This window comes from Carassius gibelio, chromosome B11 (assembly GCF_023724105.1).
Source record: "Carassius gibelio isolate Cgi1373 ecotype wild population from Czech Republic chromosome B11, carGib1.2-hapl.c, whole genome shotgun sequence".
NCBI classification, from domain to species: Eukaryota; Metazoa; Chordata; class Actinopteri; order Cypriniformes; family Cyprinidae; genus Carassius; species Carassius gibelio.
This window is the reverse complement of record NC_068406.1, coordinates 19,023,777-19,143,790: the sequence shown is the minus strand read 5'-3', so window position 1 is coordinate 19,143,790 and position 120,014 is coordinate 19,023,777. Positions and strand designations below refer to the sequence as shown.

The 120,014-nt window shown below is 36.7% G+C and overlaps 2 protein-coding genes across 5 annotated transcripts; both read left to right on the top strand.

Annotated features, from left to right (window-relative positions):
* The first annotated feature begins 802 nt into the window (after positions 1 to 802).
* On the top strand, positions 803 to 43,965 carry LOC127968554 (A disintegrin and metalloproteinase with thrombospondin motifs 9). The gene is made up of 39 exons (XM_052569835.1): positions 803 to 1,124; positions 1,853 to 2,241; positions 3,630 to 3,789; positions 5,229 to 5,518; positions 6,397 to 6,480; positions 6,599 to 6,723; positions 7,075 to 7,115; positions 7,201 to 7,306; positions 8,720 to 8,866; positions 9,092 to 9,233; positions 9,496 to 9,600; positions 10,652 to 10,797; positions 11,101 to 11,282; positions 11,905 to 12,041; positions 12,177 to 12,294; positions 12,821 to 12,916; positions 14,070 to 14,236; positions 14,377 to 14,506; positions 14,739 to 14,865; positions 15,856 to 16,066; positions 16,190 to 16,351; positions 16,486 to 16,647; positions 18,301 to 18,420; positions 20,534 to 20,641; positions 20,730 to 20,897; positions 21,701 to 21,976; positions 23,846 to 24,007; positions 25,722 to 25,898; positions 30,031 to 30,198; positions 31,809 to 31,985; positions 33,811 to 33,981; positions 34,199 to 34,393; positions 34,689 to 34,815; positions 36,355 to 36,449; positions 36,608 to 36,702; positions 36,862 to 36,995; positions 37,144 to 37,235; positions 39,211 to 39,315; positions 40,054 to 43,965. Exons 1-39 carry the CDS (start codon positions 1,028 to 1,030, stop codon positions 40,141 to 40,143), a joined length of 5,784 nt encoding a protein of 1,927 aa, XP_052425795.1. The 5' UTR covers positions 803 to 1,027; the 3' UTR covers positions 40,144 to 43,965.
* A 1,285-nt stretch (positions 43,966 to 45,250) lies between these two features.
* Positions 45,251 to 117,801, top strand: prickle2b (prickle homolog 2b). Of its 4 annotated transcripts, XM_052569840.1 has the most exons (9): positions 45,251 to 45,430; positions 46,500 to 46,585; positions 106,477 to 106,660; positions 111,178 to 111,291; positions 111,420 to 111,557; positions 112,518 to 112,721; positions 113,726 to 113,912; positions 114,947 to 115,807; positions 116,354 to 117,801. In XM_052569840.1, the coding sequence occupies exons 1-9, from the start codon at positions 45,389 to 45,391 to the stop codon at positions 117,244 to 117,246; spliced, it is 2,709 nt and encodes a 902-aa protein (XP_052425800.1). In that variant the 5' UTR covers positions 45,251 to 45,388; the 3' UTR covers positions 117,247 to 117,801. The 4 variants fall into 4 exon arrangements, with proteins under 4 accessions (XP_052425800.1, XP_052425803.1, XP_052425802.1 ...); XM_052569843.1 differs by lacking the exon at positions 46,500 to 46,585 and having other exon boundaries at positions 45,282 to 45,430; XM_052569842.1 differs by lacking the exons at positions 45,251 to 45,430; positions 46,500 to 46,585 and adding an exon at positions 75,749 to 76,082.
* Positions 117,802 to 120,014: the final 2,213 nt, after the last annotated feature.

The following is a 120,014-nucleotide window of genomic DNA, read 5'->3' as shown; positions in this document are numbered from 1 at the left end:
TTGGATACAGCACTCTGTGAACAGCCAGCTTGTTTGGCAATTAATTTTTGTTGCTTACCCTCACTGTGAAGGTGTCAATGATTATCTTCTGGACAACTGTCAGATCAGCAGTCTTCCCCTTATTTTTTTTGTCTAGTGAACCAAACTGAGAGACCGTTTTGAAGGCTCAGGAAACCTTTGCAGGTGTTTTGAGTTGATTAGCTAAATGGCATGTCACCATATTCTAATTTGTTAAGATGGTTAATTGGTGGGTTTTTGTTAAATGTGAGCCAAGATCATCACAATTAAAAGAACCAAAGACTTAAACTAATTCAGTCTGTGTGCATTTAATGTATTTAATACACAAGTTTTACAATTTGAGTTGAATTACTGAAATAAATGAACTTTTCTGCGACATTCTAATTTACTGAGATGCACCTGTAGTAGGCTATATCATGTCATATTTTTTTCAAGATTATGTTGAAGCTCAGGTGGTCAAATTTACAGCGCTCCTTGCTCTTTAAATGTAGAAGTGTATTTATTGACCTAAAGCTGTTTGTATTAATGTAAACGTCAGTTAGTCTAAGAACTATCTTATGAGAGGCTATCTTAGAGAGGCAAATGAACTGAATGCAGCCATAACTGCACAGTCTGAAGTAGGAACAAGAACACAATGCACGTGTGCACGATCGTTATGAGTATCATATTCAGTGATTTTAAAATGAAGTTTAGTCTGCACGCTGCATTAGCGACACATGGCAGGAGTGGCTTTCTGAGAGAGGGGTGTCTCTTAGAGTACGCCCAAGTCTCGGCTAAAGTAATCAGCAAACTGGAGACCACCACAGTTGCATCGACCCCCTTTCTGGTATTATGCATGCAAACCAAGAGCTCCGACCGAGCGTTTGTTAGCGACATGGAAGTCACGTCTATAAAGTAGAGGAGAAAAGTTTTGGATGTGGCAACCGTCCGGCAGAAATACCGGGGTGAGCGCGGCTTCAAGGAACAGCGGAATACTGAATTCGGGCTTGCTTTTTTTACGTGGACAATCATGTTTTTGTTCTCCTGGGGACTTAGTTTTTTAGTATTACTCTCTGATTTTATGAATGCACTAGCTTCAGCAGGGACACCGCCAGGTTCAGAGAAAGGTACGGACTCTTTTCGTAATCTTTTACTCTCTCATTCAACTCAGAACCTTGAGGCGCGGAGAATGAATGACTTTTCCTTGCTTTCTTCAGAGCGCGCTGTATGAAGAGTCTTCGAGTAATAGTAACTGACTGACACCTGATTTATCTCGTGGAGTCTTAGGGGGAAAAATCAGTTAGCAACTATTTTGATGGAGATTTTTCTATAGGTTATATATTTTGTATGTATTGTAGCCTTACAATTATTTATTTTTTAAAAGAAAACTTTGAGTTTTGTTCCTAGGTTATGCATCAACCCTGTTACTATTCTATTTAACTATTTGAGAATAATTCTCTTTCTAAAAAGTGACAGGACAGGTTTAAGTAGCCTATTCACTTTTTCCTCACTTTATCTTTTATGTTCATACGATCTTACACTGTCAACCCTGTTACCACGATTAGTAGATATATTTCAGAAAATATCGACATTAAATTGTTTTTCTAGCAAGTGTAGTTTCTCTATCTTGTAATGCCAAATTAAAATGTGAAACTGTCAACCCTGTTAGCTACCTGTTTGTTACATAGACGCGCAGAGCAATAGGCTACTTGATCATTAAGACAGTTTGCCTGAAAAAAAGAAAAATGCTAGAATGTCACAAATATTTACTTTACAAGTCACCGCGAACGACATTTATAGAATGCCTCGCTTGTTGTTACTAATTTTACTATTCAATCTCCGTTCTCTACCACAGCGAAATTATCGCACTTTGGCGCGTATGAGATTGTAACTCCGGCCAGAGTGAATGAAGCCGGTGACAAACTGCCAACGGGCGTGCACTTCAAGCGGAGAAAGCGGAGTACCGACCCAGTAACCGGCAACATCTCCCATCATTGGACCTCTCCGCATGTCTATTACCAAATATCTGCTTTTGGGCAGGACTATTACCTTAATCTTACTCTCGAGTCGGGATTTATTGCGCCAGTTTACACTGTCACGATACTCGGAGCATCCAGTGAAGGTTATAATTCAGAAGAGTGGGAGGAGGAGGAGGAGGACACGGAGTATCAGCACTGCTTTTATAAAGGACATGTGAACGCTGGGCAGGAGCATACCGCAGTAATCAGCCTCTGCTCCGGTTTGGTGAGTTTAATAACCGTATATTATTAATAATAATTATCTTTATCATAGTTTATGCGTTATGGGAGGCAAACTTTGCAAATGTTCATGCACCCCAGATCCTTCCTATGTGGTTACATAATTACTCACACACACTCGCACAAAGAAGTTTGATGCAAATGATTAGTTGGATACATTGCGCACCAACTTTGTGACAGATCGTTTCGAAGGTTTTTTCTCAACTTATAAAAGCAGGTATATCATACAAAATTACGCTCTGTAAAAGAGCTGGGTGACGCACACTTATCAGTGGCATAAGCAGCAGTAGTGTGCTGACGTCAATGGCAGTCCATATATGGGACTCCGATGTCATCTCATCTGTTGATGTGAACGTGAGTTCGCGCCATGTGACGCTGTTTCTCACAGATCAAAAGTAGCCTTGGGAATGAACTAGCGTTTTAAAGAACCTGTTTAAACAGTATTTAGTGGTACTTTCGTTGTTACGTGGCAATGCATGCTCTAAATTCTAAAACATTTAGATGGTGATGCTGAACGATGCTAAAATTAACATGATCCATTTATAATTCCTTTCAGGGTTAGAACCTATGAAGTCTGGATTGCCTGCCTAGATAATACTACCCCCAGCATAGAGGGCGAGCATGATTTTACCAAGTACAACATGTTCCTGGTCAACATTCCAATCAACCAATCAGAATTAAGATATAACTTTTCAGAAAATATCTGTTTTAGGCTTACGGTCAGTTAGGTTTAGTCTATATTTGGGTTTAGTCTATATTTTTGGAAATAATGTTGATCCAGGATCATCAGAAGATGTTGATCCAGGACATGTCTTACTTGGCAAAATCACGGTGACCCAGTATAGAGGGCCTGTAGCCGGGAGATTATATGGTTATATGGTATTTATAGCACATGTATTCTTATTCAGAATCTCTGCCATTTTTTAGTAAGTTTGTCAGGCTTGTTTGGGATGGCCAGTTTGTGTCCCTTAATACTCAGGTGTATACAAACAGTTTGTATAAAATGTGTTATCTTTAATACAATATCCGGACTTAAACTTGTTCAGCATGTTTCTTCTTGAAGATAAGGAGAGCATTTACCAATGTGCTTCTCGCTGGCTTTCAGGAAATTCACATTTTAAAACGTTATGCTTCTTAAGTGTAGCAGCATGTTCTGATAGTTATCAACAACATTCTGCATATATTACCCCCCTGAGGCCAGTACACTGATATGCATTCAATGTATGTTTATTTTATCACTCCATCAGCCACTTAGGATTTGTACGTAAATCAAATCTTAGGGGGAAGTTGTAAGGGCAATTTACATTCACACACAGAATGTGTCTATAGACTTCACTGGCTGCAGACCAATTTAAACTTTGTTGTTTGTTTTAGCTTGGCACTTTCAGGTCACCAGAAGGGGAGTTTTTTGTGGAGCCCCTTCATAGCTACAATGGTGAACATTATGAAGAAGAACACATCAAACCTCATGTCGTGTACAGAAAAGATGCTTCAAAAAAGACTGTAGATAACTCAACTACATGTGAAACTTCAGGTAAACAGGAACACGAGCACATCTTACCTTTCAAGTAGACAAGTTTTGAGAGATAAACATCTGATTTTAAACTTTAAAGTAAACCAATGTCAGTAATATTAACAATAACAAAACTGTGCTGGACCGTTCTGGATCTTGCATTACTGTAGTGGATTCAGTGACTGACTCATATTCAAGACAAGAAGCATAAACTTAGTTACCATATTGTTTCTATGTAGTTTTGCAAATGGTATGCTAATGCATAATTAAGTTAACCAGTTATAATTCTGTAAATCTAAATATGATTATGAATATAAGCACTGCACAATGCTTCTGCACGGAAACGGATATGCTATCATTGGCATTCAAATACTCATAGTGCTATTCATGGTTTCTTTTGCATCCTTTGCTTTTTTGAAATGTCATTGAGTAGAAGTCGAACCGGAAAAATCTTTTTGGAAGTTCTTGGTATCATTCCAATCTTAGTTTACTGGTACAAAATCCTGTTGACTCTTGCACTTCCTGTGGCCTGAAGATAAGGAAACTCAAGAAAGCCCAATACCATGAAAGCCACGTGGTGAGATGCATTCTAGTAAAGCAATGGCAGTTTTAAGTGTTTGTAAATTAATTGATACAAAAATAAATTTGGACAGGGCTAATACACGCTGCTGCGTATTGACAGCACTCAGCAGCAGCATTGGTTTTTTAATTATCCTGTTGGTATTGTGTTATGTAAAGGAAACGTTTAGCCCGCATTAGTGCTGGGAGAAGAACTTATTTTAGTTTGCAAGAGTTTTATTGAAAGGTCCAGTGTGGCTTTGTTTTTATCTAGTGGAATAGGATTAATTTAGATTCCTAGTACACTTTTTTTGTGAAATATTATTGCAATTTATCATATTTTAAAATGGAATTTATTCCTACGGAGCCCCGCACAAGACATGGAGGAAAAAATTGTAGGCTAAATTGTGTGCACGATTTACTATTGCGTTCCCTCGATTTACTAATTCGTTCCCTCGATTTTCTTAATCATGCGCACGATTTAGCAAATCGAGGGAACGCAATAGTAAATCGAGGGAACGCAATAGTAAATTGTGTGCACGTTTTAGTACAGTGAGGGAACGAATTAGTAAATCACGCGCACAATTTATTTATTTTGTCTTGCATGTCATGTGCAGAACTCCGTATATTCCTGTGATGGCGAAGCTGAATTTTTTGTCAGTCAACAGTGTCACAAGATCCTTTGGAAATCACACCAGTAGACTGATTGGCACTCTAGAAACAGTCTTCAGTTCAAACTAACTTTTACTGACCCTAATAGGTTGCATGCATTCACTTTTATGAATGTTCACCTGTCTACAATCCATATTATAATTTAATATAGATAATGATTAACCCTCATTTGATGCATAATCACTTTACTTTATTTCGTAACATGTATTGTTTTCCTCTTTTTAATGCAGGTCATAAAGAGCCACACCGGAGACTCAGAAACAGACTGAAGAAGAAGTCGCCCTCAAGCATGTTGTCCGACCTGGAGACTCTTAATTCCAGACTCTTCTCTGCCCCCTTCCCCTCCTCAGAAAACAAGCAAAACTCCGCTAATGAAAGCAGTGACTCCAAGCCACACCGGAGATCAAAGCGTTTCCTCTCCTACCCCCGTTTTGTTGAAGTCATGGTTGTGGCAGACAGCAAGATGGTGGAACATCATGGAAGCAACCTCCAGCACTACATTCTTACACTGATGTCAATCGTAAGTTCTGTCCAGTTAACAATAGTCTCCTGGTTTGATGAGTTCATGTCTGGGTTTGCTTTAGGGCTGATGCTCTTGCTCTTACTATGCTCTTAAGGGACAAATTATTAGTATGGGGTGAATATGTCTGACGTACTTGATGAATGTTGAATATAAAACAAATCAAATTAGGTATGTTGCATGGACTGCATGCTTTAGATGCTTTTTCGTTGGAACTCACAGGGAGGTTAGATGACCTATATTTTGATCTTGGCAAAGGCTGAATTCTCAGCAGGATCTGGCAGCACAAGCTAGTTCTCGAAGGCCAAGAATTTTTTTTTTTTTAACAGCTGAGGTTAACATTGTGTGTTCAACGAGGTATTTGTGTACCGAAATTCAGAAATCAAAAAGACCGCAAATGTAAAAGCCACCCTACCGAGTATTTTCACATTTTGAGTGATAATATTTTGATTGAAATATTTTGTGATTACAAAAGATTTAAAAACATTCTAAAATGTTTCTGAAAGAAGTCTCTTATGCTCACCAAGGCTACGTATTTGATCAAATAAAATAAAATAAATGTGAATTAAAAAACCATTTCAATACACTGGCTTGGTGCTCAAAAAGACATTTAATGTTCTTATCAATGGTGAAACCAGTTATATAATATATTTGTAAAGTTGTAAATACCTTTACTGTCACTTTTTAACAATTTAATGCAACCTTGCAGGATAAAAGTACAATTTCTTACAGTCTTACTGCCCCCGAACAGTGCTTAGCAGTAGTGTATAATATAATAACAGCTGAAACTCTCTGAGGCCGGTAGTTTGAGACCCCTGCTGTAAAGTACTTATGAAACCCTGACAATGAATTCCAGTTGTCTGTGTTCTCTCACATAGGTTTCCTCCATCTATAAGGATCCCAGCATTGGAAACCTGATTAACATTGTTATTGTGAAGTTGGTCATCATAAAGAATGAGCTGGTAAGAGTTCTTTGTGTGGAAGTGTGGTAATTAATGGTTGCCTTTAAAATGTACTTAAGCATTTTTTTTACAGTTAAACCTTAACCATATTCAAAATGTTAACATCTGTCTTCTAAAGGATGGTCCCACTATCTCTTTCAATGCACAAGCCAGTTTGAAAAACTTCTGCATATGGCAGCAGAGTCAAAACCACGCGGATGACAATCATCACTCGCATCACGACACTGCCATCCTAATCACAAGGTAAGAGCGATATTTATGGAATGGTTTAGATTTTTTTGCTCACAGATGTTGTAGAATACAAAACATATGATAAGTCTAGTTGTGCTATGTGCTGTGCTATGTGCCTTCTCTCCACAGTATGATTTCGGTGCCATTCATTTGGCAACAATATAGTTGGTGTGAACCTTGAGCAAAAAAGTACAGAAAAGATTTCACTAACAAAGTAATTATTTATGGTTCTACAACTACTTAGGTTATACTTTTCAAGGCCATGAATGCATGCATAAATAAGAAAACAAAGGACAGCACAGACACAAATGCAATATAAAAGAGTATCCAAATTTGTGAAGCCTTGTCCTTTTTTTATTTTAGGCAGGACATCTGTCGAGCCCGGGACAAGTGTGACACTTTAGGTAAATCATCTTTGTGTGAAAATGGTGATTATGATCATATTAAAGTTGATAGTTTTAACTAAGGTGTTCTCTCATGCACTTTCAGGTCTTGCTGAGCTGGGTACAGTTTGTGATCCCTACAGAAGTTGCAGTATTAATGAGGATAATGGACTCAGTACTGCTTTCACCATCGCTCATGAGCTTGGCCATGTGTGAGTACTATTTTTGTGAAATATTTCGCTTTGTAAATGTGTGCATACTTTCCCCCTTCAACATAAGTGCCACTTGAGTTCATTTTTTGCTTTCCAGCACAATGACAGTTATGCATTTTTAAGTTTTGAGTCTGGCTTAAGTGTCCAAATACTTTTTGAGCCGTAACATCTCCTACATTATAAATGCTGTTTGTCACACTGACTTTGCTTGAGAAGAGCTCTTATTATACCTAGAACTAAATTGTCTCTAAATCATTTATCTACTATTGTGTTCTACTTTTGTAGTAGAACTTCTTCAAGGTCTACCAGTCTGCGAGTTTCTCAGGCCTCTTCACTGCCTTTTCCCCTATTTCTCAATTGTGTGTCTTTTATTTTTGGTATGTTTTGGGGAGATGTCATTGCCATTTGTTAGACTCGATAATAGTCTGTGCAACTTCTCAAGGTCTGCTCATCATTGCTGAAATACTCTGTTTTTTTTAGCTTAATAGAGTCTTGGAGGTGAATAATCTTAATAAATAAGGTTATGGCTCATACAGTGGTCTCATGATGGTCAAATACAGTAAAATTTACAGTAAAACATTCTGTCGGTAACAGTGTTCCTATTTTAGCTTGGCAGAAATATTAAAAAAATGGAAATGGATCTACGCCAATGTACAGTCAAATGAAAATTACATCTAACAGGCCTTTAAACAAACTCTTTTTGAATTCCATTCTTATCCGGTGGCAGGTGGTGACATCAGTGCCATGTGCTTGAGTGAGGATTTAGTGTTGGTGCTGTACAGTGCTATGCAGCGCGAACCACCTCTCTCCCCATGGTTGTCCCAGAATTTGATATGTTCTGCTGCTCATGGGATTATTTCTTTCCTTACTGGTGGCCAAATGACATAGGTTTTTTATTTTTTATTCTGGCAATATTGCTAACAATATCTGGTGTGTGTGTGTTGGTGTGTGCAAAAGATCTATTTAAGTCTGATATAAATAGTTTGTTGGCGATAAAAAAACGGGTGAAAAATCTGATCTAAAATTAACCCTTACTTTATGCTGTATTCACTAAATATTTACTGCTATATCCTTAATTCTTTAGGATTTTCAATTGTTCATTCTCATTTCCCCATTTTTTATTTTTACATTTAGGTTACCTTTGCCATCATCATATTAGATAGATAGATAGATACTTCAAGTAATACATTGAAATAAATGTTGAATTTTGAAGTAGAAAGAGTGGAAGACTCCATTAATCTTTGTTTTATTTCCAAATCCCCCCCCAAAATGTTTGCATCGTAGGATTGTGGTATAAATGGGAAAATGCCTGATATTGGTCAGTCTTACATGTGTCCTGAGCCTGCTCATCATATTGCCTGTTTGTGTGTGTGTGTGTGTGTGTGTGCGTGTGTGTTTCAATCATGCCCTTAGGTTCAACATGCCACACGATGACAGTAACAAATGCAAGGAGGATGGAGCCAAGAACCAGCAACATGTGATGGCCCCTACGCTCAACTATTACACCAATCCTTGGATGTGGTCCAAATGTAGTCGGAAATACATCACAGAGTTCCTCGAGTATGTAAACCCCATTTTACAATCCACACAGTCTCAAGATGTTTTTGAACCTGTGATGACGGTCTAAACACATGTCCAGCGTCAACTTGCATTTGTTTTCTTCTAAACATTCTCAATTGGAATGGAAACATCGTCATCCGTAGCAAACGGAACAGATTCATTTTTTCGTCTTCTGTCACTTACTGAGACCATTTGTGTTGTGGCTTGTCTTTCATTTATCATTAGCACAGGGTATGGTGAGTGTTTGCTCGATGAGCCCGTTTCTAGGCCATACAGTTTGTCCCAGCAGCTGCCTGGACAGATATACAGCGTCAATAAACAATGTGAGCTGATATTTGGGCCTGGGACACAGGTGTGCCCATACATGGTGAGAAGATTCCCCTCAGGGAATTGCATAACATACTGACATGGACATTTTCTACTGTGTATTATCTGCTGTCTAATATTATTTATGGAGATGTTTTTAATAAAAAATCATAAAGATAATCCATAGTACAGCTAATAATATTAAATTCAATTCAAAGCATGATACGTGTGCAGAAAAAACAAGTGTCAGTACAAATTTTGTGCGTAAGAGTGTGTGTTTAAGAGTTGTTTAAGCTAACAGTAAGTGTTTGGATGTTGTGCAGACACAGTGCCGAAGGTTGTGGTGCACCAGTCCAGACGGAGTCCAGCGTGGCTGCCGTACCCAACACATGCCATGGGCCGACGGGACAGAGTGTTCTCCTGGAAAGGTAAGCACTCAGTAAATCAAATGTGAACACATTAAGAAAAATGTCATTAGGCTCCAGTGTTGTTTAGATCCCAGTAATATCTTCTTTTGTGTTAAATGACATAAAGGTGAACAAATTATGATAGAAATGTCATGTTTGGGTGAACTGTCCTTTTAAAGATAAGATTTGTGCAGCATTTTCTATTTTGAAGCAATAATACATTTGGCTGGCTGCTTGTGGAGAGTATGTGATTCGTTTTGTGTACGTCTTTTGCAGATGAAAAGCAGATCCTTCAGTGTAACTTCAAACACATATTTCCTCCAAATAACAACCAAATCACTTCCATAATGACACTTGTACTCACTGATATACTGCTTTGACCAGTCTCTGTTTAACAGTGTTTCCCAGATTGTGAACCCAAGTCAGACTTGATTAGTGGTAGTGACTGTAAATGGCAATGCATTTCTCATGACCTTCATATGCAAACCGTTGCAGATAGCATTACAGGAGGGCACTGGTTACTAGGTATCTCAACATTGAATTGCTGCCATACATTGTCCTATGTTTCGGTGAGGTATCATGCGGCTTGATGTATCAAGATATGCACAGAACCGGTCTCTTGCAGCTTGTTTTGATTTTCACACTGGGACCACCCATAAAATGTGAATTGTCTGGTAACCATTGAGTAAATCTGAGCGTTGCATCACAACGCTTGACCCATGTGCAGTTTGAGGGTGAAATAGTGCTATATCTTGGCGCTTTGCTCCATAAAGTTTATTGCCATTGAAATAAGTAAAAGGGATCTTCAGAGAAGATTTCTGCATCCACAAAGGTGGAGTCTCAGAACCTATTACGTAATCACCATGGATTGAAATTAAAATAGACGAGATTGATAATTGATAACTTAGATGCTCGACAAGGGTTTTGCATATAACAAAACACACTTTAAATTATCATATTGTCTGTGTATCATCATCATTCCTGGTCATTCTAGTCAGTGGACTTTATAGCAAGCAAGCTGCACTGATTTTGTAATGAGCTCATCTTTTCTGTGTTTGTTTCTTACTTGCAGCATTGTAAACATGGCCTGTGCATCCATAAAGAGCATGAATCAGTTCCAGTAGAGGGGGCCTGGGGCGTCTGGAGTCCCTTTGGCACATGCTCAAGGACCTGTGGAGGGGGAATCAAGATTGCTGTGCGCGAGTGCAACCGACCCGTGTAAGCTGCCGCTCTTTGTAGTCATGCATCCTCACTGGACTTTGAATTGGCACCAGGTTTCTCAATGTTCCTTGACAAATGACAGCCGCACAGCCATCCTGAAGAAGAATATTCTTCAAAAGAGATTGCTTACTTAATGCACATGGGTAGACAGCAGGTTTAGCTCAATTTAAATTGCAGTCAGACACAAACGTCATCGAGAAAGCAAAAGAGACTTTCTATGAAAGAAAGTTTTATTTATACTGTAGTCACGTTTTCTCAATGTGAATATGAGCTCTGTTTATGTGTTTGCATGACTTTTAGGCCCAGAAACGGGGGGAAGTATTGTGTTGGACGCAGGATGAAATTCCGTTCCTGTAACTCTGAGCCATGCTCCAAGCAAAAGAAAGATTTCAGGGAGGAACAGTGTGCCAGCTTTGATGGGCGGCACTTCAACATCAATGGTCTACCTCCAAATGTCCGCTGGGTGCCAAAGTATAGCGGAAGTAAGTTGCAGCTGGCACACTTCTCAATAGAGAAAAGATTTTTACTGAATAATGACATGGACTGCATTTCCCAAAAGCATTGTAAGCCACCAGTGGTCTCTACAGTCAACTACATATATGATGGTTTTGAGAAACTCAGCCATGGTCTGTTCCTGGGCACATCTATGGTGCTCATCTAGTAACTTAAAAGACATCATTACTAATTGCAAAAGCTGCGTGAAGATTCCTCAACAATATACAATGAAAATATACAAACAAAAGCTAATTCAAAATATTAATAAATACTGTTATACTAAATAAATATTACTGAAATAATACTGCAAATATCTCCATTGATGTTTGCCAGTAGCTCATACACCCTCAGTATTTGTTGAAGATATCCCTATAGAACAAGTTTCTTAATTGTTTTAGTTCAAACGTATTGTTCGACTAATATATAATTGCTTTCAGTATGTATAACCCACATTAAACAATTCCCCAGATTTTCCTAATGATTTGAGACCAAACACAATTAGATTTTAATTAAGTTGATAATTGTGTGGTACAAAGATGAATAGCTTTGATGAGAAACATATTATATATTGACTGTATTAACTCTTTCTCATGGCTGTGTGTGCTGTAGTTCTGATGAAGGATCGCTGTAAGCTGTTCTGTCGTGTTGCGGGGAGTACAGCTTACTACCAACTCAGGGACAGAGTTATTGATGGCACGCAGTGTGGGCCTGATACCAATGACATCTGTGTGCAGGGCCTGTGCAGGGTGGGTGCGTTTGTGTGTCTATGTGGTGTGAAAATGCACCTTAAATGAGTGGATATCCTGCATAATCGGAAGCATTAGTCCTGTATAGTCTTGTTCAAGTGGCCTTTGAATTAATTCCACATTCTGTTTCTGCAGCAAGCAGGATGTGACCACGTGTTAAACTCCAAGGCCAGGAGAGATAAGTGTGGAGTGTGTGGTGGGGATAACTCATCTTGCAAGACTGTGGCAGGAACGTTCAACATAGTGCATTATGGTAGGAGTTCTTTTCATGTTAGTAAAGTACCGTATTTTTTGGACTATAAGTGGCATCTGAGAATCAGTCCAAAAAATACGTCATGAGGAAAAAAACATATAGAAGTCGCACTGGACTATTAGTCGCATTTATTTAGGACCAAGAACCAAGAGACAACAATACCATCTACAGTTTTGAGAGGGCACTCTATGCTGCTTAGTGTATGTTCCAGGAGCACTAACCAGCATAGAGCGCCCTCTCGCGGCTGTAGACGGTAATGTTGTCTCTTAGTTCATTTCTCTTAGTTCATGTAAAATTAATTTTGATAAATAAGTCGCAGCTGACTATAAGTCGCAGGACCAGCCAAACTATGAAAAAAAGTGCGACTTATAGTCCGGAAAATACGGTAACCCTAAGAAGTTTAATTCGAATTTAGCTTAATTTGCTTTAGTTCCACGCAGTTCGGCCCAATTACAGACAAAAAGAACAATAATTTTACGTAATATTTTTTTGGAGGAGTATTTTATTGATTTCCGCTCTTTGGCAGGTTACAATGTTGTGGTGCGAATTCCCAGCGGTGCTACAAACATAGATGTGAGACAACACAGCTACTCAGGGAAACCAGCAGACGATAACTACCTCGGTAAGATAAGAAATTACATTAGACATTAATTGTATGATTTTTTTTTCCAATTCTTGTTCAGTGGTAGTTCAGAAGATTTAAATAAAACTTGGAAAAGTAATAATAAACCTTAGACATGCACTAAGAAACATGCTGATAATTATTTTCATATTATATTCATAATAAATTAAAATGATATACTATTTTGTAATTCAAAATAAAACCCTATATATTTTTTATAAAATACACAGATCTGTAAAATACTAAATTATATAAAGTATTGAATATTTTTTTTATTATTATTACATTTTAACTTTAAATGAAGATTTTATGTTGGCAAATGTAATGACAAATGAGCATACGATTAAATATCCAACACTGGTTGACAAGTTTAAATTATCTCTTAAACCAACAGATAACAATATGGCACTAACATACCATGCATCACTTGTAAAAATGTAATATTTTTATGTCAAGAGTCTATAGAGCATGCTATAATTCAGTCAGTGCTAGTGATTTATGCATAATTACAAGATTGAACATTTATTTGCATATTCATCATGATCAATTCTTATTTAAAATGAATCCTACTGTTTTGATGTGCCATAAGTGAACTAATGTCAAGATTTACTGCAAGCTAGTTTACAAGAGGCTTTTGCAATTGTTTTCATAAAGGGTTTTGTGTTAATGCATCTGAACTCTACAAACCTAAGGAAATATGTGCGGTTTTCAGTTGCTCTGCTTGTGTGTTTATTGATATCTTTGCATGGTGTGTTCGGTGCATTTATGTGTGTTTATGTATGAATTGCAGGGGTTGGCCATTGTAATGTGTGAAGTAGTGAGGAAAGTAACTCAGGAAATAAGCTACATAATCACATTAGTGCGCATTTTTGAAGCACACTGACTTCAGTAGAGCAAGACGTGGCCTCTTTACAGAATGCTGGATTTCTTTACCCCGATTAGCCTAATCTGCCCTGACTGTTGCTAAATCTGACTGTAAATGAAAATATTTTATTCCTTAGGTCATGCAGGTCTTGTAGTGAGAGATATTTGTTTAAACAAGTGAACGGCATTTAATTATTTACCCTGCGGCATGGCTGAATATATATTTGCTTTTTGTTGCTTGAACATAAAGAAAATAAAGCATGCATGTTGTCTCATTTTTGTTTTGCAGCCTTGTCCAACAGCCGTGGAGAATCTTTACTCAATGGAAATTTTGTGGTCAGTATGTTTAAAAGGGAAGTCAGAGTAGGGAATGCTGTTATTGAATACAGCGGCTCTGACCATGTTGTTGAGAGAATCAACTGCACTGACCGCATTGAAGAGGAGATTATTATCCAGGTAATATGGCTTCAATGAATTCAATTTGAACTTTTATGTTGTCTTACATTGTGAAACCTCATATTTTAACAACGTGTGAATTATGTTTAAAACCTTTGTAACGCCATACTTTTGGTTTGTATGTGATCTTTTCCAACTAGGTGCTATCCGTAGGGAACCTCTATAACCCTGACGTCAGGTATTCCTACAACATTCCCATAGAGGACAAACCTCAGCAGTTTTTCTGGGATGTGTACGGCCCGTGGCAGGATTGCAGTCTGTTGTGCCAAGGTGTGTGTGAGAGAAGCAACAGATATTTTGTGTGAAACGCTTGCCAGAAAAGTCTGTTTAAAAATTTGGTAAACTTGAACCAGACGTTTAATGCTGGCGGGGTCATCAAGTTTAGTGTTTCTTAGAAATTTAGAGAATGCAATGAGGAGCTTTCTTTTGTTCTTTCTTTGTCTAGATCACAAACATGTGTTTGAACTTGTGTATGTCTTGTGCTGTTTGTTATGTGCATCAGGAGAGCGCAAGAGAAAGATCTTGTGCAGTCGTGAGTCGGATCGAGTGGTTGTTTCTGATCAGCGGTGCCATGGCTCTCCCAAACCAGCTGTGATCTCTGAGCCATGCAACACAGACTGTGAACTCAGGTACATGTCCACTTTCACTAGTTTTATAAACTTGTGTGTGTGTGTGAAAGAAGTTAAAAGGATAGTTCACCCAAAAATGAAACAAATATGTAATTAATTATTACTCACCCTCATGTCGTTCCAAACCTGTAAGACCTTCGTCTATCTTCGGAACACACAAAAATTTGAATTTTCAGATCCTGTAGTACATGTGCTTTCCATAGAACATACATGCGCTGTGCCTTGTTTACAAACAGAAGAATGCACACATATGCGTTGTGGTACTCTCGATAAAGGGAGATGAAGAATTGTTGAATAAAGTCATTATTTTATTTTTCATTGCACACAAAATGTATTATCGTAACTTCATAAAATTACGGTTAAACCACTGATGGCACATGGACTATTTTAACAATGTCTGGGTCTGGGAACATTTGAGTTACATTGCTGTCTATACAGGATCAAAAAGGTCTCGGATTTCATCATAAATATCTTAATTTGTGTTTGTGTTCCAAAGATGAACAAAGATCTTTGGAACAACATGAGGGTGAGTAATAAATGACAGAATAAAAATTTCTGTCAAGACTGTGAATGGCCAGAACTAACGCTTTACGCTTGATTTTTGGTTAAACTATCCATTTAGTTCTTTTATTCATCAGGGGTACAATAAATTGATCAAAAGTGACAGTAAAGGCATTTATAATGTTATAAATTATAAAATATTAAGCAGCACAACCTTATGATAAGATATGTTACTTGAGCACAAAATCAGCATATTAGAATGATTTGTGAAGGATCATGGGAAACCGAAGACTGTAGTAATGATGCTGAAAATTCAGCTTTACCGTCACAGGAATAAAAAACATTATTTTCCAATGTAACATTTTGTACTGTTTTTGATCAAATAAATACAATAAATGCGAATTAGCCTATTAATTTAGTTCGTTTTTGTAATGAAACCAGAAATAAAGTTCATGGGGTTTAACTTTGTTGCATTTCTTCAATTTGCAGGTGGCAGGTTGGTCGCAAAAGCGAATGTACAGCAACTTGTGGTCTGGGCTTCAAGACTTTGTACATTTACTGCATCAAACAGAGCAGGTTGGATGGGAAAACCCAGAGAGTTGACGACCGATATTGCAGCAACCAGCGCAAGCCTGAAGACAAGGAGGTGTGCCATGGAGACTGCAACCCTGGTGGATGGGAGTACTCTTCCTGGTCTGAGGTGCGAAAAAACCTCAGTGGTCTCAAACAGCTCTTCTGAAATATATTCATGTACTTGAAAGAATGTGGACTGTATATATTTGACATGTGATTTACTATGAGGATTTTTTTCTTGGTTTTCTAGTGCTCCAGGAGCTGTGGAGGAGGAACACGTCGTAGGAGTGCAAAATGTGGAAAGTCAGCAGAAACTGATGATGAAACCAAGTGCAACCCACAAGAAAAGCTCACAGTCCAACCTTGTAATGAGTTCCTGTGTCCTCAGTGGAATACTGGAGACTGGTCCGAGGTAAACACACACCAATGCATCCCATGAAAACATGGGCAGCTTCAATTGTAATCTGGATTTATGCAGAATATGCTTAAACCATCTAGCTGTCCACCATGACTTACTCTAATGCTACTTTTGAATTCGTTTTGTAGTGTTTAGTGACATGTGGCAAGGGGTATAAGCACCGCCAGACTTGGTGTCAGTTTGGAGAGGAGCGTCTGGATGACCGCTTCTGTGATTCCTCCAAACCAGAGTCGGTACAGGCCTGCCAACAGCAAGAATGTGCCTCCTGGCAGGTTGGACCCTGGGGACAGGTAAGAAAAAAAACACACAGTATTTAGGAGCATGAAATGTTTAGGTATGTCAGCTATTACATGATGTATATTTGATGCTTAGGTCTGTGAAATGCAAATTCAAGTGTATTGTGATAACGCAATGTAATTTCCAGGAGTCGTTGCAATCATAGCTAGCAGATATTTTAAACAGATTACCACAGCTGCTGTGTGGGTGAAAAGCCACCACAAAAATGTAACGAGGTTAGGGACCAGTCAAAGAACAACATTTGGTACTTTTCTGTGTCGATGTGGAACACATCTGAAACAAACATAACTACGTATGTTGTTTAAGAGGTCTGTGGATCCCTGAAAAGTATTGAAACGTTTCATTTACTTTTTTTTTAAAGTTTTAAATGTTCACAGTTCATTGAAAAACTTGCTTCTCACCAGGCAGCCGATTTAAATGTGCTTTAATGCGTGTACTTAAATAAAATACCACCAGAGCAAGTTTTTTATCTTGTTTTTTGGAAATCAATAATCAACATTCAATAGTGCCAAACACTGTGCTGCTTTAAAACATCTGTGTGAATGTGCCATTTTTCAACTTGTACTGCAAGATATTTGATATTATCGCAAAGGTGATAATAGACTTTTTTTTAAAAATTCTGATTTATATGACAACCACCGTTGAATACTAAAACGTAGTATAAACACTACCATTTAAAAGCACAGAGTTGGCAAGAAAAAGGCTGCATTTATTTGATCAGAAATACAATAAAAACATTCATATTATGCATTTTTATTACAATTAAAAAAAGTTTTCTATTTTTAATATATTTCAAAATGTGATTTGTTTTATAATTGTCAGCAGTTTTCAGCAGCTATGTAACATGATCCTTCAGAAATCATTCTGATATGCTGATTTTATGATTAAGAAATATTTGATGACTATAATTTTTTTAAATGTTTTCTTGGAGACTGTGGTAGTCTTTTTCAGGAGTCTTAGATGAATAATCAGATTAAAAGAATTCAGTTGAAAAGAAAAGAAAAGAAAACCAAGTAATTTGAGAGTATTAAATATAAGTATTTTTTAGCCTATTGCAAATCATGCAACTGAGCAGAATGTGATGCTAAAATCTTTTTAAGCTTTTTGTTACAAAATCCATCTTAAATACTTTTTAAAACTTGCAGACACCATGTGAATATCATCTATTCATGGATAGTCTGTTTTCTATCCACTTGAGCAATTTATGACTGTCTTCAGAAAAGCAAATAGATTTTTTTCCAGAGATCACCCAGAGGGGAATGATATAATTTATAACATTCTTGTGGGCAAACTACCTTTAAGTCCTAAAGTATGATAGAGATTAGACATCGCTCTTGCATAGATTAAGCAATCATGATAAATGCATGTTTGAGGTGCTTTACTGAAGCATATGTGATCTAGCTGCAAATGCTGCCACACAAGCTTGACCTTGATGCAGTCAAGTCAGCGATGAGGAAAAGAGATAAAGAAAAGGTGAACAAATTACTGGCCCATGTCCCGGGTTGCCCATGCGGGTGCTGATCACATCAGTGCTGGATTGATGCAATCTTTATTCTCGATTTATTCTCCTGGGTAATTCGTAGGCATTATATTGTAACATTAAATGAGATACTGACCTCCCTCTTTATTTGTGTGTGTGTGTGTAGTGTACTACCACATGTGGCCTGGGCTATCAGATGAGAGCTGTGAAGTGTATAGTTGGCTCATATGGCTCTGTCATGGATGATTCTGAATGTAACGCAGCAACACGTCCAACAGACACTCAGGTACGAGCATTGATCTCTAATATTCACACAGACTCTCATTCATTTCTCTTTATCATTATTGATTGCGAACTAAGTACTGTGTTAGTTTGTCATAATATAACTACTGAAAACCATAAAGGGGTGAACCATACTCCCTGATTCAGTTTGCTGTATGCTTGATGAAATGAAAGAGCAAGAAGCCATGGACTGTGTTAAAAGTAGCTGTTTAATAGCTGAACCACAGCACAATTAAGAAACCTTGGAGATCATGCATTACTGTTATTGAAACGCTGTTTTGTCTTAAAATGGACATGATTTATGGCACTGATACTTTAGAAGGGATAGTTCATCCAAAAATGAAAATTCTGTCCTCCTTTACAAATTGAGTTTTTTTTCTTCTGTTGAACATAAAAGACATTTTAAAGAATGTTGGCAACCAAATAGTTGAAATAGGTAGCGTAGCCATCCACTTTTTGCCATGCGTTGGGAGAAAGTGAATATTAGCAACTGTTATAGGTTTGTAGAAACTTTAAGTGATTTTTGGATGAACTATCCAGTAAATTTATTCTTTTGCATTTCATACATTATACATCACTCAGTTTGTAATATATAAGTTATTTTTTGAGGTATTATATTAATGACTGTGCAGGTCTTTGAACAGAGATGTTGTCTTTTAGGTATGTACAGGTATTATTTTACTAAGTAGCTTTATACCATCCTGAAATGAGAAACTGGAAAAGGGAAAAAAAGTGCATGCAGGTACAGCCTGAAAGGCAGGAAGGAAGTTTCCCACCCAGCATATTTATCACCTGCTCTCAATAAGGCCTTGTCTGAAGGAAAAGCATGGGTCTAAACACATGAACAGATGCTGCATCAGGCCGTTGTTAGGAAATTATCCTTAAAAGTGTTCCCATGGTTTTGAAATATCTGGAACTATCATGGAATTTAAAATGTATGTTTTTTAGGGCTGTAAAATATTAATTCAGATGATTCATTAATTTATGTCTGAATTTTTATTATTAATATTTTTATAAGCGACAAATGCATTGGTCAAATAGTGTGGGAACTTGTTTGCTTGCATAGTTTTTTTTTTCAGTTTGAACTAGTGATTATAACTTCTATGTCTACTGTATATAGTTCCACTGCAGATTTATTCATTTTGCAGTCATCTGGATCTCGATTTTATTGACTTAACAATCTGCACATACCTGCAAAATTACATTTACCCCGTTCCCCCTCCCCCAGTGTAATTGTGCTGCAGAGCTGGAGTGGCTGAATGCTGCATTTCACAGAGTATTTTATGAACTTTCCTGAGGCATTGGATTTATAGAGCTTCATTTTCACAAGGCTCTTAGGAGATCCTTTTTTCCCCATCATGAAGCCAAACAGGTTGATAAAAGTCTAGGAACATGTATACATAAGACATATACTGTAATATACACTATAAGAGACAGAGAGAGAAAAGAATTTAATAAACAAGGGATATTGTACAGACAGCAAGATTATCGCAAAATAAACCCAAGCAGAATGATCAGGACCCGGACGCGAAAGTGGAAGGATCTTGTATTACCCTGAAGGAGTTTATTTTACGATAATACCAGGATGACTGTACATTATCCCACATATTACACAGCTACTTACCAAAGTAAAATTTTGATTTGAATTGATATTATAAAGTTACATAAAACATAAGCAGAAAGAACAGGCATAGCTCCGCAGTAAATCGATTGCTATGTAGAAAAACGGTCAATTATGTTATAAAATCTTTATACTAAACTATTTGACCACAGAACAATGTGATTGACCAATAAGGGTCAGGTATTTCAGAGGGACATATAAAATGATTGGCGAAGGCAGAAACCAAGGGGAAATAAGTGGAGGTAGGTGGGAGTGTGAGAGAGTCAGGAACTGAAAGGAGGGATATGGCAGACGGAACGAGAAAGCAGGAGGCCCCCTGGTTTTAAATCCTCTATTTGCCGTAAGGCACAGTGACCCAGAACAAGTGATTTCAGCCAGTCAAGCATAAATCAAGTACACTGGCTCCGGCCTTGAAGCCCTACCGGCCTCACCCCTAGAGTCATGGATCTTCATTACCGAAAATTGATTGTCCTTTCCCACTTCCTCCCTTCCACAGGACTGTGAACTCTCGCAGTGTCCTGTTACTCATCCTGTTGCCCCAGAGACAAAAGTGATGTCACATCCTGGTCATAAAACACAGTGGCGCTTTGGATCTTGGACACAGGTACCTTCTTAAATAATGTTAGTAGTTATTGTCCTAGATGATGTATTAGGCTCTGTAGATATTGTAAAATGGTTGTTCTTTACAATAGTGCAGTGCCACCTGTGGAAAGGGCACCAGGATGCGCTATGTAAGTTGCCGTGACCAGCAGGGTGGAGTAGCAGAGGAATCGGCCTGCTCCCATCTTCCAAAACCTCCTGCTAGTGAGGTTTGCTCTACAGTGGCATGCGGACAGTGGAAGGTCCTGGAATGGACTCCGGTAAATACCTCATTTTTACCTCATAGTTAATTTAATTTAATTTAATTTAATTTAATTTAATTTAATTTAATTTTATTTTATTTTATTTTATTTTTTATTTATTTATTTATTTATTTTTATTATTTTTTTTATCTGTTAATTATTATTTTCATCTGTTTATTTTAATCTGTTACCTAGAAATAGTGCTTACTTTTTTAAAATACATTTTTTAAAATCATTAAATATTTGGTTTATTTTCAAGATACATATTGTGGTCTCAGACATTTGGACCCCACTGTATTTATTCAGTTTCTTTGTGCAATATTAACATACCACTGGGTTAGCCAACATTGTTTCAATTCTACAAGTATTTGTATTTTCATTTACAGCTGTTCTACAGCCTAATATCATAGACCACTGACCTTGATCATTCTGCTCTCATTCTGTTGTTCAGAGCTCACTTGTAATTGGAAACTGATGAGAGTTCATTTTGTGTGGCTCTTGTGCGCAGATGGGGTTCGGTGTGCATACTGTTCACATTTATACAGGAAGACAAGAATTAGTGTGGCATGATTGCTTTGGCCAGTGTCATCCTGCTTTTTAGTTTTTAAATCAGGACATTCAGATATTTGAAAAAGTCTGACACACTAAATTAAGGGGACTATTTTTCTTCCACTTTTAATTTAAGTAATAGTTCATTCAGAAATACAAATCCTGTCAGTTTTAAGGTTAAACTTAAGTGTGGTAGGTTATCATCTTATATATGGTGTTATTGTTCAGTATGTGTTTTCTTTACAATCGTGTGTGTGTGTCTGTATTTACAGTGCTCCGTGTCCTGTGGTCAGGGTAAGACTACACGGCAAGTAGTGTGCATGAACATCAGTGATCAAGTTGTGGAAATGAGTGAGTGTGACCCAGATGATCAACCAGCAACAGAGCAGGAGTGTGCCATGCCCCAGTGTCCGTCTCGCTCCAGCGACCACGGGGGCTTTTCACCAAACATTGATTCTCGGAAAAAAACAGTTCCCGCCGGACGAACTGACCGTAACAGAGCTGGCAGACCCCAGTCACATCAATGGAGGACTGGACCATGGGGGGCGGTAAGTACCTCTAAAAATGATTATGTCTCTGCATATCTTTGATATTTGATATATTCCATAGTCATGTTAGAGGACTTTTTGCAAACCCAGGAACAGAATGAAATCGGATGTGTTGCGCTCACAAGTACATGAACTCTCTAACAAGCAGCAGCATTTCCTCTTTCTGATAAATGCTCCTGTTTCCTTCATGATATCATTGCTTTAAATAGTCTTTAGAGTTGAAAGAACAGCTAAATATTGTGCAGTATTTGGAAAGCTCTTCCTTTTTGTTTTGTAGGTATTTGTAGACCTTTCGAAAAGTGTTTCCTTTATATAGCTACATATAATCTGCATCCTTCCAAGTAGAGGTCTTCACAGTGCACCCGAGACCCATCGGCCCGGGACCCATACGGATTCGGATCTATATTTTAAATGATCAGCCGGGTCCGGGTCAGGTCCGAATCTATTACTTCGGGCGTGATCAGACACTGCTTGTGATTTTTGTAACTTGCAACTTTAAATTAAGAAAAGAAAAGTGTGAGCCAAAAAAAAAAAGTGTGAGCCAAAAAAAAAAAAGTAATCTCTCTCTTTCCCTCTGCCGTTAGAAGCAGAGTGCGCAGACTCAGAGTTAATGCAAGTGCACGCACGGTAATAATGCTTGCAGACTTGACACGCTCATGTTTAATATATTTCAAATCAGCAACAAAAAAAAAGCATATTTAAGGTTGATCCAGTTAGCACGCATGTGCAGTCTCAAGCGCTTGTCATGTTTCTATGGCAACCAGTGAAGGACGCAATGACTTCGACCGCCAAACCACTTTACATTTTCTCCCATTTTTCTAATAATATAAATGAACCGTTTATTCTTAAAGTTTTAGTGGTCAGATTCAGACTCGACGCAGGGCAGAGAGCACAGAGGTGATAGCAAATAAATAACATCAGCGGCCATGGCACTGAAGGAGCCATCGTTAATAGTTCAAAAAGTTATTATGAATTATGTTATTATGAGTCGAAGTTATTATGTGAGTTAACTCGAGTCAGAATGGATATGTGCACAGATGCATTTGTCATCCGTCACGGTGACATCACCCCGTACAGTGCAATTTGGTTCGGTATACATCCGTGTTAAAATATCAAGGTGAAAATCATCATAGCTCGCCTAGTATAGAAGCAGCTCCCAACCCAACCTTGAGAATAGATTAACGGCAATATTTTTATTATCGCCTGATACGAGTCTCCCGTTAATGCAGCACGTTAATGGCGATAACGGCCCACCACTAATATATATATATACAGAGTGCGATTTGTGAATAAAACAGAGGGGATGTTTTTGACAACTTTTTATGAAATGATTTTAATACGACGGAAAACTGCATTTAACGTGATCACAGTTTAATAAAAACATTGTATGTTAGGCCTATTAATTGTAAAGGTTTCCATGGTTATTCAAACTACTAATAAAATATATAAAGAAAGCTTTTTGAATCTCTGAATCAATTAAACCATTGCATCACAAAAGATTCACTTCAAAGAATTTGTTGCAAATTATTTGATTCATATCGGGACAGCAAAGCGTATATATATATATATATATCAAATTCTAACCTTTAGGACTCTAAATTGTGAAAGCTGCTGAAAATTCAGTTTTTTCATCACAGGAATAAAAGAAAAAATGGAAATAGACATAATCTATTCCAGTCATAATCGTTCTTATCCAAGGAGTCAGGGTTGGTCAGTGTATTGGTGTATATTTTCTGTCAAGGCTAATGGAATGTGAAATTGGTCTATTGAGAATGTGCTTGCTTGTGTTTGTGATTGTGTGGAAGGCTTGTGGATGTGTGTGGCTCTTCTCTCATTATGTAGCTTCTGTTTCTCTTTCACACCTCTCAGTGTTCAAGTACCTGTGCCGGAGGATTCCAGAGGCGTGTGGTGGTATGTCAGGATGAGAACGGCTACCCTGCCAACAGCTGTGATGAAAGCACTCAACCCATAGAGCAACGCTCCTGTGAGTCCGGCCCCTGCCCTCAGTGGTTCTATGGCAGCTGGAGTGAGGTAAGATGCTCTCAATTAAATTGAATTGGTTTCATTTACTGTATTTTCCGGACTATAAGTTGCACTTTTTTTTCATAGTTTGGCTGGTCCTGCGACTTATATTCAGATGCGACTTCTTTATCAAAATTAATTTGACATGAACCGAGAGAAATGAACCAAGAGAAAACATTACCGTCTCCAGCCGCGAGAGGGCGCTTTATGCTGCTCAGTGCTTCTGTAGTCTACACTGAAGACATAGAGCGCCCTCTCGTGACTGTAGACGGTAATGTTTTCTCTTGGTTCTTGGTTCTAAATAAAGGGGCGGTCACACTAGCCTTTGAACGTGCTAAATTATTTCGGACGCGGCTGCGAATATGGGCGGGAGGAAGATATAACGGTTTCTCCTCAGTTATCACAACATGGGTTAATCTTTGCTTTTATTGTGTCTTTTGCGACGGCGTTGAAAGCGTCTTATTATATTGTACTCTGTCTCTCTCTCTCTATAAATATATATAAACTAAACAATAAAAAATATACAACGTGTCCTCATTCAAATGTGCCATCTGTTCCTGTTTCCACTGACACTGCGAACCATGCAGCTTCTTTTTTTATTATCTTCTAAATATGTATTATATGAAAAAGGATGCTGCGCTACGGCTAAAATTAGCACTTCATTTTTTAATTTCTGTACAGAGAGGTCACGCAGTGACACATCAATCATCTACTGGTCACACGACTTCAGGTGATGCGAATTCGCAGGTCAGAGTTCACCAAACTTGAACTTTCGAACGCAGCGAAAATCGAAATTTTTTGCATGAGCCTGCGTTTCCGGTCTGACGCATTTGCATGCGTATGAATGGAAGTCAATGGAATGAAAAGTGCAGTGTGACCGCCCCTTAAATGCGACTTATTGTCCAGTGCGACTTATATATGTTTTTTTTTTCCTCATCATGACGTATTTTTGGACTGATGCGACTTATACTCAGGTGCGACTTATAGTCCGAAAAATATGGTAATCAAATGTATACTACTGTTGAAAGGGTTGAGGTCACTAAGATTTGTTTCAAGAAATGAATATTTTAATATTTTATTTAGAAAGGACACATTAAAATGTTCAAAAGTGACAGTGACATTTGTAGTGTTAAAAAAATAAAAATTCAAATGTGTTCTTTTAAACTTTATATTCATCTGAAAATCCTGAAAATATAAAATATTAAGCGGCACAGCTGTTTTCAACATTGATAATAATAATAAGAAATGTCTCTTGAGCATCAAATCAGAATGATTATGATGGATCATATGACATTGACGACTGGAATAATTTACACAGAAATCAGTTACATTTTAAAATGTTTATACTGTATAAAAGAAAACAAATAAAAAAAATGCATGTATGTATATGCAATCCATTAGCTAAGTAAGACAGGTTTTGGTTACATTACACAATTTCCATTTTAATCATGCATAAAAAATTGTAATCACATATAAAACTGGTTTGTAAAATCTATTTCTTGCATATTTGAGTAGGATTAAACGACATGTCTTTTGTCTATTTGAACGAACCTTTAGAAGTGTGCCTACTCAAGAGAAGACTGTGAGATTATGATATTTTGGCATAATATATGTGGTCCAAGCCAACTTTGAAAATGTGCTCTCAGAAAAATGCAATCTGTTATTAGAGCCAGACTTTCACTATTTCTTTTCTCTCACCCATACTCTGTTTCTGCCTCCCTAGTGTTCAAAATCCTGCGGAGGAGGGATAAAGACCCGGTTGGTCGCTTGTCAGCGGCCCAACGGGGAGCGCTTTAACGATCTGAGCTGTGAAATTCTTGACAAACCACCCGACCGAGAACAGTGCAATACTCAGTCCTGCTCTATTAACCCTCACTGGAGCACAGACCAATGGAGCTCGGTACGCGCGTAACTATTTTAACTTTTTCCCTTCATAAGTTCTCATTCTCACAACATGCCAATGTTTCTTTACGCTCAAGACATGAAGAAAACAAACTGAAACTCAAATGGTTTGATCTTCGAGGAAGCAAATAGCTGGTTTTAATGTTTGCTGCTTTTTAGTGAGTTTCGGTTGCACTTAAAGATCAACCAAACATGCAGTTATATTGTTTTAGAGGCTTATTTCCTGACTGAGCATCTCTTTGGTTGAATGCTGTTTTGTTTGCTTTTTTCCCCATTTAATTTTCTTTGTTAGCTTTCTTTTGCCCAATGCAGCTGTACTTTGGATAAATACAAATCATTGTGATGCCCTTTGCTGTGGCTTGTGTTCAAAGCACAGTATGGTTGTATATAATATTTAGAATAGATGGGCAGCAATGCTTGTATTGCTTCACTTCAGAGCTAAAACATCTGGCCACAGGCAGTTTACTTTATTATATTGAAACAATCTTTCTGTGGTTTTTCTATCGATCTTCATAATTCATTTTTCTTTTTCAACCATACCTCACATGAACTCAGCTAGCCATTGACCTTTTTTAAACTTATGATGGTGCTTTTTCAGTACAAGGGAGACTTTATGTGAAACTCTGTCTATAGTTGCTATATTTTTGTATATTTAAGGTAATTTACAGAAGTTCATTATAAGTAAATACAAAAAGTGGTGACCTAATCCGAAATCAAATGTAGTTTTGTGTCATTTTGTCTGTTGATTTGTTCTGCAGTTGTAATATTTTTCTAGGTTATTTACAAAATCAGTAATATCTCTTTTTGTGTGTGTGTTTGTATTAAGCAACAACAACAACAAAAAAGGTTTGGTCTATTGTGAAAAATTCCTCATTGCATTTCCCCTCAGACCCAGGGAAGGCCAGTTTTTTTTCTTTTCTTCTTCTTCTTTTTTTATTTGCTTGTTGGCCAGTTGCTTGTGTCTACCTCAGTCTTAACGAAGAGCCCCACATACATCTTCCATCCACTTTATATTTGTGGATAGTGATAACACATGCTAAGCTATCCTATAACATTCATAAGCAACCATTCATTGCTTAATTTGATCTCTAATCTCTCATGGATATAATAGTATATATTGAAATTTTAAAGAAACATACAGTGATGTAAAAAAGAAATGGCACAAATCATTATAAGAAGTATGATTTATTAAATTATAATTTATTTTATCTATTAACATTGTCAATCCAATGTCTGTCCTAAATGCTACACTATTCATGGGGTGTACTTACTTTTTCACAGCACTGTATTTATACAAATTGCAACATTTTTTTTATTTTTATTTTATTTTTTAAAATAGGACGTCATGGTGCTATAGTGTCTATGGTGCTATTCCCTTTCATGACATGGTCTGTTAATGTAACCAGACTGAAAATTAAATGGTTTAAATCAAATGGCAGTATTAATGAAGGTGTGCATGAACATTTCTGTATATTATTGCATGTATTTGTATTTATTTCTGCTGCCATATGTTTGTCCATATTAGTTTGAACCTCTTGATGATGATGGTCAAATTAAACAACAAGCTTTTCTTTTTCTTTTTTTATGATTATTGATGCGGTTTGGAAAAGTAGGCACATTTTTGTAATTGAGTAATAATACTAGATGATTTGTTAATTAGTGATCTAGAAAAGAAAATTACTTTGAATGTTGAATGTCTTGAATTATTCTCAAGATGTTCATTTTTTTTTTTTTTTTTTTTATTTGCAGATTAAGCATATGTTCTCAAATCAAAGAAGGTACAAAATCACTGAGCTTAATTTGTAGTGTTTCGTATGTTAATCTTCCACTTCTGTATATCCTGCTGCTTTTATTTAATTTCTCATCTGAGTATTCAACATCTTTTACCTTTTTTAATGATCCTTAAATGGGGGTCTTTTTTGGTGCTCACTCACCTCAATACCTACAGAAGAAGTGTACTACCGCTGTCTATTTCCTTTTTGACGGCAGAGGATATTAACCAGCCCTGATGGTGGTGATACTGTCACAGTCAAGCGAGTGAGCATACATCAAAATAACAAGGGCATGGGGAGCCAAGGATGGCCTTTGATGTGTGGGAAGGTCTTTACTGGCCTTCCCAGCTCATCTAATCAGAATGGACGCACTTCTCAGAAAGAGTTTGATTCTTATGGGAAGAATGAACGGCAGGAGAGATGGCCCCACATAGCATGGAGGCCTGTGCAGCCTGGATATGTGTGTGGTTTGATACTTGGAAGTCCTCACGTTGGAATGTAGTGAGGCACGTGGCCAAGTACATTGCCATTCCTGGACTGATCATTTATGGCAACAGTTTAAAGGAAAAACAAGGCAATTTTGCATGGTCTAAAAAGCAATGATCAATGAACTGAAGGGTGGCATTACAGTTAAACTTATATGTTTAGATCGCATTCAGATGTCATGAATTGGAATATTTGTTTTGAACTTGTCTTATTAGCATAACAAATATACATGTTTTGTACATTTTTTGACAAAGAAATCCCATATGCTTTTAATTTGTATTTCATTTTTCTGTTGTGAATTTGATTACATTTGGTTAAACAGTTTTGCTCTGGGAAGCAAACTCAAGCTTGTGCGTTTCAGGATTGTGGGCGGTTTTTAGATGAAGGGATTTTTTAAAGTAAATTACCCTGCATTGGAATCCTTTTGAGTGTAAAAGTTGGTCATTTGTGCTCATTAAATCAGTGGTGCATTCTTTTACCAACAGTATGGCAGCTTTCCACACCTTAACCGCGACTGAAATAAAGGCCTTGCCATGTGAAAACAAATGAAATGATATATGTTGTGATAAACTAAATGATGTGGCCCCTAAACACTCATTTCAGATGTCAATGATTAAAATACCAGCCACTTTAAGTGTTTTAGAGCTGATTACAGAATTTAGCACCAAGATACAATGTATTAAATCTATGCTTATTGATGTTTTATATCAACTTAAGAGACTTTCACACACTCACGCAAAACTAAGCAACTAAGCATCCCTAAAAGAACATATATATTACACATTGTCACACATAAACACACACTGTAACATTCTGAGGCAGAGTAAGCAAGTGTATGATTTATTATGAATCAATATTTAGGGCTTTGGATGAATTATTAAAGTGGATCATTATAACAATGGTACATGGAGGTCTTGCTTTAAAGATAAAAGTGTATTTTTATTTCATTTTATGTAAAAAAAAAAATGTTTTCATTTTCTTTTTTTCTTTTTTTGCTGCAACTGTCCATGTTGTCGGTATTGAATTTTGTATATGTAATCAGTTGAACCAACTGTATATATTTTGGTGCTGTAAATATTTGTAAAAGCTATATATATATATATATATATATATATATATATATATATATATATTAATATGAATGTTAAACCGTTTGCCCAAGACCTATTTTGTTCAAAATGAATTCCATCACCTTAAATACAACTGTGACACACTGACTTGCAAGACTTGTTTGAAAAAGTATCCCCAGGAACACATTATCCAGTTGGGGAGTTTCTGTTCTCTTAGTTCCTGTATTTCGTGAATGCATGCTGGGAATGGACTCGTTCAACCTCAGACTTGTCGCATCATATCCATCCTCCCTCTACGGGGCCCTTTGATTATCCGTTCCTCTCCCATCCTGGGGTCCAGGGAAGCCTCTCTCTCTTTTCCCTTTATGCGCTGGTGCCAGAAAATATGTCACTGTTTCTTCAGCTCGGCACGCGGATGTAGCAACTGCCATTCATTATGATTCAGAGACACTTCCTTTCCTCTTTTTATGCCGCAAATAGTATTTGAGGTACAAACTAAATGATTTGTTTATGCTGCTCCAATTGTATATCATGTGTTATGTTATTGGTATCTTATATTGTAAAAGTCTATATACTAATTCTTCACATAACATGATGTGCTGTCACAATGGTAATAAATTTGAACATAATTACAATGATTACCACATGACTGATCTTTTCTTTTGTTTACTTACCCATAAACTCACAAACTTAGACATAATCAGCTTCATAATCAAACATAATCACCTCAAATGAAACACTAATTAGGCCTTTGTTTATCAAGCAGTTGGATTTCACTGTAGTTTTTTTCCCTTCCTTGCAGTGCTCTGCGTCCTGCGGGAGAGGATATAAGTACCGCAATGTGACTTGTGTCAGTCACTCGGGCCAGCCAATCCCAGAAGAGAACTGCCTGCACCTGCCCCTCCCACAAAAGCAAAGGCGTTGCAGAGGTGGGAGGTGCCCCAAGTGGAAGACGGGAAGCTGGGGAGAGGTAAAACTCACACTTTATTATATATTACAATGTGTGTATTAAAAATATGTAGGGTTCGTGAGGTTTATTTGTGTTTTAATATATTTTAAAATGTAATTCATTCTTGTGATGATAAAGTAGAATTTTCATCAGCCATTACCCCAGTCTTCAGTGTCACATGATCCTTGGTTTGGTGCTCAAAGAAACATTTATTAATAAAAATAATAATAATACTGATAAAATATTGAAAATAAGATTGATATGAATATGAAATTGTATCTATAAATATATTATATATTATATATTAATATTGATAATAATAATAATAATAATAATAATAATAATAATAATAATAATAATAATAATAATACGTAATATTAATATATAAATGCTCAAGACCGTTGTGGTGCTTAATATTTTATATTGTGTAAACCTTCATAGATCTTTTTCAGGATTGAAAAAAATAAAAATAACTTTTTGGTTTGTGTTAATTGAAATACAGATATTTTGTAAGAATATTGTAAGTCTTACCTTACACTTCTGATCAATATACTGCACCCTTTCTGAATAAAAGTATTCATTTCTTAAAAAAAAAATCTGAAAATAAACTTTTGATCAGAAATGTAAATATATATCAAGTTTTAGAGATTTACAGGAACAGTCTGTGTAGTAAACTTTAGATTTTGAGCTTTAAAGTTCTTGCGTCCCATTCGACTGTGCAGATAGAACTTTTTTTTTTTCAGATAGAACCTTATTTATTATATTATAATATTATAATATCATTATAAAGGGGACAATATTTCCCAGTAGGATACAGAAGCACTCAAAATGTTTCTTTTCTATGGAAATTACTCCCATACACATAATTTCTCTGCCTGTTATCTTAAAATATTTTTGACAAAAAGTAATTCAACAACCTTTCCAATCAACAACCAAACACACATGAACAAATGACTGCATGATCTACACAAAATATTTAAACTCATGTTAATTCAATGAGCCCAATTCCATGGTATTTCATTTCATCCAGTTTCACTGCTATTTTAGCTAAATGTCAAACTTCATCTTCTGTTTAAACCACAAGCAGGCTTGATGATGCAGTAAAATGAGAGTTGAAAGTAAACTGGCAGAATTACTTTGGCAAAAATACTTTAATGGTTATTTTTATGGAAGATTTGAATTCTTTTCTTCTTCTTTTTCACTTGCTTGCATTTGGATAGTATTCATGCACTGAAAAACCCACTTAGGCTCATCACATTAACAAAACTGGAAAAGATTAGAATATGCATGATGAAGACATTAGTTCAACATTTTACCTTATCCTTGGTTTTTCAGTAGCCCCAGAAAAAAAAAAAATAATAATTTCAGGTTGCTGATAAAAGTCGTGCACATACGTTCAGGTACAGCAGCACTTTTCTGAGCTATAACAGAACAGGATTGTGCAAACCTCTCAACAGACGACTCATTGTAATCCTGTCATCACATTTTGATTTATGACTTTCAAGGGAAGTAATTATTATCTGAACAAACTAGAGGACAGCTGTGATTTGTTAAAGCTTACAGTATGTAAACAGATTACATAAATGTAGAATTTATGAGTTCCATTAACCCACCTGTGTCGTTCTCCATAGTGTTCATCGTCTTGTGGAAACGGGCTGCAGCATCGTGAGGTTTCTTGTGTCAGTGGTGATGAGCACAGGACGCAGGAGTCTAAATGTTCCCGTCTCCTTCGCCCTCCCTCTACACAGCCTTGCCGGGTCACCGATTGTGTCTCACACTACAGCTGGGGCAAAGGAGACTGGCAAGAGGTGAATATGTGACAAAGTGTGAGAATGAAATAAATGTGCATGAGCAGCAGCAAGTGTGTGTATGAGCATGTGAATGCACCTCAAACCGGTCTCTCTCAGATGATATGGGCAAAATGCAATAAAGCACAACAGTGACCGCCTACTTTTTTGATTGTCCTCAGTTCTGGAAGTATTTTTTTTCCTTTAAAGGGATAGTTCACCAAAAAATCCTTTCATAATTTAAAGGGTAAGTTCACCCAAAAATGAATATTAGCTTGTGTTTTACTCATCCTCGAAGCATCCTAGGTGTATATGATTTTCTTTTTTCAGATAAATACAGTCTGAAAAATATAAAAAATTATCCTGGCTGTTCCAAGCTACCGTATATTTCAGACTAAAAGTCGCACCTGAGTATAATTTGAATCAGTCCAAAAATACGTCATGACGAGGAAAAAAACATATATAAGTCGCACTGAACTATAAGTCGCATTTATTTAGAACTAAGAGCCAAGAGAAAACATTACAGTCTACAGCCGCGAGAGGGCGCTCTATGTCTCTCGCAGCTGGAGACGGTAATGTTTTCTATTAGTTCATTTCTCTTGGTTCATTTCTCTCGGTTCATGTCAAATTAATTTTGATAAATAAGTTGCACCTGACTATAAGTCGCAGGACCAGCCAAACTATGAAAAAAAGTGTGACTTATAGTCCGGAAAATACGGTATATTGTTTTAATCAGCGGGTCTTGCAGTTGAACAGTCCACATGTTGTAAGTGTTCGGTTACCAACATTCTTAAATAAGTCACACATTTGAAATAATATGACAGAATTTTGGGGCAAACTATCCCTTTTTGGGCAAACTATCCCTTTTTGGACAAACTATATCTTACATTTTTTCCCACAATTAAAAAAACAAAACGAAAAACAAACAAACATTAAAAATAGCAAGAAGAATGCCACCACATTGCGAACCATTTCTCTACTATTTTTGTTTGTGCAGTTTAGTTAAATTTGGCTAGTAATTAATTGACTTTTTTAAATATCTACTTAACTATGTTTTTGCATATTCTATATACATTTTATTTATTTAACTCTACCTTAAGAATTCACAAAATGTATTGTGGTGATTAATTTCCCTATATCATCACCTCCAGTTTCTGCTAATAATATATATTACAGTATTTCTGCTAATATTATATTATACTGGGGCCTTTAAATATTGTGTTTGACCGTTGCGGGGGGTGGGGGGGGGGGGTGTCTTTGAGTCAAAAAGGCTGAAAACCACTGGTCTACAGAAAAACTTTTCAGGCAACAAAAACTGTTCCCTTAGACTCGAATCTGGGTCATCTAGCAGCATGAAATCACAGCACTTAAAAGAAGTGTAATTAGTTGAGTGCACTGCTCTAGAGAACACCTCCACTTCTCCCCCTCCGCAGCAGACACAGGCAGCTGGAGCCTATTAGACTAGCTCACTTTGCCTGTCGGATGCTTGAGAGGCCAAGTTGCTTCGCACAAAGCTTGGTGCTGCTCACTGTCAACCCTTTAGAGCATATGACAGAATTCCCAGAAACAGGTCCCTTTCTTCCCACTTCTTTTACTTTCTTTACATTGGAGTTAACCCCATAGTAAAGATTCCAGTCCAGTTCAGCATTCATCTTACGTTATATTAATAGCTAAAGCTGAACTTTGCTTTTAAGCCCACTAAAACACAGAGTGTATAGAAAGGTACACACGTATACAAGATTGTGATGTCATTTCCTCTCACTCCTTATATAGGCTGATCAAATTATGAATATTATCCTGCTTGCTTGAAATTGATGATCACTTTTCTGGATATCGCTTCCTTCAGTGCAGCAAAACATGTGGTTCTGGGCACAAGGTTCGAGCAGTGGTGTGTTTGGATAAGGAAGAAGATGAGGTGCTTGAGGAATACTGCATGAACCAAAGGAAACCGGCTGATAAGGAACCTTGTAACATACAACCCTGTGAGTTCATCTGGATTACTGGAGAATGGTCTGAGGTGAGAGACGGGAAATAATAGTTCTTTTGAAAATTATATTTGGAAATAGTTTGACAGTTTAAGTGGCTTTGAATCCTAAATAAGTACTTATACTGAATAAATAAATGGATGCAATTTGTAAAGTGCATATTTATGATTCACTAATGGATAATTTACAGTAAAGATTTAGACACTGTAGATTGGGTTTTGTTTGCATCAAGGCTGTTTTTCATTTTAGTGCTCAGTCACGTGTGGTCTGGGGTATCAGAGGAGGCTTGTGTCCTGCAGTGAGGTTCACGCTGGGATTGATCATTATGAGTATAGTCTTAACTCTTCATTAGACTGCCCCGGCACCCCTCCTGAGGACATCTTGCCCTGCTTTCGTCTGCCTTGTCCTGTCCCACACGCCTGGAAAGTGGGTGTATGGGGACCTGTGAGTTTATTAAAGTAATTCTTCATGGTTTGAAATCGTATAATACAATTTCACATTTTTAAAGGAATGACTCTAACTCTTTAATCACAAATTTCATTTTGTACAAGTAAAATAAAAACTTTTTTAAAAAGTAGAAAAGAAAAATTGATAATATGTAGTTTTGCTGAATTTAAGACAGATCTGGACTGATGATAATATATACTTAATTAATAATTATACAAGATTAAAAATTTTACTAAATGACTAAATGACTAAACCCATAATGTGTTTTTCTTCTTTTGTTTTTGTATATTAGTGCTCTACAACCTGTGGAAGTGGTTGGACAGAGAGACAAGTCCAGTGTATATCAGCAGAGGGTGAGGTTTCTGAAAAATGTCCCTCCTCCAAACCTGAGGAACGGAAATCCTGCATCAGCCCTTCTTGTGAGTTACAATGAAGTAGTAGTAGCAGCAGGACAGTGAATTACAATGTATGTCCTTATAGTTTATTTAAGCTCATATAGTGGTAGAAATTAAAGGTTTGCCACCAAGTTGCAAAAAATCTCAGGTTGCTATAAAGTTATATTAGTGTTAATATTACTATTATAATATGCTACTAGTGTTACTGTTATTATTAAACTGTTCTGTTTTTTTATTACCAGTACTAAACTTTATTTAAATTAAATAACATCCGTTTATTTATATATATATATATATATATATATATATATATATATATATATATATATATATATATATATATATATATATAAATATTTAAATGCTTTACAAGTCTGAGCAAGATAAAATATAAATAGCCGAAATAGTTTTAAAAAACTACCACAGGGACGCTCAGCTGACCGTAACTCCTCCCATTACAATTAATAAGATATTTAAGTTAATCCGTACTCACACTTGCCAATAGTCTTTCGCACAGACATGTGCTTACCCTCCTCCATCCCCAGCTCCTCCTTATGCAGATACATGATCACTAACTGCTTGCCCACAGAGGTATATCATCTATCCAGCTCATTGCTAAATTAGTCCATATTTATTCACAGTACTGTATTACTCTACTGCAAAGTACAACTGTTGCATATAAAATATCTTACAATTGCTTAGGCTTCGGAGGTTCAAACCTCAGCGATGTCTGTCTGTGAATAGCTCAGAATCTGAAACCTTCAGAGCAATGTCTGCTGCCATATATAAAGTTGAGGATCTCTACAATAATCACACTCAAACAGAGTGGTCCTGACTGAGATGAACAACTTCAAAATCGTCCTACATCACTAAATAAATACTGACCCTGTGTTTACAACGTGAACATGCAAAGAAGGTCAAACGCCCTTTACAAAAAAAAATAAAATAAAAAAATAACGGTGTGATGTAGGTTGATTTTGAAGTTGGAGGAGAAAATGAGATGGGAGTTTTTCGACATACCCTAACTCTCATGGACTGGAAACAAACTGAGTTCACACAGAGCTAAGACAAGCGTTTGAGATCAAAAGGTATATAAGTTGTATAAATAACCAATCATTTCGCTAGATAAGACCCTTCTTCCTCTGCTGGGATCACTTATAGTCCTTTGATGCTGCATTTAAACTACATTTTGGAATTTCAAACTCGGGGGCACCATGGAAGTCCATTATATGGAGAGAAATCCTAAAATGTTTTGCTCAAAAAGCATAATTTCTTTACGACTGAAGAAAGAATGACACAGACATCTTAGATGACAAGGAGGTGAATACATTATCTGTACATTTTTGTTCTTGAAGTGAACTACTTCTTTAATCACAAACTCTGAGTTGACAGTGAAAGTTTGTATCAAGCTTTGTGAGCCCACTGAATCTGATCTAAACCAGGTTAGCTTTATCGGGTTTTGTCAACTCAAAACTTACTCTGAGTTTGTTCATCTCACGTGCTACAGGCCACAGATCAGATGTGATCCGTACCATACAAACTTTTTTCCTCTCTCATTCTCAGGCCACTTCCCCACTAACTGTAGAGATGTACAGCTCCAGAAAGGTGTCGTCTCTGACGGTGAACAGACATTGAAAATTGATGGAAAAATTTTAAAAGTAAGATTCAGTTTTAGGTCTCATTTGAATTCCTGTTAACATGACATTCAGTTCTTCTTTGAAACACTTCTGAGAGAAGTTAACTTTGTTATTTCAAATAATGAATTCCCGATTTAAAAGAATTTCTTAGTTTAGACATTACCTCCTCTATTCCTCAGATCTACTGTTCAGAGATGAACACTGACAGTCCTAAGGAGTATATCACGCTGATCACCGGAGAAGAAGAGAACTTCTCTGAAGTCTTCGGATACAGGTTACATTTAACCCTTTGGCTTCCACTGCGAGTGTATAAATACGCATTATTGCGTTATTTTGTGTGCTTTTAAAAAATACATTTGTATTATATATTTATATTCTTTATTTTTTCATCAAAGAAGCAACATTTCTTTCTGTTCTTTGTGTTGTTGTCCAGGCTGATGGACCCCACACAGTGCCCATCCAACCTAAGCAGGAGAGAAGATTGCCAGTGTAGAAGAGACTACACAGCTGCTGGTCTTTCTACCTTCACAAGAGTTAGAATGGACCTCGGCACAATGACCATTATAAGTAAGCCTAGCTAACACAAATCTTTTCCAGAAATTATTTTTAAAAAAATGTCTGGTCTCTTGTTCATTTGTTCATTGCCCTTTTCATCTTTAATACGCCTACCTTAAATGTATAAATGTCATTCATTCATTTATTTATTTTTGCATAGCCACAGATTGGAAATTTGCCTTTATCCACGAAGGGCATAGGGTTCCTTTTGCAACGGCAGGAGACTGCTATAGTGCTGCTCGCTGCCCACAGGTAGGTAGCACACCCCGTATGGCTTTTTGACGTTTTCCCCTTCAACTTTGAAATTGCTATTTATATAACACGCAGTGTTTCCCTGACTGTTTAAAGCATGTGAATATGAGACATGCAATTGGCTGTCTGTTGCTTAGCATCTAGCCATAACATTCAAACACTGCGTCATTTAACAGTGCATAAATGCTAATTAAAATGCATAAATAAGTGCTAAAGCATATTTGTGAAACATTCCTCTATCCAGAGTTAAAACCAGGTTTAATAATGATGATAATCAGGGGTTAAGTGCAGTGCGAAAAGCTGAACATTTGTATTCTTTCTATATAAACAAATAAATGAATAACATGTTTGTCTTTGATTAGTTTACTCATCCAGATTTTAGTGTTCAGATAGTATGAGGTTAAAAGTCCTGCTTCTGCCACCTGTTGCCAGGAGGTATAATGTTGTGACTACTCAAACAATGTGGAATCAGAACACACAGAAGTGGTGTGCACATCACATGAACCCAAATTTGGGCCAGGTGCAAGACAACTGGATATGCAATCAATAAATACAAAAATGCAGTCTGCACACTGAAAAATACTGCTCCATACAAAAGTGTATTTAATTATTTACAAGGCAACGTTTCGACCCTCAGGTCTTCATCAGGCACAATCTCAATAAGTGAGGAACACCTTTAAATACATAACAGGTGCTCACCTTAATTAGACTTCCTCACTTAGAAGTCATGTGACAGAAACAAATCATGTGACAGAAACAAATCATATGACAAACACTCAAAAAACAACATCAAATAACTTGAAAATCATATAACAAACACTCAAAATGCAGCATCAAATAACTTGAAAAAAACAAACATATGAAAATATTTATAGAAATGGCTTGATATCAAAATCCTCATTCAACCCTAATGGTGACAAAGTATTTAGAGAATAAATCCAAAAACATTCTCTCTGTAATAATTTCTTCTCATAGTCTCCACCTCTTGATGGTTTAGTTACCTTTTCTATACCGATGTACTTTAACACACTGACATTATGACCCATTTGCCTAAAATGAGACGCAATGGGACTGCGCATATCACCGGTCCTGATGTTGCTGCGATGTTCACAAATACGAATACGTAATTGTCTGGATGTTTTACCCACGTAGGCAAGACCACACGGGCAGCGAATTAAATAAATAACATGGGTTGAAGCACATGTGAAAGTGCCTCGTATCGGAATGTCGCGACCAGTACGTGGATGACTAAAAGAATTACATTTGTGTGTGAAAGCGCACTGAGCACAATTGCCACACCTGTAGTTACCTGGAGGAAGAGATGGAATACCTTTCATGCGTGCAGGATATTCAGATTTTACCAACCAATCACGGAGGTTATTTTGACGTTTAAAAACTAATTTAGGACTGTTTTTAAAAACGCCAGACAAACTAGGATCACTAGAAATAATATGCCAGTGTTTTTTTAAAATTCTACGAAACTCCGCACCCAAAGATGAGTACTTCGTTGTGCAAATGGGAGCATTGAAGGCCTGCGTTTTGTTGTTACTTTTGTTTTGTAAACACTGCATTTGAGATGTATCATTCAACTTCTGTTTGGCATTTTCTATCCATTCCATACGGTAACCACGATTCAGAAATCTTTTAGTTAACTGATTAGATTGGTAAGTGTAAGATTCATCCGTGCTGCACACTCTACGCACACGTTTAAACTGACTGATAGGCAAACTCTTAACTGAAGGTCTAGGATGGAAACTATCCCCTCTCAAAATGGTATTTCGATCCGTAGGTTTACGATATAGATCGGTATGAAGTTTGCCGTCACATTTGTATACTCTAACATCAAGAAAACTGATGCTAACAGAGTCAAATTCCATAGTAAAATTCACATGCTCATTCCTTGAATTAAGATAATTTAGAAATAACATCATCTCTGCAGGTGTAGCCTACTCAAACAATGTGCTCTTCTTTTCAGGGCCGGTTCAGGATCAACCTCTCAGGAACAGGATTTAAGGTGACAGAAAGCACTAGGTGGATTTCCCAAGGGAACTACGCCACAGCTGATATTCACAGGTCTCAGGTAAGTCCACCACCATGTACTGACTTAAAGAACACTGAAGAAACTCATTCATTGAAATCATAAAATCATGTATTTATACAGTTCTTTGTAATACATTTTTATAACAAATTTATACAATTTCTATTCAGCCCATTATGGTGTTGTAATTCAACATTTCCCTTTCAACATAGTATATATATATATATATATATATATATATATATATATATATTTTTTTTTTTTTTTTTTTTTTGTAGTATGAAAACAGCATTTTTAAGAATTTCATAAAACAAAAGATACTTTAGCCAATGCAGACTAGAAGGTCTAATGATTAGAGTTAAATGTGTACAAGTTCGCCTGACCATGTGTTGTTCCTGGAACCTGCAACTCTAAATGAATAGTAAATTAAGTATATTGTCCTTTTTTTGTGCTTCTAATTTGTTTTTAAGCACATGTAGTACATCATTTATCTTATTTGGTATAACTGTCCTTTTAATGGAACACAAATGAGCAGCTGCTGTGTAGATCCAGTCTTTCTTGAAGTCAGCAGAGGGATAGTTTTTGGAAGAGATTAAACAGAATTGATTCAAAATGATACACTGTTCTACATCAAGAACTTTGGAGAACATGCAGAGAGATAATTGTATCTTTAGTTGAAGTCAGTTGAGGTGTGTTTTCATGCCCTTGGGGTTTGAATTTCTCAATTATTTTATAAAATGATTAAGGAAACTTTACATGTACTTCTTCTTGTATCCACAGGATGGCAGTAGAGTTTCTGGGATATGTGGTGGTTACTGTGGAAAATGTACTCCTTCCTCCAGCCCTGGACTTCTTATCGAAGTGTCATGATGGCAGATGTACTGGTCAGGTCTCCAGACAAACCAGAGGAAAGTGTATAACCTGTTTCTAAATACTTATTTCTACTGTCAGACTTAATTTATTTGAAAGGGAAATCTAAATTCTATGTGCATGATACATACATACAGTTATATACAGCCATACAGTTCACTTATGAGCCATTATGAGTGATGGAATACCAATATAGGTTCTTTGGCATCTATTTAGCTGAATGTATTTATACAATACTGTTCAAAAGCGTATTGTTGGTAAGTTTTTTTTTTTTTTTTGTGATCTCTTGCAATTTTAAAATATATTTGAAAGAGGTTTTTAAACTTGCCAATTAATTTAATTTAAAATATAGTAAAACAGTAATATTGTGAACTATTTTTTTTTAAATATAAATCTTGTGTTTTTGTCTTTACTGTCACTTTTGATTAGTGCTGTTAAACGATTCATCGCAATTAATCGCATCCAAAATAAAAAGGTTGTTTACATAATATATGTGTGCACACTGTGTATATTTATTACGAATATATAAATATACAAACACATATGCATGTATATATTTTGAAAATATTTACAAACCCAATTCCAAAAAAGTTGGGACACTGTACAAATTGTGAGTAAAAAAATGAATGGAATAATTTAAAATCTCATAAACTCTATTCACAATAGAATATAGATAACATATCAAATGTTGAAAGTGAGACATTTTGAAATGTCATGTCAAATATTGGCTCATTTTGGAGCAATATCAGAAAAGAGTTTCTTAGAGAAAAATTGAAGTTATCATCATCTACAGTGCATAATATCATCCAAAGATTCAGAGAATCTGGAACAATCTCTGTTTGTAAGGGTCAAGGCCAGAAAACCATACTGGATGCCCGTGATCTTCGGACCCTTAGATGGCACTGCATCACATACAGGAATGCTACTGTAATGGAAATCACAACATGGGCTCAAGAATACTTCCAGAAAACATTGTCGGTGAACACAATCCACCGTGCCATTTGCCGTTGCCGGCTAAAACTCTATAGGTCAAAAAAGAAGCCATGTCTAAACATGATCCAGAAGTGCAAGTGTTTTCTCTGGGCCAAGGCTCATTTGTGACAAAGTGGAAAACTGTTCTGTGGTCAGACGAATCAAAATTTGAAGTTCTTTTTGGAAAACTGGGATGCCAAGTCATCCGTAAAAAAGAGAACAAGGACAACCCAAGTTGTTATCAGCGCTCAGTTGTCATATCTGATGGTTTGTGGTTGCATGAGTGCGTGTGGCATGGGCAGCTTACACATCTGGAAAGGCACCATCAATGCTGAAAGTTATATCCAAGTTCTAGAACAATATGTGCTCCCATCCAGACGTCGTCTCTGTCATGGAAGATCTTGCATTTTCCAACATGACAATGCCAGATCACATACTGCATCAATTACAACATCATGGCTGCGTAGAAGAAGGATCCATGACAAGCCTGCAGTCCAGATCTTTCACCCATAGAAAACATTTGGTGCATCATAAAGAGGAACATGCGACAGAGAAGACCTAAGACAGTTGAGCAACTAGAAGCCTGTATTAGACAAGAATGGGACAACATTCCTATTCCTAAACTTGAGCAACTTGTCTCCTCAGTCCCCAGACGTTTGCAGACTGTTATAAAAAGAAGAGGGCATGCCACACGGTGGTAAACATGGCCTTGTCCCAACTTTTTTCAGATGTGTTGATGCCATGGAATTTAAAATCAACTTATTTTCCTCTTAAAATTATACATTTTCTCAGTTTAAACATTTGATATGCCATCTATGTTGTATCCTGAATAAAATATTAAAATGTGAAACTTCCTCATCATTGCATTCTGTTTTTACTCACAATTTGTATCCCAACTTTTTTGGAATCGGGTTTGTACATACATACATATACATATACATATACATATATTAATTAATCACGATTGTTTGACAGCACTACTTTTGATCAATTAAATGGTTAAAATGGTTGAAATCCAAGCTTTTTGAACAGTAGTGTATGTTATTCCTAATTATTTATGAATGGTATATTTGTTGTGAAAATTTCAGTGATTCAGTGCTTTCTTGAATTTTATAGATGATGTCATGTCTGGTGAGTTTAGTATTTTTCTTGTAGATGGAAGTACAGCTTATTTAACCATAAACTCACCGGTCTAAAGAAGGCTATAGAGACGGGATGTGAACTTGTGTTCAGATTTTTGTTCTGACAGAGCAGGAAAAATCTTAGTGGGAGAGAAGTGTTCAGATAAATATCTGAGAAGGGGAAAGAGAAGTCTGCTTATAGCAAAAGAGAGGAATTTGAAGGTTGCATGGTTGGAATTAGATAAAGGTTTACGAAATTAGAATTCTAAATTGTCAAGATTTAACATGTACAGTTTAGGTACTTGTATGTACATTTAAGCTAGTAACATCTTGGGGTAAATAAGGTTAAAAAAAAATAGGTTACCATCCTAGTGACAGCTTTGGGGTTTGTACATTTTATTGTGAGAGTATGAAGTTGGTCATCTTGTTCATTGCCCAAGCAGTACATTTTGAGACAAAGTGTTTAGCCTAAAGGAAATTGAGATGGTTAAAGACATTTGAATCAAATGTTGTAAATTAATTAAGGCTTTCCAAATATCAAACACAGCCAAATATCAGAAGAAGTCTGTAGCCAGAAGCAGTCTGGAAGAGGTGACATGGCTCAAAATTATGCCTCAAGTTTGCTGGGTGAAGTGCAGTGTGAAATTTTTTTTTTACATTTTTAAATTCTACCTCGGCTATGCCAGTTGAAAGCTTTTATCCACTTCATAACTTATTGTATAATTATTGTAATAGCAAATTATGTTTCACTAATAACTGCACTGCCATTATGTGTATATTTTATTACTGTGTATTTATTGTGGTGATAATTCACTGGTACATTAAAATCTATTGGCACAATAATTGATGCCAATTGGAATATTGAAATATTATTATTTTGGTGTATTCATTACATAGACCATTGCAATAGCGAAAGACAAATATGTTTAACAGACGGATAAAAAAAATACAAAGACAATACTGTAGTACTTGAACACATTTTATAACATTAAAGTACTAAAAAAAACATTCACAAATTGGTCTTTGCTAAATGGTGCTATTTTATATATATATTTGTTTTTAAATTAAGTATGGTTACACAATTATGAGATTAATTTATTTGTGTTGTCTTTATGTACCTTTAAATGCATATAATCTAATAATTAAAAAGGATTTTTGAAAACAACAATGCCATTATCTAGATAATAGATCTATATTTTCTTAAGTATGGCAGAAAACTATGCATCACTTTGAGTAATGCTGAATGCCTGAAGCTATTGTTGTAAATGATTATATATCAAATCATAAATCAGTTAATTTTGCATGTGAATAAAGTTATAAAGAAAATTGTATTAATATTTTAAAACATTTTATACACAAGAATATAATTTGTAAAAATATCTTAAACTGTTTCAATCCATCTTTTAATAAACTAGTAGCCTATTATATTAGTCTTTTTCATTTCTTTAATGGTGTTAAATAAATGCATTTTTTTTAATTATATGATTTTCTCCCATTTACATTTGTTTTCTTTTCATTTTCCATCAGACAACATTTTCACATAATATTTATGTTATTGTTACATATTATAGTTCAGTTGAGCTGCTTGGAGCAGGTTGTGCTATGAGTTATGTGTAAAATTATGTATATGAATTATTTAATGCAATGAATTTGTCTTAATAAAGTCTACAATAGTCTTTAATGTCAAAATGAATATAATTTGTATGCCTCACAAATAAATTATCTTTGCTATAATGTTGTGATTTTATGTTATGGTGTCTCTTTGTTTAAACTAATGCAGCCAGACAGACAAAAAAATAATAATTGCCAGTGAGATGTGCAAAATAAATGTCTTTTTAATAAATTATAGTTTTGATTGATTTGGGTAAACTATCACTGGGCCGTGTTTTATGAGATCCACCCATCTTTGTAGTCACAAAGTAGTCCATCTTTGAGTCTTCTTTGCTTTTTAGTCTGAGGGTTTTTTAACTTTTTTGTGTGGCCATGTTAATTTATTTAAGGCCAAGTGAAGCACCCAGAAATCTGTTGAGACAGGTAATGTTTCCTGTCCAGTTACTACACAACTTCCGCTAAACACCAGGAGTCACTGTCTTTGACTGTCTTTGATTAAACCTGTGCTAGTTAATATATCTGAATTCTTCTCAGAAAAAAAAAAAAAAACAGTTATGTAAATAGTTGATAAACATTTAATATGTTATCTTGTTTCTTCTTGGTTCTTCTCTGGCTAGTCAAACAGACTGCATTCAGACTGATTGGCCAGAGAGGATGGGAGTCAAAACTCTTTGTATTGTTTCACAAACTTTTATTATTTACATTAGGTTAAAGGTTGACTACATTAAAAGTTGTAGAAAACATCATAGTCAGTTGGTAGGTATTTACAGCTCTATTTAGTCTTTGTCAGTTTTGTAGACATTCACTGCACATACTCCTACACCGAAGCTCTGAGCTTGCTCTTTGAGCTCCAGTGAATACTGAAAACCAAGACCTCACTTATCAGTGAAGTGATCAAGGAAATGTCTCTGTAAGGCTCCTTGTCATACTGCTTTGTTGATCTCCCTTTCCTCTAAGTGCATCTCACTAAATAGCAAGAACAAAAAATGTGAAGCATCTCGGCGCTTAGCAAAAAAAAAAAAAAAAAAAAAAAAGGAAAAAAAAAAACTTTTTGTGCTTTTTATCATTTCATTAAAATATCAATTTTAAGGTTAAGCATGCATTTATTATGGTAATCAAACATATTCAAAATAATGGAATTTACCATCAACAAATATACACTCGCACCATTGTAAGAGAAACGCTTTTATCAAATTAATCCATTCACATGAATGTTGATTTTTGTCGGTTTATTTTTTTACACAGAGACTCAAAACTTTAATTAGAAATAATTACACAGTCGGTTTATATAACTGCAATTAAAGAAACGCTCTCACACATTTTCACAGGAATGTACCTGACATTTACTGGGTTAGATGAAAAAACCGCTGGCGTGTCCGGAAACGCAGTAATTTCATTCACAAGCTCACATGGGACAGACTGAGAGAGAGAGAGAGAGAGAGAGAGCGGAGATGAACGTCTCCACCGATGCTCTCTTCCTCATATTGACTCGGTGACCCGTTTCACTGCGCTTTGACACTCAATCCCTCACGCTGTCTGTCATGTTTGCTCGAAGCCTTAAGAAGAGAAACTACAGTCGGTCGGTGAGTAAATTGGCACGGGGTGTTTACATTTTAACGATTTGTATTTTTACGCACGGTGCATCAGTAAGACATTTAAGTATGGGAGTCTTTGTTGTGAGTTATTTGGACGGAAATGAAAACGCTAGATGTGATGAGCGTGCGGACAGCTGGAGCTGCTCAGTGATGTGTGAAGTTATGATCAACAAACAATCAGCTCTACGTCACACAGGTTTGATACCTCAGCATGAAACGCATGTTATCAGATTGGTGTCTCATATTTGCCAAAAAAAAAATTGTATTGTTAGATAAACAAATGATTTTTTTCTTAAGTGTGACATCATGTTATGATATGAACACATTTGAGCAGATATGTTGCTGTGTGAATTGTGTTCTCAAAATGTAACTTTTTTCGAACAGCTGCATGCCTTTTCTGAGAGAAAAAAAGAAAGTTTTAGCAATACATTAGCAATGTAAAATGTTAAAACTATACTTGTTTTAATGTAACACTATGCTTTCAATTTTATAATTACAATCAATCAGTAAAAACTAAGCCATGAACCACTGACATGTTTACATGTAGGCTACAGAGATCATGATTTAAATCAGTGGGCTAATTACACTAATTATAAACCCTGTAAATATTATGTGTATCAAATATGGTAGTTTTATCTGTATTATTACTCATTTAACATGTTTCTTTTAATGCCGCTTTGACGTAGTCGCCATCTTTCAGAATGATGAGCTGAAAATAAACTGCTCTGCTCAAGTGACTGTTCAAACCTGCCATGTAAAATGTTATCAGACAATATCAAGATTCTTTTTAAACCCTTACAATGCAAATTAACATTTTTGTCACTGGTGGAATTAAGTGTGTGCAACCTAAAAACGATTTGGAGAAGTACTACAGAAAAAGAATGTAAGTTCACACTATGTGTGCATCAAAGTGTGCACCTACAGAGTATGCATTTTACATTTGGATGTTCTTCATGCCATATACATGCATTTACGTAGTAATCCCTTTTCCACAAAGTTCTGCATAAATTCAGTTTCTATGGAAAATAACTCTTGGTTTTCTATTCAACCTCTGTAGTCCACTGTGCTTGATGACTTAGAAAGAGGACAACCTTGTACCTCATGTGGAGAGCAGTGTCCTGGCTTCGTTCTGCATAAGTGGAGGTGAGACCCCCATGCTTTTTCTTGTTTTACTATAGGTTCAGGCTTTTCATCCCTTTTGGTGCAGGAGAATCCTCACCATGCATTTCAAAGTTAGGGTTGGTGTTTTGGTGCAGTATATTGTATGTATTGAATGGCATCAGCATTTTCAAGCTCTTGGAATGTTAAGTGGAAACTTAGAGGTGCTTTGCCTTTAGATAGAGTCACCATAGGAGGATTCAATAGAATCGGAATCGAGCTGACAGTGCGTGTCTGAGCCAGCTGGCAATTTGCAGGACCTGTATGTGCAAAGATAACAGCGTACACTAAGCTAGCTATTCATGCTTTCCAGGACATTCAGGCTTCCTTTTTGCTTGGGTGAAACCAAAAGCCATCATTTTGTTTTTTTGGCTCAGTAGTAGATGAACTGCTGTGCTTGACCACTTTGTGAAGCGGAGAATGTGATTGGTTAGAATTAGCGGAAATAAAAAAGCAGGAATACAACAATAAGATCACGTTTCATCCCATCTAACAACAAAATCATATTAAAATAAAGGGATAGTTCATCCAAACATTAAAATTCTGGCATCGTTTCTAACATTCATGTTTGCTTTATTAAGAAGCTTTTGGAGTTTTAGGAGTACAACTGAGAGGGGAGTAGCTGGGATGGAGGGTAAGAAGTACTCCTCATCTGCCTGCTCTCCATTGCTGTAAACTATTACGGGGCAACAGTCAGCTCTGGAATGTGCCCTTAATTGCAGTGCTACAATAAAACTAAATGGTCTTCTAGACAAACTTAATGCGGACATTTGTAACATAGTACTTGGCATCCGTCTTTGTGTGTGTGAGTGGGAGACCTATGGAACTGTATGGGGTCTCTTACACAACAGTAGCTCCTAAAGATTTTTTATGACGACTGCGACGGGACATGTTTGAATGCAGATTGCTATCTGGATGGCTATTTAGCTGTGTGTGTAAAAGAGAAATGGAGAGAGTTTAAGTAAAATTTGACCATGATCGGACCATAGACAGAGCAAGTAGGTGTCCATGCTTACAAAATTTTAAGCATGCATTCACGTCGTGCATCCTGAAGTTTAAGTTCATTGTGCAGTGGCTGGATCATTGGATTTTCCAACTGGATTCCTAAGAGTCTGTGGGGAAAATATATAGATGCACCATTTGTTGGATAATGAATAGTATAAATTGTAAGATATGAAATGGATGGTGGCAGTAGGAATAACTTTTGTTTTATGCCTACCTAAACATAGCTGTCCTGTGACATCACCAAGATTGTTTTCATGTGTCATATAGGGACTTTGTTTATAAGCAGTGGGGTAGAGCAGGGGTCTTATGAATTGGTGAAAATGAAAAGTCCATGCATCAACTCACATTACATTCCAACACTTTTAACATCTGCAATGCCTAAAATGTCCTTAAATATTCATAAATCTCTAAATATTATTGAGACAGTTGGAATATCTGCTGGAGCTGGAGTCTTTTTTCCCTGCTGTGCTGTGCTTCCACCATTGTCTAAAACCAAAAGGGCTATCCTGGGGTATGAACACTACTGTCTATTCAAGGATTTAATTAGTGATTCACACAGTTTTGGGCTAGAATAAACTGCATTGTGGACCAGACATTATTCCTATACGCATTAGTCTGTTTATGTGAAACTTGTATAACTAAAATAATTTTCCTGAAAGTAACTTAATGATGTTTTTATTTGTCCAAGCTGGAGTCCATCAGGTTGTATTGGGCATGCTATGTAGAAGGAACGAACCAAGATGGTAGCATGCATGTGTAACACGATGACTTAAATAATTTATGAGAGCTGTTGGCTTGATTGATTTCTTTGTGTTAATGAGTCTCATTACTGCCCCTATTTGCATCAGTGCTCTGAGTATTTGCTATCTGATCAGCCAGCTTATATGACCCATTTACTCAGGTTGGCATGTAGCTGTAGGTTGTAGATGCTGATTCATGATGATCTGTATACAGAATAGCCTTATATTATATTATCTGTATTTATTTTTGGTTTGTTTCTGTATGTTTTATTTTTTGCAAATGTTAAAATATAAGAATGGTCAGCCTTAGACTTAAAAGTCTGTTCATCGTAAATTTCTTTTTTATCAGCAGTCCTCTGGTATTGTCATTGTGTGTAACTGTTGTTATTGGAGAGCCAGCAAAACTGATTACTGGTTAGTCTTTCATGGTGACTTCTGTGACACACAGCATGACACACACTTAATGCTGTTTGGTTGCTAATGCTCACTTTTTCCTGTATACAAGACAATTTACTGGGTAGATGGTCCACTATTTTTGGAATTCTGACAGATAGTGTTAGCATTTGGTAAAAATATCTTATTTTAAGCATATTTAAATATGGAAACCAGGACAACATACTGATTAAAAATGATTTCTGGAGTGTAAAAAATAAAATCAATTGTAGCTGCAGGGAGAGCTGCTTAACACTGTCCTCCAAGTAACCTTCTCCAATCTGCATAACAGGGTCTTTCAGTGTGTTAACAAGCGGCCCAGCCAAACCAATCCGTCAGGGCAGTCTGGCACATTGAATGGGCCTTTAAAGTGGAGTCTCCTTTTCAGCAGGTCAGGAGGAGGAGAAAAAGAGAGGGGAACCTTGCTCCTCAGACATATACAAAGAGGGCAAGAAGGCATAACAACATTCACCTCTAATGGAAAGAAATCACTATATCCACTCCCAGTGTCCTTTGAAGTGATAACCAGATGAGTTTATGTTGCCTGTTAACGCTTAGTCCACTCATCAAGTAAATGAGCTTGGTTTTTGTTGCTTATGTGACCATCTGAGGTTATTTTGACCAAAGATTTGTATTTTGGGGCCTGTGTTAATTAATGGGCTACACTATAGCCGTGCAGATGATTCACAGGTTGACCATTCAGATTCAGACAGTGCTTTTACTGGGGGGTTGGGACGACTGTGGGTGCATGTGGTTGTCTTTGATTGGGTGTAATGATAGGGTCGTTTATTTGCCATTGTGGCCACGGAAACGGTGGGGTGGGTCACATACATGCAGATTGAGGCCCACTAGATACACAAATCACCGGTGCTGGTATAAGTAACAGTGGGCATCAGAAACCAAGATGCATTCAGGTTAATCTCTAACTGGAAGCTTAACTCTCTCCCATGGGTTTGGGAAGATTTTTTTTTTACTTGAGCTCCAAAACAGTGCATTAGTATTATAAGAACATGTGACTTTGAAGACTTGAGGAATGGCTATTGAAAAAATTCCTTTGCCATCACAGGAATAAATAACATTACAAAATATGTTAGTTCTTTCTTTCTTTTGTTTCTTTCTTTCACAGTGTTACTGTTTTACTGCATTTTTGACAAAATAAATGGATTCCTGGTGAACATTAAAATAATTATTTCAAAGATCACAAAATCATCACAAAAAATGGCAGCAATTTTTTAAAAAGTAGTATATACTCCTTATCTATTTCTATCTTGATATAGTTTATTCACAAAAACCAATAACTCCGTTCATCATGTTTTTGTTATGTTGTCATGTTTTTGTTGTGTTAGATGTATTTTTAATTAATGTTTTAACCTGATAAAAATAACCCAACTGCAGTTTGGTTGATTTTTGAAAATTGTTTTAAAATAATTCTGTTTTTGCAAATGAACTCTTTAGTTATTTGACATCTATCTGTTTGTAAACATTTTTCTCTTTATAAATATTATACTGCAATTGAAAGAGCTTGACCTGATTCCATCAATTATTTTTTTTTTAATACCTTATTATGAAGTGAAAGTGATATGATATACAGCCAATTATGGTGGCCCATACCCGGAATTTGTGCTCTGCATTTAACCCATCCAAAGTGCACACACACAGCAGTGAACACACACACCGTGAACACACACCCAGAGCAGTAAGCAGCCATCTTTGCTGTGGTGTCCGGGTAGCAGTTGGGGGTTTTTGCTCAAGGGCACTTGAGTCGTGGTATTGATGGTCGAGAGCGCCCTGTACATTCACTCCCCTCACCTATAACTCCTGTCGACCCGAGACTCAAACTTGCTACCTTTGTATTACAATTCTAAATCTCTAACCATTAGGCCACAACTTCCCTCTTTTATTATTCAATAAACTTCAAAACTGACCTTATACTGTAAAACATACCCAGATCACCAATTCACCATTTACAAAAGTTAACATTATTCAGTGTTTCTTACATTTAGTGCATCAAATATATCTCTTCACTATGACCAGTATATGCTGCTTTGTTGTTGCAGAATTGCCTATTAAAATTAGACTTTGGCTAGACAAGATTGACTTAAGAGGCCATTTCTCAACATCAGTGATGCTTTTTTTATGGAGAGCTCCTCTGCCATGAGGAGTTTGGTATCACGAGGTTTCCTTTTGAAAGTTTTCCTTTTGATTTGGCCATGCATTTGTGTCACAGGAAGAAAAGAACATCTCTTGGGTTTGGTTTGATCACACCTTCATATTTTACACCTAGCAGATGCTCAATAGCGCTGGAGTGGGTGTAATTGGAGAATGTTTTTATCCCTTTGTCTCTTAAGCTGTAGAGCTAATGATTACAGAGGAGTGTGTATGTGTGCCAGCTTTTGGGTACTCCATCTTTACCATAGTGTGCTTGGTTTTCACTACCCCATTATAATGTATTTGAAAGAAAGAGAGCATATGGGCCTATTACTGGTGTCACATTGCCTTCAGTTCACTCTTTTTCTGACAAATCAGCAGGCTTTATTGTAGTTATGTCATCATGCAGACCTTTGTTAAGAAAACAGTGTTTTTGAACAATCTTGTCCTGTCATACAAAGCATTACGTTCATTGAGACTGCTTATGTAATAGCAGTGCTGGTAAATTGCAGTCTGTGATTTAAAAGTTCAGACTTGTTTTGATGCAGTTTTTACGTCATTCACAACACTGATAATTGCAAAATGACTAAAACCAAATGACACTCGGCAGAACCTTGGCAACAAAACGAGACGTAGTTTGTTGTTATGCAAGTACATTCAAATGCCATTCAGCTTTGAAGACAGTGATTACTCATTATTAAGCTCTTTGAATGTTTATTCCTTTTTTGCAATTAGAGAAACTCTTTCAGTCCATAGCCTAATTCATGCATCATTCAGACTTCATCTCTCAGCACCAGTGGCTCAGTGATGTCTTGTTGCTCTCATCAGTGAAGGGCATATTTCAGTCTTTGGTCAACATCATTTTCTAATAGAGAACAGCTGGGTTCCCTTCCATTTATATTATTCTAAATATTAATTTTTAAGTCTTTTTTTAAGTCCATGGTTAACATTCCACAATCTAAATCTGACAAAAGTCCTTATCATGTCAAGAGGCCTGTGACCAGGGTCCTGTTTACACCTGGTTCCAACATGCCACCGATGTGTCTCCCGTGACCACTGGTGATCAGATATCAACAAGGGTCTGTTGAATGACTGAGTGATTCAATTACTACTTTAAATGTGTTTCAACGTGGACGGACGAATGGACAGACAGATACATGGATGTAGAGACGGATGCTTGGAGAGATGATAGATGAATGGATGGATGGATACATAAATAGATGGATGGACAGATGGATAAATTAGTTGAAAGATGCATGATTGGAGAGATCATTGATGGATGGATGGATGGATGGATGGATAGATAAATGGATGGATGAACAGAAATAAGCAGGTAAATAGATGGGTAGATACACTGACAGATAGGTAGACACAAGGTTGCTGTGATGAAGAGATGTGAAATGGGAAGATCAGTGTGGCATGAAATGAAATGGATGAAATGAGTTATTCTACTGCAAAGACTAGTGATGTGTGCAAACATAGGGCTGCAGTACAGTTGGTGGAAGAGATCAGAGATTGTTGTTGGCAGTGTATGAGAAGAGAGCTTACGCCTTATTCTCTCTTTGTCCCTGAGCTCAGGGTCAGTTGTCTGCTTGATCTGTCCAGACCAGCTGCAGCTGCTAAACACAGAGATCATGTCTTCATCACCTCTAATTTACTTGCACAAGAGCCTCAAAGTGCCACTGGAATCCACACCCAGTTAAGTGATAGAATAAATGCATGGAATGTATGTGGATCAAATGCTGCATTAAAAATGCATTTAGTCCATATTTGGCCTTTTGTCTTCCATCTCCTGCAGCTGGCACTAAAGGCCCTCTTCTGAAAGTTTCTTAAACTTTCTTTCCCCTTAATTCCCATATATTAAACAATAAAAATTGCTATTTTTATATATCATTGGATCACAACTGGATAGAGGTTTAAACATTGAATGCCATGAAATTACGCCATACGAACATACTACCAGCTGCCTTAAACAGTTTTTAGTCCCAGAAGGGTAATGTCTATTCAAACTGGATGGCATCTTTCCAAAATATAAAAATATGTGTGTGTTTTTTTGTCAGTTTTGGAGATTATGGCTAGTTTCATCATGTATCAAAGCTGTTCTGTTTCATATTTCAAATGTATTATATGTAAGTATGCACTACCAATAAAAGTTTTAAATAATTAAGACTTTTTTAAATGTTTTTGAAAGAGTTCTGTTATGTTTACCGACATTATTTTTTGATTGCTTTTGTTTTGAAATGTAAATTACTCCAGTAACAACAGAGATGAATTTTCAGCAGCCATTACTTCAGTTTTTAGTGTCACATGATCCAACAGAAAAAAAATCTTTATGCCCTATTATTAACACTTACTGAATTTTTATTAATGGCTTGTATTAGTATCAATATTAAAAATCTTTTATTACATTATGATTATACATCTTTTCGAATTTTAAGAACTCCGATTTAACCTTGGTGCAGCTTGCATGCTAAAAAAAAAACTTAGCTTAGATGTTTTATCTTGCCTAGGGCAATTTATAAGTGCATGGTGCCCATAGGGCTATTAAGATTTCTTGAGACATTAGCACTGTGATGTACCATCAGTTTTTGACTCCAAACTAATCCTTCATTGTAGGCTGTTTTCTGTAGTGATCCATCTTAAGATGGAGAGAATAAATGGCTGCAGGCGCCATGGCTCTGCGACACTGCTGATCCGTAACCCTACCAGAGAGCTATAGGAATGAAAGGCTCTTTGAATGCGCTCAGGACTGGGTAGACATTATACTTGTGTCTCCTGCTCAGTGGCAATGGACAGAAATTGTGAAGTGTGCATGCAGCAGGGCGATGTCCACTGTAGTATGTTGTTGAAATACATGGGCACAGACACACATGCACCCACAAACACTCAAACAGATTGGGAACCGCAGGTATCTGAACAGCACCTTGCAGCATGTCAAATTGTCCTTTGATTCTGTTTTTCCCCTTTCCTCCCTTTCTCTCACTTCGTCATCTGTCTCTCGCTTACATGGAGAACTTTTATACCACCTCTACAGCAGTGTGGGTTGTTCTGCGGCTGCAAATTAAAACTTGTTCCGTCTCTCCTCTTCTTGATACCATCATGTTATTTCCCATCCACTTTTCTTTCCTAACCTCTCATATGGCTGCCATTCATTAAACACTGCATCTGTGTGCAAACTGCTCTGTTGTAAATGAGCTTTAAATGGATGCATGTGACAAACACTGCCACTGGAATCCCGTGGGAAAACGTGATTTTATAATGGCTGTTAGGTCAGGGCCAATTGCAGCAATATTTGTGAAGCAAAAACTGCATGACTGAATTGAAATGTTTGCTTACTTTGTTTTGAACGGGCAAAAAACTGTTTAATTTAACTGTATTAATATGTCTAGTTGTAAACTGTGCTTGACTTTTAACAGCAATATAGTAAGTATGATTTAACAAATTATAGTAGCCTATACAACTTTAATGTGTGTATATATATATATTAAAATTAAAGATTATTTCATATACTATAAAAAAGTTTAGTAGTCTATAGAAATAATAATAAAAGTGATAAAATGTTACAATATATGACCAGATGGTTGTTGTCCTTGAATAATTGGTTGCTGTAACTTTATTTTGTCAACAGAGGGCAATATTGTATTTGTGTAGTAGTACAGTACATCGGATGCTATTCTCCATTAGAAGAACACATTTAAACTTCACAAAAATGCATCGTTTGTTTCAGATCAGTTTTTCTTTAATGCAGATGAACTCACAGTTTACCTAGTTATACACATCTGGAGTCACTGCATTAGTTTTTCTATGTTAACATAAATGTGAGTTCTAAGGAAAAGAAGGGTGAATGCTCAGGTGTATCTCAATAGAAACGCGTCTCTCTGTGACAGAATACATCTCAGCCTACGAAAGTGAAGTGCACAGTAATATGTCAATTTCATCTCATCCTCTGCCTTACAGTACAGAAATATTTTAGAAACAAAGTGGATATTAATGATGTATGTATGTCCCTGTATGCATGCATTTTAGCATGTGTATGCGTATGGATTGCTCAGCATTTCACAGATGACAGGAAAGCAGTCTTGGCCTTTCTTGCTCATTCCATCTACAAGGCAAGCACAGGAAATTGCTCTTAATAGAAGAGCTGAAGGAGTTCCAGTATCCTGTGATCACAGAGCTGGCGCTCTCATGTGAGTCTAATTCGCACGTACATACACTCAAGAGCACTTTTTGTCTTTTATCTGAACTGAACAGTGATAATTCTGTATATTGATAAGCCAGTGTTCTAATGCACGATACAGGTACACTGTAAGTACATATTACTTACCTCAGAGATTTACACCTGTAAAGGCATTTTCATTTCTTTTTAATAAAACTGATTACAACGAAACTTTTCAAATTTAGTATATTTAGCCAATGGTAGCTAAAAAAATAAGGAAGATTTTCACGAATGGAAGAAACTGAAATGTGGCTCTCATTCAAAATGCTGTCTTTTTCTCAGTGAGTCATATAAAGAGAAGTGTTTCCAGGCACCGGTTTCCAGGGTGATGGTACTATTCACACTCCTTTGGTGCTGTGACAACCACACTAGAAGGCAGACGAGTGAGAGTGGTCAGAAATCAAGCACAACACCCCCGAGATGCGAACAAGGATTGAAGAATGAAACCGTTTCATCCCTCTCTGTTTTTGACAACTGTTTCGTAGATAGATTGTGCAAAATCTCAGCCAAAGTCTCATACCGTTCTTAACATCCATGACAGTCCTGTTTGTTTGAAGTCCAGAATAATTATTTCTACATTAAGACAACGGGCCAATAAAAAGTTAAGCAGAACAATCTGCCTTCCCTTATTTGTGCCTCGAGTCTCTAGCCGTTGAGCTCTGACATCCCCACCCAAACATACAACAGCCACGGGGAGTGTAAAATCAGAACCAGACATGGCTTCTTTCCATTCATTTTATGATAGATTATTGGTAATGTAAACGAACTTGTGTGAGGACCATTTCAAAACAATCCCAGGCTCAAGTGAATGCAGATAGCTTGACCCAAGGTGAGTCTTAGATTTGGCAGTTTTGCGAGCACATGCCGCAGAAATACGAAACTGCAAATGCAAAAGGTCGTGTATTTTCCGAAGGCTGAAAGCTATTAATCTCTTGATGTGATATCCTTGTAGCTCCAGTGAAGGGCAAAAGTCACTGATTTTGAACTTGAAAGCATTCGGATTTGTTTTGACTGGTCATGTGACATTTGACACTGTCCTGTCAATGACGTCACAGGCAAATTAGGCAATAAGTCGCGACTGGATGAAAATTACAGTGATTTTGTCACTGTTTAGAATGCGTAGCCAAGCAAGGATAGGGTTAATTGTACAAGGGAAAGCCAACTGTGAGCTTCAGATCAGCAATGGGTGTAACTGCGTGCTTTATCTATCCAGCTGCAAAAACCGCATTTGATACAGAAGATTTAAGATCCACATGTTTTTTTTTCCCAGGCATTTGTAACGGGAACAATTCCTTTGGTTTGAAAAGCATACTCACATTATAAAGACAGAGTTATGCAGCATGCAATATTATACCTCAAAATGAACATTTTACATTCTAAATAACATACTTAAATGAATTTTGGCCATATTTTAAATCACATTTCAGATAGTTTTTTAAGTTCTGATTTTGTGTTCTATGGAACAATAACCGTGTACAGTTTTGGAGCATCGTGAGGGTGAGTAAATGATGACAGACCTTTCATTTTTGGATTAACTTTTCCTTAAAGTCTTTGAAGTGTTTCTGAGTAACAGCCTTACAAATGTGACGCAGAGCCCCGCATTATTAAAGCATTCCTGTCTCCTATACTCCGAGGAAGCAAAGCCTAATGATTCACGGCTACCCTCAACTGTTTAGGAAGAAAGACTAATCCAGTTTAGAAAGTCAAGAAAGAGAAAAGAAAAACAGACTGAAATGGGAAAAAGAGAGGGATGCAATGACATCATCCTGGCTAGCCTGTGTCGTTTTTTATCACTTCATTCTTTTTATGGACCGATTAAACCAACGATTATTCCATCAGTGCATCTGTGTCTAATCAGGACCGAGAACTGTTTGTTTCTCTAATAATATGTTTAAAAAGTCCAGCCCTGACTATGTTTATTGGATAAGTGTGTTGTGTGTGGGTTACTTATACTTTGGGGACATAATTGTCCCCAGAAGTTAGCTAAATCTGAAAAAGACTTCCTTTGGGGATATGTACGAATGGGTATACAATATCACAACACAACAAGGTCGACAAACTCTTGCTTTTGAGAAAACTTTTAAATACACTTTTAAAAATTTAACATAAAGAAATTTTTTTTTGAGCAGACATTTTTAATGATGTAGTTATTTATTTTAAATGCAAAACTTTGTCTTTGGGTAAAACCTAGAACCTATAAGTATTAAATGCAGTTTGGACTCAGAATTGTTTTAGGGGTCAGATTGTGGTTTGGATTAGGGTTAGTGTTTGCTTTATTTAAAAATGAAGCAAATATAGGTCTTCATTAGGCAGCTCATTATCAGCTATTTTTCATTAGACAGCTAATTATATCTATAATTGGCTATACTTTGGGGACAAATTTGTCCCTTGAAGTTAGCTAAGCATAACAAAACTTCCCTTTTGGGACATTTGGGGCCGCCCTTATTTGTGATTCATAAATAAAACAATGTTTCTTGTAGATTTAAGGGTTTAGCTTACTTTTTAGTCATTATACTTATCTTTAATATAGCAATAATCAAAGTCTGTACTGGACTACAACTATAAAATGCAGTAACTACACAGCCATGAAATTAAAAAAAAAATAATTAAATGAAACGTTAAAGGGATAGTTCACCCAAAAAGAAAAATTCTGGCATGCCCTCATGTCGTTCCAGACCCGTAAGACCTTCGTTCAGCTTCAAAACACAAATTAAAATATTTTTAATGAAATCCGAGAGCTTTCTGCCCATGCATAGATGAAACGTTATGAAGCTACGAGAATACTTTTTGTGAGCTAAAATAACAAGAATAATGACTTTAGTCAACAATTTCTTCTCTTCCATGTCAGTCTTCGACGCACGTTCACAAAAGTACCACGAAAATATCTTCATTTGTGTTCTGAAGATGAATGAAGGTCTTGAACAACACGAGTACTAATTAATGACAGAAATTAAATTTTAGGCTAAACAATTTTTTTTGTAATATTTTGAATAGTATTTTTCTGAATATGGACATATGCTTTTTCAAGAGACCCAGTTTCACTGCTTATTGGTGCTTTTCCACTGCGTGGTATGACTCTGCTGAGTACGTTATGGTACGGCACGGCTTGACTCAGCTTGGTTTGCATTTACACTGCAGTTTAGTACCACCGCCCTGAGTGGGCGGGATTATTCACATGTCCTTATCTACTGCGCAACTCGTGAAAAACTTTTGCATTCCAAAAAACATTGTTGTGCTGATTTACATCTAGTGGTTCTGTTGTGTTTGTTCAGTGATGCAGGTAGTGAAGATACTCTTACCTCAGCCAAAGTGGTACTAAAAAAAGGACCAGGTAGTACTGTACCCAGTGGAAAACCCCCCAAAAGTGAACCGTACTGTGCCAACTATGCAGTGGAAGAGCACCATAAGTGATGCACTGATATCAAAATATTGTCCAGTAAATCGTCGATAACCAAAAGGGTACTGATGATTTGCATCCCAAGCTTTTACAAAGCAGTATAGTTTGTTCTCAATTACAGACAACATTCTCCATTATTAATCATGAGTGTGTGTGTGTGTGTGTGTGTGTGTCATTATCTTCTTACAGTGATCAACACATTTGGTTAAAGGAGAGCCTTTTGGTTCCATTATGGTTCCATGAGCAGTGAGACACGCATGGGATGATGAGCTCTTGTTTCTCCATCAGATGGCATTTGCGCTCTCTTCTCCAGTGTTAGTTATCGCATGTGTGTGTGGATGGGTAGACACAGCAGATGCCAGGTGATCATGCTTTTCTGCCCTGAGGAGAACGCTTACCGCGTGCACCATGTGTTTGTACTTGTGTGTTCGGGTGTAAGTAATCATGCTGGTGGATTTGGGTGTAGTCTGCATGTGCACTGGGGGGCTCCTGTGCATTGAGTAGAAGTGTGAAAGTGTGACATCGGTGCCAATCGTGTGTAAAGCAGAACTTCTGTCATGCCGATTATCTAGTCATATGTTACACAGTCTGCTGGCTGGGATGTCTGGAAACAATTTGGTTCAGTATGAGTGAATGGGCTGTGAGACTATGGTCTATAAGCATATAAAATTACACACACACACACACACACATAATGTGTATGTATTTGTGTGTGTGTGTGTGTGTGTATTTTAGAAATCATTTTTTAGAATGCATTGAATTGATCAATGCATTGATTTGTTCTTAAAAATGTATTTAAAAAAGATTTACCTATTGCAAAAATTTGAATGCTAATGTATTTATAAAATAGTCTATCTAGTGGACAAAACATTTGGTTGTGGGAATTTGATGTGACTTAGAGAACACCCTGTTGTATATATTTTTTTAAAATACTTCTGACACCAAATTATGCTTTTGTCTTTTTTATTTTGCCTTTGCTTTCATGTTCCTTTATCCATTTTCTTCATAACTCTCTCTTTCTCTTTTTATTTCTCTCTGTCAGCCTCTTGCTGTTAGGTTGCCATAGACTGCAACTTCACCTTGACAACAGTCCCTCCCAATACCTTGTTTGAATTGTAAATGCTAGCACACTTGCAAGCTGTGCACCTTTACTATGAATAATGAATATACACAGCAAGTAGAATATTTGATGTTGTTTGCATGCACTGAAAGTTAACACTTCAATAGCATACTATACAGTATCATCTTTACAAAAAAAGGCCGTTGTGGATCAGTATAATTAAAGATGAATCTTTGGAGTATATTTCATATACTGGCCTCATAATGCTTAAAAATCCCCTTAATCTTTAAAATGGAGACAAATAATTTAGAAGCATCAGAACCCATAAATAAAATGTATGGAGAAAACATATTGAAGCTATTTTACCTAGTATTTTTTAGTTTCTTCCAAAGCAAGTTCCTAAGGAGAGCTTTTAAAAGTTATTTTTTAGCTGCCCACTTGAAGTGGTAAGAGATCGTACCTAATGAGGCAAAATGCTGACTTAGACAAAGTTAAATCAAAGACCTTTCCGCAATCACACATTACCATAGTACGTTCAGTTTCATCAGTTCATAGTAGATTCAGTTAATGCATAAAATCAAGAGGTAAATTACACATGAATCAAAGGGGGAATTTTCACTCACAGTTTATGTGAATTTTCCTGTAAGTCCAGGTCATTGTAATGTGGTGACTGTGTTAGCCGCTGGGATCTAGTACATATATTAGTGGACTGTCTGACTTGATTAATGAGAGCAAACAGTTGACTGTAGAGCTGACAGGCCTTGCTGCGCAAATACAATAGGCCTGCCATGAGGACACACACACACACACATTCGGAGAGGCCTGGTCTGCTGGGGTTAGTCTTTATAGAGCACTTGTGATCCAGTAAGGGACATTCCATATGGTAAAACTATCTTTGGGGAGATTTTATGAAATAAATTAATATTGCTCCATTTTTAAGGAGGAGATAGGCTGTTATAATGTATTTTCCAGCTTGTTACTAATGAAGTGAGATCTGAGACCTCCGGCTTTGTCTTCTGTCCATTGTGTCATCAAAAATCATGCATAATTCTCTCTGGCATGCGCCAGGAAGACTCTTATAGTCATGAAGTATCAACAAGAGACGATGCTGCAGTTCTGATGATGTTCTAATGATGCTATTTTCAGGAAAAGTGAATGACACGTTTGTTATGATACTTAGAATTCCCAGTTTGTCTCGAGTGGATGTTTGCAAATGTGAAAAGCCGCTATGATTATCTTGTGAAATAACCTCCAATTTTCAGAGCGAGATCGCGTCTTCTGTTCTTCACTGATCAAAGCTGGCAGTGTTTTTGTCAACCTTAAGGAGGCTTCAACGTCAGGCTTTGATAGGTCTAGAGTCTGAAATCTTTTAGATCATACTCCGTCTCTGCCAGCAAAATGTTCAGCTATTTTTGAAAACCGAAACGCTGCCATCCTCAAACATCTTCAAAGACCTGCTCATTGTTGATGTCCCAAAAATCTCCATAAAGAGTTTCTAGTTAAAATAGTAGCCATGATTCATATTTTATCTGCATTGAGAAAATGAATTAATCATTATTAAGCATATAATATGGTTTTACATTTCTGTTAATGAATTTGTGAAATCTGTGTGGCTGGTATTAGTAAGTGTGAGTTTTAGAAAGAAGTAGTGTATTTATGGGTCAATACTAGAACATACATTACCGTTCCAAAGTTTGGGGTCAAAATTAATAGATTTATTCAGCAATGACATATTAGAAAGATTAAAAAAATACAATAAATGCATTTAAGATTTCTGTGTTTGAACTTTATATTCAACAAAGAATCCTGAAAAAATGTATCCCGGTTTCCCCTAAAAACATTAAGCAGTGCAATTTTCATTAAGCAGTGCAAATCAGCCTGATTTCTAAAGTATCGTGGGACACTGAAGACTGGATTAATGTCTTCTGAAGATTAAGTTGCATTAAAGGAATAAATTATATTTTAACATATTCAATAAATAATTCCATAATAGTAGTTCAATAATTATCCAGTAATAATTCTAGTACTATAATAAAATTGTAGTATTATTTAATAATATTTTAGTTTCCTCTGCATTTTAAACAAATAAATGAAGCCTTGATGAGAATAAGAGACTTCTTTCTAAAAAAAGAAAAATCTTCAAACTTTTGAACAGTATAGTGCAGATGAACTCAAAGCTAACAGACATGGACCAAAAGCAGGTAAAGTTGACAGTTCCTTTTAAGGTTATGCAATAGAAAAACATATTAAATCTGTTTAAAGTGATAGAAGTCAATGCAAAGTCTCCACCATGGCACATTTGTGAGCTACTGAGTGTGTTATGAGCTCTCGCTAGGGCTTTGCTTGACTACTTGACTTAACATTTACATAGTTCAGTTTAATCCTTAACGACCATCTGTTGTTTGACCTACTCCTGTGCGGTATGGAGACTAGAAGCTACACCCTCATATTAGCAGCACGGTTTCATTTGGCATGTGCAGGGCATTGTGTCATTAGCAGATCCCGGCTAAGTTTCAAGTTTTTAGGTTAATACGGTTTAGGGACTATTGACACACTTTAATAATTAATGTCCATGAGTCTAGCAATTAATTCCATTCTGTATTTATGTCCTGGGATCAATACATTTCCATCCTTTTTCATTAATTAACTCATCCAGGTGTTTTATTTATTTATTTTAGTTTGCTTTGCTGGCTACATTAGAAGTAGTTTATCTGAAGACTCATCAGAGGGTATAAAAGTCTGTTTTATGCAACTGGTTTATTTTAGGAGAGAAAAAAATATATTTTACCTGCTTGCTCGTGTTACCATGACAGTGGATCCAAATCAACAGCAAAGGTCGAGCCGAACATGAATTATGCTGACAGCCTCCTGACAGACCTGCCACAAGCACTGCTGATTGCTGTACCTATTCATTTCAATCAGTTTCCCTCTGATGACTTGATTTGCTTATTGAGTCAGATCCCTCTACTCTCTCTCCAACCACATGATTTGAGTCATATCTGACATGAACAGTTCTTATATCTGCAAGAGAGGAGGTAAAATCTCTGTCTGATTCTCATCTAAAATATGAATTGTGTAATAAAATGTACATGTTTTGGGTTTGTAAGATTTGTTTTATGTTTTGAAAGAAGTCTGTACTCACCAAGGCTGCATTTATTTGAAAAACATAAATATTGTAAATATTACCACAACTAAAATAGTGCTTTTCTATTTGAATATATTTTAAAATGTAACATATTCCTGTGATGCAAAGCAGAATTATCAGCATCATTACTCCAGTCTTCAGTGTCACATGATCCTTCAGAAATCATTCTAATATGCTGATTTGCTGCTCAAGAAACTGCTTAATATTATTTTTTAGAATGTAAACCACAATACTTTTTTCAGGATTCTATGTTGAATAGAAAGTACAAAAGACCAGCATGCATTTGAAATAGAAATGCCTTTACTGTATCTTTTGATCTGTTTAATTGACAATTTCAAAAAAGTCTTACTGACCCCAAACATTTGAACAGTATAAGTTTTATGTGTCAATACACTTTATATGAAACTTTTATATTTATTTAACACATTAATTTAATGTCAATTAAATATCATGTTCTTCATGATGTAAAATCTGGGGTTTAAGGAAATTTAACACTGCTATAAATTTATTTTTTACCGTTTTTCTCTCTAACAAAAAAAATGTGAGCTTAGTCCATTTCTCTGTTCATTTAATGAACTCTTGAGAAAATGTAGCTTTTATTAAATTTCACTCTCTATTTTCTCAATCCCTTTTCTGTTTGTCTATTTCTATTTAAGACCGCTCAATGTTTTTCTCCTCCTTACCAAACACAATATAAAAAGACTTCAGTCAAGCTCCTTCTTGAACACAATGCAGCTGACTTTTTCTTGGCTGTCTTCCCCAATGCCCAGTGTTCAAATTTGCATAGAAATAATAATGAATTTCAAAACCAGTCCAGCTAATGTTTCACATCAAATTAGGTCATTGAGTGCCATCCACCAGGCCTGGGAAGAGTCCTTTCTTAATTATGAGCATAGCTCGAATCCCTGAAACGAGAAGTAAGCGAGAGCTTGGCAGTGGATACTGAAACACTTTGTGATTTGTGTTGGACTTGACACATCTCCCATATGTTACGGTAGTACATGCCAGATAATGTGCTCCTGTGAGAGGTACATCTATTCTTCAACTCTGCCGAAGCATTATTGTGCAGAAACACCAACCGTTTTTGCTGGGAATGACATGCTTACATGCTATTGATGTAATGCTTCTTAGATAAATGATTATGGGTTTGCGTGTTCCCTCCTTCTGCTACCAATTGCCTCTCATTGGTTCCCTGTCCTGGTCGCTGCCTATGTAGACTTGTTCTACATTTAAGACGGTCTGTTTAAGCCTGTTATCCAGGGGAGTGATGTAAATGTTTGGTCTGTGGGCTGTAAGCAGATGGAATTAGTCCCGGGCTCTGAGCTTCATGCCAAGCAGCTTGTTTTTGCTTTATTAAAAGTCACATCTTATTAGACCACCTTACTACTTTTATTGCTCTGCTGAGGATCTCTTTGAAGTTGAGAAAACTTGCCCACCCATTCAAGAGCACAAGCGGTTTGTATGTCATGAATCTTTTTTAAAAGTTTGGTGGTCTGGAAATTTCTCCACTTTAACTGTAGTTTGATTCCTTCAAGTATAAAGAATTAAAAATATATATATATTTGTGGCCTGCGTGTGCATAAACTAATTTTTAATTATTAAAGGTTGGTAGCCTGTATTATTACACTGCTTAAAGCTGTATAGTTTATTGCAAAGCATAACAATAAGAAAAATATGCATTTGTGGTCTTTTTGTTATTTTATTTTATTTATTGTAATACTGGCTGGTATAAACCGTATAGAATTTTATCATGACATATAAGTTAAATATATAAAACATTTATTTTAATTTTAGCATAGTCTGTTTTTTACAAAACAGGTGATTATATTTGACTAAAGACAATTTAACATTTTAAATTGTAGTAGTAATAGTGGTAGTAATAATAATACATTTTTTTAGTAATAATAGTAATAATAATACAAATTTTATAATTTTAAATAGTTTATTATTTTTATAATGTTAATGCTGGCACCATTTTTACTGTAAAACTACTATTATTCCTGACAGTTGAATTTTTTTTACTATTCTGTATTATATTAAGTATTATTAACAAGTAAAAAAATTAGCATTTTTGGTAATGCATTATTATTGTATTATTATTATTATTATTATTATTATTCATACTTTGAGGTGTGCTTCTTTTTGGCATACTGTGGGTTAATATCATGGCACCAGGGGTGACCGTATCAATGAGACTTTCTGAATTAAATTCAATATTATGTTCAAATTAAACATTTGAATGCTTTTATCATTATTATGCCTGTATGTATTGACACACATACATTTCTTGCACCAAAGAAAGGCTGTAAAATTTGTATTTGAGTTATGAAGGAAAATGTAAAATATATTTCAGTTGTCTCCCCTACTTTGCATGTGTGTGTGTGTTCCCGTCCTTGTTCCAAGTGGTGTAAATTAGCAGTGTAATTGCTGGCAATGAGGCCAAGAGCCCGGGGAGAGGATTTTGGGATAACCTGTTGCTTAAGCACCAAAGGGAATGATTATCCAGACACAAACACAGGCATACATACATACATGCAGACTTACTTTGAAGTAACTTCTCTCTTTTTATCTCGCTCTTGCATTTATTTGCATCTACATGATTTGAGCCTTTGTAGTGCAAAACCAAATCGAGTTTTACCTTACTTTAATGAGCTCCAATCCAGTGCAGTGAATATTTGTGTGAAGAAAAGCAGCCAGAAGCGTTTTAGATGGATGGAAAGTGACATCAGATACACAAAGAGTTTGTGGACAAGTGAGGAGAGGAAAAAAAGGGAAATCTTGGTGCTAGTGTGATTCATGTCTGACACAAACATCAGTTAACATTCACCCTCACTGCATTTATAATCACAGATTCCCATTGACTTAACTTTGATATGGCTCTCTGACCTCTGCAAAGTTCAAATTAGCGGTGTATTCATAAATATCAGTCTGACAGCTCACGCCTCCAAACCTTCTTGTGCTGCTTGGAAATGAGCAAACTCACACACTCAGCTGAAAATGATTATACCGACTGAAATGTCTCCCGCAGTCTCTGTGTGCACATCTGTTTCACACATTTGATCACTTTGAGTGATTCAGGACAAATTCATGTTAAGTGTTTATTTTCTCTGCTTTCAAATTGTCTTGTCTCTTAGAAAGAGAACAAATGGGAAAGTCCCGTAATCTCTCTGTATCTTCTATCTTTTACTTGACTGGTCTTATTACTACTACATGGCATCTGGTTTGATTAAGCATTTGGGTTTAAAGTTAAAGTAAATCTGAATCTTTGAACTACAGCATGGTCTTTATCTCCAGCTTTGTAAAACAAGTTTTTTTTTTTTTTTTCATGTCGTTGCACTGAATTTCTAATATCAGAGTGCTATGAATGCTGAAAATAAGATGAAATCTCGTAATAATTTTTAAGGTTTGACCTTCAAGTGACCTGAAAATTGACTGTGGCTGATTATTTGTAATGAGAATTTTCTTTCTTATTTTTAAGCTGTCACTTGCAGCCACTGGGGAATCCGTGGCTCATCTTTGAAGTGTTAATGTAAAGATAACGGGGCTGTAGAGAGGGAATTGAGGAAATGAAGTATTATCACTTTGTCACTCTAACTCACATTGTCAATATAGGCATATAAATTCATCCCACGTTCAGCTGTACAGATATGCTTCACAGATAATAGAATTGGAAGAAAGGGAGGAGAGAAGGGGTAGAGGAGAATAAAGAAGGGGATACACATTACTCCACATGTCCAAAGCTTTAAAATATCCATTGCATGTCCTACATGAAATAGTATGAAAGGGCAAGATTCTCTGATGGGTATATATTTGGTTATATTAGCCCCAAACAGAAAAAAATATTAACATTTTCAGTAACAGTGAAGTAAATATTTGATTAATATTTTCCTAGAAGGTTTGGTTTAAAAGTTATCGGTATCGGCCGATATTAAAGATGTTTTCATTTTTTAGTAACCAATGATGTTTAAAAACACTAGTAATTCCATAACACTGTTAAATCTATACAATTTTTGATAAAAAAATTATCTAAAATCTATAACCAAAATGAGATTAAAAAAAATCATACTGTAAATTATAATGTCGTACATTTTAAAGCATTTAAACTGAGTTTAGATTTAGTGCTTTTAATATTTTTTTTTATATTGGCTATAAAATAATTATTGACTCATTTAATTTTTTTACCACTCCTTAATTTTTGTACATACAGCAATGAGGGTTCCTGAACCCCAAACACAAAAAAGAGAGAGTGAGTATATTGTCAATTTTGGTGTTAAAGTTATTGCAGTTATGTTGCCAAAATATTTCACGCCACTGTCATTGTCCTTATGCAGCTCATTAGCTGAACTTGTATTTCAACCCCCCTACAAGAACCTTCAATAGAGGGAAAAGCTGGAAAGTTTTATTCCTCGATTGTTTCAAATAACAACATGTTTCACTTTGAAATTAGAACGAGTGCCATGTTTGAAAGCCAATAATAGCACCGCATTTGACAGGCTGGCATTGTGCGCCCATTTCTATAAATTGCTCAGAAGTGAAGGAGCCCATTTTAATAGCCTTTCAATGCTGAAATGATTGCATTCATGGCAAATTACCTTCTCCATTGTTTCTCATCAGTACGGGGGGTTGGGGTCGGTCATTGTTTGAGGGGAGACGTCTGAGAGGGGTCGCGTTTCAGCGCTCCGTCTCTCTTGCTCTTCCTGCTGCCTCCTTATGATTAAATCATTCCCAAGCTTTCTGACACAAACACACATGCACACCCAACACATGCAGCTCGAGGGAACTCAGGATTGAATCCACACTTCATAAACTAGAAGAAAACAAAAGAGGAAGACTCTGTCTGTCTTGCAGACCAGGCCACGGGTGACTCTTTGTTCTCAGGGCAGACGGAAGAGCAGTTGGCTCTTATTGCAAGCTTCTTTGCTCTTTAATTCCCTCCTGTCCCTCTGTTTCTCTCTCTCTTTCTCTATCTCTCTCACTCACTCTCTCTGATATATGACATCTGTTTATGTGAAATTGGATTTCAGTGGGTCCCGTGTGGCAGCCAGTCATACATCTCCCGTATTTCATACAGGGTCTGAATTTAACAACTGATTTTCTTTCAATTCATGAGTTGTAATTTAGTTGGCCAAATGCTCCACAGGATGTTCTATTGGAATTTGAATTGGAATGACAGGTAGAAGATTTGCAATTTTTCATAACAAAGAAACAAAAATGGAATTTCATTTGTCCAACAAAACAACAAAGCCAGTTGATTTTGTAGGTGTCCTGTTTAACTTGTCTACTGAGCCAATTGTTGTTTGGCTCCATCTGGAAGACTTTCTGGAAACAGTTAATTCATCATTTATAAAGCATTAATAGACATTTATAAGCAGTTTATAAATACAGATATAAATGCTTTATACCTTTTTAAAAGCATATCTATAATGTATTTAATAATAGTTTTTTCATACTTTATTAATGATCAATTTATCATTTCTAAATTAAGTATAGCATTATTTGCACACCAGTTATTAAGGAGTTGTCAGTGGTTCATAAGATCACTTAGAAATTGTAAGTAAATGATTAATAAACCTCTAAATGTGCATTCATACATCTTTTTATTCAGACATATAGTAATAGTTACTTATAGCGTTAATAAATGGTTTATTAACATGTATTTCTACTGTAATTCAGGGTTAATTCAGGTAGTTATAAAACATATGTAGTTGTTAGTTAACTATTTTTGTGAGCTCATCTAAAGTGAGGACTATTTATGCCTTGTAAAGCTTTTACCAATGAGATTTAAAGGCTTTTAATATTTCTATGTTCTGTATCACTGTGTTGTGTTTGTTTCTGTTTTTTGTTTAGAAGATAACTGAGCCTTTAAATATCCTTTATAAATGCTTTACAAGGCATAACTAGTCCTCACTTTAGATGAGCTCACATAAATAGTTAACTGACCACTACTAAATGCTTTATAACTACCTGAATTTACTACATTTCTTGTGATCTTATGAATCACTGGCAACTCCTAAATAACTGGTTTGTAAATAATGCTATACTTCATTGAGAAATGATAAATTGATCATGAATAAAGTATGAAATTACACATTATGGATATGCTTTTAAATCAAGAATAAAGCATTTATATCTGTATTTATAAACTGATTATTACTGTCTATTACTGCTTTATAAATTATGAATTATCTGTTTACTAATGCTTAATTAATGATTAATAGTGTGCAGTTATTATAAAATGTTACCAAAATATGTATTTTGAATCATCAGATTATACATACTGTTTGCTATCCGGTTCAAATTGAGGAACTGAGCTGCATTTAACTCCCAGTTCAGTTCTGAATGGTACACACCTTGTTCCCCTTATAGGAGAAAGTGAACTTGAAAACAAAAGTGCGAAAGATGGATGTGAGAAAAGTGAAAGAATGAAAGCGAAAGATAACAAGAGCAAGAAAGACTGAACGGGCTCAAAGAAAGGTTGTCTCTATGGCCTTGTCTCAAATAAAACTCTCTGATGCGTGACTGGCAGATGGGCCGACACAAGCGCTGCAAACTTTACACTTCACTGTCAGTAAGTGGATTGCTTATTTTCACATGGCAGTTGGACTCCAGTAGTCTCTCTCACACACTTTTCTGAGTTGCAGTTAATATCCCTTGTTTCCTGTATCCTCTGGAGTTTTGCTCCACTTTTACTCTCACAGTAGTTCTGTTCTGAGAGTAAATGACCAAAAGATCAGAGCCATAACCATTACACAAAGCAATAGTCCACCCAGAAGTAATGAATTTGCCCCCTTTTTTTATGATGTTGCAAACGTAAATGACAGTCACACTTGATTCTAAGGTCTAATTATCGCTATTGACAAACTATTAAAAACCTTTGCCTCAATAAACTCCTAATTTTCTGCTTCTTAATAGTGAGGTATTTGTTAAATGTAGGTGTTGGATAGGATTAGGGATGATGAATGTGGTTATGCGGAATATGTGCTTTATTAGTGCAAATAAACAGCCAATATGTTAATAATAGGCATGCTAATAAGCAACTTAATTATAGTGAGAATTGGTCCTTACACTAAAGTGTTACCTTTTATTAAAAGGTAAAATAATAAGTTGTTATATATTGCATTATAGCCATGGTCACCATTCACTTTCATTGTATGGAAACTCCTTTGGATTTCACAGCCAAAGGAACTTCATATAGACTTCAAAATGTAGGAAGCTGATTAAAAGGAAGTTTCAAATAACAGTTTTTTTGGTGACTAAAGAGTGCACATCCTGAGACTCATCATGAATTCATTCATTCCACCCATAATAGATTAGATCAGGTTATTTCCCAAATAGCCTTTTCCCCTTTTATGTTACGGTTTAATGCAAATGATGCAATATCACCAAAATGAAATATTCATCAAGCCAGCCCATGGTTTCCCAGAGGGGGAATAGGCTGGTTTTGGTCGGTAGAGATCAATGATATGTGTGCATCCTTGCATGTGCACGGTAATGTGTCTTCAGCCACTTGTCAATATAAGTAATATTTTCTGATTGATTTTGTCACTGCATCGCAGGATGAGGTATCCCTGATTGGACACTTTTTTAATTGTGTGAGCATCATATGTCACATTCAAGAAGTCCGTAACAGGGAACCCTGCCAGCCACAATAGATCGTGAAAGGAATTTACCACACCTACTTAATTCTGTGGTCAGGATTACTTGACTGGTCTATTGTCTGGTTTGCTTTCAAGGCAATAGGTCTTTAATTACAGCAGGAAACCTGTTTTGTATCATTGGAGATGGTTTAATAGACTATTGCTTGGCTGCTGTACAAATGGCAATGCTGATAAGATAAACAAGCTTTTTGTGTTTACACCTACTAACCAAAGAATGCTTTTAAAACGGAGTAGAAAAACCCAATAAAGCTTGTGTGGCACAGTTTCCATCCATCAACCATCAATCATCCTTGGTTCTATATTTAGATCTTCCTTTCAAACATTGTGTGGGTCTGATGTGGTTTTGGTTTAGTTGTTAGTTAATAGCCTCTCTAAACCCACATCATGCAAATAAGTAATCGTTTCAGGGGGGTTCTGTACTCATGCTGTATTACTAGCGAAGTTATAATGCCATTAGTACCAGAAGGAGTTAAAGACTGGAAGCAGCGATTCTCAGAATGCATTACAAAATCAAAAGGGTCCAAAAAAGGTCATGTCTTTAGGGATGTAAGCATCTGAAATTTGTCTTTTTGTCTGCTATGTATTGCACAAAGAGTCTGTTATCATTCAAGACATTCCTCCATGCTGAACACTGTCAGTTCCCTCAAAATGCTGATGCTGTGTTTTCCGGGAGAGGTCTTGAGTCACATCTCCGCTGACCTTTGTCCGATATCTCTCCTTGTGGTTTTAAGCAGAGCATGCGCTTCGAAATCTAATTTTATATGTGCAGTCTTGAGTGAGAGAACCAAAGACAATAAAATGCAGGGAAACATTGTGAGAACAGAAGAAACTGTCAATCTCTCAGTTTCCAGAGACTAGAAAATATAAAGGTCATGACCTCTAACGGTTTCTCGTCGTTTTTTCCTGTCTAATCAAAACCATAAGTCTGCTCCATCTTCTTCAGTACGGCTGTCGCCCCGGGCTGACTGGTGACACTAACACAGACATCGTTTCTTCATTGGTTAATGTTCTGCTTAGTTCATTTGATTGGCAGTTGAAGCAGATACACAAATAAACCCTGTCAGTGTTTGTGTCTTCTGATGTGCCTTTTGGGACCTTCTGTGATGGGCAAGTTAAACAAACAGTAATGCTGTCCTGGCATTTGCTCCACTATTTGGAATGCTTGAAGGTTAAAATTCTGTCATGGAGGAAGCTATAGAATGTCAAATGTAATGCAAATAAAACAATGATTGCCAAAATTAGAGAAGCCTGTTTCCGCCACTGAATAAATATAAAAAAGGTAATTGCGACTTCTTATCTCACAATTAAAAAAAAAGAAATTTCGTACATTTCTGACTTCTTTTTAAAGAAACGTTTGATATAAACTGCGACTGTGAGTTATAAAGTCCAATTCTGACTAAGAAACTAAGAAACTATTTTCTTACGATTGCGACAATCTTGCAGTTCTCAGGAAAAAAAGAGTTTACATATCTAACGATATGATCATGCACATCTAGTCAGTAAATCTGGTTCTGTGATTACCGCTAAATCACCGTCACCTGCTTTCAATTGGACCGGCATTTAATAGACAGAGCTGTAGATCACTGACAAGCTACACAATATCGCATTCATTATCGAAGGCGGTTCATTTACTGACTAAATGCGCATGATCATATCGTTAGATATATCACCCACAATTACCTTTTGGAAACAGACTTTCTTAACTTATTTAGTCATTAATGTATTTAGTTTTTTTTTTATCAATCAACGTTTAGCATAGATTAATTTATAATGACCCTTCTAATCTGAAATAATATAATATATTCTGCAGAGTTATATCCCCATTCCTCAATGTTTTATTAAAACCAAATATCAGACGTTATTGTAATGTCTTGTAATATGTCTTATTATAGCAGATTTACATATTTTATTATGATATATTTTCATGATTAAGAATAAACACACTGCAAAGTGATTTTGCTCTCTGGTCTCTGTAGGGGGGATTGGATCTTGCATGACACTGGCTCAATAATTAATTTCTAATGAAAAATTAAATAACATCCTTCCTGGTGTACATTTCAAGTAGTGCTTTCAGTACAAGTACATTCAGTGCATACTTCTAGTCTACTGTAATACACTGCAGTATAACTGCAGTTCAGTGCAGTGTCCCCATATTATAATTACAGCAATGCACTGTAGACTGTTCCAAGTGAACTTCAGTGTAATTTAAGTTAAGCTCAATACATGCCAGTCCATAGTGACAACAAACTCGTGCACTACAAAATGAAAAGAAGAAAGCATATTGCACTGAACTGCAACTGAACAAGCAAAATAATTCACATTGGAGAATACATTTGTTTTGTTTAGTTTTAGTTTTTTTTTTTTTTTTTTCTTGCTGAGTAAAAGAGCTGGAAGATACAAACTCGTTGCTTGTTCGATGTGAAGCAGCAGCTTGTGAACTGTATTCATCCCTCTTTTACATAGCTTTTATGCACATTTGCAAGATGTTAATGTATTTAATTAAAGTAAACAAAGGCACATTATAAAAAAAATATGTGCAAAGATTAATAATTTTAAAAAACTCATTTTCCCATGAATAAATACCATTAGATTAGTCTGCAAAAGTAAACATTTACTGTGGGTTACTTTATTAATATAATCTCAAAAAGTTACCATGCAGAACCTTTTGTATTAGAGTGGCATTCATTGAGTTGATAGATTGGTAGATATGTGGAGTTTGGTAAATGGCACAGTGGATTAGATGAATTGCGGTTGAATTGGATTACAGTGATGTTTTAATCCACTGATGGAGACGGCTGTATAAAGCGGGATGAGTGCTGCAGAACACTGCATGTGTGGTTTAACAGGATGCTGCTGGTTTTACCTTTTATAATGAGGAGATATTAGAAAACAAGTCATTGTATCTCAGTTGCATTTTTATCAACATCATAACCATTATAGATTCCGTTGTTGGCACTATATAATCAGCTTCATAGCAAACTGTTTTTATCATTGAATTTGTTCATGTGTCCATTTCTTCAGTTTCTTTCTCTAGTCTTTTCTTTTCTCTTCTGTAATGAGACCAAACTCAGCAGTGAAAGATCTCCCTCCCACACCAGCCTGTCCTTAGACCAGCTATTGCTCATCACTTCTCAAGAGATGTATGGAGAAGTATAGAGTGAAAGAAAGACAGAAAGAAGCAATAAAAAAACCCTGGTATTCTTTTTTACCAAAACAAAACCTAGTCAAATTAGTCTAGCTTACACCTAATCAAACTAGCATTTGACTGATTGACTAGCTGGTCTCATGGCTTCTTAACCCCTATAAAAACTTTTAAAACAAAAAACAAAAAAAACACTGGTTTAAGATTTTTGTTAATTTATAAGTTGCCACTTTTTTTCTAGGCCCTTTATAGACTGTTATTACTATAATGATTTTGTACATGTGTTATTTTAGTATTATTAATACATAATATTTTGTACGCTTTTTTTTTTACATTGAAGTTTTAGTAATTGCATATTTTTATAATTGTTGTTTTTTAACAATATACCCTGAGGAAAATGGGTGTATAATCAAGTTTCACTTAGAAATTGCTTACAACTCCAGGAAATTGTTTTGTATGGCAATCAGTAGTTTTAGTTTTAATTTGAGTATTTCGTTAAATATATATATATATAGTTAACAGTAGTAACCCTGCTTTATACTCATCAAACTGGATTGTTTGTAGAAGACCGCATTGGTCTGTTCCTTCATTATGAGTTTGTATTATATGCATATGGCGTTTGTAGACCATTCATACAAAAACTCAGCAAAAAAAAAAAAAAAAAAAGAAAAAAAAGAAATGACTTTCACATATGATGGAGTCATTTTCGTATCATATTCTGTTTCCTTGCACTATTTTTCTCCTGTTCTGTCCTAAATGAGAGTGAGTGTATTTAATTTAAGAGGAAGACTGATTTTGATACATGAGTGTCTACTATCCTGTACCCTTCAACAGTCCAAAAAGGTCCTGTCATTGATGGCTTTTCCTTCCCTCTCTCAGATTTCATTGCACATTTCTTATTGCCTTTTCATGCATGCTCCTCTCTCATTCTCTCTTTGCCCTCTTTAGAGTATTTTGAGGTTTTCCACACCCTGTGCTTAGTCAAAGATGTCTATGTGGGTCACAAATTATTTTCCCACTTAAACAAGAATAGAGTGAATTGTTAACTGGTGGGTCAAGCTGTTTCATTCATTAAGTGTAGAAACAGTTCCCTCTCTGTTTTTTCTCTCAAATCCCTAGAATCCTTCACTCTTGGGACGCTCCTATTGATTGATAACTTCAATTAGCAATGATGTGAGATGGAACATGTTACGTGTTCATAGGAGCACGCAGGGAAAGACTTTCTCCCTTCCTCTCCTTCTCCTTTTCCCTTTGCTTCACCATTTAATAAAACAGTCACGATTTTCTCTCAACAGATTTCTTTACAGGTGTCATTACAAACTCCTTAAGTGCTTTTTTGATGGAAATACAGGCACAATACAATATAGAAATGTCATATTTTGAGCTGAAAAAACACCCAGTAATAAGCGGAATGCAAATTTGTGCAAATACATGAGTCAGAAGACAACAGCCGATTATTTAGGTGCTCTATCTCACATCATATGACCAACCACACTTAAATCGCACATAAAAAGCTTCCATTCAGAGCAGGTTGCCTGGTGCCAAGCTAACATATAATTACATTAAAGAGTCGTGCAAGCAGCCATGGAATGTTTACCGCTCCAAGTCTTGGCATAGTCTCCATCTTCAACATTTAGAGATAATGTCAGACTAGCATGCTGCTTATAGGGTCATATAATGTGCCTATAACTTGTGGAAAGAGCAGACATGATGGGGTGCAAAAGAATGGGGTTTATGGGATTGTTTTTCCCAAGAATGTCAGTTGTGAGCCACTGGACTCCATGTGATTTAATGTTACTTAAATTCTATCTATAATACACATGATCCTTCAAAAATCTGGTGTTCAAGAAACATGCTGCCTTATAGCTGTTTTTTCTTTTTTCTTTTAACCCTTATTTGATTTCAAGTAACACAATTGGGATGGTTTTAGATTTACTTATAGTTTTAGTTAACTATAATAACCCTTCAAATTGACATTTGACAATTTTAGTTTCAGGATAGATAGATAGATAGATAGATAGATAGATAGATAGATAGATAGATAGATAGATAGATAGATAGATGAGAGGTGATTTTAATCCGAGGTACTGCTGAGCTGTGATTGGCAGAGAGAGAGCGATGACTCATGATTTGGGGACGGTTGGAGAGAGTTTAGTGGGTGGAGGGTGCTGGGAGGCAATTTTAGTCTGAGGAAGCAGACTTGCCACCTCTCAGCACTGCATGTATTCGTTTTAGCCTCTTTCTCTCTGTCTTTCTTCATTGCTTATTCCTCCTTTCCATCAGCTCTTGTTTTTAATGGCTCTTCCACAGATTGCAGAGTGAATGAGTGAAATCGTTCTCTGGCACAACGATTAGCTCCAAGCATTTGTCTTTCACTTGCTCTTCCCATTTCGCCTACTCTCTGCACTCAAATGTGCACATTTTCCAGTTAAGGAAGGACTGAGAGGTTTTACTGAGGCCTGTTATTCAGAAGCGATTATTCCATGAAGGTGTAACGACTTTTAAACTCTCCTCAGAAACCTAGTGCCAAAAGGAAGTGGTAAGTACGTTTCACACACACTTAGACTTGTGGTTTTGTGTGTTTCATGCACTTTACTGACACCTTGGTTTGTCAGACTCTTCGTACTTGTGCTGAATTCATTTTTGTGTTGCTTTTCATCATGCTTTGGTGAGAATGTCTTTGTTTTATGACTGTATTGCAAGCAAATGTGCCTCGAATGCAACTCATATGATTAACAGAGCTGGCAAAGTGCAAGAGCTACAGAAATCCACAACCTCTTGTCATCTCAGCTGTTAAGATTTAAGCAGACTGACAGCACACAAATCTTCAAGTATCTCACAGCTGTGCCACATGCCTCTTGCCTTATTTTTAACCTCTGCTGTTGTTTTATTGTTCTACAGTACTGGTGGGGCAGGCCAGCATATAGTCTAGAGCTTCAGTATAGGAATTTATGCTGCTACATACATATTTATACATTTTGTCTTTATTGCAAGATCCTCAAAGTTCAGGGTCACTATCCTTGTTGCTTGTAATTCTGCATTCTGAGACAAGAAATTGGCAGTATATTTTGTTATGGTCTAGTGTTGAGACAGTTTATCTCTGTTGTGTCATCTGGATGGGACTGTAAATCATGACTATGCATTCTGTGAGTACTTGCTGTTGACTTTGTTTATGGTGCTCACGTGTAAAGGCTCGTGGCACCGGCACGCACTGGGGACAGATTTAACGTGTCACCCCGTGATATCCTGCTCACGCCCAGATGGGGTTTTCTAGTCACTTTGAACTTGAACTTATAAGTGCATGATAGAACTAGACTTTTCTAGAAATAGGCTTTTTATATACATGTTGGTTTCAAATGGTTTTGAAAAGCTTTTATTCAATTTTCAAGTTTTAATTGAACGATATCATAAAAACATAATTAGTATTAAATAAATATTGCAAATAAACACATTTTGCTACAAAACATCATGGATAATGAATAAATATCAAGTTTTGGGGGAGGTGCATCACATGATTTTTTTTTCTTTTTACTTTGCCTCGTCATAAAAAGGTACAATTACCCAATATTTTAAGGGCAGAGTGTTCCTCTCTGTTATGATTTTCGGTTTTATGATTTATACACTTTAGTTTTCACTTTGCAAGTTTGATTTCACAATTTGGCAGACAACATTCAATTTGGCAGTTTAGTTGAAATATTTTCATCTTTTGTTTTCTTTTTTACTGTGGTCAAGGCACGTGTATCATTTTATACATTTGAAAAAAAAATCCCTTTGCCTTGCCTTGCCTTTTCGTGGATTTTTTAAATAAATAAAAAGATTCTGCCACATCATTAAGCCTTATGCATTCAGTACCATAGACAAAATTCCTGTCTTTTACACTTTATCTTAGTTTCTTTATTTGTCTCTGTTTTTTTTTTTTCATCTCTGTCCTTGGCATTCTTTGTGGTGCTAACAGGATAAGTGAACACACTGTGGACTGCAGATAAATACAGAGACAGCCAGTGAATGAAGAGTCTAGCTGTACTTTGAGAAGAGTGATTATGAGGTGAACGTGTAGATAGGAGAAGGCATGTTGAGAGGTGACAAGGATAAAGCTCTCAGTCTACCTTAATGCACACTGCAAGCAATGAATGTGGCCACTGATTTTTTTTTTTTTTGGCGGGTGAGTGGGTGCCTCCTAAACACAATCTTTCCTCTCTCCTGCTGCTTGCTCTATTTCCTACTCTCACAGTCCCAGCCAATCAAAGCTGAATGTGCAGGGCTCCAAGAGATCTGAGTTCATCACCCAGATGGCATTCAAGTCATGGACCAGTGATTCATAATGGCCCTCTTTAATACCTTACACATATATAAACACACAGTATTTTAAAGCATCGTTAAATAAAGGGTCATGAGCCCGGCTCACTCACAGGGGCCATATGACATTTTCTAATACTTTAATTTATCACAATTACATTTTTTCCACTTGTAAAGTAAGAAAAGACAGTAAGAAATTTTTTTCATGACCATTTTCCAACCTCACTTTGACCCTCGATATTACACAAGCTGTTAGCGCTGTTTTAAATTTAAGAAATTTGTAGAGCTGCAGGTGTGATGTATTTTGCACTACCCTGTTCTTCAATAACAGCCTTTTTGCACCATTTATTTCCATTTAATTTGATAGGATCACAGAACATACATTTCTGATCAGTTCAGTTTTTGAATATTCCGGGAATGTCCTGGAGGTGCAGAGTGGACGGTGCTACACCCAGCACAATGCCCGGTGCACATTTGTACATTTTTCTGTCATTATTCCTTCTTATAAGTAGGCCAAGTTTATAAACACTAAATGGGCATTGTTAATGCGTAAAAGAGGGCAGTCATTTGCTAATGTTGCAGATAGGAATTTGTTTTTCAGCTTAGTTTGTTAATGCTGTCACAGTATCCCTACATTATTATTGTGCCCACAAGAGTTAACAATAGTTAAAAGATCTATAGAAATAGAAACAAAATATAATAATAATGCTAAGAGTCAAATTCATCCATAATTTTATTTGTATTCTCTATTTTTTGGCCAATGAATCCAACAAAAAAATTAAAATGTAGGAAAGCGTTTCCAAAAAAAACTCCCACACTGGAGCTTTTTTTAGAGTGCTTTTTTCCTGTCATCTCCATCTCTACATGCTTTGTCCTCATCTTCTGTTCTCCATTTTATGATGAATGTAATTTCAATAGCAATCCACGTGATAGGGAATTAAACATTTTAAAAACACGTGTGATGCACGTTACCAAGTGTGAAAAAAATTTGCTCTTCATTCTTCTTTTTCAGTGACGTAAAACATGACGTGCTTTTGTGGGCAAGACAGAGATGTTGCATAAAAGAACAAATTTGAATCACAGCGCTTTTCATTGTTTAGGTGTCAACAATATCAGATTGCGGCATGTTGCGACACCCCCCACCCCCCTTCCCCCATCCTGTAAGACAGAGGCAGGGAGCCAAATGAACCAGACTGCTACTCAGCACTCCCACCGCCTGCCTCCTAACGCCTCCTGGCCAGGGAACTGCTATTCTGAGGAACTGTCAGTCAAACACAAGTGCTTCTGTCCATCGTCCGAAGGAGTGAGAAAAAGATAGAGGGGAAATGCCAGAGAGAAAGACTTGGTGAGAGAGGAAGGGTCGCTAAGATTAAGAGTTAGACTAATGAATGCGATGACAGTAAGAAAGACCAAGAGAGAGAATAAAAGGGACAGGTTTCTTTGATTTTTCAACCGTCCATAATCCCTTTTGGACAATCATTTGGTTGCCAGTCTCTGGTTCACTGATCGTCTTTGTTCTACATTCTAGCTTTCCAAGCTGCTGTGCTTAAAATACACGCAGACAAGCATGCAACAAATTAACTACTAGTTGCCATGAAGCTCTAATCTTCCTCCTTAAATTTCACCACGGACAGATTGTGCATATCCATTAGAATCAATCAGAGCATAGACAGGTCCAAGTACACTCCTTTTTTTTTTTTTTTTTACAAGCAATTAGTCATCAAAGTGGAGCCGCATGTGTCACCAAACAGGGAAAAGGCTTTTGGAAAGGCTTGGTCGCCTGCGTTGCGGATTCATGAACCGTGAGGAGCTCTTTTTGGGCTTAACTAGAGGAGTTTGAATCTGAGCTGTTTGACTTAATTAAATGGTGTCATGCTAAGCTGAGTTACAGGATTAACTGGGTTAATGTGCTTTTACTGTAGTCTTTTATTGGTGCACAGTCCTTGACTCCTTGATGTAGAGATAGAAAGTTGGGGAATAGGGATGAGAATTATAAGGAATTTAGCAATTCTGGTTCCAATTCTGATTTCTTGGTGATTCTTTAAGTATATTTTTGTTTATTTATTTTTAAAGATGGACCCTACCTCTTCAATAATTTTTCTTAGCTACATACAGTACTAAACAAACATGCTAAACAAACATTTTTATGCAATACAATTTTAAAAGACTAAATAGGTAAGATTTTTAAATATTTTATGCTCACCAGGGCTGCATTTATTTGATCAGAAATACAGTAAAATAGTAACACTGAAATACAATTTATTGTCCATCAATTAGTACTCCAATCAGTGTCTCATGGTTCTTTAGAAATAATTCTGCTGATTTTAAGGCTTATTATCATCGCTTGATGGTTTTACGGAGGGCATAATATTTTTCATGGATTCATTGAGTAGAAAATGAAAAAGAATAGGCTTTATTTGAAATAGAAATATTTTGTAACGTAATACATTTCTTTACTGTCACTTTTGATTACTTTAATGCATTCTTTTTAAACAAAACTGTTAATTTACTTAGTACTGTTTCCTTTTTTAGTTAAATCATTGTTACTAATTGCACTGATTTAAGCCTTGAAGAGTGCACAGAAAAATAAACTATTTTGTGTTTCACAGAAACAGTGTGAGTAGGCTAGTTGATAGCAGAAATTTCATTTTTGGGTGAACTATCCCTGTAAATAAAAAGTAGCCGTTCAAGGGTTTAATTTGGCCTGACAAAATAATGAGCTGTGAAGACCCACTCTTAACTGATTAAATAGAGAGTGACTCATTAAATTGATTCAAACCAATTCATCTGATTAATTAAAAAAGACTTTAATCATAAGAGTGTTTGTTTGTGAAGCAGACTACTCTGAACTCACATCGATGAAAGTGTGCAGATGTTCAAAAACCTCTAACAGTCATGAATATCATGCGGTTCCAGTATCTTTTAAAAATAGTTCTCAACCCTGTTGCTGACACCCACCCACAAACACATGCACATGTCTTGGCAGACCATTTGGTAGAGTTTCTGCCTATGGAAACTTCGAGGGCTGCTCCAGACAGAGTATGCATGGTTAAACCAAGTACTCTTGTAACCATTGTGGTTGTAATCACTTAGTATGGAGCCGTCTGTGATTATTGATGACACACACTAATTGGGATCATAGCTCATCTCCCAGACACTGACATAACCACTGAAGTCAAATGCTAGGCAGCCAGAGGTCATGTGTTAATGCCAAGTGTCATATGTCATGTGTCAAGTTAAAGTGAGCCAACCCCAAAGGCATGTTTAATATCTGCTGTGTACGTGCATATGTGGGGCTGATTTGTCAGATATGCACATAAAATATAGCTTTGTCCTGCTTGCAATCACAGTAACTGAATTCAGTAAGAGTATCAGCTCTCTTTCTCTCGAACCTGCAATCTTCTCTTTCTTGTGGATACTTTGTGAACATGAACCTCTTGGTTGGAAAATGGTGTGTCTGCAGCAACTGGGATGGTAAAGTTCATAGCTGCTGGAAAGTCTGAATGTCTCTGGCATGTGATACTACTGAGATTGGTGAACTGTGAGAGGCTGAGTAGAAACGTCAGGCCTGGATGACACACTTAAGCTTTAATGGGGGGAAAAACTTGTGGTCTGAACATTGTATGTTTAATAGTTGCAATGATTTATATATATATATATATATAAAAAAAAAAAAAAACATAAAGGGTGCTGACTAACATAGAGTCAAGAGGGTCTTTGTGTTATTGATGAGAACGAATTGAATGCAGTGACTCATACGGCCTGATTGTGTAAGGTTTTGAAAAGATTAATTTATCTAAGAATACTTCAGCATGATTAGAAAGACTGTGACTCAGTAAGCATAAAGGCTTGATGACTCCTCAGGAAATATGAAGTCTGTATGTGAATATCTGAACACAAATTAAGATTTATTTTTGATGAAATCTGAAAGCATTCTGACCCTGCATATACAACAGTACAACTGAGATGTTGATGGCCCAAAGAGGTAATAAGGACATCATTAAAATAGCCCATGTAACATCAGTGGTTTAACCATAATCTTATAAAGCTATGAGAATATTTTTGCGCACAAATTAGGGATATGTCGGTATAAAATTTTTATTTTGTGATTAATTGCTAATGCTTTTACCATATACGGTATTATCATTTATTGAAATTTAGTTGCAAAAACATGTTGTCATAATAGTGTTTAAAAGGTTTAATAACTTTTTCTTATAATAAAAATAACTGAACATTTAAAAACAATAATTCACAAAATTTTTGATAAAGTTTTACAAAGATTAAAGTGCAAAAGAATAAAAAATAGTAATAGTTATCACTAAAATCCAATTAGTTAACCTTAGTTAATGCATTAACATTAACAATGAGCAATAGCTAAATTTGCTACATACGTTATTAATCTGTTAAAAATACAACTCTTAGTTTATGTTAGCTCAATATAAAACACAGTTGCAAATTTTGATTTTAACATTGTTATTAAATATTCGAATTACCAAAGATTAATCAATGTTTACAAGATTGTTTAATTTGCAGTTTAATTAATTAATTAACTAATGTTAACTAATGAAGCCCTAATTATGAAGTGTGACTGAACAATAAAGACTCAAAACACTTTCAAACAATATATGTTGTAGTCCAGATTAAAATGTAAAATGGTTACAAAATAAATATCCTATTAAGTCTAAATATTGAAGTATTTGGCGCTGTGATGAACACCATAGTTAATACACAAAATTGAATGCTATATAAATAATTTAAATACATTTCAGAAACCGAAAGTAGGGCAGCTGCTTTGTTTATGGGGTTTCTTAAACGGTTGCATTTCTGCTGTTCAGCGCCATCTGCTGTCAGAGAGTAAATGTTCGTAATGGGAAGTTCAGATCATTTTACCATTCAGCAAAATGAACCAAACTTTTTTCAAGTCATTTGGTTCATTTCATTCATTTGAGCAAAATGTAATTAAAATGTTATGTCACATCCCTAATTATGCTAACGTTAATTAAACACAATACAAACAAGACAAAACTATAATGCTATAAGAAACAGAAAATATGAATTAATTGTTAACCTGATTCTTTAGTCTGTGCTAGCTCACCTCACCTCTTATCTGACAAGTATTCGGGTTTGAAGTTCACGTGTGTGTGTGTGTGTGTGTGTGTGTGTGTGTGTGTGTGTATAGCTCTGAGAGGCCTGTTCTAAATGCATAAATTGCTGATCTTCTGATGTTTCAGGAACAGGTGGTAGAGAGGCTATAGACAAGCTCCTTTAGAACTAGCAGTACTGATCCAGAGTCAGTCTGAAACTGGATATAGGTCTGAGGACACTGTTTGCAAGTGAAGAAGAAAAAAAGTCAGAAAAAAAGATGATGACACATGGATGCAGTTAGAACAGATTAAGATGGAGAACAGAGTCAGCAGTTCTGAGGAAGAAAGAGAGGAACATTTAAAACGAACAAGGAAATATAGAAGGTGCAACTTCAGTACCTGTTATGATAAATGAGGCTATAATAAAGTATCCTTCCCTCCCCCTCTTCTTTTTTCCTTCATCTCACTCTCTTTCTCTTTCACTGGCTGTCCAAAGCCGCAGCCTTGGCAGCAAACACCCCACTCCATCACGTCACGCCATGCGCGATCAGCGGACCTCATCTATACACACTCGTTTTAAGAGCTTTGCCGCACAAAATGGCAAACGGACCCCCAGGGATGACTTTCAATAAGTCATGCTTAAATGTGACAAGTGTGAACTTTAGAGCGTGTTCTTGATACGGTAACACGCATGGATGTCAGATGAAACAGATCATGCGTGGTTATGTGTTTGTCAGGCTATGAGAGCATCATGGACCACGTACCACTTCTAGCCTCTGAAAACTTTGGCACTGGACGTTGAGAACAAAGAAAAGGATAGAAAAGCTTTCCTATTGAAGTGTGCTTTCACTTTGTAATAGAGCCAGCAATGCTGTTTGTGTACCACTGGAACTTTCCAAGTGTCCTGTAGTGTGTGTGTGTGTGTGTGTGTGTGTGTGTGTGTGTGTGTGTGTGTGTGTGTGTGTGTGTGTGTGTGTGTGTGTGTGTGTGAAAGAGTGTACAACGGCTGGGCATGCTTGAGATACCTCTGTATGTTTTGCCAGACAACAGGCGAGATCTCCACAACAGCTCTCCCTCTGTGCGCTGAGCGACATAAGGGGACTTTTTCCACCAATTTTCTGTGCGTGATGTCTTCATAGTCCATGGTCACAATTGGAGGCTCTTGTCCAAGGGAATGAGAAAAATTACAGGTTTGTGCGTGTGCGTACGCGTGAAGAGAGCAGCGTGCTTCCAAGTAATGCTAACGCCCTCGGAGATTCCTTGGAAGGAAAATGAAAAGCACACGTGAAGGAAAATAAGGGGGAAAAGTAAAAGGAGGACAAGAAAAGAGCGAGACTGAATATATGTAAATTAGGAAAGCCAGGTAACATTGTACTATAGGTGCCCTTCACAGATTAATGATTATTATTCATTTATTGTAGTTTTATAAGAATATTGTTTAAATGTACACATTTTTGGAGAGAACCTGCAAGTATTTTTTTACTTTTAGAAGCCCTCCAAAGCATTTGTTATAATGTAGTGCTTTTAAATGGAGAATGATGTTGTTTGCTCATGTCTAACCATTTTCTATCTGTCTCTCACAGAGTCTTTTAATTTGTACCATTGTAAATATGACACCTTCCCCTAAACTCCATTTGTGGTGTGTATGATAGAGCTTTTACGAATTTGCTGCCTGTAAAGAGTTTCTCAAATCACTTGAGGTTCCAATTTGGGAAGGATACGTCAAACTATGTGTTTAGCAGTGTGTATATATACACTCCTTTTGTTAAAAGAATGTACTTAATAAATGTATTAGAAGCCTAAATCAGATTAGAGAGCATTATGGTATCCAAATCCAAACATACTCGACTCTAATGTTTCCTTTCCCCTGATTCATAACCATTAATTTAGGCAGTGTTCAGCCAAGCTTAAGTCCCGATCATGTTTCCGGTTAAAGATTCATACTGAAGTGCGAGTGTGTGTGGGCTTGATGTCTGTAGATCTGCAATATTCAGTAAAGATTAAATTCACAATGTTGGCCTTCACGCTAACAAAGCTCTGCCAGCAAATGGCAGTTTCGTCTGATCTTCGATACGGGTCCATGCCTGACGCACTCTCATTCACTCCCCAAGCCTGACAATCTGTCAAAAAAAATCAAGCATTTGCCTCCCCCTCTTTTTTTTTTTCTTGTTCTCTTTCTCTAGCTTTGTCCGTTTCCTCTCTTGTTTACCTCAGGGACACAGGATCATTCTGGAGACTTTTCCAAACAAGTAAAAATGCAGTTGCAATTGTAATTGATTTCCCAAATACAGCAGAAGATGTACTGAGAGGAGCGGCATTTTAGGACACCATCCAGGAGTATATTATATTATATTTATATTTTGTTTTATTTTAATTTAGTTTTTACCGAATCAAGTCTGTTTTTGCCTTTAAAACACACAAACCATAATCTTTATTTAATTTAATTTAATTTAATTTTTATTCATCCAGTCTATCTCTGTCTTTTAACACAATCATCATCTATTGCTTTAAAGTACTATAAGAAGTAATTTATTCTATTCTATTCTATTCTATTCTATTCTATTCTATTCTATTCTATCATCAGTCCCTGCCCTGTAGAAATATTCCAATCCAGTCTGTTTCTTTTAAACACACAATCCATTTATTTTATTTTGTTTGTTATTTTATTTTTTATTTTTTATTTTTTTTTTGCATCAGAATTACAACCAGAGTTTCTAAATATGCATTACACAGCATCAAGTCTGTTTCTTCACACACACACACAGTAACATCTAGTGCTTGAGTGCAAACCACACCTCAGGAATATTAAAAGTGCATTAGTTATCAAAATAACGCTGATGGTGCAGTTTTCAGCCACTGCGTGAGGGTATATGTGCTCGTGGCCTCATCTGTCCCGGTGGTATTGTTTAGCAGGTCTTGCTAAGCAGTCCTGCGCTCATTAAGCTGGTGAAAGCTGTGGTGAGTGTGATAAGACTGCTAGTGATTGTTATTAATGTAACACACTTCTGCAGCCTTTCACTGGGTCTGATTGACTGTGTACATTTAATTAGATGGACAGGATCTGTAAATTAGCACAGACCATGAGTTTAAGTCCTCAAATATGGCTGAGGTGTGGACTGTGCACGGTGTTTGTTCATATTGCATGTGTGTAACTCCAGAGGGCAAGTCAGAGTATGACTTTCCTCCAAGTGGAGCGTTGCTGGCATTCGTTCTGGTTTTCAACCATTGCATTTTAAAATTAAACAGACCACCTCTTTAACTTCCCTTGGGCTTTACACCTCCCTACTAGCAATGAGATCTGCCCTGAGTGCCTTTAACAGTTATGCATGCATGGGCTAGAAAAAAAATCCAAAAAAAGGATATTTTGCACTGAGGTTTATTTATTAGGTATTATTCATAAGTTTTATTTATGCACTGTTCTTATTTTAATGCTATTTTATGATTTAACCCTTAATCGTAATGTGGATTGTGTATGCATTTCACACAAAAAAATACAATTTAACGGTTGGTTTAAGCTGTTCCTAAGCCTCAGAGTAGATAGTGTTTGTTTTGATGCTGAGCTCTATAGAAAAATGTGACTTTGTGACTTTTCTCAAAGAAAGCAAAAGCAAGACTCATGTTGACTCTGTTAGTGCAAGCATGAGAGAGCAAACTTCATCTTTCTTTTTCTCCTCCCTCTCTCTGCTCTTTTCATCTATTCCTCATTTTGAACACTGACACATAAAAAAAACATATCAATCTTTCTGTCTGTTCCTTCTGCTCAATAAATGGGGCTCCGGTTTCTTTTTGGACAATGACCTCAAATGTTTTCACCGTATTGTGTTTAACACTGGGTTAAATGTGGAGAAAGAATGTTAATTTATAAATATCTGAGACCATTGTTGGTATTTTTCTAATATCAGTCTGATATCTATGACCACAAATGAAGCATTTCAAGATTTCATGTACCCAGAATTGGTTTCTCCTCGTGTTCAGGGTTTAATTTCAACCACATGCCGTGTTTTTTGGAAGATATCTTGATCCAGTGACATCAGAACAAGGCGAGGGAGACATTTAACCATTAACACCCTTACCCTTCCACCATAATGTCCCTTCCCCCTAGGCTCACACATTCCCACAAAGCCCTAAATCTGAGGCTAAGTAAATTGTTGGCACAACATTCTCCCAGATGCCAGCAAGAGGAGAAGTGTGATAGATCTGTCCCATTGAACAGTCATGCTTCAGTAGATGAGCTGGATGGTGGATGGGTCTCATTCTCTTTGTTTGGTTTCTAGTCAGCATGTTATATGTTGAACATTTACTCACATGAACACATTTACCCCCATGGTGTTTTTTCATCATTGCTCGACTAAACCATTTGCAAACAATTAGGTTCCTCCTGAAGCCCATTGTCAACTCCACACACACACACACACGAAACAACTCCCTGGGGCTTGAGGAGGGGTTGTGTCTCTAGTAATGAAAGAGAATCTTCTTTCATTTGTTCAGTCTTATTGAGACACACACAGAGACAACTGCTCTCTGTAGCACCTAACCCAAATCTGTCAAATATTCTCATTAAACTCCGATGAACAGAATTTTGAAGTGGTTGTTTCACGCATTAACAAAAATATTAAAGGAAAAGTTCACCCAAAAATGAAAATACTGTCATTGAAATTTTCTTGATTTATTTTTGTGTGCCATGATCAGCTGGTTGGACTCTCATTCTGATGGCACCCATTTAAGTGATGTAATGCTAAAAAAAAATTCAAATCTGTTCCAATGAAGAAACAAACTCATCTATATCTTGGATGGATTGAGAGTGAATAAACATTAAACAAAATGATCACACTTGGAATATAGTGCAAGAGTTGTATTAACACCTTTTAAGATACTTCTATGGTGATTTCATGTCATTTGAGTCCTCATTCATTGTAACTTTATGGTAAAGAGCAAGCGGTGCAATAGGTCATTTCCATTCATAAAAGAATGTCGTACAGGTTTGAAACGACAAGAGAGTGAACAATGGTGGCAGAGGGAATCGTCCCTTTAAGCATTATGCATTACCCGAATGTCCAATAGTTTAAAATACCAATATAACCAACCTTGTGCTCTACTTACAGAAAATGAGGATAAAAGCTTTGCTCATCATGGCAGTGTCTATCTTTAAAGGGCTGCTGTCATTTTTCATCTCTGTAATTTATTGGATGACAAAGACTTAGTCATGCAATGAATTGCCATTTAAACAAATCTAAGACTGTGCCTTCTAGAGTCCTTGCAATGGCCTAGTTGAGAAAGCTTGTAGCATAGAGAGGGTGAGACCCACACTGAGTCATATATTCAGTATTAATGTCAACTCAAGGCAATTAGAGGCAGCAAATCTGGCTTAGAAAATATAAAGGACATAGAAATGAATCACAGTGATTGTTTCTTCCATTAAGCAGGTGTGAGGCTTTGATACAACTGATTTCCATTTTGTCTTTTTTGTGTGTCTGACTCATATGCTGAATTGTGTTTCCGCTGCGGGAAGAGTGTGAAATTTTGTTCCTTAGCTGAATGAAGAGTGTTACATTCATCCACTTACATCACTGAATTAATTTCCTAAAACAATGCTCATTCACCAAGCATGCACATACCCAAATTGGTGCGTGAAATCTCCAAAAAAAAAAAAAAAGAGTTTTCATGAACAAATCATCATATATAGACTTTATAATTGTGTTGAAATGTTATATTTCACCATAAGTTTATTTTATAATATGTAATGAAAGAGTATAGCTTGTGTTATAGCTTGGGCTGCAAGATCTCGCTGTATAAATATGCAGATGGCTTATGGGAGGTTTGTAATCTAGGTCTGTATAAAATATGTTTATTGTTGTTTTAAATGGTTTTAAAGCTGCGGTAGGGAACTTTTGACGCTCTAGCGGTTAATAAACAGAACTGCTTGCGTCTTGCGGAAGAACATCGTAGCAGGAACTACTTCTCTCTGTTGATGTCTATGAAGAATCACAAAGGTACTGGGTTACTCCGCCGCGGCACCCCCGAAGCAATCTAAAATAGTCCGAATATAAACACTTATTATAGGTGTACCCTAGTGATTCAGGACAAGCCAAAAACATGGTTTGGAAAATGGATTCATGGTGTACTCGCTTATTATATAAATTTTTCTACATTTTGAACACAAACAAAGTTACGGACCGCAGCTCTGATTGGTTGTTTTTTACCGGGAGCGATGGAGTTTCTGCAAATGGCAATAGAACCACTGGGAGGAGCCAGAGGAGCTTGATTTTTTTCACAGATTATCTGTCTCATATTCTACTGTCAGGAAATAATGACAGGTTTAATAAATATGTATAAGTTCCCTACAGCACCTTTAAGGATGGCACACTTGGCTTTGCTTGGGAATCTGCATAACGTCAGGCGATGGCATTTTTAGAGCATTGTATGTTTGCTGCTGTAAAATAAATTTTGTATGAGAATATTTGGAATACTCATTTGGAATTAAGAATAAATAACGTCCATATGAACATAGCAAGATTTATGAGATGTTTTTCTGTGCATACACACATGAAATAGCCTAATTCATGCCATTAATAGTGAATGAGACTCAATGATTGGCAGATAAACTGTTAGCCTCACCCCAAAACTCAAACACTGGTTAAAGATGCACAAACAGATTTTTTTTTGCCATATTTTGCTTTTATTGTGATAGGACAGATCAGAATAGACAGGAAGCGAAATGAGAGAGAGAGAGAGGAGGGGTGGGACTTTGAAATTTCCTTGAGACAGAATTCGAACACGGGATGCCCACAAACAAATTATTTTAAATCGTTAAAGAATGTTTATGGGACATTTTTATGAATGTATTCTCTTGATATAGACTAAAGTTAACACCATGTTGGTTAACCCAAGTAATTTCCCTCATGAATAGGATCTTCTGGTTTGTGTGTGAGGGTTTTTTGTTCGAGTTAGGGTTTGGGTTAGAGCTGTGTTTATTTGTATGTAAGTGTGTGTGTTTGTAGCCGACACAGGATCTCTAAAGTTTAACGCCGGTCACCATCTTTAGTGTGCCAAATTCCTCAACTGGCCTCTAAAACGGAGCTCTGTGGTGGAGACTCGTGTGAGTGTGACCAGTCTGGTCCTGACCTCCTTTTGTTCTTATCTTTACAGCATCTCGTAGATTGCGTGTTTGTCTGCTTACCAACAAAAAGACAACTCTCTTGAGCGAAGAATAAAAAACCAAATGAAAACTTGAGATGCTACTTTAGAAATAGGAAGGATTTGCAAGCACAGGCTGTAAAACAGACCAGATGGTTGAGTTCATACATTGTTTGCACTCCCACACACAGAATCCTGTGAGGAAGGAAAAACTGCTTACTAGCGTCATTTCAAATCTGTGAGCCTTACATATTTATTTAATTTCATTTGCCTCTGCACTTCACATGATATGCGTACCTAGGAGGTCTGCTAGATCATGTTTAGATGTACATATGGCCTGATTTGCTACATAATTTGCTTCATACTAGGCAAAAATAAATAAATAAAACAAGATCTCTGTGGGTAGCTGATAGGAAAACCTCTTTAGGCTTAGATTAAACATTAAATGAGAGTATAAACAGATCAATAATGTGATCAAGAACACCTGTGGGTCTGTTAGCCTCTCTACAGAGGATTTCAACCATGCTAGTTCAGGCTAATTTATGCTAGTTTGGTGCTAGACTAGCTATTGGAGGTTCATAGCTATATTGTAGCCAGTAAAAGTTAGCTGGTAGCACTGTTTAAACTAAGGAAATCTTGTAGGTTTAACTAGCTATAAACACCCTCCTAAGATACTAGCATTTAAAACGCGACATATCCTGCTAACTGTCATTTTAGCTGCATATAGTGCCTTCTACTGCATGCTAATGCTGTTTTGTGTGTTGTACTATATTAGCATAGCTTATCTGTATGACAAGACCTTTAATGCCAAAAGTGCTAATTATCAGGCATGTGTCAACATCGAACTCTCACATGCTAGCCGCTGCAACACTGACCTCTGGCCTGAAGATGGTAATTCACGATAACCATGATGAAAACATGGTGTCCATTCCTCTGGCCTTGTGTTTCTGACACACACAGTTTGTTTCATTGTTTTATGGGTTCATATTCAGGGCATGATAGCTAGCGTGCAACACGGAAAGAACAAAATGGGATAATTATGTCATATCCTCTGACTTGTTACGCCCGCACAGTGACGAATCGCCGGAAGGGGTGACAGATGTAGCATTCAGCAGATTGGTCTCTCGGCACCAGCCGTGAATGATAAAGTAGAGTGATTACATATTCCAGCCATGAGCTAAACGGTTTTAACATTTTAATCAGTAATTAACATCAAGCCAAGAGCCGCTGGGATGCAGACAAACGGGATTGAGTTTTTCATTACAGTATGTGGAGTTGTTGTTCATTTGGCTTGTGATTTTTAAACTACAATTTTCAGAAGGCACGAGCTCAGTCTAATAAACACTTAATATTAATGATGCTTTAAGCATAGCAGGATTTATTACATTGTGCCATTAAAATCACCTATTAGATTTCAGTGTTTTAAACGGCTTGTTTTTTTGTGTGTGTGTTTTTAGTGAAAGTGTGCTATTTATGTCCTTTCTACACCCACATGCTGGGGGGTTTAAGAAACTGCTCTGATTTGGCACTGTAGAATTACAGCCTACCTTCTCTAAGGCGTCTATGGAAGGAACTGATGAGAGTTATTTCAGATTTCAGTGACTTTCACCCGGAAATTAACAGGGATAGAAAATAGGTCAGAAAAGGCAGGTGTGCCACGTGCCACAAAGTGTTGGTGGGTGGGTGGGTGTATTTGTGGTTCAGGAATAATTTAAGTTATGGGGACAAAGATGGCAAGAGTCCAAAATCCTTGTCTATGTGGTGACATATTTTTGTCCCCATGAGGAAACAAGCTTATAAATCATAAAAAATTATCTGTTTTGAAAACCTAAAACATCAGAAAGTTTTGAGTGTTTTTTTTATTATTATTATTATTGTGAGGTTTAGGGTAAGGGTTTGTAGGGTATATAAAGTTTGTATAGTAGAAACATCGTTATGGCTATGGAATATCTCCATAAAACATGGAAACCAGTGTGTGTGTGTGCATCAGTTATATCTTTTCCCTTTGTGCTCTGAACTTTTCTATGCAGAGCACTGTGCGTTGTGAGTGTTGCTTCAAGTGCATCATTAGCTGGGTTTCTATCCTAAGTTGCTAATTTAATTTCTGTTTAAAATTAGAATATCACATAAAACATTTGCAAATAAGGACTGTTTGCATCCAACGAGTCAGAGAGAACGAAATCATCACTTCCTGGAAAAACTGGCACTAAATATCACTAAGAAAAGTAGGAGAAGCCACTGAAAAAAAATCTCAAATATAATAAATTATGCTACTTGCGCTTCGAGTGAGCAGACAAAACACAATAAATGCAGTCTTGCTTTTGGAGGTGAATGTCAGCTGTTCGGGTATGCAGACGTTGTAGAACGTTCTGGGAGGCAGTTATGCAAAAAAAAATTTGATGACAGACTTTGCTCTGGCACTTCAGAATGACCATGACAACAGTCAGCTGGTTAGTCAGGTTATGCCGTCTCATAGTGCAATGTCACATGACGTATTTTGAACGCTCATCCAGGATTTGTATGCAGAATGTCTTTCAATCTCCCGTTATTCACATTAACCCTTTTTCAACAAACTCAAAAACCACCTCAAGTGAGCATTAAATTTTTTTTGTGAATATAGGGATTTTTTTTTCATATTATAGTTTTGCGCAATGAAAGATTATTATTAGTATTTCCTTTCTTGTCCTATTTATCATATGTTGCTGCCTTCATTACGGTGCTATACATTTAAAGAAATGTCTTTACATTTCATAGTATATATATATATATATATATATATATATATATATATATATATATATATATATATATATATATATATATATATATATATATATATATATAGGCCTACTTGTATTTCATGAATGTATTTTAAAACTATATAAAGAGCAATGTGTAACATTTTATCAGAATTAAGGCTTGTTTACACTGGGACAGATATCGTTTGAGCGATTATGACCGACGTTCAATGCCTCATGACTAAACAAAGGGCACCAATGTGAGTGTGGACACGCGTGGCATAAAAGAGTAATAAAAAAAAAAATCTTTTGCACTTTTCTTGAGGCTTGAAACTGTCCCATAGACTCATGTTTTCATCCAAAATATCTTAAATTGTGTTCCAAAGAACAAAGCTTTTACACAACATTACATTTTTAGAGTTATAAAATGTAAATTTTGGATGTTGTTTTCAAAACAAAATGAATACAAATATTACAAATTTCATATATCTGCTTATATATCTGCTCTGGATCTCACATCGCAATCCCAGAGTAATCTTCATATTTATTCACTGGCAGCTTGCTTAAGTAAACTACTGTGGAGATCTGGAACAGCTCCAAACAATGCCATTGTGTGGCAGAAGTGCTGTTTTCCATATGTGGATCAGATCTGGCCTGACAATGCCTCAGTTTCTTTCTAGTAAGTAAGGAAAATTAGTGAAGACAAAGGAGGGTTCAATTCCAAGGCTAAGAGGTTTGGGGTGCATGTATAACTCCCCTCTAGCCCTGTGCTCTGATCCATCTCCAGGACATCCCATACAGAGGAGCGTCTGTGTATGAAGCAGGAGGAGTCTGTGAGAAACAAGCACACTGTGAAAAGCATAGAGTGTAGATATGTGTCAAATGGACCAAGACCTGCAGTTTAACACCAAACCTTTTCAATATCCAGTGTCCCACACACACACACACAAACACTCCATCCCCCATCATTTGCAGTTTAAATAAACACACAAAACGGTGTGTGTGTGTGTGTGTGCTCCCCTTTCTGCTTGATGTCTGCCTGGGCCGTTAATGCCATGTAGGGCGTTACTTTCTTCTTCAGTTCATATGAAGGAAATGTAAATAAGCAAAGACCACAGTGCAAGATTTTAGGAGAGTTGAGGACTGTTAAATAGCAAAGAGGATTTATGGAGCTAATATGGGAAAATAAAGTCCATCTTTCTTTCTCACTGTTTATATGTAGATTTATCACCTCGCTCTTTTCTAATGTTTTTATATTTTAATTCTTACTTCCTGGATATTATAAATTCTACAGTTTGGGGTGGCTATGATTTTTTTTATGTTTTAGAAGTAGTATCTTATGTTTACCAAAGTGGCATTTATTTGGTCAAAAGTGTAATATTGTGATTATATTATTACAATTGGAACCATTTTCAATTTTAATACATTTTAAAATGTAATTTATTCCTGCGATGACAAATCTACATTTTCAGCAGCCACTACTCCAGTCTTCAGTGTCATACGATTCTTCAGAAATCATTTTATCTTCTCATTTCTTTTATTATCATTGTTGAAAACAGTTGTGCCTTTTTTGTGAAAACGAAATACTTTTTTTCAGGATTCTTTGTTATATAGAAAGGAATTAATTTGAAATATATATTTTTTGTAACATTATAAATGTCTTTTTTGTCACTTTTGATCAATTATTTGTGTCCTTGTTGAATAAAAGTATTCATAAAAAACCTTACTGACCCTACACTTTTGAACAGTAGTGTATAAAATATGTACAAGACACAGCTGCCCTCCAAAGAAAATGGAGTTTACTATCAGACTGAACTTTGATGCACTTTTCAGATTTCGATTTGTACCTCTCACCCGCTACTCATGTCACTGTTCAATATGCTATTTTCCCTTTCTCTGATCTTTTCTCATCTGTAATTGAATTAATTCATTTTCCGCCATGTCTCATGCATGTTCTTCTAGCTTGTGGATTTCTGCCTTGTAGCAGTAACACAAATTAATTCCATTTCTTCCTTCGCCACATGCCATTTAAGCTTTTAACAGATTAACAGCCATAATGAATAGTTTAGATAAAGTCTTATTTAATAAGTCTCTTCCTCTTTGTTATGGCATTCCTGGAGTGTCCTTTTTATGTTATCTTCTGTTGTTTCCATAGCAGCCGAGCCTCCCTCCTCTAATAAATAGTTGACCATTTCTAGGTGATATCAAACTATAACGGATACTATTATTCTTGTTTTTCCACCGCTGGCCGCTGGAAATCTCAAAGGTGCAGGGCTAGTCCAGAGGTAATATATCTCTTTTAAAGATGAATTGTTGAAAGTGAGTCCTGACATGCTTTCTCCGTAAGAAGGAAGTGTATGTAGAGCATTTTGGGCGAAGAGGTCATATGTCTCTGATAATGCATTTACCAGATGGGTGATGAAAATGATATGCTATCACTCTTAAAAATACATTCCACTTGGTTGTTTAATGCAATGATTTTTATAAGTGTGGTTTAAATATTGATCCAAACATTTCTGGTAATTTGTATAAGGATCAATGATAAAAGAACGTATTCAGATTTCACCAGAGATACTTTTCTGAAATGTGAGGTAAACAGCATTTAATCTAACTAAATAAATGATTTTAAAAAACATAGCGAAATGGCTTTTTAAATGTGATGGGAAGGTTTAAGGTGATACATTATAATGACATAAGGTTATCATTCATGAAGTGGAGCATAAGTGTGAATCAACTGTAGTTTCTGTTTTCTGCCAAAATATATCTAAACAAACTTATTGTGCACATTTATCTTACCGTTCTTCTTAATCTGACTCTTTCTCTCTTCCGGACATATCATCTGAGTCTCTACTGTGTATAAAGGACTGTTCTTTGGCTGCTGCAGTCTCCCCAAACTAAATATTTAAACAGGGCATACTTGAGCACCCATTTATTTAACTTTAAAGTTGAACTTGCTGCTTCAAAACCATTGCAAATCGCCATGGGGAAGCTAAAATGCTGTCCTTGGTGATTTCCTAGCATTAAATCATGGTATAAATATCACAATATTCCTCTTTTGTTAATTTTTTTTAAGATTGCATGATGGGCATAGTTGGGCAGTAGTTTACAGTAAAATTACATTAAAATGTGATGTTAAACCATGCACAGCTTTTCACCATATATGGTAAGGTAACTTAGTTAACCATTAACAGTTTTTATTGTAGCATTTTTACAGTGCCGTTTATCTATTCTCGACTTTACGAAGACGTCAAGGATTTCAGTAGCCTGCTGACAACATCATGCCAATTTAATTGCATACAATTCTTAACTTTATGTAAAGACCACTGGCAAGACCATCTCCTGTGTATTTTGTGAGAAATAACATGACTGTGCTGTGGGATGTAACACCTACAACCATCTCTGAGTGGATCTTCTAGTAGCGAGTGAATGGAAGTTCAGTGAAATGGGCCCTGGAATGTGATGTAAGACCCTTTGAGAGCCACTGACCCAGCCCCCTCACATTGTTCTGACTGAAAGCACAGGTTTATATTAGTGCATATGATTGCTATGTGCAAGATGGAGAGATGGAGAGAGAGAGAGAGAGAGAAATGTTTGGATGAATCATCAGTGCAGCTCGAATGCTTCGGGTATTTTTAGAGACACTTTATTGTTCCATCTTAAAACAAGCCAAGTGCGCCATTAAATGTACAATATAATAGTCCATGTGCCTTGTTGTATCGCCACTTGTAACTCTTCAGTACGGTAAAAAACTTCCTCAGTACTGTCAAAACAAATGTGCTCCACTTCTGGGTTGAGTCAGAAAAATGCATGTGGATGGCTCAGAAAACTTCCCATCATGCTCTGCAGCTGCTATCCTCCCTTTAATCTGATGCTTTGATGGATGTGGCACAGCAGTACTTCCCTACAGTGAAGAGCCCTTTCAAAGTGGAAGAAGTGGGGCAGAAATAGCCAGCTAATCCACAAGGTCATACAGGAGCTCAGGGTCCCAATGCAGCTCTGGATCGCTTAATGTATTACACAGCCTCTCTTTTCTTCCCTTTCTTCGCATGTGCAGGCTGTAAATAGTTAACACAACTCCAAAGCCAACTGAATTCCAAGCAAAGTCTCTTTTGTAACCCATGAAAATAATTTCACTTTTTTATATACCAGAATCACATATACCGCATGTAATTCAGCCTGACATGCGAGAAGAATGTCCAGGCATAAAACTATCCAAGGCATGGAATATATTAAAAACAACTCTATAATCAGAATATTAGAAGCCTACAGAAAAAAAAAAAAATCTGCACTGAATGTGGAGGAGGTGGTTTGCTGTACCTTGATTCCTTGCAGCCCATTCACCAGATGGAATTTGGTTATCTCTTCCTGAGGTCACACCAGAAAAAGAGATGTAAGCATTCCTCAACAATCAGCTGTTGAGCTGTACAGCTGCCCCAGTGTTGACTGAGAATGATAGCTATCAGCATTTTTGCTAAAGGGGGTGTGGTGCCTTCATGAAATGATGGCATCCATTTTATTGGACCTTTGCATTTCTTATTCAAACAAAACCAAATTTATACCAACTAAAACAATTCAAATAAACATAAAACTAAAATGAATAAAACATTTTTAAGTGAAGTAAAGCTGAAATAAAACATAAATATTATATGCAAAACTTCAATTAAACGAAAATTAGAAATGCAACTGACTAAAATAAGTTCAAGCTGAAGCACTAAAATGACTAATAAATCATAAACCTTAAATTAATCTGAAATATTAATTCAACCTAAATGGTAATTTATAAAAATATAATAAATAGGTAAAATATCAAATAAATGTAAAATGAAAACAGGAAATATAAAAAACAAAAATCAAAATAATAATGAAACTTTTTTCACTTTAAATATTCATATTTCACTTCATATTTTTAAAGTACAATCATAAATTTGACAGTATAACAGTAAACTGACATAGAAGCATAAAATGCAGTATTAAACATTTACAGTTTTTCCCCGTCTGCAGTGAGGTAACTTAATGGAAATAAAGCTGAAATAAAATATAAATATTAGATGTAAAAACTTTAAATTGACTGGAAATGAATAAAACATAAATCTGAATTTGAAATATAAATTAAAACTACATAGCTAATAAAAATGACAAAACACATTAAAAATTACTTAAAAAATGTAATTAAAAAATGTAAACTGAAAACATAAAAATTTAAAAGATCTATAAATGCTAAAATAAGGTGAATTCAAGGTTTTAAATGGTAAAACTGTCATGCATTCAACTGCACTGTGCTTCTTTATCCATGCACTTCAGGCTGTATTGTGGTCTTTTGATGTTAGACAGGCAGAATACTGTGATTTAACACACACCTTTAAATGTGATCATAAAAAAGGCCGATCAGCCTCATGACTTGGAGAGAGCACTGTGTTTACAGGATTTCTATAGCAGAGTAGGCTTGTAGCCAGGCATGTCAGTGAGCTTGTGGCTGTCAGTGCGTGTTACTCCAAAGCCTAAAGCACTGGGACGGGGGTAACTGATACTGTATAGGGGTTTGGCTCAGGCTGAAATGAGAAGCACAGTCCAATAAGAGATACCCTTTCAGATAGATGCACATCCATACCGACGACTTAAGCCACCTGGAAGTTAAAGAGCCAGCTGCATTTAAATAGATTTATAGACGTTTTATTAAGTAATTTAACCGCTGTTGTCAAATTCCTGTTTTTCCTTCTTTGTTGCAAACTGGTGTTGTGAGAAGGCTTTTGATAGGAGTATTGATTTATCCAACCAGGCGTAGCTCATGCTGTTAAGCATCATCTATGAATCGTCTGTGTTGGTTATTGGTGGTCTTTGACTCACTGGGAGATTTAGGATAAGGGGAGAGTATGTGAAATGTGTCATGTAGTAAATAAGGAAATAATGACACCCCTTTAATCTTGCAAACTGTGCATCATTTTTATGCATAAAGTTCTGTGAGATATGGTCCGATGTGCTCTGTGGTACAGGGGAAAATATAAATTAAAAAGAGAAAATATAATTAAATGTAATAAAGGAAAAGTTGACAAAGAAAAAAAATGCATCATATGCCTAGACTTTATAAATGCCACATCATTTACATATAAACGGCGTTCTTTCCACTCCTCAGCTGTCTTTTGCCTTGTAAAAATCCGTGTATTGCTAGGGGTCTTTACAGTTGGAGGGAAAGTGACTTATTTGCATGTAAATGATTCCAACAGCACCAGCTATTCACGTCGCTAATTAAACTAATGTAGGACCGTTGACTTGCTGACATCATGGACGCTCATTACCATTCACAAGCTCGAGTGGGCAGAGCGAACAGCGAGCCAGTCGAGTCCAAGCCACGGTTCACTGAGCTCTCACAGCTTGTTATTGACGAGAAGCGCAGGCTGTTCCTGACTTTACCTGCTGGAACTATCACCGAGAATCGCGCTGGATCTGCGGGGACGCTTCCTGCTATCACGTTATTGTAGATGTTTTATCAAAAGCATCAGAGCTTGAGGCATGTCTTTCCTGGACGATACCTTTGTAGGAACTAAAGCTGGCCAGTAGTGCTTGATAAAGCCGTGCGGACTGAATCGGAGCGAGCTCTTGTTTGTGGAGACTGGAGAAGTGAAAGTGCGCCAACTGATCGCTTTTTATGCCGGAGATGTGTAGCCCGTGCTTTGCTCGATTCACGACGGAAGACATCAAACTCTCTTATCTCCGTTCATGGTAAAAGGTAAGCGTTTGTGGCTCTCCGTTGCTTTAATCGGGTCTGCAGTTAGAATTCTGTGTTCGCTGCGTGATGTGGTCGAGGTATTCCAAAAGTTGTTCCATAAACTTCATTTTTTAAAACAAACTGGTTTTCTTAAGATTGGTTAACACTACTGATCTAACGTTATGCGTCTGTTAAAAATACTGTTATTGGATAACAGTCTTAGGCGGGGTTTACCTTTGTTATACGTCTTTGATTTCATCTAACAAGATTGCGAAAATGGCTGTTAAAGACCGAAATGAAAAGGCTACAACTTTTCACGGTTACCTTGTATCTTCAGTCATTGCGATTTGACCTGTTCCATTTATCGGATTAAGCATTTGTTTGGTGGTGTTTTGTTGGATTAACACATGAAGGGACGAAGTGGAGAATAATACCCAGCAGAGAAAGAAACCCCAGACAGCTGCTGTTGAATTCGTACAAGGGTTTTTTTCCTCACCCCACATACGCTCGCGCTTCTCACGTACGTAGATCGTAGTTTATTATGAAGCTAACCGATTCGTCAGTGAATCGTTCTTATGAGTCGGATCTTTTTAGTGAATTGGTTGACCAGGGTCAAGAAACCGGTCTGAATGATTAGTTCACGAATCGGCCCAGGCGGTTCTCAAGTTAACAACTTATTGAACCGAGAACAGTCAATTTCGGATTTAAGCTATTTGAGTAAAGACGCGAATCGATTAATACACTCACTCACTGTAAAGGCCCGATCACACTAATAGATATAATCATCACTACAACGTTTTTATAATCTTTCTAAGTCTGTGAGAACAGATGTAATGGTAAGGACACAGAAGAATAAGCATATAATTCGGATCACTTTCAGAATTTATATTTTATATTGCTGAGGAACGATAAAATTGACAGCCAATCGGAATCCATTGAGTAATTTAAAGTGATAGACAACAAGAGCAGCTCAATGTTCAGGAGTATAATAAACAAAATGTTGTCAAATATTAATAGAGTTACCATTATAGTTGACTTTGTAATTATTGTTCTTAGTGTGAACAGGCCTTAAGAGTCTTTGGAGTTGGCTGAGCATTTTACTGATGAGTGAAAGGTAAAAGCTGAACATCAGAAATGCTACAAATAAAACATAATGGATTCAATGATTGTGTGACTGTTTATTTAATCATGTAAAAATAGCTGTATCAGTTTAACCAACAAAAAACTAAAAACTAATATGCTTCGCTTGCTTGCTGTCAATGTGACGTTACTCTGGGCTGAATTCATCTTCTTTTACAGCACTATTTCGATGAAATCAATACCGCTTCCTCCCGTACCCCTCGCCCATTTGAAACACCCTCCATTAAACTGATTTCCTTTTCTGTGAATAATTGATTTATTTACCTAAGTTCATATAGTAGTAGGTCATCAGTCATGAGTGTGTTGTCTTGTTTCAATGACTTGTGTCAGTGTTTACATTATGGGAGCTTTTAAAGTCTCAAAAGCTCAGAAATGTGACTACAGTGCGGACTTCCTGTGAATACAGCAGTCTTCTGTTTTGTATTATTGAAGCACAAACTCAGTCAATATCACAAAACAATGCTTTGAATATGAAATCAACAGAGTCAAAAAGCGGCCCCCAGAGTTTAATGTGGGAAAAGTATACACAGTTGCATATACACAAAAGATAAGTGAGAGTAGATGGTGAATTGGTTTTCACTAGCACCCAGCTGTGACCAGCTTCTCCACTGTGTGTTGCCCTTTTAAAAAGCTTGTTTAATTCATCCGGAATGATGCCATGGAAAAGCCTGGGAGCCTCGTCAGAGACTGGAATTTTGCAAAAGCTACAACCAGTGTTATTTTTACCATTACTGAGATACAATGATAGTTTATACTAATATCTTGAATTAGGTTTTCTGTTCGGATCATTGTAATTTGTTAAAGTTTAAGTAATTTTGTAATTTGTTAAAGTTTAAGTAATTTTGTGTTTTTATTTATTTATTTTATTTCAGCTAATGTTTTAATTTCAAGTAACAGAAATGTGTATAAATGTATATATTGTATTAAAGATGACAATGCCACCGTGTCTAGCCATAGGCTATTGTTAAAAATAATTATATGAGATAGTCTGGTGGTAGCATAGGTCTGGTTTTTAAGTGAATAAGTTTCCCTCGAGCTAACAATAAGTCCACATCTGTTGTTGTCTGAACAATTTAAAAATGCAATGATTAACCCACAATAAGCAATAGTCCAATCAGATCATAAATCACATTTACCCTGTTCCGCCTAGATGCCTCAGGGGCATAACAACCTTCTTTGTCATCCCTAGATTACATTCCCAGTCTTCCATATTTGCTATGTAGGACAAATCCTTTCTAAAGGTTCACAGTGCAAGCTAGCAAATCACACTGACTTGGTCTTAGCATGACGTTTGTAATGAAATCAGCATGCATTGCAACCCAGCATCCTTTTTAAACTCGAATCACATTTAGATGATTGGAAAAGCATTATCAATGGACCGTGGAGTGGTATTGAGCCTGGAATTTGCAGTCATGTGCGATGCATGTCAAAACATGGAAGGAGTTTCACTCAATCCGTTCTGTGTGGTTGAGAAGGGAGTTACGGTGACCTCATTTTTGTCCAGTTCATTTATTTGGACCAGACCAGCATCTCCATGGAACTCTTTTATAGTAATCCCAGAAATCTCAATGTAGCTAAATGGGTTCATTCTTTCTAGATGTGCATGCATTATTAGTTATGAGCAGATAAAATGTTCTGGTAAAAGACTACACTTCCCAATAGTGCCGGATTGCTTTGTGGTGATTCCTTGTTTTTTTTTTTCTGCCCTTTAGTTGTTATTAAAAAATGATTAATCGAAAATATGACCTCGATTCGTTATTGATTGTCAAAAGCCACAAATCAATCTTTTTTGTTATTTATTTCAGAAAACATTTAAAACTAGGTCTGATGAATCTGAATCTTATCATTAGTCTTCTCCAGTAGATGTCACCCAATTTTTTTTTTACCTTGTGCGATGTTACATCAGACAGCCTGGCATATTCATTCAGTGCTTAATAGGGCTGCACGATGTGTCGTTTAAGCATCGATATCGCGATGTACGAATCCACGATAGTCACATCGCAGGATGTGCGATGTAGGTTGTCATAGTTGATCCGTTATTCATTAACTGTACAGGCCAGCTGCTGCCCGGCCCTTGACGGATGTGATTTGAGCGCGCGCGTGAGAAAAAATTTATTAGATTTCATATCGCAATATATATCGCAGTTACTACACACATACTAAAGCGCGGACGACACTTGCTGTGTTTTCAGCTTCTGCTGTCTCTCTATATGATGATATGAACACACAAATATAATCTCCAGCTGCTCTGAGTCACTTCATTAGTATTTTACCATTTAATTTGAGAAAACTATCCTCATATCACATACACAGCAGCTGCAAGTTCCTCGTGGCAACCCGTCAAAATAAAAGTTCAAGTTTAATTCAAACAATTTTATTGGTCCCTATTGTTGTTGTTTTTTTCTTTCTTTTTTTAAAGGAACCTATACAAAAAATAAAAGAATAGTCCTAGGTTTAAAAAACAGGCCTGTGGCTCATAATTTCTTTTTATTAATTCACCATTTGTAAACTGATGTTTACTGTTCATTTTATAGAAATATCAATAGCATTTGTATTAAAACTATATTCACTGAATGCTATATAAAACAAATCAACAATCGAACCAAGAATTGAATTGAAATTGAATTGAATCGGGACATTTGAATCAATACACAGCCCTAGTTGTTATGCTCTGCAGACCAAGCACTGTTGGAGAGAGCGGATGAGTATCTTAACAGTATTTGGTATTCACAGATGGACTGTTTGCGAGGGCCTCCATGTTCCTGTGATAGTTCAAATGTAATGCGAGTTGTGAAGTTGCCACCGTCAAGTAATGCAGATGAATTGTCCTTGCTCAAGGGTGTTGGAACTGCAGAGAGACCAGCTGCATGGCCTATATATAAGTCTTCTCACTGTTACCTCCCACAGAATCTCCTATCTAGTCTGAGTCTTTCATTTTGTTTCAAAGAGATGCTTTTAAACTACTTGAGGTTCATGTAGGTTTTAAAGCACTTTATCCATTTATAGGTTGTTTTTGTTTCCTTCATCTTAAATATTTATAGGTGAACTATTGTGTTCTAGGCCAGTGTTTTCCAACCTGTTTTTGTCTCGTGTACCCTCATAACCCCCTTTAATAAGTACCTCTTCATTGATGTGAAATAATGTTTTTCTTTTGAGTTTTATTTTACTGGAATGCTATTTGCCATCATTGTTATTATAGTCTGCATGAAATAAATCTTTTTTTTTCTAAATGCAAGTTCTTGATCTTGTTGTAAGCAATTCATCCATTCTCATATCTAGATCTTCCGGTGAAACAGTTGACTTCTCTCGGCTGATGCATGTCAGTTTTTTTTAATCGCATAAAACCCGCCCATTGCGTAAAATCGACTGCAAGCTCGCATTGAAATCAAGTCCCTGCATTTAGTCTATTTCACTGTGATCTACATCATAATATGAAAGAGTCTGCTGCTACTTTTGTTACATCGTGACTTTAATTTTATTTAAGTGGCCGTTATAATGAGACACCTGAGGTTGTTTGTTGTCTGTAAGTTTTGACTTTTTTGCAGGCAGTCATGGAGAAACTTTCCCTGAGAGACCTAACAGAATTTATTTGTACATTAAGTCCAGATGGGATGTTTAACAAGTCTTTGTATGGTGTTATTTTTAATATCATAGAGACTCAACTAGTATGAAATAACATTCTCAAATGAATGCATTGTACTGAACCCAAACATTTGAAGGGTACAGGTTTAACAAGGCATAATCAAAATTGATCTGTGTAGCCCCCTGGAAGTCCTGTTTTGGAATCTGTAATTGTGTTACAGTTATAATTGAGTCATAATGGCTTTTAGTGTAGTTAAGCTACAGTCCAAGTATGACAAAATGAGTATTTGAATAATTGTACCAATAAGTGCGTTCCTAAAACGGTACAAGTCATCTGTCTTTTGAAGCAAATGCACAAAGCCATATATGTGTGTTATATAAAGCCAAGCTGCAGTTCTATTATCTAGGTCTGTTAGTCAGATAACAAAAACAGGACTGGTGAGTGTTTATGGGAAATTTAGAGAAGACAAATAATTGTTTTAATCCAAATGAAATCTTACATTTAAGTGCTTGTTAATGCACTTGATGGTTAAGACATGTCAGTTGCAATGTTGTAGAAGAAATACCATGACTCACTTTTCATATCCTTAGGACAATAGAAGCATGATGACAGATCTGCTGATGGCTTAAACTGAACCAACACTCCTTTTTTCTGTCTTGCTTCCATAGCAACTAAAGTTCTTTGACGTAGATGAGTCTATAGATTAAAGATGTCCTTAAGTTAACCATCTGGCCGACATGAAAACGTCAATCAATCAATCATTGTGTTACTGTCCGCTGTCTGTCTTTGACACCTTACAGCCTGCCAGGCCTCTGAGGTGGTAATGGGATTGGCCCTAAGTGGGCGGCTTGTTTTCTCTTCCCTTGGTCTAAGAGGTTAGTTAATCTGACCAACTGGCCGGCATGCTCAAAGTGTGGTTTTGGCAGAGCTTGACGCCTGTGTCTGCTTGTCTGGACGCTAACCAGACGCTGCATGTTTGACTGGTAGAGTGTGTTTCATCATGACATGAGTCATTGGACATGTTGATGGTTTTTGTTGGACTCTTTGGGCTGCTACTGGCTCTAACCAAATGTGGATATGTTGATTGACAAAGCAAATGAATAAAAAGAGAAAAGCTGTGTGGGAGAGTTTCTTGAGAGGTTTAATTGTAACTTGAGATATTAGCACAAAGTCAGTTTGTTGTATGCAACTCATGTATCGCTTATTCTGTTGTGTTAAACGAGTTTACTGTTTGAGGGAGGGAGCTGAGAAATAAGTGTTTAAATGTGTCAAAAATACATCTTATTAGGTGCATTTCCATTTCAAATTTGCGCTAAACTTTGGCGATATTTTAGAGATGTTGATAAAGTATTGCGAAATGATGGCGTTTGCATTAGCTGATGTTATACGAACAAGCGTATTTTTTTTATCCCACTCACAATAAGACAACAGATTGTGCAGGGATTTTGGCTACACTAGCCATTATATCTAATTGAAGGAGGCGAATGCATGTATCTTGACAGAAGCAGCGTGGAGAGTGGCTTCTAGGATGTGCTGTGGTGTGACTGGGAACACAAGCGTTAACTTGAGTGGCCGCGATCAGCTCCTGTGGCAGTTTTCAGAGCTGTAACATACTGCAGACGTGTGCAATAATCTAAGCATTAATGGCAGGGAAAGCCCCTTTGAAGTGTTTCTTGGAGGTTATAGTTAGGAATGATCATATGACTTTTTACGTACACCATGTGACTTAATATGAAAAGAAAAATATTTCCACTACAGTTTTGCTAATTATTCCTTTTTCGCATTGCCTGAAAAACCATCTCATGCGAGCATACATTTTTTTTTGTAATATTTGGGCGTTTTTGCTAAATTTATGTATTTCCATTAGGCATATTTTTAATTGCCAATTTCAATTGGCACAATTTGAAGGTTAATAGAAACACATCTATTTAGAAATGTGATTTTATTCTTAAAAGTCTGACATGCAAATTTTACTTTATTTTAAATTAATTTAATAAACTTATTTTACCATAAAGATGATGACATAACCAGATAAAAATTTTTACAGAGTTGACTTGGCCAACTCAGGATGAAGAGCTTCTTTTTATAAGATAATATGTTCATGAGAAATGTGAAAAGTAAATTGAGTAAACTGTCCGTTCAATGGTCTAATGTCTAACCAAACTAATGACTGTTAACAGTCAGATTTTCTTTGCAAATAAACAATTACCATTTAAATCTTTTAATTTTTTTGTTTGTTTTCTTTGCTATTTTAGGAAAATCTGTCTCCACTGTAAGTGCCCTCGTGAGGAGCATGTTGTGACCGTCATGCCTCTAGAGATGGAGAAGACCGTGACCAAGCTGATGTACGACTTCCAGAGGAACTCTACATCCGATGATGACTCAGGCTGTGCTCTGGAGGAGTATGCCTGGGTGCCGCCCGGACTCAAACCTGAACAGGTAAACACATTTTTCCGCCCTGTTGATCAGAAATGACAGCAAATACACAACGAAAAAAAACAACATAAAATGCTTTTAAACGTTCTACTTTTCTAAATAAATAAAAATGTATCATGGTTTCCACTAAAATAATAAGCAACATAAATGTTTTTATCACTGATGAAAAAAGAAATGTCAGTGATCGGCATATTAGAATGATTTCTAAAGGATCATGTGATACTGAAGACTGGAGTAATGGCTGCTGAAGAATAAGCTTGCCATAAATTAAATATTAAAATAGTTCTTTTAAATTGTAATCAATCAATCAAATAGATGCAGCCTCAGTGAGGATAAAAGACTTAAAAAAAAAAAAAAAAAAAAACCTACTTAAAATCTTACTGGGTCGGTAAATGGCAGTATGTTAACAATGTAGTCTTTATTTTCATTGGAATGTTTGAAGCATTGAGGCATTCTGCATGAAATTTCACAAGGTTTTAAATGTTCAGAATTGGAATACCTTTGAGATGAATGTCTGTTTATGATCTCTCTTTTTCCTCATCTCTCATTTTGCTACTATAGTAATTCTCGGCTTCAGAAGGTTGGTGTATGGGGTTTATTAGGCACCGGTGTGTGTAGAACTCTTTATGGTCCTGTGAAATCAGTTATAGATGCAAGATTCATTTTCTTGATGAACTGAAAAAAAGTCTTTAATGCGACAGCAAAGCGAGTCAATAAGCAATAAAGCACCTCCACCATCTGCAACGGCTGTAGACTATATTGGGTCTTTGGAGGCCACACGATATGCATCTGATCAGTTCTAGTCTATTTATTCACATTTGCCTGTCTGAATAATCTTATTTAGGAAAGACTGGTGGCAGACATTTTTTTTTTTTATCATCTCTTGTTTATTGTAAATACTTGATAAAAATCATGGTAGTCAGTGTATGTATAGTAGAATCTCCTAGTTATTTAGTTTTTTACTTATAAATGGTTCTCTAGGCTATTTTCCAAGTGCCCTTGGTTATCAGAGGCTCTGGTTTAAGTCAGTTTTTCACCATTCAGGCAGATGGATGTGAGGAAGTTGCTGGGATACAAGAACTCGGTGTCCATGCATGTTATTAGCAAGCTATTAATTATGCCTTTCTCTGTGCTTTGAAAGCTGGTGTCTGCAGTTTCACCCAGAGACAGTGATTACCTCAGGCCATGACAAATTAGCTTTGCTTAGACAGAGAGTGGAAATTTAGGCCATCCACATCCATAATAAGATAAGATGGCAGCTCTGCTATGCGTTTCAGAACATTTGGTATCCGAACGCATGTTTTTCTGTAGGTTTCCAGAGACTATTATGTTGGCTGCAAAAGAAAAAAACATTTTTTGTACCAGATTCATTTGAAAGTGTGAACATCTGCACAATAATCATTATCCAACAGCTATTTTACAATTTGGCTTTTGCAGTGAAGACACCAACCATGTTTCTAAAATCTCTCTGACGCTTACATGTGTTCTCAAATGCTCACATGAGTGGAATTAGTCGTATAATCCAATTAGCTGCTAAGAAATGTATTGGCCCATCAGCTGTACTTGCTGAAGGTTTTTTTTTTTTCCTGTTTTGGTAACACTTTAGTATAGGGTCCAATTCACACTAATAACTAGTTGCTTATTAGCATGTCTATTATTAACATATTGGCTGTTTATTAGTGCTTATAAAGTATATGTAATGCATGACACCCATAATCCTACCCAATACCCTAAACTTAACAACTACCTTATAAACTATTAATAAGCAGCAAATAAGGAGTTCATTGAGGCAAAAGTCATAGTAAATGGTTAGTTAATAGTGAGAACTGGACCCTAAAATAAAGTGTGACCCCTGTTTTTCCTAAATGTACTGTTATATCTGCTGTATATTCCAGCATACAAATCAAGCATGTCTTGTAACCACTGTAAGCTGATTCCTGAACAAATGACTCTTATAAGTGAGTTATTTTTAGTAAGTAATGTTCAACTTCTCCATTTACAGATTGAATGACTCTTATGAACTGGTTTTTTACAGTAATTCAGTGATGTAGTACTGTATGTGATGAGTGTATCCAATTTACAAACAAATGACTCCAAAATATACAGCATAACCTGTGTTGTTCAGTTACTGATAAATTATTCTAATGAGATGGTTCTTTATAATGCCCAATTTAAGAAAGAGAAATTATTTCATAAGTAAGCAAAATGTATATTATCATTTAAATAACTGGAATCGAATCAAGATTGTGTGAATCAGAATCAGGATATATTGGTGTCGCAGCTCTAGATGTTAGCGCTTGTAAATGTGTAGCCAGTTTAATTAAAATGCGATTATTGTTAAAATAACTTCTTCTTTTTTTTTTACATCAAATTTTGGTGCAGATTTACTGTGTCATCCAGCGTATGCCATGCCTTCTTTCTCTAAGGCATTGCCTTTATTTATTCAGTGGAAAACAGATGTTTGGGCTCTGGTTAGTTTGCCCTCAAATCAAGATCATTTGCATTTCGTTCACCCTCTCGCTGTCTGACGCAAAATGCAGTTGCCAGGTCCCTTGACACCAGGGCGGGTTGCCAGATCCCTTCCTGCTGATTATAGTTATTTCCACAAGCTGTTCCTCTGTGTGAGTGCTTTGGGCTGTGGATCCATGTCCTTCTGATCACTGCGTCACAACAGTTCTTTTGCTGGCCCGGGGAGCATGTTATTGTTGGATGTCTGCACTGTAATTTACCAAGACCAGACCACAGTTGGCGATTCGTGAAATTTTCAGCTATCCCAAAAGAACCTCTGCACAAGTCCTTCAGAAACCCCTTGCTGACACCAATACCGGCCAACACAAGCAAGAAAAGAGCATCACCTCTTTTAAAGAGACAGCTCTTTATTACAGGGAGGCATTAAACACCGGACATGGACGGAGCTCTGAAAACAAATCCCACGCCTCACTGAAGAAGCTGATGATTTTGTTTCAGAATTTATCCCAAATGTTTCCTGCTCCCTGTAAAAACACATTTTGATGGGACTCTGAGATGAACAATATTTCATTCCTGTCTTTACATATCAGACGTTTGCACTGCTCTGTAAAATCACAGGCATTGCAGAGTAATAATACCACATTTATGTTGTTTTATGAGGGCTTAGGTTTAATATTTGCACCCCTAGCCACACCAAATGGAACTGCAATTTGTGTCCATCAGATTTATGATGCTTTTTTTTTTCTCACGTTACTTGTAGCTCAGGTAATTGACCTTAATGTCTGTAATTTCCAATGCAAAGATTGCAGATTCCAAATCAAGGACTTTTATATTTTCAGCTTTCATATTATTTTTAATTGAACCTTTTGTCATTTTCTAAAGTGCTTTATCATTTTTAATTAGTCTTTGTTTCAAATTTCTATTTTTATGTATTTGTTTAATTTCCCAAGTGCCAAAATCCAAGTGTGTGTACCTAATTTTAGTAAGTTGCCTAGTTTTTCTGTTCTTGAAGTTTTTCCTAAAATATCGGTTTTATTATTTCATGAAAAAAAAGCAATAGTATTAAGTTTTAATAACGTTGTTGTTGCTATGTTCGGTCATAGTGAAAAATGCTGCTTGCATGCTTTTTCATTACAGTTCCCAGTGGCTCTTCAGCACTGTTTCTTATACATGGCAGTTTATATGGTATGTGTGACGGAGGCAGATGGCCCCTGCTGTATATCAGATTAAGCCATTAGGCCATCAAATCTGTGTAATAGGTTTGGATATGTGGTCTGAGGCTGCAGGACCTTATTATTGCTCCTAAGTCTGGATTCCTCCCTGGCCTGTTTGCTTTCCAAAACAATAATCCAGCCACGAATCAATAGGCAATTATATTATTGTGTAATGCAGACTTGTGTTCTCATTATTTGGCCAATTATCAAATCCAATGTGTGATGTATTTACACTTCAATTTCATTGTTAAATAGACAACTGTGATCATTTCCATTTTCATCCAAAAAAATGTAAACATCATATGGCTAATTAAGTTGGGATGAGCTCTGGTCATACATTCTTATTATCTTGAGATAAAGGGTCCTCCATATAACACATCAGGGGGATAGAATGAGCCGATTCCATTAACTCATGCATTGCTCATCCATAAATCACTCTGACTGTTATAGCTGTGTGTGTAAGTGTGTGAAAGGCAAGGACGTTGGGCAAAATGGGGGGAAGGGGTTAACAACAGGGATGTAGAAATTCCACCCCTGTGTTTGTGACCGTGTCACCCAATTGTGTGAGCTCTGAAACTTGCTGGTGCTCTATAATTTGTTTTAAATTGTATTTATTTCAGTATTATTATTATTATTATTCATTTCTTAGCATAAATCATGTTTAAAATAATTAATAGTCCCTCAAGTGCCAAAATCCAACTGTTTATGTAAGAAGAATTGTTTAAATAAAGTAAAGCAATAATTGTATTTATTTAAACGATAGCTAATCTTTTTTTTTTTTTGCTTGCATCACTCAAAGTAATTCAAAGCTGCTGTTGTTTTCCAATGTCACTCCAGGTGCATCAGTACTACAGCTCTTTGCCGGAGGATAAAGTACCTTACGTGAACAGTCCTGGGGAGAAGCATCGCATCAAGCAGCTTCTTCATCAGCTCCCCCCACATGACAATGAGGTAAGATCTGCTTGGGGTCTTACATGAAAAGGTCACCGATCAGAATGCATGTGTGTTGGTACATGCCATCATTTGCGGCGTGTGGCCATGTTTATGTGACACCGCTGACCTGAGCTTTTGTTGTGCAGGTGCGATACTGTAACAGTCTGGATGATGAGGAAAAACGAGAGCTGAAGCTCTTCAGCAACCAGAGGAAAAGAGAGAACCTGGGCCGCGGTAACGTCAGGCCTTTCCCGGTCACCATGACTGGAGCGATCTGTGAACAGGTGTGCAAGCGTGATATCAGAATGAATCCTGGTTTGGGTAGGAGGAAGAGATCAGCTTCAGTGGTTTATTGAAACGGGTAGTTTTGTTGTTACCCACTTATTTTCATTGTCAGCTTTAAGGCTTTCTCTGGTTTTGTGTGTGTTAGCCCACCTGGGATGTTGTGTAAGTGCCAGTAAGTGAATTAGAGCTTAATCTAAGCTGGATATGCATGTATGTGACCACCTGCCTTGCTTCTCTCTCCTTCTGTTACTTCTTAGGAACAGATGTCACACTGACACAGTTTGGCTTTTTTCCGTTTTTTAAATGTATCCTCTGCGGTGACCCTCTTAAAGATATAAAGCCACCGTTTAGCCCTCAGCTCCGTTGAAAAGATGCAGTCTTTCCGATAAATATTGGTCTCGAAGGTAACTGACACGAAAGCGTGTGCTTTTTGTGGGTAGTTGCACGCATCTGTCTATCCCATTAAACATTTCTGACTTTTCCCATAGCGCTATATTGGAAAATGCTGAAGGAGCGCTTTAATGAAGAAACCAGCTAATATCAGCTGTTCTCTTCTCTTTTCAGAAACAATGCCAAAAGAAACATGGTGGCCATTTGTTAAAATTTTTCTCTATGCTTTCTCACTGAACATGCAAAGTTTTGAAGATATTTTGGGGGGGGGGGGGGGGGGAATTAATACTTTTAATCAGCAAGAATGCATTAAATTCACAATTTTTGAGGTGTGGTTTTAAAGTGTTTATATATATATATATGTGTATGTATGTATATGTGTGTGTATATATATCAAAACTTTTATTTTAGTTTATCTAATCAGTTGGTAGAAAAATAGCCATTCTGTAAGCACAAAATATGAATCTAACATTATTATTATTTACCCTGCTGTTAAATGTCATCAAGATTATCTTTTTGACTTTCCTTCCTACCTTATAACCCTCTCCATCCGTTTCTCTCGTTTTCAGTGTGGGGGGCAGATAAACGGAGGTGACATTGCCGTGTTTGCATCACGAGCAGGCCATGGGGTGTGCTGGCACCCACAATGCTTTGTGTGCAGCATGTGCGACGAGCTACTGGTGGATCTTATCTACTTCTACCAGGATGGGAAGATCTTCTGCGGCCGCCACCATGCTGAGAGACTCAAACCCCGCTGTTCAGCCTGCGATGAGGTTAGACGCACTCTCCTTGCCATTTCAGGACATGAACGTCTTTTACATTAGTTTGTGCTAATTAACCATTAGGCCATCGCACGCCATCCAAGATGATGCTTCCTCGTTGGAACAGATTTAGAGAAAGTGCAAATCTGCAGTGAATGGGTGCCGTCAGACTGAGGGTTAAAACAGCTGACGAAGGCATCATCATAATCCACAAGCGATGATTTGAAGTTAAAACACTTCAATGATGGACTTATTTCTAACAAACATGCAGCTTTTCACTTGCCAAGACATTCACCGATGGACAGGGGTGGTGTGGATTACTTACAGATCATTCTGATGTTTTTATCAGCTGTTTGGGCTCTCATTCTGACAGCACCCATTCACTGCAGAGGATCCTTTGGTGAGCAAGTCATGTAATGCTAAATTTCTCCAAATCTGTTCCAATAAAGAAACAAAATCCCCTTGGATGACCTGTGGGTAAGCACATTTTCAGAACAAATTTATTTTTTTGGTGAACTATTCCCTTAATCATCTTTAGGTGTGGCCAAAACGTCACATTGGTAAACACCATGAAAGTTGCTGTGAAAAGTTGAACAAACTTGAATCCACTGTGAAATCCATGTGAGATTTATTTTTTTTTTTTTGTTCTGCTGTCTCTCATTCAAAATTTCCAATCGCGTGGATTCCTATTGAGATAATAGTGTGATCGCACCCTTAAAGTGCTGTAGAAAAGTGATTTGCTTAATTTGCCGTAAAATGTTACAAATTGAATTGTTTCGCATTGTGTAGTTAACGATTGCACACAATGAGCCCTGTTTCTCTAGTTCTCATTTTGTGTAAAGACAGCTGAATGCATTGCAGGATTACCATGGTTACAGAACTTCATCTCTATAGTGATAATAGAGTTACTGCTGTGCTGGAGCTCAGTCTGTTGCCTCAGCGGAGCCTTTAGCTTTAGTCCTGTCACTTCCGCTGCAGAAAAATGGTCTCACTCTTATCTCTTATCTCTCTCTTAGATCATTTTTTCAGATGAGTGCACAGAGGCAGAGGGCAGGCACTGGCACATGAAGCACTTTTGTTGTTTCGAGTGCGAGACTGTTCTGGGCGGCCAGCGTTACATCATGAAAGAGGGCCGGCCGTACTGCTGCACCTGCTTTGAGTCCCTGTACGCAGAGTACTGTGACTCCTGTGGGGAACACATCGGTAAGAGCCCATCTATCAGTGCCAACCTGGAATCCTCTCATGTCCACGCTAGGCCCGGTCCACTTTGCTCTTGCAGAAATTGCCCTGTAGCAACTGCCAAGAGACGACTGACCTGCTTTTCGTCTTTGTCATTAAGATATTAAACAAGAAGAGCACCATTGCGAGTTGATGGTTTAGTCTGGCCTTCACATTTAGCTTCTTGGCAGCTTATTTCGCAGAAATTGTCTGGAATTACTTTCCGCATAGAACCACAGAAAGTAATTTTGTGAAACTGATTATAAACAGGAAGCAACAGTGCCGGTTTTCAAAACAGATGTTGTCCATTAAAGTGTGGCTGCTTAAAGAGAGCTGTGATTAAAATCGAATGCATTTCTGCAATATGCGGCACACCGTATAATCAGTTTTCTCCAAACACGTCTACACCTCACGAGGACGCCGTCTTTCAAAGACATCTTTGTTCTGTGTTTGTTTACATGAAGTAGCTGTCATTCAAAATCCACACATTTTTAAGCTTATGTAACTACATTATGCATTCAGATTTTTACACAGTGTTGGTAATTGCTCTTAATCTATTTATTTTTATCTAAAGGACTACACGAAATCCTTGACACAAAGCTAATTTATATATATATATATATATATATATATATATATATATATATATATATATATATATATATATATATATATATATAATAGTTGAAGTTTATATATAATGAATAAACTTATATTTTGTGTATATATAAGTATGTATAAGTTTTAAATACGTAATTTGTGATCATTTGTAATTATTTGTAATTATTTTCCCCATCGCTACAAAGGTTTTAGAAATCTTTTTAGATCCTGATGATGTGTATGTGTATAAAGATCAAACTATATGATATTTTATCTGGCGTGTTTTAATCTAGATGGTTTTTCCTTTTTGTGTGTGTGTGTGTGTCACTGACCAATAGTTTATGAGCAGTCTACATATTTGTGATTTTTGGTATAGGTGCATGTGATCTGTGTGTAATTGATATCTTCTGATCGTGCAGGTATTGACCAGGGTCAGATGACATATGATGGCCAGCACTGGCATGCCACCGAAGCCTGTTTTAGCTGTGCTCGGTGTAAGAAGTCCCTGCTCGGTCGTCCCTTTCTACCCAAGCAGGGTCAGATCTTCTGCTCTCGGGCGTGTAGCGTTGGCGATGACCAAAACGGCTCTGATTCCTCAGATTCTGCATTTCAGAGCGCCCGTTCACGTGAGGCCCGGCGCAGCAGCTCCAAATCCAATAAGAGCAATAATGATGGTCGAGGAGGAGATGGGAACCAGGCAGGAAAAGGTTCAGCTGGGCGTTACTCTGCTGACGTTGACCCGCTGTCCCTGCAAATGGATTTGCTTAGCCTATCCAGTCAAACTCCTAGCCTGAACAGAGAATCTCCATCCTGGAAAACGCCAGCTGAGATGTATGGGTTCGAGAGCCGTAATGAACTCTCTTCAAACCCTCTTCATTTGCTCAGTCAGTGCAACATCCGGACTTCCTATTCTGCAAATCTGTCCCCTGGACACCCCGCAGATTCGAGGCCAAAGGAGCCTGTGGCCTCCAAGAGACCCCCAGTATCTGCTCTGAAAGGACAGTCTATGAATGAAAACTGGTTCCAACCCGGACCTGAGGACTATTACCCACCTGCACTGCGAACTCAGGCGAGCTTTCAAGAGGTTCCACACAACAGTTTTATGGATAAGCGCTCAGTCAGCCTCCATGTATTCCAGAGGGAGAAGGAGAAGGATGTTGGACCGCAGATGGGCCGTAGCAGGAACCCCATTAGTACACTTGGCTTCAGTGAACATCTCACACCACTAGAGCAGACACCACATGGATCTATGGAGTCACTGGCTTTATCTAATGCTACAGGTATTAAATTTTTTTTTCACTTAAATATAAGTTTTTTATATATATATATATTACTGCTGTCAAATGATTAATTGCAATCAATCGCATACAAAATAAAAGTTTTTGTTTACATAATGTATACACTGTATATTTATGTAAATATAAATACACACACATGCATGTATATATTTAAGATTTTTTTTTTTATATGTTTAAAAAATATATATATATATATATATATTCTTCAGTGTCCTCCTTATATTTGTAAGAAAAAATGTCTTCCTATTATCAAAGTTGAAAACCGTTGTGCTTCTTAATCTATTTGCAGGCACTGTTACACACTTTTCTTTCATGATTCGAGTAGAAAGTTCAAAAGAACAGCATTTATTTGAAATAACAGAAATGTAATGTAAAAGTTTTTTCTGTCACTTGATCAATTTAATGCATCCTTGTTTGGGATTTGAACGGACCTCTAAAAATCTTGTTTATTGTTTGTCAACCTATTGTCACACTCAGTTGGAGATGCAAGAGAATATTACAGTTGTCTTACATGTTTCCACTCTACAGGTGCCTCTGCAGATGGAGGCAGTAAACGGCAGGAGCACTTGTCTCGCTTCTCAATGCCAGATTTGAGCAAAGATTCTGGCATGAACGTGTCTGAAAAGAGTAACATGGGCACCCTCAGCTCTTCTGTGCAGTTCCACAGCTCTGAATCTCTTCGTAGCTTGAACTCCGCACAGCCCTACCTGGAGCTTGAAGCCCCGGTGCAGGTCAAATTCCCTGTGCAATACCCTCGTGAACAACCTGGAATCAGTGCTTTGCCACCTGGTTTTACCTATCAGGAGGAGGATCGCATAAGTTTGGTAAGCAATGCCAACAATGCCCGTCTACCACCCATGAGTGAACGCACCCGCCGGCGCAGCATCGACCATCAGGAGCCACGGCGTCGACACCACCACCATCGCTCTCGCCGTTCCAGGCGCTCCCGTTCAGACAACGCACTTAACCTCGCTGCCGAGCGTCGCCCAGCTCCGAAACGATCTCAGCTTCATGTGCGTGAGGATTATGACCAGTTCCCTCCACCCCGTGGGTCACGGGACAACTACGGTAGTGGAGGCAGCAGGCTGAGACAGCAGCCTTTCAGACCTTGCCCTCGGACAACCTCCGACCTAACGCTTCAAAACCCTGCACTGCACCGACACCAGGGCCCTTATTCATGGGACCAGTACGATTACGATGACGACTGGTGCTCCACCTGTTCCTCATCTTCCGAGTCAGAAGATGAAGGGTATTTTCTGGGCGAGCCCATTCCCAGACCGGTCCAGCTTAGGTACATGACCAGCGAAGAGCTGCTGCGCAAATACAACTCTTCAGGACTGGGCGCATCCGGTCAGTTTGAAAGCAGAGGACAGTTACACACGCGCAAACGTAGGAAAAGCAAGAACTGCATTATATCCTAAAAGTCGCACCTGCTGCATCCTGCACAACATTGCACAAGATTCATTTCCCCGTCCCTATAGTTTGAAAGGCTTTTCGGTGTTGTGAGGCTTTCAGTGAATAATACGCAGTCATTTAATTTGTTCACAGCTCAATTGCATATGCATGCTTTCCCATGTGATATTTCTGAATTATTCTGGATGTTACACTTTTTTTAAGGACTTGTATTAAATATTAAATCCACAGCACTGTTGCCATATTTGTTACAGCTAATGTGCAATTTTTTGTTATGTAATCCATTCAGGCACAGTGATTTCTTTTTCTTTTTTTTTTTGTATGGTGTTTGCTTTGGGCTGAAAATCCCATTGATAAGATGTATATAGGCAATTGAATTAAATTCACTTAAGTTAAGGATGTAATGTAAATTATCTGTAAATGATGTACCACATATTTTTATATTTTGTATCAATAGAATCATTTATGTACTAAGCATAATGTAGAGAAAATAGTAAAGGCATGCACGTTAATTTGTTGATATTTGTCCTGTATTAGAAATTAAAGAGTATTTCTGTGAAAGATTTGATTGGCAGCTCTTGGTTCTTCATCATCAGAGCATTCTGTGATCTCTGACTCAGATTAGACACCAACACACTCACCATCTGCTCCATGCATTAATGCAAAAGACCACGGAGCATCCACAGGATCCAAATGGCTAGTCTCGCTTACTGATACACCTCATTGCTAATGACAGGGCTTATGAAAATTCAAGCAATCTTTCGATTTCCATCTTCGATTAGGGACTTTAAGCGGTGGTTAATCGTTTTTGCATCTCTAGTTCAAACTTTGCTCTGTGTTTGCATTCTAAACCATCATTCTGTCAGTAGTGCTCCTGTTTAAGCAATAAGATTTAAGAATATCATATTACCCATAGACTCAGAATGTTATTTTAGCTGCTGGATAGTACATATGTGTTTTTAAAAAATATATATATTTATACGTAAACCATGACCACAGTCCCAGGTGCTATAAGCCTGAAAAATGTATCACAACTTGTTAAAAAAAAAAAAAAAGTGGCAAAGAGCTAATGTTCCTGACAGGCCAGAAACATGAGATGCTTTGCGCTGCTGTCTGAGGAATGTTTGTCCGCAGATGTACTAAGAAGTGACCAGAAGAGTCTTTTAGTTTATGTCAAGTGTTATGGTATAACCAGCTGCATATCTATTTATTCTCTTTAAGCTCTCTATCCGTTTCCTCTCATTTTTGTTAGAATTATGAATTGGCAGTCCTTATTAAAATATTGTTATAAAAACAGGAGTTTTGGAACTGAGAAGCTGTTAATAACATCCTGGTGTTGTTGCATATCGAGGATTATGCATTCTGGCAGATATGTCATTATTATTATTATTTTCATTAAAATTGTCGATACCACGCATTACATTTTGAGTTGTTTTTAAGTCACACGATTAAAACACTGACATTTAAGGCAGTGTTATTTATTGAGAATCTGGACATCCATTTAAGCACACGTAGTGCTGCATTTTTTAAGCGATGTCCGATTCATGAATCAAATGTGCTTTTCTTATCTTTTCGAGTCGAAACAATCTGTTTCACAAATGTGAGAGGAACAGACTGAGCTTTAAATATATTTATTCACTAATAATCTTACCTGCAGTGAACTTTTAATGACTGAAAGATCTGTGAACGAACCATTACTACTGGCTTCGTAAAAAAAAAAAAAAAAAAAAAAAAAAAAAAAAAAGAGTTGTTTTGAGTCTTGCAAATAAAACACATTTCTGTCTGATGGTCATTTAGCCACCCAGTTTTACAGTGTGAGTTTTGCTGGATGTCAGAGGCAATTTTGTAAGAACGGCAAATTGGCACGGGCTGCCTGATATAATGTTAAAAATAGTTCCCAGAGGTCCATTGAGGGCTGATACTGCAGACAAAGCAAAACCATGAAATTGTGAAACAGCCCAGGCGTAACTTATAGTCATAATGGAAAGTGTCAGACCTGTCTTTGCCGTTAAGGGCAGTGGCCCATGTCGGTTTTTCCCTGAAAATTTCAGATCGTTTGTAAATGTCCTCCAACCAACCTGCATCCCTGATAGCTGGATGATCATAAAATGCTCATATCTATGCTCATTTGCTACATTTAAGATAACAAACCCTTTTGACTTGGCTCTTTTGAGTTATTTTACTGGAAAACATACCTCCTATACCTTCAGAGAGATTGACTACATCTTAATGTAATTTATGAAAGATTAGAACTGACATGTTTACAAGTAATTACAGATATTGTTTTCCCCTTTGGGCATTTAAATTGTTTATAAAAAGAGTCCTCTTTCTCTGTCCAATAATCTCTTCTGTCCTTAACTGAAGAAATACCTCATAAAACCAGAAAGACACTCTCAGAGTTGACGTTATCCCGTTTATGACCCTGTATTAATCTGTGGGCCATGACTGAATTAATCTAAGGACCAGAGCTGAGAGCAGGCATTATACTTAAAGCCATTAAAGCAATATGTATAGAAAATATGTGAGTTCATAGTCTATCCATCTTTTGTGGAAATTACATGTCTTTTTGGCAATTTATGGTTTAACTTTGCTTTTAGAGCATTTATGTCAGAGGTAAGTAATGTAGAGACGAGAGCACTTTCAATGATGTGACATGACCACTGCTGTCATTATTTGTTGACTCGAGAGAATTGATTGCTGTAATTCCTATTTAAATATGATTACACAGATTTTGATGTAAATTTATCCGTGGTGCATTAAAGTTAAAACCATGAAC

What these genes read in the sequence shown, in the direction of transcription:
- LOC127968554 (XM_052569835.1), top strand. Translation starts at nt 1,028, where the DNA reads ATGTTTTTGTTCTCCTGGGGACTTAGTTTTTTAGTATTACTCTCTGAT. An exon ending in CAGAGTGTTCTCCTGGAAAG is followed by an intron (nt 9,601 to 10,651) that starts GTAAGCACTCAG and finishes TCTTACTTGCAG; the next exon opens with CATTGTAAACATGGCCTGTG. An exon ending in GTGTGCAGGGCCTGTGCAGG is followed by an intron (nt 12,042 to 12,176) that starts GTGGGTGCGTTT and finishes CTGTTTCTGCAG; the next exon opens with CAAGCAGGATGTGACCACGT.
- prickle2b (XM_052569840.1), top strand. Translation starts at nt 45,389, where the DNA reads ATGTTTGCTCGAAGCCTTAAGAAGAGAAACTACAGTCGGTCG. An exon ending in CCGGACTCAAACCTGAACAG is followed by an intron (nt 106,661 to 111,177) that starts GTAAACACATTT and finishes ATGTCACTCCAG; the next exon opens with GTGCATCAGTACTACAGCTC. An exon ending in CTCCTGTGGGGAACACATCG is followed by an intron (nt 113,913 to 114,946) that starts GTAAGAGCCCAT and finishes CTGATCGTGCAG; the next exon opens with GTATTGACCAGGGTCAGATG.